The sequence below is a fragment of the Podarcis muralis genome, chromosome 14 (assembly GCF_964188315.1).
Source record: "Podarcis muralis chromosome 14, rPodMur119.hap1.1, whole genome shotgun sequence".
NCBI lineage: Eukaryota > Metazoa > Chordata > Lepidosauria > Squamata > Lacertidae > Podarcis > Podarcis muralis.
In genome coordinates this window covers 26,124,957-26,235,414 of record NC_135668.1, presented here as the reverse complement: position 1 = coordinate 26,235,414, position 110,458 = coordinate 26,124,957, and the positions used below count along the sequence as shown (strand labels likewise).

The 110,458-nt window shown below is 44.7% G+C and overlaps 1 protein-coding gene and 1 long non-coding RNA gene across 11 annotated transcripts; both read left to right on the top strand.

Moving 5' to 3' along the window:
- The first annotated feature begins 21,735 nt into the window (after window positions 1-21,735).
- LOC144325520 (uncharacterized) lies at window positions 21,736-29,671 on the top strand. Its single transcript, XR_013390692.1, has 4 exons — window positions 21,736-22,198; window positions 24,987-25,059; window positions 25,710-25,778; window positions 25,859-29,671. It is a non-coding gene; the product is annotated as an uncharacterized LOC144325520 (long non-coding RNA).
- A 10,793-nt stretch (window positions 29,672-40,464) lies between these two features.
- On the top strand, window positions 40,465-107,233 carry CHD2 (chromodomain helicase DNA binding protein 2). Of its 10 annotated transcripts, none has more exons than XM_077919021.1 (40): window positions 40,465-41,204; window positions 41,550-41,688; window positions 57,516-57,735; window positions 58,895-58,981; window positions 59,641-59,706; window positions 67,678-67,739; window positions 70,199-70,324; window positions 70,950-71,099; window positions 72,807-72,940; window positions 73,652-73,877; window positions 75,338-75,438; window positions 75,703-75,747; window positions 75,884-76,059; window positions 76,660-76,784; window positions 78,180-78,396; window positions 79,365-79,454; window positions 80,664-80,854; window positions 81,713-81,901; window positions 83,032-83,194; window positions 84,365-84,517; window positions 85,656-85,727; window positions 86,494-86,643; window positions 87,564-87,712; window positions 87,859-87,955; window positions 90,089-90,181; window positions 90,699-90,872; window positions 92,327-92,502; window positions 92,898-92,939; window positions 93,993-94,132; window positions 94,269-94,407; window positions 95,250-95,400; window positions 96,287-96,409; window positions 96,893-97,021; window positions 97,886-98,026; window positions 98,245-98,379; window positions 99,666-99,844; window positions 101,195-101,294; window positions 102,753-102,963; window positions 104,000-104,249; window positions 105,501-107,233. In XM_077919021.1, exons 2-40 carry the CDS (start codon window positions 41,627-41,629, stop codon window positions 105,832-105,834), a joined length of 5,568 nt encoding a protein of 1,855 aa, XP_077775147.1. In that variant the 5' UTR covers window positions 40,465-41,204; window positions 41,550-41,626; the 3' UTR covers window positions 105,835-107,233. The 10 variants fall into 10 exon arrangements, with proteins under 10 accessions (XP_077775147.1, XP_077775148.1, XP_077775146.1 ...); XM_077919020.1 differs by having other exon boundaries at window positions 40,467-41,204; window positions 102,750-102,963; XM_077919022.1 differs by lacking the exon at window positions 75,703-75,747 and having other exon boundaries at window positions 40,466-41,204; window positions 102,750-102,963.
- Window positions 107,234-110,458: the final 3,225 nt, after the last annotated feature.

The following is a 110,458-nucleotide window of genomic DNA, read 5'->3' as shown; positions in this document are numbered from 1 at the left end:
TAGTTCTCCTGTCTTCCCAAGTGATATGGGTTTTATAGCATGTATACAGATGTAATGCAATACACAACTCATTCTCTCTGTTAATGGAGAAATCTGAGGGCTCCCTTGGACAAAAAACAAGGACACCAGCCAGGAATACCAGAGCAAAACAGCAGCCAGTAGGCTTGGTCTTTATTGAAGACTGTCGCGACAGGACTCCCACCTGCCACAGGTGGAACAAGATGGAAGTCCTGAACAAAAGAGCCCCCAAACTTTTATTAGCTGCTAATCCCCATGTTACACACACACACCCCAACTACATCACTCATACATCATGGTTACATCATGAAAGCGGAGGTCTGGTGGCAGTAATCTGAGCATCCTGGACCCTGCCCCATGGTTCTCCTTGCCCTCCACCAAACACCCATCAAGGGTAACAAAAGAGATATTTACATTTCCCTGTTTCCCAGCCAAGTTAATCACACCCTTTTGTCTTCATCTGGGTTTGTTATTTCTGGAATGGCTACCTGTCTGGCACTCAGGTATCAGGATGCTAGGAATTATCACTCAGGCAGAGGGGCTGCTGAGTAGCTGAGCTCACATGTCTATGAATTTCTGAAGTTTTCCCTGTGAGCCAGTACATAGATACATTTATCAGTGAATTGTTACATTTGGTATCATGCAGCAAAGGCCCTTTTAATAGGAAGAAACTGTGGTGAAGTGTTTTCTGGGGACAAATCACAAAAGTCACAAAAGTGATTGTGCTGATTTTGGTAGTGGGCTGCATGTGCATGATATCTGCTGGAGGGGCAACCCCCCCCCAACCTATACATAAATTTCTGCAACATCTCCTTGAAATCCACCTCAGCAAACCTCTCTCACGATTTTAGAGCAGCCCCTACAAATCTAACTGCTCTGTTATATATTTATAGGCATTAGGCAGTAAGAAATGCCAGCTTTGTTCTACTGATTTTTATTTTTTTTAATCTAGAGCCGTATTATTTATGTACAAATTATTATTATGTACAAACACAGCCAAACACCCTCAAGGCAGTTACAGCTGGTGATTTAAAACCGCCATCAACTGTTGAGGAATGTCCGGGCAAAAATGTAAATAAGTTATTTATAAGCAGAAGGTGGCTTGTTTTATCGTATATCAATTATAAATGCATGAAGTATAATTTATAATCGTCTTCTTCCTTAGCAGGCCTCCAGACTGCCACCAATTCAGGTGTCATTCAACCTGTTATTCAGTTGCACGATTAAAATTGATTCGGCACCAACGCTCCCCCCCCCCCCAGTGAAAAGGAGCTGCATGCATTCCAGAGAGGTTTTCGAAAATGGCTGCTCTCTGAGACACCAAGCAAAATGTGGCCCAGCTGCTGCTGGGAGGGTGGAGGAGATTTCTCTGCCCTTGCTTTCCACTAGGTGGAAGCACCTCCTTCTCCTGAAGGGCGTTCCCTGCTGCAGCATGCCTGCCCAGGCCGCAGTGCCATGGTTGCTATAGCAACATGCCTGGGGGGGTTACGTCATCTCCAAGGCAGGAAAGGCAAGGAGCGCAGGGCCGCATTCTCCAACAAAAGGGGTGCTGGAGCAGAATGGAGCAGTCATTTATCTGGATTGGACTTCATAAACGCATTATTCTGCCTACTGAATACATGTGCTCCTAGGTTGTCCCTACTGATGAGAGACGGTTCTTAATTTTCGGTACCCGATCTCCTGGTTACGTCCTTCTCTTTAGCTCCAGACTGTCGGAATTTTGCAGTGGGGGATGGGGAACTCAAGTGCTCACCAGACATTTAAAGGTAAAGGTAAAGGTACCCCTGCCCGTACGGGCCAGTCTTGCCAGACTCTAGGGTTGTGCGCTCATCTCACTCTATAGGCTGGGAGCCAGCACTGTCCGCAGACACTTCCGGGTCACGTGGCCAGCGTGACAAGCTGCATCTGGCGAGCCAGCGCAGCACACGGAACGCCGTTTACCTTCCCGCTGGTAAGCGGTCCCTATTTATCTACTTGCACCTGGAGGTGCTTTCGAACTGCTAGGTTGGCAGGCGCTGGGACCGAGTAGCGGGAGCGCACCCCGCCACGGGGATTCGAACTACCAACCTTTTGATCGGCAAGCCCTAGGCGCTGAGGTTTTACCCACAGCGCCACCCGTGTCCCCTACCAGACATTTAGGTTTGTGCAATTAAAGCAGATGAAAGAGATCCGTCGAGCTGACCCACCCAACAAATCCACTTTAAAAAAGCAAACACATACCGTGGACTTTTTGCGGTTAATAAAATGGAGGGGGGAGTGGAGAGATGCACTGAAGGATGAAGGAATGCTTAGCAGGAAGATGTGAAGCTCCCACATCAAACTAACCTCTGCATAAAACTTTGTGCAAGCAAATCAGGATGAACACTCAGATCAAATGGGTCCCTCGAAGGAGCCTCCTCTTTATTTTTCCTGTAACACGAGGCTGCATTGTTAAAATAATGTTGCAGGCTGTTGGGGTGCAGGGAGGGCTGTAGCCAGTGTGGTGTAGTGGTTAACAGCTGTAGACTCGTAATCTGGGGAACCGGGTTCGCGTCTCCGCTCCTCCACATGCAGCTGCTGGGTGACCTTGGGCTAGTCACACTTCTCTGAAGTCTCTCAGCCCCACTCACCTCACAGAGTGTTTGTTGTGGGGGAAGAAGGGAAAGGAGAATGTTAGCCGCTTTGAGACTCCTTCGGGTAGTGATAAAGCGGGATATCAAATCCAAACTCTTCTTCTTCTTGTAGCTTCAGTGGTGGGACATCTGCTTTGCATGCAACATGTCCCCGTTTCAATCTCCAGCGTCTCTAGGTAGAGCTGGGAGATATCCCTCTGAAGTAGATCTGTGAAGCTCAAAGTCTGCCTCCTCCTGCCTTAATAGATGGATTTTTTAATCAACTTCCCAGGCATCATCATCTTGGGGCAGATGGGGCTCCTGGGAGCATAGCCCATCTAGGAGAAGGAAAACTCTGATCTTAAACCACCGCTGCCTTGTGGGATACCTTCGGTAGAAGAAAAGGCTAAGGAGTAAACCCTACACAAATACAACCTTAAGATGTTTGGGTGGCACCTTGTACACCTTTATGCCATTCCTGCAGCCAAGCTGGTGCCAAAAGCATTGCTCTGCTTTTCTCTGGACCACATCCGTGAGGCCGAGAAGAGGGTCTTGTTGTCTGAGCAGCCCTGGACCTCCATAAACACTGCCCAGGCTTGCTTTGCACACTTTGGTGCTGCCAAACAGCTGTTTGACTTCACCATTGTCTCTTGAGATAGATGGATGCCAACAATAACCCAAACCCCATCAATTAATTGGGCATCATATTATTATTTTTTAAATAATTAATTTTTTTTAACTCTTAAAGAAGCCAGTGATAGACATCCTCTAAGGAAGGAAACATCCCAGATTCTATTCTCATACTCTCAAAGCAAAGTTTGCTGAGACTGATCCAAAAACCAGCTAAAAACAGGTTTTTGCTTTCTTCCTTTCAAAATGTTTGTGTCTTGGGGAACTTCCAGACTGTCACTATCAGGGGATGGGATTCCTCGCATAGCAGAATATTCAAGTTGCCCAGTTTTAGTTGACTGGGAGGTCTTGCTCAACAAACCAACAGCAAACTGGGAAATCAGGATGAACGCTCAATAAACAGGTCATTTGGAAGCAACCAAGGTTTGCGGAGACATTAGATGCTATCATCTATTTGTTGACTGGGCATCCTGATTCCTTTTGCAGGAAGATTAGACAACATTGTTTCAAGCACTTCCCCAACAATTTCCTAATCTCAAACAGTTTGATCTTTTATTTTGGAAGGGTGTGTGTGGATTTGTTCCGCAAGAGCACCAGGTCTGCTTCAGTTGTGCAATCTGAGTTTGTCAATATGCAGTTGAATGCCAACAGTTTGGAGGAGCCCAAAGGCACAGTAGCTCTGTCAGAAGAAAAAGGCAACAAATGCCAATGCTTTATAGTCTGGAATGGCAAGAGCCAGGCTGGATGTTTCATTACTCATGCTTTTTTAAAATCCAGAATCCAGTTAATCATGCTTAAGATGGTCCCTTTAATTTGAAGGGAAAGCAGTCCCCGCACATGAACCCTCAATCTGGTTCAAGTGCATGTTCTGGTTCAGGGACTGCCAGCTGCTTTTCCTTCAGAATGAAAAACGCCCTGCCTGCCTGAGCATCCTTTGAAAGGGAGGAAGGGAGAATAACCACAGAGCATAACTTGGCCCCAATTGTGTAACACCAAGAAAGCAGAAAAGGCACAAGACGTAACTGACTGGTTTTGAGCAAGTTTTTGTGATTGCTGTGCAACCAGCAGCAATCATTTCTGCAATGGGGAAAAAAGAGGGCTAATTGACTTAAAACTGTAAACAGGTGAATATTTCAGCTATGACGCTTAGGCATGCCACTGCATTGATGCTTTATTAATATTGTGTTATTCTTCCCTATAAGCTCAAATGCTCAGAAGTTTAGAAGTACAGTGCTGTTGTCTGGGGAGGATGCTAGAAACTTGGAGAAGTTTGACTGATTGCTATCAATCCAGGCTACTCCAGTACAGTGGTACCTCGGGTTAAGTACTTAACCCGAAACTGTTCTTAACCTGAAGCACCACTTTAGCTAATGGGGCCTCCTGCTGCTGCCGTGCCGCCGGAGCACAATTTCTGTTCTCATCCTGAAGCAATAGGTACTATTTCTGGGTTAGCGGAGTCTGTAACCTGAAGCATATGTAACCTGAAGAGTATGTAACCCAAGGTACCACTGTATATGGAGCTGGAGCTGGGTGTGCATGCCCAATTGCTTAAGAATGTTTGGAATGTCTTGCCAGATCTGATCACGCTCTGTCTTATCTGGCACTCTGTGCAAGCAATCCCAGGAAGCAACGTGTGCAAAAGTCCCAGGTTTATTTTTTTTAAAAAAAGGTTTGTTTTCTAAGCACAGGAGCAGGGAAGCTGTGGACCTCCATATGCTGCTGGACTCGAACTCCTGACTCATTCCTGACCATGTTGGCTGGAGGAGCTGATGGGAGTTGGAGTCCCCATGCCAGAGGCTTGGAGACAGGGTTCTGTCTGAGACCCTGGAAACCCACTGCCAGTTGCTTCAAGATCAGGGCCTGAAACCTTGGACATAGAGGCCTCTCTGTCCATAGGCCAGCCCCCCCCCCAGCCTTGTTCTGCATCCTCCTCAAATGCTTTTTTCTGGGTGGGAGGTGTCTTGGAAGTGTGGTGATGCTTCTTGCATTCCCAGATGGAAGATGGAGAGATTGCCTGCGGGCAGGAAGAGACGAGGGGGTAGAAACCTATGACAACTGTCCAATGAGGAAAGGTTGCAGTATTGGGGAGGGGGTTAATTTAGGGGAAATGTGCGTAAGAGGAGACATGACAGAAGTTTGTAAAATTATGCATGGCATGGAGAGAGTGGGGAGAGAGATGTTTTTCTTTTCTTTTTTTTTAAATGATATTTATTAAAGTTTAACAATTACAGAAAAAAGAAAAGCAGACAATAAAAAGTTACAATACTTCAAAAATAAAAGAAAATACAATAAAAAACAACAATACAACAAAACAATAAAAAAGAAAAAAGAAAAACATTTAGAAACAAAAGCATTTTTTAAAAATCCATCCAGTATTTTCATATCTTTATCTTTCATTTACTTATTTCCTTGACTTCCTCACACCTCCCTTTTTTGTATTCTAATTCAATTAGTTGTTTCAGCAAGTCTTTTCCCTCTTTCTCAAATTTTGTTCCGTAATTTATCTAACGCAATTTTACACTTTGACCCATTAACAATCTATTTTTACTTAATTCTTTATGACATTTCTGCTAAAGCCATATAACTTCTTTCCAGCATCCTTCTAACATTCAGGGAGAGAGATGTTTTTCTCCCTCTCTCATAATGCTAGAATTTGGGGACATCCAGTGAAACTGATTGTTGGAAGATTCAGGACAGAGAAAAGAACATTCTTCCTGCAGAGTATCGTTAGACTGTGGAACTCACTCCCACATGAGGTGCTGATGACCACCAACTTGAATGGCTTTAAAAGAGGATATTGATGAAATGGATGTCCTGCTTGACCACTTCAGTACGGTAGCCTCATTAGCTTCTTTAGAGAAATAAAAGTTGTTTAGGGCAGATGCCGAAAAGGCAAGGAGCTGATGTGCCGCCCAGAAACTCCACTGCCACCCAGAATCCCAACTTCCGATGCTCAGCAGCCACCGTGATGCACGAAAGACTCCTGTGCCGCCCTACAGACCCCATGGCGCACAAATGAACTTGCTTCATGCAGTACATAATCTCTGGAACTTGCTCCCACAGGAGCTTCTGAATACAGCGGTACCTTGGGTTACAGACGCTTCAGGTTACAGACTCCGCTAACCCAGAAATAGTACCTCGGGTTAAGAACTTTGCTTCAGGATGAGAACAGAAATCGTGCTCCAGCGGCGCAGCAGCAGCAGGAGGCCCCATTAGCTAAAGTGGTGCCTCAGGTTAAGAACAGTTTCAGGTTAAGAACGGACCTCCGGAACGAATTAAGTACTTAACCCGAGGTACCACTGTACCAGTTGCTGGAATGGGAGAATGCTCTTGTGCTCAGGTCCCGCTTGCAAGTTTCCAGCAGGCATCTGGTTGGCCACTGTGAGAACAGGATGCAGGACTAAACGGGTCATTGGCCTGATGCAGCAAGCTCTTATGTTCTTAATAAAGGTCCATCTGGATGGGTTCTAAATGTTTGGGGGTGGGTGGATTGTTGCATTAGCAGCAGTAACATGGTAGCAAGGCAGAACAAAGGAAAGTAGAATAAATTCACCACTATTGCACTATTATTGCATCAAGAACATGCAGCAGAATACATCTGCAATAATGCACTATTCTGGAGGGCCTCCTGTTTATTAAGCCCTTTGCTGATCTTGCAGTTGTGTTTCACATTTTTATTGTAGCAAAAGAAACAGCCCAAATGTATTGTGGGGATCATCAAGGGAGCCTCTGTTCAGCTACGCAAAGTTTGCCATGCACCCAAAGGAAAAGATGCATGGGTTTTCTTGCAGAACAGTGTATGCAAAATGTTTTTCCGTGTTAGGAAACTTGAATAAGGGTGATGCTGGCCCTTTAAGGAAAAAGTCTGTAGTAAATTTCCACTCTCTTGCCTACGTGGCAGGAATCATTTGCAAGGCATGCTGCAGTGCATGATGGGAGGGGCCCAGGCCCAGGTCCCCTTTCGCCAGTTGCCTAGCAACGCCTTTTGGTATGCAGGCTGCGTGCCAGGTTCCTCCTGGGAGGTGCTCCTGGCGTCTGGTGTGGGCAAGGAAAACAGCAAAAAAGAAATCCATGATAGAGAGCTCTTTCCAGATAACATTCTTAAGCTTGGAAAAAGGGAAGGCTGCCATGAAACCTGTGTGAACTCCTTAGCTGCAGCAACGGAGTGTCTTCATTAGGCACTAAATAAATGTCACTAAATAAATGCCCCTAAAATGTCACAAAGTCGAGGAAATCTATGCTTGGGAAAGACAGAAAGAAAAAGAAAGAAAGAAAGAAAGAAAGAAAGAAAGAAAGAAAGAAAGAAAGAAAGGGAGAAAGATTATGACTGTGTGCACACCATACATTTAAAGCACATGACTCCCCCCCAAGGATTCTGGGAACTAATTAACCATCCACAATGCTACAATTCCCATCATCCTTGGTAAACTACAGTTCCCTAACACCTTATTGCAAACTCTAGGCTTTGGGGACTGAGGCACTGCATTTATTAATTAAATACCTGCACCCCTTCTTGTAAAGAAGCCCACAGAAGTACAGTGGTACCTCGGGTTGCATAAGCTTCAGGTTACAGACTCCACTAACTCAGAAATAGTGCTTCAGGTTAAGAACTTTGCTTCAGGATAAGAACAGAAATTGTGCTCCGGCGGCACAGCAGCAGCAGGAGGCCCCATTAGCTAAAGTGGTGCTTCAGGTTAAGAACAGTTTCAGGTTAAGTACGGACCTCCGGAACAAATTAAGTACTTAACCTGAGGTACCACTGTATAACACTTCCCCCCTTCCACTATCTCTCCAAAACAACCCTGCAAGGTATATTAAAATGTCCACTGTTTATTGACAATTCTTTCTTTATAGAGAGGTTGTAGGACATGGCAACCAGGAAATTATCCCACTCTTCCTAGATACTTTCCTTCCAGCAAACCACCTAGGAGTTTTGTAATCAGATTTGTTGTGCAAGATTGCCCAATTCGCTGTGGTTTTGCAACCTGAATTAAGACAACCTAGCCACTGAACCACAATGGAGTTCACACTATTCTGCCCCAAGCCCACCCCAATTCCAACATTCAACATGGGGGAGACTTTGGGAGAACTCAAAAAGCTTGTTCTCTACTTGGTTTTTTAATTGGTCCTAATGCTTAGAGACGCAGGTGGCGCCGTGGTCTAAACCACTGAGCCTAGGGCTTGCCGATCAGAAGGTCGACGGTTCGAATCCCCACGATGGGGTGAGCTCCCGTTGCTCAGTCCCAGCTCCTGCCAACCTAGCAGTTCAAAAGCACGTCAAAGTGTAAGTAGATATCGCTCTAGTGGGAAGGTAAACGGCGTTTCCGTGCGCTGCTCTGGTTCATCAGAAGCGGCTTAGTCATGCTGGCCACATGACCCGGAAAAATTGTCTGCGGACAAACGTCAGCTCCCTCAGCCAGTAAAGTGAGATGAGCGCCGCAACCCCAGAGTCGTTCGCGACTGGACTTGTCAAGGGTCCTTTACCTTACTTTTTTAATGCTTACTAAATATTTATAAATCACACTTTCATTAAAAAAAAAACCCCACCAAAAATCCACCACAGAAAGGAACTATTGTGCATCACACACAATTACAGTAGAATCATGAATAAATGGTAGCTGGCACAAATGTTTGTCTGAGCAACACAATTTTTAGGAGACTTCTAAAGGAAGGCGGAGACGGTTCATGCTGAGTCTCTTCTGGCAAGGAGTTGCACAAGGCAGGGCCTGCCACACTCTCCTAGCAGACGCCGACTGAACCTCAGGGGTGTGGAGAAAAGCACAAGAAGTGCCCCAGCAAAGGACCTTGGTGATCAAGTTGGTACACAAGAAATCAGATGGTCCTTAGGCAGGCTTTCTTCAAAAACTCTGATCTGCAAATTTCCCAGAGGTCCTGATCTGCCTGCCCCTGAGTGTGTAATGTGCTTTAGAAAGAACAAGTTTGACAGGTCCCTCCGTCCAAGGCACTAGAAATCTAAAAATTAGACGTAAGGGGGGAAATGAGGAAGGGCAAGGAGCCCACATGTAAGTTTGCTTAGTTACAAAGTTTCTGAAATGTTTGAAAAGGCCCTGGGGCCTGCTAAGACCAATGCAGCCCAACAGTTGTGAGAATTGTGTGGCCTGCCGTTTCCTTGGCATTTTTCCATCTCACTTGGATCATTCATTCATGTAAAGTGTTTCTATTCCACTGTTCTGCTGGAGAGGCACACAGAGTAGCTCACAGATCAATCAAACCCTTCCAGCATAGTTCTTGCTCTTGGGTTCACAAACTAATAGACATGGCATAAAAGGCAACAGGGAGAGGGAGGGGAGAGGAAAACAAGCAAATCCGAGCACCAAATGGTACCTCAGGTTAAGTACTTAATTCGTTCCGGAGGTCTGTACTTAACCTGAAACTGTTCTTAACCTGAAGCACCATTTTAGCTAATGGGGCCTCCTGCTGCTGCCGCGCCGCCGGAGCACGATTTCTGTTCTCATCCTGAAGCAAAGTTCTTAACCTGAAGCACTATTTCTGGGTTAGCGGAGTCTGAAACCTGAAGCGTAAGTAACCTGAAGCATATGTAACCCGAGGTACCACTGTAATCTTATCATTATGCAGTAATAATAAATAAGGATATCTTGCAAAATGCAGATCTCCATGTGTTTCCTTTTAGCCAAGCTATTGTTTTCTGTGCACGCACCTGGGAAATGATTTGGAGTGCTCCGGCATCCTTTTTCAGATTGATTTAAATGAAGTTCCTTTGCACATAGCAGAACTTGCACACTGTTCTCTTGAAACTGAAGCCCCTTGTGTTTTCAGTTCTCCTAGATGCTTTACTTCAGGGCATAATGTGGCTAAAAAGCTGCCTTTTCAGGCGGCTGTAGGACACTGGAGACAGGGACACTGCTGCAGAAATAGTTATGGGTCTTTGGCACCCTGCAACTCCGGACTACTACACACCAATCCTTTCCACCGTGTTTTAGAATTCATTGTAGGAGGAAGGAAAAGGCAGCCCTCCTGAGGCTAGCTACCCCAGTGAGAGAACGGATTAACTGGAGGAAGGGAGCGATTTATGGGATGATAGAGGGATTAATGGGGGAGCAAGGCTGCTTAAGTAAACAGATCTCAGAAGGGCAGAGGCTCACCAGGTAGTTTCTGAAGGCAAGAGAGCCCCTGTGTCTCTGAAACCTGTGGGCTCTATAATGGAGAGGGTGGAAGCTCTCACAGCCTGCGTGGGAGCATCTCTGGAACCCACCATACCTTTCACTACCAGGGAGACATGCAAATGTATTTTTCCTCAATAAAGATCCCCCCCCAAGCTAATATTTGTCCTGTTTGCAAAATGCATGAAAACAAGATGTTGTTGTTGTTTAGTCATTTAGTCATGTCCGACTCTTCGTGACCCCATGGACCAGAGCACGCCAGGCACTCCTGTTTTCCACCGCCTCCCGCAGTTTGGTCAAACTCATGCTGGTAGCTTCAAGAACACTGTCCAACCATCTCGTCCTCTGCTATCCCCTTCTCCTTGTGCCCTCCATCTTTCCCAACATCAGGGTCTTTTCCAGGGAGTCTTCTCTTCTCATGAGGTGGCCAAAGTATTGGAGCCTCAGCTTCAGGATCTGTCCTTCCAGTGAGCACTCAGGGCTGATTTCCTTAAGAATGGATAGGTTTGATCTTCAGTCCATGGGACTCTCAAGAGTCTCCTCCAGCACCATAATTCAAAAGCATCAATTCTTAGGCAATCAGCCTTCTTGATGGTCCAGCTCTCATTTCCATACATCACTACTGGGAAAAACCATAGCTTTAACTATACGGACCTTTGTTGGCAAGGTGATGTATCTGCTTTTTAAGATGCTGTCTAGGTTTGTCAACAGTATATATAATCTCTTCTCGACAGAGTAGATTTGTGTGATTCGGATTAGGGAGTACGTTCTGAGACCAATTTTGTGGAGTTTGGCTCTTAGCTGGATTACTTCAGATATGATTTAGTGCATGGATAATTCCCTGCACATAGAAAATTAGTTATCAGGGCAGCCTTTCCCCTGAAACACTCAATTTCTAATTGGAAGGTTTTTATTTTATTTTGGTGTGAAGCATTAGCATTAACTTCTCCTGCAGCCCAGAAACAAGTTCATCAGTCTTTATTGCTGGGAAGCTGTATTTTCTTAGAGCTCAGCTGGCAGTATTTTTTCAACAAGAAGAAAAGCAGCTCTTTTCCTGCGCAGCTAGGCCAGCCATTGATTGCTGCACATTTGTCCTCTGCAGATCATGCAAGTTTCATGATAGCACTTCCATGCTCCCAGTTAAGGAAGCTTGAATAGGGCTGTGTAGAACATATGAGCACACTTTATTTAGTTCAACAGTAACAGCTGCAGTCAAATGCCGGACATAGTAGTCTTGAAGATCATTTTGCTATGCAGCAGCCAAACCCGTTCATTGAGTGAAGCAGACAGGAGGACAAGATCGAAGTAGAGCTTTTGTTCTGGCTTCCGGGAGGAACAGAAGATCAACAGCTTTCCTTCCAAAAGGGTCACAGGAAAACCAACCTGAATTAAGTTCTTCTTCTTTATTACTCTTTTATGGTGTCTTAGGATTGCTACAGCCCTTCCCTATTACATCAAAATCAGGTGCCCATGTGACATACCCTCCAAGTGTCCCTATTTTCCAAAGACAGTCCCAGATTTACAGAAGCCATCCCATCTGATTTAATCCCGGAATGCCCCACTTTTCCTTAGGACATGGGTAGGCAAACTAAGTCCCAGGGGCCGGATCCAGCCCAATCACCTTCTAAATCTGGCCCACAGATGGTCCGGGAATCAGAGTGTTTTTACATGAGTAGAATGTGTGCTTTTATTTAAAATGCATCTGGGTTATTTGTGGGGTATAGTAACTCGTTCATTCCCCCCCAAAAAATATATAGTCCAGCCCCCCACAAGGACTGAGGGACAGTGGACCGGCCCCCTGCTGAAAAAGTTTGCTGACCCCTGTTATAGGAAAGCCTATTTTCATCAGATAAATCAGGCTTCCTCAACCTCAGCCCTCCAGATGTTTTGAGACTACAATTCCCATCATCCCTGACCACTGGTCCTGCTAGCTAGGGATCATGGGAGTTGTAGGCCAAAAACATATGGAGGGCTAAGGTTGAGGAAGCCTGAGATAAATGATGGAGGGTATGGAGTTATGCCAACCCCCCCCCCCAGCCAAGAAGAGTAACTATACAACCTCCACCCCTGTTATTTAAAAATGCCTTGTCATTTAGCTCTACAGCTGGTAGCTAGTGGTGAGACCCAGACTGTTCCAACTTCTCAAATCACTGAAATCACATCCCTTAGAATCAAGAGAACCTCTTCAGATTAAGATTCAGGTCAGATAAAAACAAGTACTTCTTTACACAGTGCGTACTATGTACTATGGAGCTCAGTGTCACAAGAAACAGCGATGGCAACCAACTTGGATGTCTTTGAAATATGATTCCAGGGGCAGATTCATGGGGAAGGCTGTCAATAGCTACTAACACTGATAGCTATTTTCTTCCTCCCCTCTTAGAGACAGTAATGCTTCTGAATACCAGTGGCTGGAAGCAACAGGAGGGAAGAGGGCTCTTGTGCTCATGTCCTGCTTGTGGGCTTTCCACTGGCATCTGCTTGGCCACTGTGAGAACAGGATGCTGGACTAAATGGGTCATTGGCCTGATCCAGCAGGCTCGTCTTGTGTTCTTAAAGCCTTACGTGGCTCAGAACCCCAAGACTTGATGGAATGCTTCTTCTAACACAAAGCTACCTAGACTTTGAGGTCTTCATCCAAGGTCCTCCTGCAAGAGATGTTTGGATGGTGGCAAAAGGAGCATTTTTGGGGGGTCGTTCCCAATAAGTCCTGCTTGTCACCACCAACCTATGCTATCTATTTAGCTCCAGCTTTTAAGTGTTTCCTTTATGCTAAGGCATTCCTTTGTATCTGATGAGCTGTGAACTATTGATCACCTTCTATTAATTGACAGCTGTGCTGGTAATAATTTAGGCCAGTGGTTCTCAATTAGCTAATTATTGAGGACCCCCTATTTGTCAAAAGCCAAGCCACGTACCCCCTAGTTTTGACAATTTTGATAACTCTACGTTGGTTACCTCTGCAAAGCAATTTTTTGAACAAAATGTGGGGTAGCCCCTAATAAGCAAAGGATTTTAGGTATACTAAAAAACCAGACACGGGCTGAGCGATAACTGGTTTTCAATATCATGCTGTATTAGGAGCTAAACACTGCAATATTCCGATATATCACAATGTCTGAAATTGGAGATCAGGTGTGGGGATGAGGGAAGGAACAGTCATGGAGATCTCACGGGTGGGGTGAAGCAGCAGTATTGGCTGAGATCATCGTGCGATATAGGGGGTGCCTTGAAATCATCCGCTCTGTTCTCCCTCGCGTGAGGAGCAATATATTGCTGCTTATTTTCAGGTCAAAATCATTACCGCGGTGTGATTTCAAAACTGATTTTGGCCAATATATTTTACAGAGTGCTAAAAAAAGACCATAAAATTTGAGGTATTAACATGCAAAAATGACAAAAAATTAGTTGGGGGTGAGGCTGTGAACCCCCATGGGAACCACGGACCCATAATTGGGAACCACTGATTTATGCTGTAATCCTAACCCCATTTACCTAGCTCCGTTGAATTCTATAAGGCTTCCTTCTGAGTAGCCATGGTTAGGCTTGTGCTGTTTGGTATTTTAATGGGATGGTGTGCTTTTTTTGTATGCTTAAAATTGTTGTTTCCTTTTGTTACGTTTTTAGATTCTCTGTTTTTTATCACTTGTACAATGCCTTGAAACCACTTTGTAGTCTCAGCCAAGACTACGCCTGGCAATCCCAAGATTGTTGGGTGGAAGGATGTTTTTAACTGTAGCTGCTTTTAAATGTTTTGAATTGTAATTGTTTCTAGAATGCTGTGACCTGGTTTATACTGCTTTTGCTTTTTAAATTGTGTATCTGTTTGCCACCCTGGGTTCCTCAGGGAGGAAGGGCAGTATAAAATTTCAATAATTATACATCATAATTATTTGTAGAAGCTGTTCAACAAATTGTATTGCGCTACTTGTACCAGTCTTCGAGACACTAGTAATTGAGCATAGATAAATTCTCAAAATAAAATAAAAAGGCAATAAATAACAATTAATAACCACGTCCCAATTTGTGCTGCTGCTGAATGTGTGGCAGAAGGGAGCATTCCCCCCTTGTGCTGTGCATGGAATCTATGCAGAATACATTTTCACTTGGTTCTGATGGATCCATGTTTCTTAAGAGGAGGCTGTTCGCTTTTCGCCTCTGTAACTAGGGCACGGTAGCAGTTCTCTCCTTAGAGAGTGGGTGGAGGGAGGACGCTGTTTGCAAAGACTTTATTGGCTAGGGAAAAGGGCAGAGAGAAACTCGTGGCTCTTTTACACAGGCTATATTTAGTGAAGGCAGCAGCAGCGGAAACAAGAAGGTGCTTGTTATTTGGTCTGTAGAGCTTTCTATTGCTCCGAAAGGGAGTGGTTCAGTTTCTTCCTGTAATACTGGGTTGTCTGCCCTAGCGCACCCTCCCCCATTTTTTGGGTGCGTGGAGGTGGGTGAACTTAAAGTTGCAGCTTGATACTAGTGGAACTTCTTATGGATCTCAGAAATTTATTGTTAGGAGGTCCTCACGTCCTTAAGCGAGGCATTCCAGGGACAGTACTCTCTTGAAGATTTGTGGTGGTCTTGTTTTTTTTTTATCTTTAAGAAAGATACAAGCACTGCTTTTTTTCTTAAAAAATGTTTAGGGGTGCTCAGGGCTGGATTTAGATTTGATGAGGCCCTAAACTACTGAAGGTAATGGGGCCCTTTATATGTCCAGCTGTCCTTGTCAACAACAAATTGTCGCTGTTTTGTGTGTGTTAAATATATGCTATATGGTAATTTATGGACCTAATAGGTATCTAAAGCACATGCAGAATGTAGGCACCCTATATATAGAAATGAGCAAACCAGTGATATTTTAGGGAGCAGACTAGCAGGTGGGGCCCATTACTTACATCATAGAAGTAATGCCTACACAACACAAAACACTGTTGCTGTACGTAGGTTTTTATTTTATTTGTTTTTTATCTCATATTTTGGAAATGTACATCCACGGGGGGGGGGGGGGGTTTCTTTAATTTTTTGTGGGGCCCTAAGCTATAGCTTGTTTAGCTTAATGTAAATCCGGCACTGGGGTATTCTCATTTTGACTTCAGAAAATCACCATTTTATAGTTCAATTCTGGAAAAATAAATACAGTAAATGGACAAAAGTACAAAGATGCACAAAATGTTTATGTGTACCCCTGCATCCCCCCAGGAAAAAAGCACTGGATACAAGTAAAATGGACATGGTGGCAAACAGTGTTGCATTCCTTGAAGGTGGTAGATTCACTGTCCTACATTAGATTTATAGAGGTATTGGCAACCCAGGATGCCTCTTTCTCATAGCTCAGACTTCTTTCTCTTTCTTGGAGCAGGTCCCTAGCAAAGTAGCAGAGCATCTGCTTTGCATGCAGAAGGTCCCAGATTCAATCCCCAGCCCTGCAGAACTGCCATCAGTCAATGCAGATAATACTGAACTAAACATTCTGACTTGGTTTAAGGCAGCTCTCTATGATTTCTGCATCAAGAAACCATTTTCCTAAAGTTCCCATAGAGAGACATCACTTGCCCATTAAGGAATATTAACCAGTCACTCTATCCCATTAACTCTCTTTATACTAGGAATGGGGAACCTTCCAGATACTGTTCTATTCTCAACTCACAGCAGCCACAGCCTAGACAATGGAAGTTGGGGTCCAGCAACATCTGGAGAGGCAGAAAGTGAGAGAGCATGTGCACCCACAATCCCCCCCCCCTTTTTATTGATTTCACTGGGTAAAAGTCAGTTCCAGTAAAGTTAAAGAGAGCCTTGAAAAGCCCATCATGAAGAGATGGGAAAGAGTTCTACACTTCCAACTTCTTCCTCCATCTCTATAATTTTCAAGGAAGAAAACAGTAGCTACCATTTCATGGCCAATGGGGCAGTGAGGTGAAAGGGGCCTTCAGAAGCTTTGTGGGCACCAGGAGAAGAACCCAAGTGCACAAATACACCCACAGACACCGCATTGGTGACCCCTGTTGCAGGGAACTAAAAACTTGTACGGATACATGTTTGCTGTAAAGATGCTCCAGCAGTGATCCTAAATAGGCATGGATGGGGTGCACAGATGCAATAGGGCAAGGTGATTAATTGGGCCCAACCAAGGCATTTACTTGGGGACAGTGGTGGTGAGAGGCTACAGATGGGTGTGGTGTAGGAGGCCACAGAGGAGGCGGATGTGGCAGTAGCAAGGAAGCAGGTGCAAAGGAGGCAGGGTGGCATTTTCTGCATGAAGCAGCAAAACATCCTGGGCTCAAGAGGCAACCAAAGATGCTCTTAAAGATGATTGTTGCAGAAGGCTAGTCTAGCTGCTAACCTAAGCTTTGCCAAAGGAGCCAGCTATTACTTGGTTTTTCCCCATTCTGGGTGTGACGTCCCGGTTTGACTGGTTTATGGCAATTGGGTAAGAGTGTGGAGTAATGCAGAGAAACTGGCTTCTGTATTTGGTTTCATAATATCAGCATGGTTTGTTCACTCAGTTTTTACAGGGCATCTTCATGATGTGGGGTGCTTCCACACTAGGGGTGCTTTCTGACAGTTGTGTGATGGGTGCTACTCTTTGCCCACCCCCAAGTTTAATCCAGATTTATCCTTTACAAGGTTGAAATCCAATAAGTTAAAAAACAACAACACCCTGTTGTCAACAACCCATTTATGATACCTCAATGACCCATTTTACAATATTAAGCCCTTGTCTGGAAGCATTCTAGGGGATGCTTCCAGGCTGTTGCTGTCACATACTTGCTAATTAAGTTTTCACATTTAGTTGATTGGGACATATTGCACGATGAACCTGCTTCTCCATAAATATCAGACTTTTCGCAATAGGGAAAATGGGACTAGAAAGTGTAGATCAACGTGTGCTTTGATGCAACATAATATAACCTCTCTACAAGCAAATCAGAATGAATCCTCAATAATGAAGTTGGCTGGTAGCACCCTACTTGTTTATTGTGAGATAGCCATGCTTTGTTAATTCACTTTATATGAGGATATACATTACATCTTTATCAAGTTGTTCTCTTCCTTTGGTTTTCCAGTGCTTCATCCATCTTATTTCAGATCTCAGTAAGTGTTTTTATTGTGTCTTTATTTATTACTGTCTTCTTTGATTCCATGTTCAAAATCCAAGCTTTCCAGAAGCTGAATAGTTAAATCAAATACAAACTTGTCCCTGCAGAGCTCCAGTCTTCTGAGACAGATTATTGACACAAGAGCTACTTCCTTTCCCATCCCCCATCCTTGCAAATACATATCCTCTGTTGAGAAACTGAATACTTTGTGACGCAGTGCAGCTAGAACATTTAAGTAGCATCATGGCACAATATTTAGCGCACATGCAGGTCCTTTTATATCTCAGAACTAGAGGATAAGATTATTTTTTTTAACATCCCTATGCATTGCACAACAGCCCCATGCATGCCCTTGATTAAATTATGTGAAAAACTAGTGGGTGTGGAAGTCTGCAGTTGACAGCTGACACCCTGTACAGTATGAGTGATGTGGGAAAGGCCAGGCGGCTAATAATGTAGACAGCACTCAGCAGCACATAATTTTTTCAGTTCTCTATTCAGCACGCTGTAGTTCGGGGGCTTCCTGTTTCAATTTCAATATGAAAATAAGGACACTGAAGTCAGTGCAAATAAGAATACAGTGGTATTTTGGGTTACATACGCTTCAGGTTACAGACTCCGCTAACCCAGAAATAGTACCTCAGGTTAAGAACTTTGCTTCAGGATGATAACAGAAATCGTGCTCCGGTGGCGCGGTGGCAGCAGGAGGCCCTATTAGCTAAAGTGGTGCTTCAGGTTAAGAATAGTTTCAGTTTAAGAACGGACCTCCGGAACGAATTAAGTACTTAACCCGAGGTACCACTGTACTACTTTTGTTGTGCTTTTAAGACTGAAAGCTGCAGAAACACCACATTGACCATGCAAATGAACAATAATCTGGAGAGGTTTTGAAGAGTGGTATGGGTAATGCATGTGCAAATTTATATGTGAGATGTGAGGTATGAGGAATTGGTCCATCTAGCTCAGTATTTTCCACAACAGGGATGGGAAAGCTCAGGCCTGGGTGCTAAATGTGCCCCTTCAGGTCTGTTTGTCTAGGGCTTCGGACTATCCTCAGACCACACGCCTTTCCCAGACTGCATCCCTGCCCTGCTTTACACTCTCCTTTACTGTTTTTGCTGGGCTGGACTGCACCCTTGAATGCTGATAATACCTCTTGCTTGCCTGGATGGAGGATAAAGAGGACAGAGGATATTTCTCCACCTCATGTCTACAACTACTGGCAGTGGCTTTCCAGAGATTCAGGCAAGGAACTTTCCCAGGCCCATCTATAAATGCTGGGGATTTAAGCTGGGAGCTTCTGCATGCAAAGCAAATGCTCTACCACTGATCTATGGCCTTTCCTAATAGGTTTTCCATTACGTGCTTGGTTCAGTACATTCTATGGGTGTGAGACCTCATGGGCAGATGATCCTGGTTTGAGGTTATTATCAGAGTTGTTGTCAGAAGAGTATCAGAGCCAAGTCAGAATAACAAAGGAGAATCGGTGTAAATGGTGCATAATTACACTTTGGGTAATTGTAGCTTATAGAGAAAACAGAAGCAAAATAGTTACACCTGAAAGGATCAGGGGACTAGAATGACAAGGGAAGAACTCCAGAGAAACAATGTGAATGTAAAAACTCCATAGATTCGTCTACCAATACATTACAAAGAAAATGTTGAGGAGAAAGTATAATAGCCAACTACCAGTTTTCTACAGTACTATGGGTGCCTCCAGACCATCAGCATCTTGTGAGAGAGATTCAAGTGCATACCCAAACTTTGGGATTGCACTCTAATCCTAGCACAACAAATCCACTTTTTAAAATAACAGACTTTTTCAGTTTGGAAAGTAAATGCAAAATGCATTGAAAAGTGTGGGGTGAATGAATGATTACGTGGAAGACATGTAAACACTTCACAAGAAAATCAAATGAATGCTCATTGTCATATAACCTCACCATAAATAAATGCTCAATAAAGACCAGACATAGCCTATCTATGTTGTAAGCTTTATGTATGCAAATCAGGATGAATAAACAGGTCATCTGGAGGAGTCCTATGTGACCATCCTTCTTTATCTAAAGCAGGGGTAGTCAACCATTTTATACCTACTGCCCACTAATGCTTCTTTCTTGATGGTAAAATTTCCTTACCGCCCACCAGTGCTTGATGGAAGGAGGATTCAATAACTCTGATGTAGTTAGTGCCTTAGGTTCTTTGGTTGAGGAAGTTACCAGAAACCATGTCATTTTCTTGAAGCTTTTTCTATGTGTCTAAACTTGCAGATACTGTATTTATCAAAGTCCAAATTCAGAAAGCACCCAGTCTGTGGGCTTCTAAGTGATCTACTGTCAGCTATTGGTTCAATGGACAAACTAATCAAAATTTTACTGGCAAACTAATATTTAGAATCAGAGAAGCTGAACTTTCACATTTGGTTTCCTCATCATCCCCTGGTGTTTGTTCTTAACTTCCTCCTTGGGTCACAGGGCAGCTCCATTATTAGAGAGAATAAACTTTTTCAGCTGGCTGGGCGTGAAACGTCAACAAGATGATCGTGCTGCTGTCTACTGTTAGTTCACCATCTTTGTTGCAAAGGCTTAAGGCAAGATCATCAGGAGCTCATGAGGCTTTGCAGCAACTAAGTTAAAGCGCTGAAGAAACCTTGGTTAAGTAGCGACTTTCTGTGAAGAATAGTAATGATTTATAAAATCACAGTCTCTGGTTCTCCATTGCCCCCTCCCCAATTGTGCAATGCCCTCACTGGCAAGTTGGCATTGTCATTTGACATCTATATCCCCAAGGCATTTGGACACCACCATTTCAGAAACCATGATCATATATGTGAAATTAAGGTGGAGGGGGGAGGTTTGGGCGAAGATGCATCACTTTACACTTGTTTACACTGAATATCATTTGCCATTTTACTGCCCATTCACTCCGTTTGAGAGGTTATTTTTGGAGCTCTTCACGATCCCGTTTTGTTTTTAATTATTTTATTGAATTTATATACCGCCTTGTACCCGGAGGTCTCAGGGCAGTTCACGGAAAAGAATCAAAATATAAAACCACAAAATATAGAATTAACCCCCCCCCCAAAACCCCCACATAGGGTGTTGATAGAATCAACCGAAGTATCATAAGCAAAATTGGCCACCTAGTCACTGGCTCCCAACTAACTCTAGCTTATTTGTGAACAAGTTAAATAGCACAGGCGCCAATAGTTTCACTTTGCACCTCATCTTGCCCTGACGGGTCTGAAGGAAGGAGCTTGAGGGACTGTTACCATCCAGTGCCCATAGTGGGCCTCCCCTCAGCTGCCCCCATTGGGACGACCTTGCCCGGAGGGGGAGTGCTTTTCTAAACAACTTGTCTTTTCCATTCTGTTCTCACTTTTTAAAATTATAAATCTATGTTCATTGTAACAATCTCATGTAAACCGCTTTATGAGGTCCACCTGAAAAGCGGCATATAAATACTACAGATAAATAAAACTCTCCATTCGGAATACTTTCCATTGATTCCTACTTTCGGATATTAACTTTGATTGTACAGGGATTTTATCGTCCCACCAAACACACACAAAAATTCATGTGAAGCAATGCATAAATTGTTTATTTAGTCGAATTTACATTGTGATGCGGCATCTGTGGGAGCGACATACACCGCGCTTGACAGATGGAGGGAGCGTGGGGGAAGGGCGAGTGATGACCCTGCGCGCACGCGCAATAACCGCGCCAACCCCCTCCCCCCACCCCATCAGCAGCTTCGGCAGCTTTCCCTCCCTTCGCGTATTTTCTGTAGCTCTGCAAGAAGCGTGAGAGGGGCGGGGGGGGGGGGGACGGTGAGGTGTTTCGCCATCGAAGGGGCCGAGCGAAGGGTACAGAGAAAACCGTTGCAAAGTAGCAAGGAAAGAGCGAGGGGCAGGGGGGCGGCGCGGGAGCAACCCTATACCCGCCAATCAAGAAGAAGAGGCAGCTGAGGGACTCGCGTCTCAGCCAGTTATAGTTCGTGGAGGGTGGTGAGGAGGAGGCGGGAGCAGCAGCTGTCGGAGAGCAGATGACAACAAGGCGGTGGCGAAAAAACCAAGCAATAGGAATCCCACAGCCCCGTGACAGGCGAATGCCAAAGCAGAGCGACCAATGGGCGTGAGGAGGAATGAAGGCCAATAGAAAAGCGGCTTGCCCGCATGCGCAGCTGGATGGAGGGGAGGCGGGTGGAGAGCTGCGTCGTGCGCGGGCCCCGCCTCCCTCCCTTCTCCCCCCTCCCCCTGCCGCAGAGCCGTTGCTGAGGGAGCGGAGGGCGGCCATTTTGTGATGCTGGGTAGGGGCGCGGGTGGGGGAGGGGGAGGAGAGGAAGGCTTCGCTGAGAGGCAATGAAGACGGGCACAGACTTCACTTCCCTCGCTCCCTCACACACACGCACATACGGCACAAGATGGCCGGGGAGACAGGAGCCTCCGCTGGTCGCTGCTGCCGTTTCCCTCCCTGTCCCGGGCGCCTGTTCCTCCGGCCACCCCCCTGGCCCGAGGCGGCCGCTCGCTTGAGGAGTGGGGAGGCTCTCCGGCTGGGCCCAGGCTCCTGAAATGGGGGGTGGCCTGTCCGACCCCCAACCCCTCAGAAAAAACAACCGCAAAGAGAGGCGCCTATGCGGCAGGGCTGGCTCGGCTTGTCCTCGGGGCGGCGGCGGCTGCGCCCGGCGAGCCCCTTTCGGTTTGCCCGCCTCGTCTCTCCCGCTTTGGGAGGTAAGTATCGTCCGCCCTTTCAGCCCTCCATATCCTCTTTCTCCGCCATTGTCTCTTTGTCCTTGAGAAAGGAGAGCCGCCTGGGAGAGGCAGGTGGTGGTTTGTCGGGAAAGAACCGCCGGCCATCACTTTTAGCCGCCCCTCGACGCCTTTTTTTCACTCGGAGCAAAGGCGGATTTAGGGTCCTCTCTTTCCAGTTGGGGGTCCTGTCTCCCCACCTCCCAATTAAAATCGGTGGGGGGGAAGGTGCTGAGGGTTAAGGCTTCCTGGGACAGGACATGAGAACCGAGGCAAGAAAGACACAATTCACTCCTTCGCCTGGGATTTTTTATGATTATGGGAAGGAAAAGGGAAAGACCTAACCCCCCCTTCCTAATTTTCCCCATTTCGGGGCATCTTGGCAGCTGGAGTTGGGCGAGGGGGGTGTCACGTAAAAAGAGCGGCAGAGGAAGGAAAAAGACCCGGTTCCTCGCCCTTTACCTGTCAAGTCTTGGGTATGTATTAAAACTCACACTTTGATGTGTGGTTTCTTAATTGGAATTAGGGGTGCCCAGGAGGGGCTTCTGGGGGCAAGGGCAAAACCTGATAATCAAGGCTGGGGTGGAAAGAAGCCAACACCCTGACTTCTTTCTCGCTTTATTTACTGAGCATGTTCTTGTTTGTAATTTAAAGGGGTGTTAAAGTACCCCTTCTCCATTTTGAAGGAGTTCCTAAATTGAATTAGGGGTTCTGTCTCTATAGACTCCCGATCTAGGCGCAGAATCTGATCTTCAAGGATGTTGGTGTCAAACCAGAGCCGCCATTTGAGCCAGAGTTTTTCTTCTCTCTTCTCTGTTGCCTCCCCCCATCTTATGCACCATTTCTTTTTTTTGCGGGGGGGGGGGGCTAATTAATCCTCAACATTAAGGACTTGATGCACTTTCCCCTTAATATTGATTGAAAAAGGTCTGTGTGGGGGTTTTTTTGCAAACTATTTTCTTGCTATAATTAATCCTGAAGGGCAGATATTTTGTAATGCAGCTTGTTGTTGCCCCAATGCAGCATTTGTGTAGGGCATCATAGGGTGGGGGTCTGCCGCAAATGTAGACTGCACCCCTTTACAGTATTTGGAGGAGGGAAATCAAAGGTGCCTTATGTGTCTTCTGCAAACTCCTAAGTACTTTGAAAGGGAGCTGTTGTTCACCATTGCTTCTGAAAAGGGGAAACAATCCATTTCTATTTTGGTAAGAACAAAAGGCGCCATGTCTGTTCTTTCTCTCAAATATAAAACTTGTTTTTCTGTATGTAGGGTGTTGGCTTTTAACTCTTTCTAAACTACCAGTAGAAAAACCGGCTGTGGAAAAAACTTTACTTTGAAATGATATGTTGAAAATATATATACACAGACAATTTATTTGTGTGTGTGTTTTAACCTGAAAGTGCCAGTGATGCCTTTTTATGCTTTGGGCTTAAGATGAAATATTTAGTGAGCTTATTTAAATGCATAAGGATTTTTGGTATGTGCCAATTGTACAGTTGAGTGAACTTCTAAATTAGAACTGGAAAACATAAGTGGAAAGTACAGCTTGGTAAAATGGGATGCAGTAGGATAAAAATAAAAAATTAGGAGTTTAAAAGTCATAGAGGGGTTTTTTTATTTTAAGTATGTCAATATGTCTCAGAAGCATCACATTTTCTTGTTGTTCTTAATGGAGTAAATTTAATTTTAAAATCCATTTCCTTTTACCTGAATTAATAGTAAATGCTTAAAATGGAATATTGAGCAATTGCTTTTCCTTAGCTTCCTGGAGTCTTTTAATACTTGGATTCTATGCCTTAAAATTTGGGGTTTCTGTTTGTAGAAGAACTGCAATTATATTTTGTTCAGGTGTTGTGTTAACTACTTTGTCCTTGTTCTAGAATCTTCCTGTTCAGGCTTACCATTTAGGTGGCTTGGACACTGTGTGACATAAGAAATTTATCAGAGAATAAAGTTCTACCAATGAAATGAGTAGTTGGTATATCATTAGCATGTTAGCAAATTTATTTTATATTTTTGAGGCTTATTAGTTTAAACTGATGATAGAACCACTGTTTGCCATGCAGATAACTCATTTTATTTTTTAGGTATGTATATATATTAAATAATCAATATCAGTGGTTAATTTAATGTATCTTCTGAAATTGTGATCTTCTAAAAAAGAGGAAATTTATAGTGTGCTCTTATGAATAAAGTTAAGTGTGACCAAGTTACATAAAGACTTCTACATCAATGCAAGAAAACAGATGAATTCAAGTGCAAACATGAAGGTTGTAGAATTTAGATACTTCACGGGACTAATAAAGATGAAAACTTCACAGAGACCCAAAAACAACACTTAGAAGATTATCAGTTTAGGTTGTCTACTTTGGAGTTTCAAAGTGGTGGTAAAATATTAAGTGTGTTGCTGTTTGATGTAACTACTCAGAATTTTGAGATTAAATACTGTATAAAGGGTAAACATTTTTGAGAGTAAATGCAAAGGGTAAGCACTTTTGACTAATACTTTTACCTTCAGATATACTCACACTAGCTTGAACAGTCGTTTAGGGATAAACATCCATAACGATGCTGTTACTATTTTGTATATGAAAGTACAAATTGAACAAAAAGCCCGCTATGCCTTTATTAGTTATGTTATGCTAAGTTAGAAAATTGCTTAGCTTTAGAAATGCACCTAGCACAGACAACCCTTCCAATACATAATATGCCGTTACGACAAATATGAAACACTTTTAGATAAACCTAAACATGCTTTTCCTTGTTTAGGTATTCGTGAATGTTTACTACTTCTGTAACAACTGTGTTTCAGATGACCTGTACAGACTTACTGTTTGTTAAGGTAAGAATGGTTTTGAACTTCATTTTTTGTTCTGTACACTGTTTTCAGTATACTGATTAGTTGTATATAATTTCCCCTAATAAGAATGAAATAATGAATTCTGTTAAAATTGAATGCAGTGTGGTTGTTTCTATTTATCTTCTTCATTTTTAATTGAATAAAGAATAAATCTAAGATTTCTGACTAATAAAACGAATAGTGAGAATACCTAATTGGAAATATTTTCAATTGAAAAATCAACAGGACTTTTTCTAAGTAAGTGGCTTATCGAAGGTAGCAATAGGATATGCTTCAGGAAGCCAGTGATAAATAAGTGGCATTTACTTCTAAATTTAGACATATTTGGAATTAGATTGCAACTTTAGGAAGTGAATATGCAGTGGGCAAGAAAATGAATCTCAACATTGAGAAGAAAAGGATGGGCGACCTTGAATACCCAATCTAACTTTAGAGAAGACAACATATATTTACTTAAAGTATATTCCAATAAACACCTCAGTAGAATGTTATTGGAATGTAGGACCTATCTGTAACTGTTTAAAAAGTTTTTAAATTTTGTTATTCTTTGGAACAAAACACTCATGCTCAACAGCGCAGTTGGCTGTGTTGTGTGTTCCTATTTTAACACAAATTTGTATGTTTCCTTAAAGATCGCATCAGGATTCTGGTAACTGGGAAGATTCAGATGGCATCAGAAGAAAACATGTTATGCCCTTCAGGTATGTTAGTTTACCCAACTTCTAATAATAGCTATTTTGTATCTCCTGCGGTTTGCAGCTTGCAAGTTTTTTTTTTACAGAGTTCTTGCTTCTCTTTAAATTAAATACTTACAACTTCAAAGGCCCTGGGTAGTATTGCCCATGTCATCTTCTAAACAAGGCATCAACCATACATACCTCTTTTTAAACAACTGAGGTACTAGAAAATACGAATATTGTTTTAGCATTACAAATGAAAGTAGCTTGGAATAAATGCGTAGCTTTATATAGCACTTAAGTGCTCAAAATGACTGGCATATATTAGCTCAATCATTCAACAAGTCATAGGACAGATTATGGGGCCTAATGCCCCCCGTAACGTGTTAAGGTTGAGCAGAGATTTTAACCAGACACCCCAGCCTATACTTTAAGCCATGACATGATCCCATTTTCTGATGCTGATTTCCAGTAATCCCATTTCTTAATGCATTGCGTCATATACAGAACTGAAGACCACCACAGTAAAGTACATCCTGTTACTGCACTTTTGGATATCTGCACTTTGGTAATCTCAACTATGTTCTGTCTTGCTCAGTCACTGATTTTTGAATGCGTTGTTTTAAGGTAGTTAATATATTAAGTAAATGTACATATTTGTAAGCTACTGTGGAGCCTTTTCAACTGAAGAGCACAGTAAAACGCTATAAATCAAATGCAAGACAAATTTGGAATCCCAAGTCTGATGGTTGACACAATTTTCAAACTAAATTTATTTCTTTAAAGGCATTTAATGTTTTGACTGAACAATAGCAAAAAGCAGTGCTGCTTTGTTTAGAAATAATTATTTAATATTCAAAAATATTTCTTATTAAAATGCACCAACATCCTTAGTGCAATTTAAACCTGTAATGCAGTCTTCCCCAACGTGGTGCCTTACAGATGTTGCTGGAGTATAGTTCTCATCTCTTACTTAGCATTGCCTGTGTTGCCAGAGACTGATGGGAGTTAGGGTCAAAACATCTGAAGGGCACCAAATTGAATTAAATAAACATATAATGCTAATGTAAAACACACAATGGAATTGGATGCATGTTTGCACGTAAGTAATTTCTACTGAGTTCAGTCGTGACTTGGACTCTTGAATGTGCATAGGATTGCAATCGTAATTAAATAAAATGGACTTAAATTGGGAACCCTTAGCTGAAAACTGTCACATCTTTTGTAGAAGAGTTCTTCCCGGTACGTATGTGACTTACATTCAACTGAACAGTTTGATCATAAATATTATTTACTTTATAGAAGTCCCATATTTTTTCTTCTAATTTCCCCTGCAGAGCTCAATTTGGTGTCAGTATCCACCTCTCATCCTCATAGTTGCCCTGTAAAGTAAAATGGTAACTGGCCCAAGGTGACCTAGTAAGCTTTGTGACCCAGGTCTCCAAGGTTTTTAAGTCGGTACTGTACTATGTCCAGTACACCTGACTGGAATGATATACTGTAAACTAAATAGTAGTTTTAATAGTAATACAGGAATTCCACCTTTTAAAAACAACAATAATAATTTTATTATTTATACCCTGCCCATCAGACTGGGTTTCCTCAGCCACTCTGGGCGGCTTACAGAATACCTAAAAACATTCTTTGATGTAAAACTCACTCACAAATCTGCTTTTAATTAAAAGATAAATTTATATTTCCTGTGCCACTCTGGTGAATATCATAGAACACAGACCATGATATTTTAGTGTTGAAAGTTCAGAGGGAAATGCACAAAGTTTATTTGATTGAGTCCGTGCTCTGGATTCAACTGCAAAAACCTTACATAAATCCCTTTAGTATTCTAGATTAATTCCCATGGCATGTGACAGGACATTGAAAAACACCTGTGCTCTCTTGAGCTGTGGTGCAACTGGAAGATAAGTGCTTGTATATGTAATTCAGAGATTGAGTTGAGGAGCTATTTGGATATTTAAATACCTGGTCCAAAGCAGGGGCTCCCCCCATTTCTAAGTTTTATAGTTTTTCTTGTTGGAAATTACCTGGCTGTGGTAATTAAATAGTTCTGAATGAAGTAGCAAGTTATTAACATCAGAAAATATTAAAATTATGTTACCTTAAGTTATCTTGTCCTTTGAATGTATTTAGTGTCATGTGTTTTATACCACACTTTATTCCCGAATTTGTGAATGAAATAATCTTAGTAGCTTGTTTGGTCTGAATACAATAACTTCTCCAGAAATTAAAAATCCCCAGCACAGCCAAACCTCTAATGTATATTTTTGGAAATGTTCTACTTTTATATATTGAAATTAAGGTTTGCCAGGGGATCTCATTGTGGTCTGCTACATGGTGAGATCATACTATTAATTTTTTATGATGTCTTGAACTTCTTGCTCATTCTTCTTATTCCTGTTCCAATCTCTAAAACTAAAGCCTTTTCAACAATGGCAGATAAGAGAAAAACCTAAAGCGTCAAGTGACTTAATAATGTATATGCCAAAATTGTTTTTTAAGCACAGCTGTCTGAAAATGAGTTCTGTGAATTTGTGGGACTTGTGTTGAAAAAGTACTCTGGGACAGGACACTCGTACTTGAGGTTGATTTCTAACTGAACTCAACTCGCTAAGAAGCCTGGTGTTTTCTTTGGCGCACAGCAAAACAAATGGATTCTGCTGTATTATATTTTAGCTACAAATTGGCAACATACTTACAAAACCTGTGCTAATTCCCATACTGTTTTTAGATTTACATTTGGGTAAAGATGTTTTAACAGTATTGTATGTTGGAAACAGTTTATCTGGCCCAAATCTTGGTTAAATGTGTTTGTGTGTGTGAGAGAGAGTCTCTGTGTGTATAATATAGTCAGAATAGATTGTGGAATGAGATCCCATGAAGGAAGAACGTGAGTCAAGTGCTGAATATTTTAATTACCAACAACTTTGACTGTTTAGAAAACAGATGACAAACTATAGTATATTTCACCTTTGAAATGAGGTTTTAAGAGTGATAGGGAACCTCTTGGCCCTCCAAATATTGTTGGCTTCCAAATCCCCTCAGCTCGAGCTAGCATGGTCAGTGGTCAGGAGTGATAGAAGCTGGAGTCCCAGCAACTTCTGGAGGGCAAATTTGCAACTTGAAATTGCTTCACCTCTTCCTCCTAAAAAAAAAAAAAAGGGGGGGGGAGACTGGCTGTAAAGGCAATGCAATCACAAGGTCACTTTGTATCTTAAGCAGTTCTGCACACAGGGCAAATTCTGGTAATGTTGTACCCTGAGCGAGGGCAAAATTTGCTGTCCCACAAAATATTTCTTTTTACAACAATTCCCTTTGGTACAGCTGTTTTTAATGGAGGTGGTATTATTATTATTATTATTATTATTATTATTATTATGCCCTTTGGCTCAGTGTCCTGTGCAAGGGAACTGTCCGTATCACCCTAACTCTAGTGCTGCTGCACGTCATAATAGTACAGTGGTGGTTCCTCTGTTTTGCTTCCAGAAATTCTTCAGCTTCATTCTGTTGTATTATGCTTCAGGTTTGGCTATGGAACAATAGGACAGGGAAATAAGCTTGCAGGATAAATTTTATATTGTGGTGGTGTCAATTTGATGATAATTTTTGACAGATGAAGCTTATCATGATGTGAAAATTGTAGGCTGCTATTCAAAACCTGATACATACTGGGGTGTACAATTTTGGGGGACAGATGATAGGATTTAGCTTTGGGTTCAGTTTTGAACTTCATTTAAAGGGAAAGAACACTCACTAAACAAATAGCTTGACTTCTTTGTAGATGTTGACAGAATCATGTTGCTGACGTATTTAAAATCCATTCAATGAATCTAGTGTGTTAAAACATGTCTTTCCAGGTATGTTGAAGATCTGGATGTGTAAAATATCTGATGCTGATTGAAGCACTGGTAAGTCGCTTTCTTGTGATTTAAAAAGTTTTTTTAATCATATATGTTGGATATTTTTATGGAAATGTCTTAAATTATGGATCTCTGGATCTATAATTTTAATCTTGATTAAAATAGCCATTCAACAATGATAATTAGTAGAATCAACTGGTAAAACTTATAGAGCTACAGCAACCAACACGGTGCTCTTCAGATGTTCACAGAATCATAGAATTGTAGAGTTGGAAGGGACCCAGATGGTCATTTGTTCAACTCACTTCAATGCAGGAATCTCAACTAAAGCATCCATGACAGATGGCCATCCCACTTCTGCTTAAAAACCTCCAAGGAAGGAGAGTCAAACCACCTGAGGGAGTCAGTTCCACTGTTGGACAGTTCTTAATGTCAGAAAGTTCTTCCTGTTGTTTCGCCGGAATCTCCTTTTCTTCTTTTAATTTGAATCCATTGGTTCAGGTCCTATCCTCCAAAGCAGGAGAAAATGAGGTTGCTCCATCTTCCGTGTAACAGCCCTTTAGATATTTGAAGATGGCTGTCATTTCTTCTCAAGTCTTCTCTCTACCAGGCTAAACATCACACCCAACTTCCTCAACCGTTTCTCATAAAGCTTAGTTTCCAGACTCTTGATCATCTTGGTTGCCCTCCTCTGCACATGTTGCAGCCTGCCAACATTGTTTCTAAACAGTGGCATCCAGAACTGAAGACAGGATAGAGTGGTATTATTGCTTCCTTTGATCTGGACACTATACTTCTGTTAATGCAGCCTAGAAGAGCATTAGCTTTTTTTGCTGCTGCATCACATTTTAACTCATGATATCCTTGTGGTTTCATGCTCAATCCTTTTCATATGTGCTACTGGTAAGCCAGGTGTTGCCCATCTTATATTTGTGTAGCTGGTTATTACTGCTTAAGTGTAGAACCTTACATTTGTTCCTATTGAAATTTATTTTGCTAGTTTTGGCCCAGTTCTCCCAATTCTATATTCTGTGGCACTAGCTATCTTTCCTAATTTGATTTTATCTGCAAACTTGATGAGCATCCCTTCAATTCCTTCATCCAAGTCGTTTATAAAGATGTTGAACAGCAGGCCCAGGACAGAACTCTGTGGCACCCCACTCGTTACTTTTTTTCCAGGATGAAGAGGAATCATTAGTTAGCACTCTGGGTTTGTCAGTCAACCAGCTACGATTCTACCTAAGTTTCCTCATTCAACCCACATTTTACCAGCTTTCTCGCAAGAATATTGTGAAGGACTTTGTCAAAAGCCTTACTAAAATCAAGATTCACTACATCCACAGTATTCTCCTGATCCACCAAGCTTGTAACTCCTATCAAAGAAAGATTCATCTGGCATAACTAGTTTTTGAGATACCCGTGCTGGGTCTTGGTAATCACAGCATCTTTTTCCAAGAGCTCGCAGACCAAATGTTGAATTATCTGTTCTAGGATCTTTCCTGGTATCTACGTCAAGCTGACTGGTCAGTAGTTATCTGGGTCTTCTTTTTTCCTCTTTTTGAAGATGGGGACAACATTTGTCTGCCTCCAATCTGAAGGGACCTTACCTGTTCTCCAAGGATTCTCAAATAGTATAGACAGAGGCTCTGAGATTACATCTACAAGATCCTTTAGTACCCTTGGATGCAGTTTATCAGGCCCTGGAGATTTGAATTCATTAAAGTAGCTAGGTGTTCCCTTACTACCTATTCCTATCTTGGGCTGCAACTCCCTCTTGCATCTTTTATCACCAGATTGAGCACTGCTTTCCTTTTTGGTGAAAACTGAGGCAAAATAGCTGCTGAGTGGTTCCGCCTTTCTGTTACCTAATAGCATTTCCCCGTCTTTTCCACGCAAAGGACCTACCACCTGTTTTTCCTCTTCAAACATAGCCAAAGAAAACTTAGTTATTATTTTTAACCTCTCTTGCAAGCCTGAGCTTTAGTCCACCCGTCCTTCTCCTTGCAAGTGTTGGCTATTCATTTATACTCTTCCTTTGATATTTATCCTTCCATTTATTATACATGTCCTCCTTAAATCTCAGCTCATCTGTTAGCTCCTTATGCAACCACACTGGCTTCTTTTGTACCTCCCATTTTTGTTTCTTGTTGGAATTGTCTGCACTTGTGCCCTCAGTATTTCACCTTTAAGAAACTCAAGTCCATCTTGGACTTCCCATTGAGTAGTTGACTATATCAGTGTTTCCCAACCTTGGGCCTCCAGCTGTTTTTGAACTACAATTCTCATCATCCCTGACCACTGGTCCTGCTAGCTAGGGATGATGGGAGTTGTAGTCCAAAAACAGCTGGAGGCCCAAGGTTGGGAAACACTGGACTATATCTCATCAAGTAGTTCCTTAAGCTTTTTGAAATAAGCCTTCTTAGAAGCCCACAGTACATTTTGGACTACACTCAACTTTCCCTTGTCTCTTCATCATGAAACCCACAAGGACATGGTCACTTTCCCCCCAAGGTTTCCACAATTTCCACCTCATCGAGCAGTTATTGAGGATCAGGTCCAAGATAGATGAGCCCCTTGTTGCTTCTTCCACCATCTGGGAAGGGGATTTGTCAGTGAGACCTTAAATTCTTGGTAGAGTTCGAGTTCCAACAGATATTAGGGTAGTAGAAGTCTCCCATGACTACTATATAGCTCTCCTTTTTGAATGTTTGGTAATCTGCTTTAGAAAGACATCCAAGTCTTCAGGCTACCTTGGAGGTGGCAGACACCCACAGTAAGGTCACTATTGTTTCCCTCTCCTACAGTCTTTGCCCATTTACTTTCAATCTTGTCTTCCATGCTCCAGGTTGTGGATTTCTTCACTGGTGTACACATTATTTATATATAATGCTATTCACCCTTCCTGTTTAATCTGTTCCTTTTAAACTAGTTACACCCCTCAATTTCTACATTCCAGTCATGAGTCTCATCCACTGGGCTTCAGTAATGCCTATTGAGTCATATTTGCCATTCTGTATAGAGCTCAAAATCATCTTCCTTGTTTCCCATCCTCTGTGCATTAGTATACAGACAACTGAAACCGTTCCCTCCAGCTGCTTCCTTCTTGTTGTTTCATTCCCTTTAGCAGGCTTCTGTAGTACCACCTCAGGTTCCTGTGCATCAATGACACTAATTATCCCCAGTACCAGGTGTTCCCCTGACATATGTAATATTGTTTCCCACTCTTTCAGGATTTAGTTTAAAGCTCTCCTGATCAGGTTTGCGAGATTCTTAGCAAACACAGTCTTGCCAACCACTGTGAGGTGCAATTTATCTCTTGCCAGAAGTCCTTCCTCAAGGAAGCAGAGGCCATGGTCCTAGAGCCAAACTTTTCCTGATGACACCACCTACGCAGCCATTGGTTTTCTCCCAGTATTTTCCTCTCTTCAACTGGAAGGAGTGATGAAAAAAACACCTTTGCTCACCTTTTAGTTACTGCTCAGAGTGTCATAGTCCCTTGTTATACATCAAAGGCTGTGTTTGGCAGTAATGTTTGTACCCACATGAATCAGAAGGAAGGAGTTGTGGTCAGTGGGCTTTATAAGACTCAGCAACTTTTCTGTCACATTGTGAATCTTTGTACCTAGAAGACAGCACACCTCCCATGTGTTGAACTGTTCTTGAACTAAAACTTCCATCTTCCCTTCCCATCAGCTATGCTGGCTGGGACTGACGGATTCTGTAGTCCAGCAACATCTGGAGGGTACTACATAGGCTATTCCTGTTCTGGGGTGAACCACTGTAGGCTGCAGGGAGAGAAATTACACATTTGTACACTTATATAGAAATTACTAAGGACAACCTAGCACTCTGGGCTAGTCTGTAATATGTGCTGGTGTTTTTTACATGGGAGATGTTCAAATGCAAGATTCCCCTACTTGCAGCCCAAATTAGTTTACTCCACGAAAAGCTTTACTCTTCTTAATTCTGTCAATGTTCAGTTTTGTGGGCTGGTTTATATGATTAACATGTGTGTTGATATGCAAGTTCAAATCCGTTGTGCATGTAGAGTACTAAAATTGTTGCCTGTTCCAGACTACTCTGGATTGTGTGGTTAAATCAGTTAGCCACTCTACCTTATGGGACTGAAAGTGAGTCTTAGTGAGAGATATAGTACACAAATTTCTTAATTTTAAAGTATGCTATGATATTTGCAATACTGTAAGCATTCTAGAATACTTTCTGTCTGCTAAATTGAACCTTTTGAATGTGCATACTGGCTTGTATACGTCTTAAGATTTTTTCAGTCATCTTTTTGTGCAGTAAGCAGAAAGAAGGGTATGCTAGACACTCCTTTAAGTTTAGGAAGACCAGGCTTTATTTCCCTTATTGTTCCTCTAGTCACAAAGATTGGTGATCCAAAATGTATACTACTGTCCCAGGGTACCAACTTGTTAAATTAATTTGAGAGTGGTGGGAAACCTTTGTCTTTGGAGAAGAAAATTTTTATTTTGCTTAAAAGAAAAGAAATGCTCTCATACTGAACACAAGTAGCACTTGTGCGGGAGAGCCACTTTAAATAGCATGCAGTGGACGTTGCCTTCATATGGATAGCCATTCTTCTAAAGTGACCCACTATATATAGAGAAGGCTAGTGTTAGATCAGTATATGGTAGCTCTGCTATGGAGTGGTTGCTTCACAGACGCCACTTATGTGGTTTGATTTAAAATAGCTGTTAAGGTATGAGGTGTTGTGTGGCTTTGCTCAGAGCAGAGATTGGGAACCTGTGACCCTCCAGATGTTGTTGGACTTCAACTCTTATCACTATACCACTGGTCAGGAACTATGGGAGCTGTATTCCAACAGCATTTGGAGGGCTGCAGATTAACCACCCCACCAGAACTTAAGTTTCATTTGCTCATGCCACTTAGGGACTTTTTAGGACATTCAAGTTTGTTTGGTACTTCCTTGTGTTGACTCTTGCATCTATTAGGTTCCTAATTCCTAAGCATAACTCTCAGCATATTGCCTTATTCTTAAGCATACTGCAGTATTCTTCAAATAGGTATATTTGAAATTCCACTTTAGCAGTAGATTTTAGATTCATAATTGGAAACTATAAGTCATTGGGTGAAAGTGCTTCCTGTACTAAAGTACTATTATTCAGCATTTTTTATGCTATCAAGCTATTCTTAACTCCAAAACTATAACATTTATCTGGAATTGGTTGCTTTGAATTGAGTGCCATATTTCAATAAACTTCTGTCAAGACCAGTGCCTTCAAACCTTCTGTCTTCAGGGGAGGCTTTCCACATCATGCCTGCTGAGCAACCAAGAAGTTGCATAGGATTCTGAGCATGTTCTAGGGTAGACAAACACCAAACATGGACAATGATGAAGCCTGAATGACACAGAGATCTATGTATTAGAACCTGCCCAACATTCCTCTATGCCTGTTGCATTGGAGGGAGTTTGGTATTGGCATCCAGAGTGAGGCAGTCCAAGACATTTTGGTGTCTTAGAAAATCCAGAGGTGACACCCCCCCGTAAAAATATTGGTATATGATATCCATAATTTGCTATCTTTCTTCACCTAGCAGTCCTCCTTTCAATTAGCTTGCCCACCATTTTGGATCTTGTTATGCTTCTGAGGAAACACAGGATTCCTTGGAACATTGCTCTAAGTCAGCCTTTAATTTGTGATCTCCTGCTGACTGTTCTTTACATTATTCACCCCACGAGTTTCTGTTGCTAACAAGTTCAAAAGTGTTTCTTAGAGATTTCTGTTCACCATCGGTCTCTTTACTCTTCTCCTTTTCCATGTTCTGTATCTACCATGGATTGCCAGTAGCAATTAGTAATAACCCAAATGTGTGTTTATCTTGGCACTTCGCAAAGTATCAACATGCGAGTCAAACCTGAAGCTTAACATTATATTTAGACCAAAATGTAAATGTTTGTTAAACACTGCTAATTAGTTCTCTTGACCTCTACATGCTACTTTCAACTGTCAGTCTTCTTATAGGAAGCAAAGTATTGAATATTCTGCATAGCTTCCTAAAATATCTGTGCACACACTTAAAAAGCTGCTGAGCTTATTTTGCATCCTTTACTTCAGTTTACAATGTTGCTGATTTTAAGAGCACCTTTGTAGAGGTATATCCTTCTGAAAGTACTAAATAATAAAATGTGGAAGAAGGTCAATACTTCAATATTAGAGTACCTTGATCCAAAACACTTTTTTTAGTTTTCTCTTAAGACAGGGAACCTATGGCCTTGCTCTTGTTGGGACTTGCAGCTTGCATCATCCCTGACCTATGGCCATGCTGTTTAGGGCTGATAGGAGTTGGTAGTCCACAACATCTGGAAGGCCATAGGTTCTTCATCTCTGCTCTCCTAGTGTAGGTCATTAATTACTAAATACTTGGTTATGACTTGACTTGGCTGAATTTATATTTGACCAGTTTTTTGTTGCAATGACCCAATGAAAAATGGATACAAAGGATTGGTAAGCTGCTCTGTATGCCATAATTGTAGAGTATATTGGAGGATAGGATCACTAAATGAAGAAAGCAGATAGTAGTGTCTAGAAATGGAGATAGCTTTCCTATAACCTATTTTGAGACAAGTGCTGCCCTGAGTTTTTGTGGATGTACCATAAGTCTGGCTATGGTCTTCTACTATGCTGATGCATCTACAGAACATTGTGGTAATGGTAGATCAAAATAATTTTTCTGGGGCTGAAAAACACTTGAAATGTTTTTATATCTGGGCAAACCAGTCAAGTGTTCCGTGAGTCCTAGCTTCACTACTCACTTTTATTATTAGATTTTTTCCTCGTTAAATTTTGAATAGTTCCATGTTTCAGGTTTGGCTGCAGCAGGGTTTCTATGCTATAACCTGAAGTAAGGAAATCTCTGGTCTTGATAATTTTACCGTTTGTACATTAATAATATTTGGACAATGATTTTGTGAGAAGTGCCAACATGATTTCATGAATTAGCTTAAATTTGAAGTTTTCTTCAAAACTGAATTTGTAATTTCAAGAAAATGTGTTGCCCGAGAGCCAAAATATTATTACAACATTCTGTTGTATTGACAAATCTGCTGCAAGTTTAAAATCATCCTTTTTTATTTTATTTCATAAAATTTATACACTGCTTGATGGTAAAAACCCCACATACTTCAAAGCGGTTTAAACCCTGAAGATCTCTCCACCATAATTGGTGCTGTCTCATTCATTAAATGCTATTACTTGAGACTACAGTCACACCCAGTGTAACAGATGGGTACAGTTAAGAACTGCACAGGAAGGAGGTGGCAAATGTGAAAGGGCTACAAAACCAGACCATCCAGAACACCCGGTTGCCCTTGGGTGTCAATATAGAATTGAACCTAGTGAATAATCATTCTTAAATCAGGAGAATTAATTTGAAGGGAATACTTACTCCTCTTGGAATTTGTAGCAGGATTATAAATTTTTGCTGTTCTGTTTATTCTATGTTCATAGGGATCAAGATGAAACAAATCCATTTTTCATTTGGATCTTGGGGCCAGTCATATAACCAAAGACTAAGCTGAGATAAATTAGTATTTAGCCAGTCCTACCTTCTAGCCATGTTCTCTGCCCCCACCTTCCCATGACTTCTTCAGTCCTTATTAAATCTGTAAGGACAGCAGAACTTGTTTAGTCCCCTAGTAGTACTGTATTGCTTACGTTTTAAGCTATTTGAAATCTTCATTTTGTTGCATCTATTACAGCCTATATAACACCCAGGTGTAGTGCCCATTGGTGTGGGAGTTCACTAGACTGAACTACATATAACCAGGCCTTTGGCTGATTAACATTTTATGGCCTTTTAAATGTGTTCATGGGAGGATATTATGTATTTTGTGTTCTAAATTTGTATTTTTATGTTGTGAACTGCTCTGTGATCTTCAGATGAAGGGCAGCACACAAATTCAACAAATTAAATAATATTTAGGGCTGTGTCCCATGCTAGTTCTACTCAGAGCAGGCACATTGAAATGGATAAAAATAAGATAGCCATGGGTCTACTCAGTTTTCCCCCTGACTGGCATGTAGCATAACCCATAGTCTTAAAAGTTTGGGAAGTGATGTATTCACCAGCTGTGCACCTTATGAATTAAATGTGTAACCACACAGAATTGTACGAAATTGAACAAAACTTTATGAATTCAGAACAAAATGTTTCTTCTTTCATAGATTTTTTTAAAAAAATAATATATTCCCTATAGTATGTTTGTTGTGAATCTCATGATCATAAAGACTGTGTCTTGAACCAGTACATTTCCTTTCTTGTTTTAGTGGTTTAAAGTAAAAAATTCTGCCTACGTCCTTCTCTATAGCAATCTTGAAAAATGGCCGGTATTTTCTCAATACCTTTTAAATGCTCCTCTGACATCACTAATTTTCAAATTTTTTGTTGTTTGAAAATACATTAAAATGTGTTCAGATATGATAATTCAATGTTGGTTGTTTAGTTTAAGGATAAAATTACCTGTATTCCAACAGAATTTTTCTTTTAATTTTTTTTATAAAGAGTCCAGACAAAGGAAGAATCTCAAAGGGAGACAACGAGTTCCAAATCAAGATGGCAGTTCCACAGATTGAGAGGTTGAGGAATGAACTATTGCATGATTGCTGATTATGTCGAACCAAGAGGGGCACTTTAGGATGAACTTCAGTGTAATCTAAACCAGAGAAGATTTGGGCTAATGATCATCTGATAAATGGATTTTTAAAAAAATCAAATGATTTCTGACCCTTCCAATATAACTTATTTGGCATTGGGGATGGAATGGGCTGACTGAATTTTCAAACCAGGAATGTATGCATACTTTTCTCCCCTGTTGGCAGAAGTGCTGTGCTACTTTAAATGGCTTAAATAAAAGTGGTTTTTTTACATTTTTATCTTGTTTGTCGTCTTTCAGGCTTAAAGGTTCTTAATGTATTGATCTTTCCTGTCACTGGTTGTGTTGACAAGAACTGTTTGATTACAGAAAGAATTTATTATTTTGTGAAATGATATTTCAAATACTTGCTAACTTTTCAGATTGCTGTCTGTTTTTAGTAGGATCTTATTCTTGGTTGGGGCTTTATATTCTGTGTTTTCTGGCTAGGTGGAAAAGGTTCTATCCTCCTATGGGTTTTATGTCTGCCTGATCTAGGATAAATGATGGTAGATGTCAGCAAGACATTTTCAGAACAGTGCAACTATCTTAGAATGGCACAAATATGTGTAGTCACCTCACCATCACACTATGACCTAGAGTTTCCTATGACAGCTCTAGAGTTGGATAATATACACATATTGAAAAACCAACACTTTTTCTAAACATTTAATTATAGTTTTATTTCCTTATGGTGTGGTATGTGGGTCTGATTTTCTTGATCATACTTAACAGTATTTTAAATGGATTGCTGTTTGTACAAATCTGTAATGTTTTGATTCTACCATGTTGGTTAATCAACCCTAGCTAGATAAAGAAGTTAGGTTGAATAATTGCCTATGCACACCATTAAAGTTAACCGTATGCATTTTATTGTATTACTGAATACCTATTGCCACTTCATGTCTACCAAGTAACTCAGATCTGGTAGCTTAGTAACTTGATACATAATTTTGGGGTTAGAAGGTCCATTTTCTTTCTGACATACTGCTGTGAATAATTATTAAGGGGAAACTGGATCTAAACTGCCAGATTGCTGTTGAAGAGTCTTATTGATGGGTATGATGTTCATGTTTCTGATATTAATGTTGTAAAGATGGGAGTTGCGCAATTACCCATTCTTAATGTGTATTCTGTATGGCTTGCCTAGTGGTGGTTTGGGTTTAGGCAAGACACCTGAGATTCTGACTAGTGTGATTCCTTGGATATTTAATTCTGCTTGAGGTATTAGTCAGAATCTCAGGTGGCCACTAACTTTGACCCAAAGGTGTTCATCAATCTGAAGACTTGGAACCTACCTTCAAGAATAGCCTTCTTCCATTGTAGAGAATTCTCAACTAAATTCTTCAAATTGCTCGCTTGAAATTGTGTATTGTATACTAGCTTTGTTGGGCTGAAATAATGTGGGGAAGTGGCAACAGATTGGTTCTAGTGATGGAACTTGTCATTTGCTTGGACCTTCTGCTCTGTCACTGGAGGATAGACATTTGTCCATCCATGGTATTTTTCAATGGTATAACATGCTTTCCATATGTTTGGGGTTATGAGAAATACCCAATATCCCAATCAGGAAGGGAATGGTCACTGGACAAGCAACTCTTGTGCCACCTTTTCCATAGGAGTTCCAAATAGATTTGTTAATTGTTGATGTTTGAGACGTAAGCTTTTGTCATTGGAGTGTGGCTGAAATGAAGAGCTCAGGAAATGGGTCATAGAACCATGGCTATGTTAGAATTATTTTACACCCTCTTGGTAACCAGCAAATTGGAATTCCAGCACAATAATTTTGTCCTTTTCAAATAGAACCACTAGGGTGGCGCTATTGAGTCAAAAGGGCTAATAGATAATTATTTTTGTGCCCATTGGAATTACTTTTATACGATTAATGGCTTTGGGCTATTTGTGTCTGATAGGCACTATCAGAAATAAGCTACTTGATGAATTGCTTTAAAAATTACCCTTTGGGGGTATTAGCCTTCCCATGTTAACCACTGGTGCCAACCCACTGGATACCAGTCTTGCTTCCATTCCTTCAAAATGGCTTGCTACACCACAACTTCCTGTCCAAGGAGGAAGTAATTTTAGCCCAAGGACAGTGATCTAAGGCAATCCTCTCCAACAAAAGCAACCAATAATATCTCTTTTGGCTTGGAAAGGGTGTCTGAACCAGATGGGGTTAAGTTGCCTCCTCCACAGATTGGAGTTGGGTATGAAGATGCCAGTGATGGGGGGTATGCACCCTTGAGGTGGAGGCTCCCCCTCTCTTTTTGGGTGGAAATGAAGGGGTGGGTCTATGGTACATCACCTGAGTTGTGGGGTAAATGTAGAGAGTGTCAATCAAAGGCAGAGCTCAGAGCTGGGAAGAAAGCTCTAGATGGCGGCTGTGCCTTGGAGAGCGCATTGAGCCTCCCTGCTTTTTTTCCCCCTCCTCCGCCACTTTTGCGCAACTTTGCCCAACTTTTTGGCTACCTCAGGGGGCTCCTGAGGCCCCTAGCCTCTCGCGGGGACTGTCGTAGGGGGCATCGAGCGTTTTTCGGGCAGAAAAGCAGCTTTTTGGGGCGCTCTCCCTTCGCCTTGTTGGAAAGAAGCAGCCGTGGAGGCAGCCCAGGTCGTTGTTTTTCCTAGCTTGGAAGCCATGGCGTACCTCCATTTTTGTGCGCTCTCTTAATGAGCTTTTTTCTCCGGATCTTTTTTACCCCATCTTTTGGCTCTAATTATCGCCTCTGGCAATTGAACGAATGCAGATCGTTTGGGATTAAACGCCTTATTTTATTGTTTTTCAAAAGAAATCGGGCTTTTTTCTTTCGTTCTCCGTGTTGCCGTTGAGATATTTTGGAGCTAATGTTTTCCCACGACCCGAAACTAATATCGGGTTGGACCTGGCGCCGGTGCCTGAATCAGGTAGGTGGGCGATTATTAATTACCATTTTGAAGGTTTTTTGTCCTTTTTGAATACTTTTGATTTTTTTCTCCTCGACCGGTTTGAACGACCCTGGAATGACGCAATAAAATACCGAGAATACTTGCTTCCAGGGTTACTTTAGGAAAGTTTGTAGGATGCTCCCCAGGGCTGTGTACCCTCGTGGTATTTTTTTTTTTTAAATGTATAATATTCTCCGTTTTCCCCGTGTTGATCAGCGTTCTGCATTATTGTAACAAATACCATTGCAGCGTCAGGACTTTGTTCTTGGTATTGAAAGCCATAGGCACAAACTGGGACCTTACCTTTCTTTCAACTTTTGACAGTAAATACCTGGGCACAGGACTTCAAAGCAAACACAGCCACCTCTCTACCTTTCCCTTAAATATTTAAGAATAAAAAGATGATGAGAGATACGGATAAAAGCCAAGGAGAGGAGGGTTCAGTCCACAGCAATGCTTCGAGGTATGATCTCTCAACTTTATTATTTTTTTATTAACCTGATTTCATTGTTTACCTTTTGACACCCTTGGGTTACCAGCAGGAGAGAAACAAAATATATATTTCAATGCTTTTGATTTTTTTTCCTAAGGAGTGACCTTGAGCTTGCTAATATGCCACACCCTGATTTTCTTTTTTTTTTTGGTTGCAATTTCTGGAAGTTGTGTGATTGAAAGGCCCCATGCCATAGTTAAAAGGTAAAGCACCTTTCTACAGATGGAACCTTTTCCTGTATATTATGCAAGTTTTAGCTTCTGAATTTTGTGTTTTTGAGGGGTTTTGTGCTGTGAAAAATGACCTTGCCTATATAGCCACTGCTGCATTGCACCATTTTACATATAAGGGATTTTGTTTCCTTTGAAGAATTTGTGAAGTCTAAACTTTAGTTGAAGGCCAGACAGAAGCCTGATAGTATTGTAAATTAGAAACTACACAAAGTTTTATGAATGAAAAAAAAATCATTTTATAATAAAAACCAGAACGCGTGTGTGTGGTTGACACCCTTTGCTTCATATTCAATTTGGCTTTACAGAACTTTGATACTGTTTTAGGTATTTTAATATATTTTGATACACTTTAACCAGATTTCCCCATTGATAGTTCATTTCTCTTTTAAATGGAAGAATCTACTAAGTGGGACACCTTGGAATCTTGTCTATTTTCTTTTTAACTTGGAGTAAATTTTAATGTTTGGGATTTTTTGTGTATTTTTTTTGCAGGTGTTGGGATGGCAAGTCTAATAAAAATATTTTTAATTTGAATCTGTCACTTTTTTGCTTAGCCCTGTAGCAAGGGAATTCTAGCTGTGTGTCCCTGATAATTCTGATAATAATTTTCTGCAACATATTTACTGACCCTAGCTTGTTTTGTTACTTAAAATCCCATTTTCAGCTTTTTTGTGTTTATAATCCTGAAAATAATTTGTGTACCAACCTGTTCCTTGTTTTAAGTGTATGAATGATCTATTGTGATGTTTAGATTTTAATTCAATAGATTATTAGAATTTGAATTAATACCATGTGGTAGAAAAACCCTAGGGGTTGTGGGTGTTTTCCTACAGTATGTTATGCACTAAGAGATTCAAAGTTTAAGCAATGTAAAATATTTCAGTGGATGTGGATATATTTAATTGAAGATTAAAACTGAAGGCAGCTGCAATTTTTGATGGGGGTGAAAAAGCCATTTGATTCCCACACCTAGGTACAAGAAAGCATGGATCTCTTTTTAGGAATTCATAATTTTCAACTCTATGAAACTCACAATTCAGACATGTACTTGTGAAAGTCAAATTGCTGACTTGGTAACAACATTGTTTTTGAAATTAGCTGGTTAATCGGTTAATCCACGTTGATAGAAACCCACTGCATTTTAGGAATAAATAAATGTGATAAACTGAACAAAGGGGTTTAGTATCGTGAGGGGCAGCAAACTAAACCTTTAAAAAGCTGTGAAATGTGAATTGAATTAGAAAATTAGATTAACCACCCCTTTGACATCCCCCCCTTTTTTTCTTCCCCATGGGTATATTATTTGCATAGCCTCCACACATGAACTTTTGCTTTCCTGGTAAGCATTATGTTAACACCTTTTGTATTGAAATAAAGATCCCTATTCTCCCTCCTCCCCTTGCAGTTCTTCAAAGGAAGATATTTACTACTAGCAATACTTTCTCACGGGGACTAATGGAAAAAACAATATTTACTGTAAACAATTCCTCCTTGGAGTTTATTTTCTGAGCTGTTGGTTGTCTCAATGTTGTAGAAGGTGTATCTGTGGGGAAAGTACTTTTATGAAGGCCACCTCAAAATTGTACACACACATCCTACTTGCAACTTCCTTTCTGTATCTGATTGGGGTGGAGAAACGTGTCATAGATGGTTTACATCAAGGCCTCTCTTGATTGGGAGATAAGTGATAAGATTGGGGTGCTGGTTGAAGGGTGGGTAAATGTGTATATGAGACAGAGAGATGGGACTAGTCCCATGCTCCTTATATTGTTTTTAGGAGAAAGAAGTAACTTACCTTCCTTTGCTTCCCCCACCCTGCAAAAATTGGCTCAAGATTTCTTTTCCCTAAGTGTTTCCTATGCTTTGGTCTACAAGAATACATTGTGCAGAGAACACAATTCCTACTGGGAAATGTTTTGAGAACACATTTTATTCTTGCAGGAAGTTTTGCTTTTTAATACTTGCTCCACAGTTTTGGAATAGGGATTCTATGTGGCTCATGATCTTTAGGGTCACTTGTAGGTGACCCTAGGTCTCTTCTTCTTCCATATGCCGTTATATTGGATGGGATAAAACTCCCAAATAATATACAACTCAAGTCCATGTTCTGATGCAGCTTGTAATTGCACAATGGTTGCCTACTATAGTTTCTCTGGTTTTATAACCTTTAATCCTATTCATAATTATAATGTTTCACACTTCTTAGCTAACAAGTGGATGCTGTGAGTGAACAATGAATATTCTCATGTGGTTATGGGCAAGTATGTTGAATGAAAAAGCTGTGGTGGCATATTCTGCAACAAAACCTGTTATGGTTTAAGTTGGGTGGAGAACCTGTGGCTTTCCACATGCTGTTGACCTACAGTTGCCATTATCCCTGACAATGGGCCACATTGACTGGGCCAAAGGGATTTTTTAGTCCAACATCTGGAGGACCACACGTTGCCCACCTTTGATTTAGATTATAAATAGCTTGGAACACTTCCAGTCATTTGGAAAAAGATTTCGTTCAAAGCCCAAGCTATTAAGAACTTCACACAAGGTTTGTCATGGAACCATGTTATTCCCAATATGCTCATGAACCAATAATTTTAAATTCCCATACCACTTCATGTCAAAATGTTCTGCAATGCTTACAATAAACACAGAAAATCAAAACACAATGCAATATTTTAAAAAGAATAGAGAAACACACTCCCTCTTAAAACCTGGCTTAAGTCACAGTCTGATGCATGTTATGCGGAACTAAGTCCTGTTGAACACAGTTGGGCGTCTTGTGTTAATGAAAAGCACTTTTCAGCGATGAAAATGTTTCCTGTTGCTGCCTGAAAGCTAGGGAAGGAAGATACCAGGTTAATCTTCCTAGCAAGGGAATTTGCTAACTGGGGTGCCACCCCCAAGTAGGCTGTTGATTGGGATGGGCCACCAGTGCCTCTCCAGCTGTTGCTGTTCTGTACTTTCCATCATCTTTGATCCTTGGTCATGCTAGCGGGGCTGCTGTGAGTTGGGAGTCCCAACAATTTCTGGATGGTCACAGGTTAGTTGCACCTCCTGTAAGATCCTTAGCTACGCCATATTCAAGATGGGAGCACCTGCAACAAATCCTACATATATTCGGGAGCCCCCTATACATAAGAAGTTCCATGAGGCTGCACAACCTGACCCTAAGCATAAGTTAAACAAGACTTGCTTCCAAGTAAACATAGTTGGGATTGGGCTGTTACTTGGAAGTAAGCTCCGCTGTACCCAATGGAGTCCTGGTAAACAGTACACAAGATTGGGGTATTCAATAACACATGAGAGGAGTCTGCATAACGTTACGATTTCTTACAAATAGCTGTTTGAGACTTGTCTTTTGTGCTGTTCGAAATGCATGCTCACATCGCAAATCCTTCAGTATGTCAACATTTATATTTGCCTCCGTGCACCACAATCTATAAACTAGTTAAGACTACACAGAGTTAATATAGCATTTTTGTTGCGCCCGCTAACGCTCTCCCTGCAAGCTGGGGGCTTTATTTCCAGAGCAATTTCTCATTAAAGCTGTAAGCAGTAACTGTAAGCTGCATCATGCAGATTTCTGTTAACAAGCACATTCAGCTAGTGGCGGCCATTTTATGAAGCACCACTCGTATTTAAAATGAGGATTTTTAGCTGGGGACAATGAGCAATGAGGGTGGAGGGGAGAGAGGGAGAGAATTACTGGTGGGGGAGGGGGGGCTTTGATATCTCTTGTGGTGTGAGGCACGAAGCATTTATTTTGTGGGAGAATAAGTGGGCTAGGTGGATCGGAGCAAAATAGGAAAACGCTAAGCATTTTACTGCAGGTCTGTCACAAAATGGCTGTTCCTTTGTGCCGCATAGCTGACAGACATACTGCATTGCACTGTGTACTCTTTTTTTTTTTTTAAGCACAGCAGGAAGTTGCTGGTGGATAGTTCAAAGGCCATCTTGGGCTGGACAAGAGCTCTGGTTGGCTGCCGGCTCACTTGGAAACAGGAGGGTCAACAACGGCAGAGCTCTGTGTCAGCCGGAGCCCTGCCTTCCTGGTGACATCACAGTCCTCTCATTTCTCACAGCCAGACAGCTTTCTGCCTGCTCCAGCCAACCAGGGCGGATTAGAAAGAAGGCTTTTGCATGCAGCGTGCTCACTTCTTCCGCGGTGCTGGAAAGCAAGAGGCTGAGAGCAATGCAGCGCTTAAAAAGCATGAAGCTTTTTTAGAAAACGAAACAAAAACTGTGTGATGGCAAAATAAAAAAAGGATGTGTGTCTTCATAGCCAGTGGCAACATGACCAATAAACCAGAATATGCCGCTAAAAAACACTGGGTTTTCCCTTGAGTAATCTACTTCCCCTTATGCTCAAACCATTTTTGGAAGAATAGCAAGAGAACAGCTTTTCAGGCAACATATTTTTTGAGGAACGAGCTTTTTTTCAGGCTAGAGCACACTTCGTCGGCAGTCTCGTCAGATATTGGGGAGAACCCAACTATTTCTCCCTACACTATTTTGCTTTAATGGGTACAGAACGTGTGTGTGTGTGTTTAACTATGTCTAATCGGGCTGCAATTTAACAAAGGAGAACACAGTCCTTTATACTGGAAGAAGACTGCTCTTTGGGGCAGCCTCACACATTAGATCAAATTTAAACAGGGATTTCACAACAGGAAGGTTATGTTAATACCCTATAATCCCCGGCACCTGGCCAGGTGTGGAATAATTCAGGTGAAGCACTTTTACAAACATGTGCTGAAATGTTTCAAATTGAGATTTAATAATGACAAAAGTGTCTGCATTCACAGCTGCTGAAAAGCCACATTGCCTATTCAGGAAAGCTCATAATTTTGGAGGTGTTCCCTCAGGTGTTTAGGGAAACGCATTCTATATATTTTACACACATTTCCTCAAAATAGGTGATGTTCCCTTAACAATTCAAGCAGTGCTTTGGCAACCTTTGAACTGAAAAGTTTGTGCTTCCTGTACTGTGAACTCTTGCTACTTAATCCCAAACTCTTTTGTTTTGGATCCTGTCTGGTGCTCCATTGCAAAACTCACCCTGATCTCTACACCAGAGGTTTACCTTGTGAAGAGTATAGGTCAGAAGAGTGCCTGTAAAGAACATATTTAATGCAGTTAAAGATGTAAGAGATCTGGAATGTCACAAGACTAGTGTTTGTCTTCTGCCTTCCTCTGACTTCCCCATTGTTTGAGATGTGAGTCACAGATGGCCTCATTCTTGCTGTTTGCAAGCTAGCAATTGCTGCTAATTAATGTAGAAGCAGCCCAAGTAACTGGATCTGGTTTAATGAAGAGAAGAGGAATGGCCTCATTCTGCATAACTTTAAAGTGCCATTGTCTCTTATGCCAATGAACACAAGTACAGGGAAACAAAAAAGCCCTTGCTCTGTGTACACAAATAACCTGATTGCAGGCTGGCAGATTTTCAACTTGGGTGCCCTGTAACCCTGCCTCAATTTGTAATTGTTTGGTCATCAAAACTATTACCAACCCAAAATGGCAAAATATGGATCCGAGTTTTTAATTGCTCTGTGAATTTTCATCCGTCTTGTGGGCACTTCGCACATGAAATGGTAAATGCCAGTGGCTGATATTCAGTAGGTTTGTCTACTCTTATCAGAACTATTTTGATGTATTGGTACATGTGCACCTTAAATCCGGTAGGCTGCTCGTCTACAAATGATACATTGCTTTCCAGGCACATTTGCCTAGGCACCTGGGTAGTTTCCATCTTTTTGAGGTTTAATTATCTTCAGCAGACCATGTCCACAGCGGCTCACAATAAATATTTTTTTAAGAATCAACAATTAATCACCAGGCATGCTGACAGTTTCAAATAGGACAGAGTCAAAAAGTCAACTTCAACACTACAGTGAATAGAGAGAAAATGCAAATTTCAAAGGGAATTTGCATCTGATGGACTCTAGTTGTGAAAGCTTGTGCCACAATAAATATGTTAAGCCTTTAAGATGCCACTTTTAAACTTTTAATGAAGTGCAAAAGCAAGATCAAAAACAGCAGTGAAAACAAAAAGATTACCTAACCAAACTCCCAATTCCAGTGCTGGTATTGCTGAACTCCAGGGGAGCACAGAAGAGTTCAGTCTGAATTCAGGTAAGATATTGTCAATTTGGAGGGAAGATAGGCTATATGCCCGAGTCCCTTCTAATCCCCGGATCCAGCAAGGGTTAAAATCTAAGCAAGGATTAATTTGTTGGAATAGCCAGGCCAGCTTCCCTGTAATGGCTCCCTAAGTATGGATCATTAAGGTAACAAAGGAAGTGGCTCTGTGCCTGAGGAAAAATGGGTGCCCCCCCCTCAACTGGCTGGTAGTTAGAAATACAAAGTCCAGAGTAGAAGCTAGAAGCAGGCCGAAGCCTAAGAGACATGCTTGATTTCTGCTTGAATCCAATACTGTGGCTATGGGAGAAGCAAGACCACATTGGGGTGTTAATGCTGTGAGCACTTCTAACAAAGGTTTAGGGTCTGGTCTTTGATCGTAATAGATTATTATTATTATCATAGGCTTAGGTGGTATATGTGTGTAAATAAGCCATATATCCTAAATCAGGCATAGGCAAACTCAGCCCTCCAGGTGTTTTGGAACTACAACTCCCACCATCCCTAGCTAACAGGACCAGTGGTCAGGGATGATGGGGATTGTAGTCTCAAAACATCTGGAGGGCCGAGTTGGCCTATGCCTGTCCTAAATACACCACAGTCTCCTCTGATCCTCATTCTGGGGAAACTGAACCCTGGGTAGGCACCTGAAATCACCCACTACCCAGAGATTGGGTTGGCATGCAACAGTACATTGGGTATGGGTAGTGAGCTAGCTTGTTTTCACTTCAGGGAGACCCTTGTGGCATCTGCACAGCGGGCAGCCTGGGAACATAGGGAGCTGCTCTATATTGACTTTGGTTCCTCTAGTTTAGTATTGTTCACTCTGATCATAGGGCGTAGAATGATTGGTAGCAGCTCTCTGGCATTCCAGGCTGCGGTCTCTCCCAGCCCTATCTGGGAGATGCTGGGAATTGAACCTGGGACCTTCTGCATTCAGAGCAGGTGTTCTACCGCTGAGCTACAACCCTTTCCCAGGTTTATGGGCAATGGTTTAGGGTTAGGCTTAATTCTACAGCGAACCTGGTGATGTGGGTTTAATGGAAAATTATGAATTGGAAAATTGTCCTATGCAGATTAGTCTAATTTGATTAGGCTACGTTGCGTCGGGAATTTTCCAGCTTATATTGGAAACATTTTTGATGCTTCAGAAAGTGATCCAATTTAGCAGCTTTATTTGTGTTTGGCAAAACTTGCAAGTTTGTTTAGTGTTGTATTTGCAATCACTGTGCATTTATTGTTCCTAAAAACATACTTGCACCACATGCATGAAAACAGGAAGCAACCAATGAAAATGGCAAAAAAGGCAGATCTGTCTCAAGGATGCTGAATAGCAATGCTTTTTATTAGTGGACATTCATAAAAAGTATTACTCTTCAGCTTCTTTGAGATGGATTTGCCTTTTTTTGTCACTAATTAACTTGTGAAATGATTCTCTCCCCCCCCCCCCGCCCATTCCATACTACCTGACCCTGCTTCCAGTAGAAGTGCTTGATTGTGGGCTGTGACCCACACCAGTGTTGCTTCCTAAAGGTGGTGAGAGGTGTGTTTGTGGGTGTGTGTGTGTGGGTGTGTGTGTGTGTGTGTGTAGAGATGGCTCACATTTCAGAGATTATGCTTAACCCTACTCAATTTGGTTTCCCTTCCTGTTCAAGAAGGCAAGAGTTTGCAAGATTCTTGTGAAGCGTTGTGGTTTGCGGGTAGGTCAGAGTCTTAACAGGGCCAGTGATGCCACAGACCAAAAACTTGAAGATGTGATACGACTTCTTTAATTAGGATTATAGTTGCTCAAGATTTTGGCCGTGAGTTTCTGCAGTCATTGAAAGCAAGATTATTATTATTATTAATTTATTTTAAAAGCTGAATTTCCTTGGTTCGGGTTCGAAGAACACAAAGTTCTACCAAGTTAACATTTTCCATGAATTTGAGCGTGTGCAACTTTGAGCCTGGGTTTTATCCACCTTCAACGTGCATTCAAAGCAAATTTTCACCCTCAAAGAATTCTGGGCAATGTAGTTCACCCCTCACAGAGTTACGATTCCTGTTGTTGTTTAGTCGTTTAGTCGTGTCCGACTCTTCGTGACCCCATGGACCAGAGCATGCCAGGCACCTCTGTCCTCCACTACCTCCCGCAGTTTGGTCAAACTCATGCTGGTAACCTCGAAAACACTATCCAACCATCTCGTCCTCTGTCGCCCCCTTCTCCTTGTGCCCTCCATATTTCCCAGCATCAGTGTCTTCTCCAGGGAGTCTTCTCTTCTCATGAGGTGGCCAAAGTACTGGAGCCTCAGCTTCAGGATCTGTCCTTCCAGTGAGCACCCAGGGCTGATTTCCTTAAGAATGGAGAGGTTTGATCTTGCAGTCCATGGGACTCTCAAGAGTCTTCTTCAGCACCATAATTCAAAAGCATCAATTCTTCGGCAATCAGCCTTCTTTATGGTCCAGCTCTCACTTCCATACATCACTACTGGGAAAACCATGGCTTTTACGATTCCTAGCAGCCCTTAAACAAACCACGGTGCCCAGAATTCTTTGAGGAAAAAGAGTGTGTTTTAAAAGTGTCGTGTGTACCCAATTTATGTCACACCCAGAAATCGGTTGCATTCAGTTACGTTATACTCAAAAGTAGGCCCGCTGAAATAAATGGGCCTAAGTTAACAATGGCCGTTAATTTCAATTGGATGCAACCCTGTATCTCCCCCTCCCCATGCTTATGCCTGAAAAAAGTATTGTGTAACTTGAAAGTAAGCTCTCATCTGTTGGGATGCTCCCCACCCCCCATCACATTGCTGGGAGAATTACTTCATCTTTTGAGTCTAAAGGAGCCTTTGGTTTATCCTCTCTCTTCCTTGAGTGTGAACTGGGAAGAAGCTTCCTATTGAAGTTGTCAGAGATGCTCTTTAATCATGGGTGGTGGTGATGGGCCATTATGCTTGATCTCTTTCTTTGCTGCACTTTTTGTTCACTCAGTAAAACATCCGTATCCCTGGCAACCTATTATTCCCTGATGGAGGCCACATTCACAGGGTTAAATCCAAGCAACTCCCCCTCTGGATGTTGAAACACCAGATGTCACAGAACAACGGAAATCTTGTGGCCTTGCAGCAAAAGCGGCCTGTGGGGGCGTATGCTCGGGAGTCAGGCCCCTCCAGTTTGCATTCAGTGGCTGTCTGGGAACAGGCCTGTGTGATGTATTAGGAAACTGAAAAAGAGGGTGAATATGAGATCCTAGAGGGTTTTTTGGGGGTGGGCGGGCACAAAGAGGAAAACAGTTATGAGAAAGTTTCCTAAAAGCAATGCAAACCATGAGAAAGAGTGCTGTGACAGTGTGTCGCATGGGGAAGAAAAGGAACTTCCTGAAAGGTTATGCTATAGTAAGTTTTTTAGTCTTCAGGGTTCTGCAAGAAATCTCTTGTTTTTGCTGCATGACGCTAAGGCCACATTCATACATTTAAAGCACCGTGATACCGCTTTGAGCAGCCAGTTGCTTTTCCTGGGGTACTCTGGGAATCATAGCTCTCTGATCTACACCCTTCATGATACACAGTTTCCAGAATTCTTTGGGGGAACCCATGGCTGTTTAAAGTCGCATCACGGTGCTTTAAATGTATGGAGTGAATGTGCCCTTCTGCCGGTAGGACTGGACTAGATGGGGGCAATATGGCAAAGGAAAGGTCTTTTGAAGAAGCCAGGCTCCAACTCTTTGGAAGCCCATCTCACTGGAAGGGATAATCTGTGGAATAAGATGGCCCATTTTGAGAGAGCCTTCAGGTGTCCTCGGAGGAGAGAAGGGCCATCATCACTGTCCTCTGTAGATATCAGCTTAGCAGGAGGTCGATTCACACAATATAGGAACCAGGCCTTGAGCTTTGTGGCACCTGACCCTTGGAAATTCCCTCAGGTTAATTATCAGACGGAAGCTGTATCTGTTACCTTTTCTGTACCTTCTGAAGACAAACCTTTTAAGTCAGGGGTCAGCAACCTTTTTCAGCCATGGGCCGGTCCACCGTCCCTCAGACCACACTATATTTTGAAAAAAAATATGAACAAATTCCTATGCCCCACAAATAACCCAGAGATGTATTTTAAATAAAAGCGCACATTCTACTCATGTGAAAACACCAGGCAGACCCCACAAATAACCCAGAGATGCATTTTAAATAAAAGCACACATTCTACTCATATAAAAACACGGTGATTCCCAGACCGTCCACGGGTTGGATTGAGAAGGTGATTGGGCCGCATCCTGCCCACAGGCCTTAGGATGCCTACCCCTGTTTTAAGTGGAGATGTTTATCCCAGTCTACATCTGCTTTGGAATTGTCATTAGTACGTTTTATGTTTTTGTTTCATCAGTTATGGATCTGCAGCCCTGGCCTCCTTAATAAGAAAAATAATGATGATGATAATCATAATCATAATAATCCTCATCGTTCAAGCTGGCTGAGGCTGATGAGTGTCAAACAAAATCTGGAGGGCATCACTTTGCACTTTGGCTACTCCAACCAACCAAAGTTTGAGTTTGGTACTTTACCACATTTTCAGATGAGTATACATAAACAGAGCAACTTTATTGTGGATGAAATTGCTCGAGAGACGTGTTTATGAAATGCACTCAAAGATCAGGCATGTGCCCCACCACTTTTAAGTTTGTTAATAGCAGCTTCCTGCAGTTGAAGGGGAAATCCCCTTTTCTACCAAAAGATGCATCACAGAACTTGTTGTGTGGTTAATTTTGCAGGTCCTTTGACTACCCGGTATGTGGTTTGTGTTAGGAAGCTGAAAACCCTTTAGATTTCTCTGGGGAGGAAAAGTAGCTTCATTGTCCCATTTAAATCTTGCCTGTGGCTCTTGTGTTTGGCAGAGGCTGAGCCTTTTCAAATGCTGTCTATTTTCCTGTATTTACTTTAAAAATGTGTTGGTCCTTAAGAAAAATTCTAAAACATTTATTAGTGCAATATCTTTATTAGATCAACCAAATGATCACAAAATACTCAAAATATTTGCACACTATTTTTGTGACATTTTTGGTTGGTCTAATAAAGGTATTGCCCTAATAACTATTTTGGCTTATTTAGGGTTGCCCTATTTCAAAAATTAAAAACCAGGGCATTCTGAAAGTTGTTGGAAACCCCCCAAAATTTTGTAGCACCACCTTTCGGAAATTCCCCCCAGACGTCAATTTCGCCTTTGAAATCCTGTTAATGTGCGGAAAAATCCAGACCTATCCAGCCCTAGATTATTTATTTTAGATAGCCCATTGAGATACTTATCTACCACAAAATAGTCCATGTATATTCTAATTACGTTTACCCCACTTCTCCCTAACACGGGTTGCCACTGACCCAGAAAGCACACACTCTGGTCTGCTCTTATGCCTTTAGTATCAGATTGATTTGTAGAAATTGGGAAATGAGGATATTAATGTCTGTGCCATGAAAAAGTCCTGGTAATTCTTACAGATCAGTTCACAGCTAAAGGCATAGGAGGGGGCCAGCTGAAACTTTGGTTACTCTACTTTTTGCTTTGCAGCACCAACTGATCTCTGAGCTAGCATTCCCAGACCCTCTTCAGCAGAGGCATAGCTAGGGGAGGCAGGGGGCACTGGGTGCCACACCGCGGAGGGGTGGGGCTTACCGCGGGGCCTGCAGCGCACCCGAGCCGGACGTTTTTCCTGGGAGTGATGCGGTGGCTCGGGTGGCATGGGGCTTACGTCTGCCCGTCGCCTCCCTGCAGGCTTTGAGCTGCTTGAAAAAGTGACGTAGGCCTGCAGGGCGCTGGTGCGAAATGTGGTTCGGGCACTGGGATTCTGGCGCGCCCTCCCGTCCCAATTGTTAACGTCGCAGATGTGCTGAAGAAAAATAATCACCAGAAAAGTGCCTCTAGGCACATGCAAAGTGCATTTCCCTCGCACTTGAGCAACCACAGCTTCCTGCATTGCAGCTAGGATTAGGAAGAAAGTCCTGAGGATGAAATTCAAGCTCCAGGGTGCTCTATGTGGCCCTCAGAACTTTCACCAGGCGGCACCCAGCACCGGCCCATTTTTTCACGCTCTTGGTGACTGCTTCTGTCTGGTTGGAAAATGTGTTTGAACACTGATAATGCCTCTTGCTTGTCTGGATGGAAGACAAAGAGGGATGTCTTTGTGTAGAAACCAGCCTCTGCCCAACCCACCACTGGCGTGTGGCCCCTGAAAGGTTGCCCAGAAGGTAATATGGCCCTTGGGCTGAAAACAGTTGTCCCACTCCTGTTGTAAGTAAACAAACAATGATTGGGCACATTATACTTTTCAAAATTTAGGCTTAGCCTGTTCTCCCTTGTGAAACTGAACAGTTGTGTTTTGATAGGCTTTTAAGGTGTGGCATAGCTAATGTGGTGACTTTTAGATGCTGCAGGACTTCAGTGTCCATCATCCCTGGCAATTGGCCATGCTGCCCAGGGTTGGTGGAAGATGGAGTCCTATAGTATCTGGACATGGAAGTCCAATAGCAGTCCGGGATCATTCAGTGTGCACCTTAAAGGGTGACTTCTGTTAATTTGTCAACTAGCCAAGGGGTGGCAGCAGAGGTGTTGCTTAGCAACCAGGTAGAGTTGCATGAGCTTCACTGTGGTAGCATGTGCCCTGATTGGTTGTATAGCTTTGAGGGAGTTTTACCTCTGTACATTTGGTTGAGTACTTTCCTTCTATGTAAAATACCTGAACTAAGAAAGAAAATCTCTTATTCCTTTCTCCTCGGATTGTACTGTTTTGTTCATTTTCCTCAGTTATCAGGTTTTCTTCTCTATTTAAGTGCTAACATTCTGGCGCTCACTGTATGGGCTGCCCCTGACCTAGTTTTATTTGCTGCCAGTTTTGATATGTAACATCCTTTAGCCTCGCTGCCTGCGTCCATGACTCCTGCTCCTGTTTCATCCTCACAGTAACCCTGTGAAGTAGGTTAGATGTAAGTGTTACCCATGGGTCTTTTTGGAGAATTTGAACATGGCTCGCTTTGCTCCTTGTTCTACATTGCTCAACCACATTGTTTCTTTTACTCTTTCCTTCCGAAGACCTAGAGTCTTCATGTCAAACTCAGCAGCCTTACATATGGAGAGTTTGGGGGACCTGGGGTAGCTCAGTGGAAAGAGCATGAGAGCCCCATTGGGCAAAAGATTCCTGCATTACAGAGGGTTGGACTAGATGACCCCCATGGTCCCTCTACAATTCTGTGATTCTCTGTCTCAACTGAATCAGTCAAGACGCTGAGGATTAAGCAACTAAACATGGGAGCGACTCCCCTGGTTAGTTCAGAACACTTGATGATCACAATAAAGCCAGGAAATGGGATTTTATTCCTTTTACTCTTTGGGAGGAGGGCTCGTGAACATATATTTGTTGCAGTTTAAATATCCCCTTCTCTAGGTCCCCCAAAGAGGTAGCAGAGGGAAGGACCATAGTTCATTGGTAGAGCAGCTGCTCTGCATGCCGAAGCCCAGGCTTGCACACCCTCTTGTCTGAAACCCTGGAGAGCTGCTGCCAGTCTGTGTGGGCAATATTGAGTTGATGGACCAATGATCTGACTCGATATAAGGCAGCTTCCTCTGTCTAGGAAAGGGCTGCAGTTCACTGGTGGGGCATCTGCTCTGAGTGCAGAAAGTTGCAGGTCCAATTCTCAGCATCTCCAGGTAGACTAGGAAAAACTCCCACCCACCCACCCTCTGTTTAAACAGCTGGAGTCAGGACTCCTGGCACTCTGAAGAGCCTCTGTTGGTCAGTGTAGACAACCCTGAGCTAGATGGACAAAGTATGAGGCAGCTTCCTTGTTCCATGCTCCGAAACAGGCAGTGAATACGTAGCTGCTGTCCAGTTCAGCAACTATTGTTATGCAGGCAGTTGCCTGAATCCTCTGCACATTTTTCTGGAGTCCAATCTCTTCTTAAATTTGCCTTCTGTCCTCTCAAGTGTTTTTCAAAGGCCCTTCTGCTTGTGCTTTTGACAACACACCTCTTCCCTTTGGGTTATCGGTGAAGAAAACAACGCAGGGAGATCTGTAAGATGGTGGAGAGAGGAACAGGGAATCTTTTAAAATGGCTTCTGGCTCTCTGCCTCTGGAGCTGTTTGTGTCTGTTCTCCCCACCACCTCTCTGCCTGAGTACCTCTATATTGCCCTCTGCCAGCTTCCCAAAGAAATGCATTTTGTGTTTTTGACCTTTTCCCTCTCATATTAAAAGAATTCAACTTTTATTTTTTAAATATTGTATTAAACCTTGCTGGAATAACATTCCAACCTCTGTGCCAGATATCAGTTTAAAGCCATTTCGTATTTTAGCCACAAATCTTTGGATTTGAAGTATTTCTTAGTTTATAACCTCCCCATCCCCCTTTCTTAAAACAAAAAACAAAAAAAAAACGCAGTTGGCACAAAGCAGTAGTTCTTGAACGTTCTTTCTCTTTGAGCCACACTTTCAGGAGAAAAAAATTTGCCACAACAAATTTTTATTGATGAGAAATATATTGGAAAGAAACAACTCATAGCAGTGTTGGATTTTGAAAAGATATCTATCCGTATTCTGCAAATAAAAACTATATTTTGATGCTATACTATCACGTACCCACTTTAGCGAAACAAAAATAAAGCCAACTAGAGAAGTTCAGGTTTACAATCTAAAACTGCCTTTCCCATGGAAAACGAGCGAGGTCCCAACCAAGGAAGAATGGCAACTTAAACTGATGTTAATATGCGCAGCTTGCGGACCTAACTCATAGAATAAGAGAACAAGAAGAACATGTTTAAAGAAGATTGGAAAATGTTTATTGACTATATGGGGGGAAATTGTGTACATTCGAAAACGTTGGCAACATTAAGATAAATTCAACAGTGTAAATAAGTTTTGATGGATGTAATAATGGAATACTGAATGGTTTAGTTTATATAAAATATGCAGGGATTTATGTTACGCAAAATGAACCATGGAAAGAGAAGAAGGGAAGTCATTGATATTTTATGGCAGTCCAACAGCATCTGAAGCGCACTAGGTGACTCACACCTGCTTAAGAATAATACAGTGGTACCTCGGGTTAAGTACTTAATTCATTCCGGCGGGCCGTTCTTAACCTGAAACTGTTTTTAACCTGAAGCACCACTTTAGCTAATGGGGCCTCCTGCTGCTGCCGCGCCGCCGGAGCACAATTTCTGTTCTCATCCTGAAGCAAAGTTCTTAACCTGAGGTACTATTTCTGGGTTAGCGGAGTCTGTAACCTGAAGCGTATGTAACCTGAAGCGTCTGTAACCCAAGGTACCACTGTAACAACAGTAACTTTATTATTTATACCCTGCCCATATGACCGGTTTGCCCCAACCACTCTGGGCAGCTTCAACAGATCATAAGTGTGTGAACTTGCAAGATGGTTGACACTGATGAAACCCTCTCTTCTTCCTCCACAAGTCACTCAGCATCAGAAGAGGCCTCGGGGTCTGACTCGGCCAGCCAGTCCGACAGCGAGCAAGGAAGCGAGCATGGGAGCGAATCCAACAGCAGCTCGGAGACTTCCGAAAGCCAGTCTGAATCCGAAAGCGGCTCGACGGGCTCAAAATCTCAGCAGACGCCTCTGGAAGCCAAGGAGAAACCAACATCCAAGAAAGAAAGGCTCGCCGATGTCAAAAAAGTATGTTGTTCCCTTGCTGGTGGGTATGCCTAACTCAGCTGAGTGGCCTTTGGCGGAGGTAGCAAAGCACAGCCTGGTCTCTTGCCATCTACTACAAGGTCTTCTGTTTCCGGGGTTTCAGGTTTTGGTATGATATCCTGATATTCATCTGCCTTTGCCAACCTGCTGGCTGTGGCTGATGGGAGTTGTAGTCCAAAAGGTCTGGAGGGCAATGACTTGGCAAAGCCTGAATTGTGTACCCTTCTGGATTCTTTTGTGTGTCGTTGGAATTTGGCTGAGTTGCCTCTTCGGTACTTTGAACCACTGAAGGAAATTCTGAAAAGAAGGGACAGTTTGATTGGAAGGTTTGCAAAGAGCTAGTCATGATGTGTTAAAATAAAATTTAAAAAGTGTCAGGGAAAAGACATAGAATGAGGAATGTATTAAAGGTCTGCAGAATTAGAAAGGGTTTGTAGGAAATTCTGTCTTGAAGGAGAGGTGGGCTTGCAAAATCCACACACTCCATGCTATTCCTACGTTTGTTAGATAAGAATTTAAGGGTTTCTTTGCTGGATCAGGCGAAAGGCCTATCTAATCCAGCATCCTCTTCTGACAGCAGCCAAGCATTTGCCACTTTTGGAAGCCACACGCCATCCTTGAGTGCCGGCGTTGCACCAATATAGGGGCAGAGGCAAGGAGCTTGTAATCAGCCTGTGGAACTCACTGCCACAAGATAATTTTGTTTACTCATTATTTATTTAGCATATGAGTGATGGCAGGTGACAACAACATGGCTTTAAAAGCAGATTGGGCAAAATCACAAAGCCTTGGTATGTTAGCTGTTACTGGCCGTGATAGTGGAGTTGAACCTCCATGTTGTTGTTTTTATTTTGATTATGTACTTTGTGATTTTATATTCTGATTTCATCCTGTGAACTGCCCTGAGACCTGTGGGTAGAGGGCGGTATATAAATTCAGTAAATAATAATAATAATAATAAAGTTCTTTTGAGTACTGATCCCTGGTTGTAAGTGACAAGAAGAAACCATTGGTGTCTTGCCATTCTCGCTTCTAGCCTTGCAGAGTTCTTGGGAGCATAAGAAAGAGGGAACATCTGTCGACTGCCCTGAATCCATGGATGAAGGATGCAGTACAAATGTGATTATGATTTATTTTGCAGATGTGGGAAGAATATCCAGATGTTTATGGGGTGAGGAGGTCGAACCGAAGCAGGCAGGAGCCCTCGCGCTTTAATATAAATGAAGAGGTAAGGGGAGGGAGGATAAAGAGGAGGGGAAAGACATTATTGGGAATGGCCAAGCCATTCTGTTCAGTGTTGCCTTTGAAACACAGAGGTGGCGCCATGGCAGCTGCATTTTTCCATTGGACGTGCCGTGCGCCATTCCTGCAGTCTGACCTGAGCAAGCAGCGCCCGTGGAACGCCCCTGAACTTTCAATGTTATGGTTAAAAAGTTCCAGTTGCACAATCCGAATTGGGAGTCTGATGTGGTTGTGATGTAAACGCTGTGAAAATGATTGCAGGAACGGCTGTGCTTGGAACCTCAGAGGGGGCGCCATTGAGATGAATTCATTTTGTGTGTATGTAGGGGTGTGTGTTTGCATGATGTTTCACTTCACTAAACCATTTCCCTCCCTTTCGTACCTGTAGATAATTAGTCATCTCTTGAATTCAGTGCATGAAATGAACTCAGTTTGGGGTTTTAATCATCTGTTGGCTGAGACATTTCTCTCCTTCCCTGCCTTCCATCAAATTCTGCTAAGAACAATGTGGTTCTGGAACTTGCGACCTTTTATTTGCTGTCCATTTTGTGAGTTGCTTTTTCCTCCCCCCCCCCTCAATATTCCCCCACAGCCTACCAATTTGTAAGGAGGGTAAGCAGTGGTTTCGCCTTCTGTTTTTTACAGATGGAGAAAATGAGGCTCAGGAAAGTTCAGAGCCACACTGAAAATGTCCAAGTTGGAAACCCAAAGGTAGGCACCTAAATTTATATTCAAGCACCTGAAAATATAAGCGGCACCCGCATCTCCCATTCGGGAGTCCTCTAAAAATGGGTCCATTTATGCTTGGGTGCCTATATATGGATTTAGGTGCCTAGCATCAGGCACCCACGGTTGAGCATTTTGTCTCAAAATGCATATTAATTGTTCTTGGCCACTTACGGCCAACTTGGAGTTGAGTTTTGATTAGATTTGGTTTTCCTCAGTGTGCAACTTGATAGCACACTGACTTGTGTTGCATCTCCAGGGTCAAAGCTGGTAGAATCATAGAATCATAGAATCATAGAGTTGGAAGAGACCACAAGGGCCATCGAGTCCAACCCCCTGCCAAGCAGGAAACACCATCAGAGCACTCCTGACATATGGTTGTCAAGCCTCTGCTTAAAGACCTTCAAAGAAGGAGACTCCACCACACTCCTTGGCAGCAAATTCCACTGTCAAACAGCTCTTACTGTCAGGAAGTTCTTCCTAATGTTTAGGTGGAATCTTCTTTCTTGTAGTTTGGACCCATTGCTCCGTGTCCGCTTCTCTAGAGCAGCAGAAAACAACCTTTCTCCCTCCTCTATATGACATCCTTTTATATATTTGAACATGGCTATCATATCACCCCTTAACCTCCTCTTCTCCAGGCTAAACATGCCCAGCTCCCTTAGCCGTTCCTCATAAGGCATCGTTTCCAGGCCTTTGACCATTTTGGTTGCCCTCCTCTGGACACGTTCCAGTTTGTCAGTGTCCTTCTTGAACTGTGGTGCCCAGAACTGGACACAGTACTCCAGGTGAGGTCTGACCAGAGCAGAATACAGTGGCACTATTACTTCCCTTGATCTAGATGCTATACTCCTATTGATGCAGCCCAGAATTGCATTGGCTTTTTTAGCTGCCGCGTCACACTGTTGGCTCATGTCAAATTTGTGGTCAACCAAGACTCCTAGATCCTTTTCACATGTACTGCTCTCAAGTATGCATCTAAGGACCAGTTGCTGTGGTGCACAAGCGAGGGAAAGTGCTGTGGCATTTATATCCTGCTTGCAGGCTTCTCAGATGCATCTGAAAGCATGTTGCAGGACTAGATAGCCTGTTGGTCTGATCCAGCTGCCAGGCTGTTCTTACATTCATCAAAAAGGTGGTGCCAGAGATTGTCTTGTTTCCTACCTTTTTATCCAGTCTACCTGCCAAAACCCTCGAGGTAGTTTACATTTTTATAATAAGCACTTCTGGATTTAAGATCTGTCCATCAAGACAAACTCACATACTAACACATAAGTTGGTCAAACACACACTTGTCTATTCAGATGAGGGATAGGGAGCCTGTGGCTCTCCATATACTCCTGGACTACCAACTCCCAGCAACCCTGACTATTGGCCATGCAAATTGGGGCTGATGGGTGTTGGAGTACAGGCAATTCCCTGTTTGCGTGGGAGTTGCGTTCCAGGTCATGGTTCGTGTTGGCGGTTTTGCGTCAATCGGACGCACACAAAATAGCCTCTACCTGTATATCAGCATCTCAAGGGCCACATGTTCTCTATCCCTAAAGTATATATCTACATTTTGCAATGTTTCTCCCGCTTGACTGCCCAACCCTTTCCACAAATACCAGTTGTGTTTTACTCTGTAAAAGCAGTATGCATGGGGTGTGTTTGTGTGTGGACGCAAGGAAGGTGCTTAAGCAAATGCTCCCCTCTATTGTCCACCCAACTTCCCCTCTTTCTGCTGCTCTGGGGAGACCTCCCCCCCCAAGTCCCAGATGTGGGTGGTCCAACATCCCTTCCTCTTACTGCCTCACAACAGTAATTAAGCAACCAAGTGTCCTTTACAGTGGTGCTGCCTGCCGAGTGCCAAAGCCTTAGAGCTGCCTCCGTGTTTTGTTTTATAACTTTCACAATAATGGTAAGCCCGTATTCTCATTTCCCATATTACAGATGAGGGAAAAACAGACTTGCTCACTGAGTGAGTTAATGGTGGAGGCAGAATTTGAATCTCTGTCTCCTAACCATCACACTGAGCCAGCTCTCAAGATGCTGGCAAAGAGATGCACCCCGTTTCCATACTACTCAACCATGGCACCCATTTTTCTGCAGTACTCTGTGGCCAAATTGTTGCTCCCTTCCTGTCCTATGATACTTAGTGATCCCACTATCATAGATGGTGTCCCCCCACCCCACTTCAACTCCTCCACCTCCCAAACTTCCTAGTTTCCATGGGAAATGAGAAAGCCAGGAGATACTTTGCAGACCATTGTAGTTGTTTGCTTTAGGGGTGATCAGGTTGCCTGTGGCCCTTCAGAGGCTGCCAGACTTCCAGCCATCCACACAGGACAAAAATGAACAATGAGATTTGCTAGCACAGGAGATAGTGAGGGCCACCAACTTGGATGGCTTCAAAAGAGGATTCATTGAGGAAATGGCTATCATTGGTTACTGGCCAGGATGCCACACTATGCCTCTGAATACCAGTTACTGAGAATTTCAAGTGTGGAGAGGGCTGTTCCATCCAGGTCCTGCTTGTGTGCTTCTGAAAGGCAGAAAAGGGTTGGGAAAGGGTTGTGGAAAGGGTTGTGGAAAGGGTTTGTGGAAAGGGTTGGGCAGTCAAGCAGGAGAAACATTGCAAAATGCAGATATATACTTCAGGGATAGAGAACCTGTGGCCCTCGAGAAGCTGATATACAGGTAGAGGCTATTTTGTGTGCGTCCGATTGACGCGAAACCGCCAACACGAACCATGACCTGGAACGCAACTCCCACGCAAACAGGGAATTGCCTGTACTCCAACACCCATAAGCCCCAATCTGATAGGTCACTGTCAGAACAGCATGCTGGTCTAGATGGGCCTTTGGCCTATCCACCAGGGTTCTTCTTATCTTCTTAACTCTTTATCAACCCTGACCATCATCCACATCGCTGGGGGCTACTGGGAGGCAGATTCCAAGAAAGTCTGGAGGGTGCCAGGTTCCCCATTATTGACAGAAATCCACAGATCCTCCCTCCCCGTCCCCCAAGAAAGGTCAGATCCAGTGGGCTGTTAGCATGCCATTTATGCCAGCTTTTGTTTTCCTTTTTCCCAAGTTCTGCCAATACTAGGCTCTCTCTGTAACGATGGCCCAGCATGCACTGTGCTGGTGATGTCACACCCACCTCAGATCTCCGCTGCAGACGAAAGCAGCTCCCTCTAGGGGCTCAGGTAAGTCCTGTCCTTTTTTTGTTTTACAATATTATGTGGTCTCATAACTATTGGGCCCATTTCCTCCATTGCCATTGGCTATGCTGTAAGATAAAGAGTTGAAAACAAAAACAAAAAAGTACACACATATGTGTCATTCAGTAGGAAACTTTTGCTTATACCACACAATATTGTAAAACCCAAAAAAGAACGCTCCTCTTCCCTTCTGAAATGGAGGTGGAAACGCAGAGTAGGCCCATAGCTCACCACATGGAACAGAGGCTTCCTTCCATGGAACAAGGAATGGGGAAGTTGTGCTGGCGTACAGTTAGAAAGCTGTGGGAGATTCACTGCTCCCCCGCTCCTGCCACCAAGTGATGGTTTGGCTTGGTGTTGTGTCCCAACCTGGGTTCATGATTGGTCTCACTTCAAAGGAATCGCAAGCAGTAAGCTGAGAACAAATCTCGGTTGCAGCTTTTTGGAGCGACACAAAGCCCAGTGCTGGGTTGGGACGTAGTGCTAAGCCCGACCTGTGCAAGTAGCGAAGTGGCTGCAGTTTTGTCACTGTGCGCCAGCATGCTTGCTCGCTTGCCTTAAGCCATAGTTTGCCCCAGCACTGTGTGGGAACCAGGCCAGTATGTTACACCAGCCTTCCTCAGCCATGGATGGAGTTCAAATCAGTTAAACTGAGCTGATGCAAAATTTCTGCATGTGGACACTGTGGTTGCTAAACAAGAGGCATTTCTTCTTGGGCTGTTCTGGGAATTCTGTCTCACTTCTATGTTTTTTAAACCAACACCATTCAGCGAAGGAACACCTTCACCTTCGTCAATTTTCACATAATCCCAGAAGACATGAAACTTGTTTCTAACTGAGACATACATTCAGTGTTCTCTTAGCTGTCTCCCACCCCCAAGTTTGGTATCAGGATAGTCTCCTTATCTGATTGGAATAGGACAAAAAGGGGCACTTAAACCTCCCCCCCCCCCGCTTGGGCAACTTTCTAATTGAAATTGTCCATTTCCCGCTGCTGTTTTGCCCATGTAATCCTAGAAGATCCTTTGCTGTCTTACCTTGTTTGTCTTTCATTTGAAAAAGGTGCTCTTTTCTTCATTATAACGTACACAAAATAAAAATGAAGGAGGCAACACCTACAAGCATGTGAGGAGTCGTACAGGTGGAAACGAGGCCTGAAAAAGTCTGAAATAGGCAAATGTTGGTAAAGGTGGGGCAGGGCCCCTCTCCGAAATAAGCCACAGAATGAAACTAAGCTCTTCCATGTCCACTAGCAGTGGTTTAATTTTGCTGGTATGTTTTGGATTAGACCTCAGGACCTCTAAGGTTTTCAGGTCCACACCGGCCACATGGCTGCCACTTTCTTCTCATCTCCTCTCCTGCCCCACCCTCCACTTTTGTGTGGGTATAGGCGGTTGGGAGGATTCTGCAAGTGCCATCTTAGGACAGACCGGGCACGAGATGCCCTACTAGGCTTCTTGCCTGATGCCAAAGCTCTGAGTTCAGCCTCTGGCCTCCAGATACTGTATTTTGGATGACAGCTCCCTGATAGGAGTTGCCTTAGACAGCCAGGACCTGAAGCTAACCTTGGCCTGAGACCGGCTTTTGTTGGCAAGGCTCTTATCTGCAGCAGAGAGTGCCAACGAAGGGTGAGACATGCCCAGCAGGACAACACAGAAGCTTTGTGGTGATCGGTAGCTGGCAGGTGGGACTGCCTTGTGTTTTGGGGCAGGGAGCATTGAAGTTGACAAACCTGGGCCTGTATGTTGGTGCATGTTGGTGATTGCAAAAGGGGGCTTGCTTAGGGTTGGCTGACATGTCAAGCATTAGGTGTTCTTGGGAGGTGAAGGTTGCTTAAAGTAAGCAAATGGTTCACATCACAGAGCCATAGAACTGTAAGGTTGGAAAGGACTCCAAGGGTCCAGTAGCTCAACGCCCAAATCGAGGATGTAAGTTATGGCGAATAAGCTTACTTATCAAACCTTTATTAGGCATTATGCAAATAAAACCATGAAAGAGAAAATAACATATAAAAGCCTTAAAATATATATAAAAAGGCAGCAGTTGGCTACATACATATATATATATATATGCATATAGAATCAGTGGTTTTCCTTGTTAACCTGCTCCTTGGAGGACTGCTACCAAAAACTCGGCTACCCCCGCCGTTACCCTTTGGTCAACGTCGGATAGGCAGAATCCCACACATTCACCTTGCTGGGGTTCCAGACCACCCAAAAGAGGGGACAGCACGCGTTGACGGAGCGTACTGTACAATGGGCAATGAAAGAGAATATGCTCTACAGTGTCCGGGACATTCATAGAACATCTGCAGAATCTCTTGTTTCTAGGAATGTTTTGATATCTTCCCCTGACAAATGCTGAGGGAAAAACATTCAAACGGGCCAGCATAAAAGCCCTACGTTGGGCTGGGATTATTAATTTAGTGACGTAATTGGCTCTGCTATCTAAGATATTTAAATCATAGAATATGGGGGAGCAAATTTTGTTTACAGCTGCCATAATATTTTGTCTCTCGACATCCTTTAGTCTAGTTAGGATATTATGGAAAATGTATTGCTCATTAGAATTGTACAGGGGCTCCAGCTCGATGCCTAAAGATTCAATCTTTTTTTCGAGGTACTGATACCATCTTGATTTATAGGAGTCTTTGAGCAGATCAGCGAGCAGACTTGATGGAGGGCAGCGAAAATGGCAGCGTAACCAGTACTTTATTGAGGTGGACCAGGCCCAATATTCCATTGTGTGTATGCCTATTTCTGCACACATTGTTTCATATTTGATCACAGCTGGGAGTCCAAGAATACGTCTCAGAAAGCTGGAGTGAATCTTTTTTAAATCACTGTTATATGCTTGGACCCATAGCGGGATTCCATAGAATATCTGGGATTGCACTTTTGTTTGAAATATCTGATTGGCCGCAGGAATAAATTGATTACCTTTCTGATAATAAAAACGGGCAACTGCTGATGAGGTGCACTTTGCCTGTTTTATGGCATTTGTGCGATGATTTGCCCACCCTAAATTGCTCTGGAATAAGATTCCCAGATACCTATAGATTTTCACTTGTTGGATTTCTTGCCCTCTTATTTTCCATTTCTCTAATTTCCAACCATTCGAGAAGACCAAAATTTTTGTCTTCTCATAATTTATAGAGAGTTTGTTACATTCGCAGTAAAGGATCAGAGAAGATATAAGACGTTTCAGACCCAAGCTCGTTAATGATAGTAGAACAGCATCGTCTGCGTATAATAACAGAGGAACTGGTTTCTGGTTTAGTTTAGGGGCATGTGATTCTATTTTTTGAAGGTGTTATGGCGAATAAGCATGTTCCCTCGCCTTTGAACTCTGCAAAGCCCTTTTTCATTCTGTTTTGGGGTTTTTTGCCCCCGATGTGCCTGCCTCAAACCCCAGAGAGCTGCTGCCTACCTGTGGAGACAACACTGAGCTCTCACACCCCCTTCTCGACCATCTCCCTATCCCCTGTCATGACTCTTGCTTCTGCCCCTCTTCAACCCCCCCCCCCATGGTTGTTGATTGCTTTCTCAAGGATCTTGCCAGTACTGGGGCAGCTAGGGGTGTTTTCTTGCCATGGTGCTGTGTGTTTGTCCATTGTTGAGAAGCTACTTCTCTTTGCCTTTTAATTGCAAATCACACTTGTATGTAACAAATGCCCCCTTCTTTGGGGTCCTGCAGAACAATGGTTGGAGCTTTCTGGAGAGGGGTGGCTGGCCCTCTTCGTCCCAAGGGACAAAATTCAGCCTTGGAAAAGCCTTTGGGGGCTACATGCTAGTGATGGATGTCACCTCACACACAAGAAACCCAGCTACCCTCCTCATCTTTGTGGATCAGCTGAGGAGGGTTTTTCCTTTTCGCTCTTGCTCATCAAATGATTCATCTCATGACCAGGGAGGGGGCATAATCAGGGTGCTCCACTGAATGGAGATATTTCTGCCTACCCTAGCACTCTTTTTGCATTTATTTTTATTTTTGCTGCCACTGACAGAATGGTGTGTTCTTACTGGAGAAGAGAGGAGATGCAATGGAAACAAATTCTTGGGAGGCTGAATCGGGCCAGCTCTGATCTAGAGCCTAGCCTGCCACAAACTTTTTTAGACATGGAAACCCATGCCCCTTAGAGAGGTTGTCAGAGTCACACGTGGGGAATGGCCGTAGCTCAGTGGTAGATCATCTGCTTCGTATGCAGAAGGTCCAAGGTTCAATCCCCAGTATCTCCAGATAGGGCTGGAAATGCTTCCTGCCTCAAACCCGTGGAGAGCTGCTGCCAGTCAGTGCAGACAATACTGAATGAGATGGACCAAGGGTCCATGAGATGGACTCGGTACAAGACAGCTTTGTATGTCCCCACTCCATCCCTTTCTGACTGCCATAGCAGTGGCAGGCATTTCATGAAGGTTATTGATAGATTGCCTTGTGCACTTAGTTCTGGTTTGTTACTCATTTTAGTCTCCTTGCCTTTTGGGGTTTTTATTCCTTGCTGTGTACTCCCTTCTTCACCCATTTGTGCACCTGTAGCAGAATAGACCTTCTTTTTGGGTCAGGGCTGCAGGCGTTGAGGTGCTTGCCCAAATGGCAGATTTTTTATTTTTTTGCTTCGGCAAGGAGAGCCATCTTACTAGTGTTTTGTCCCGAGAAGTTTGGTGTTGCTGCTTTTGCAGTTAGCAGCAAGGTTGGCCTCCTGCGACCGGCCTTGTTCATGGTTCCCCTTCCTCTCTCCTTTTTCGTTTAAGGGAAATAGCGAGTCTGAGAGCGAAAGCCCCAAAAGAAGAGGCCAAAAGCAAATGAAGAGAACGTAAGTTTTGAGGGCCCTTATTTCTATGATTGACTGATTGATTAATCACATTCTAAACCAGTGTTTCCCAACCTTGGGCCTCCAGCTGTTTTTGAACTACAATTCCCATCATCCCTGACCACTGGTCTTGCTAGCTAGGGATGATGGGAGTTGTAGTCCAAAAACAGCTGGAGGCCCAAGGTTGGGAAACACTAAACCACCATCTCAAGGTGACTTCCACATAAGAATATTAAAAACAGCTAAGAACACAAAAAAACAACAAATGCATTTATAACAAGACTAAAACCCTAACAAATTGATACTCATTGCAAAGGCCCATTTGTCCAGCTGAAAAAACCTGTTGGAACAAAAATGTCACCCATTGATTCCAGAAATTACTGCTAGGCTGGGAGTGGGCTGTCATATCTCAACAGGAATGCTGTTCCACAAAACATGGGCAGTCACACTAAACACCGTGCTCGCTGAGTTCCTTTTTCAGGAGGGTTCTTGCCAACCTTTTATGCTTGAAATGTTAATCCCTCTTGAACATAGTAGAATCATAGAATTGTAGAGCTGGGAGGGACCACAAGGGTCATCTAATCCTACGCCCTGCAATTCAGGAATCTTTTGCCCAACATCGGGCTCAAACCCACAACCCTGAGATTAATACAGCCGCCTTCAAACTGGTACCCACCAGATATTGCTGGACTCCAACTCCCATGAGCCCCAACCAACATGGCCAGTGGTCAGGGATGATGGACATTGTAGTCCAGCAACATCCAGAGGGCATTGCAGTGCACATGGCTGTATTCTTTGTGTCCTCTGTGCAGCCCACATATGAATTGTGTGTCTACTCAGAGCACCATTTGGGGCATTCTGGAGCAGAGGTAGCCAATGCCACGTCCTCCAGATGTTGCAGACTACAGCTACCATCATCCCTGACTAATGCCAATGCAGGCTGAGGCTGGCGGGAGTTGTACCCCATCAACTGGGGGGACACCACTTTGGCTATGCCTGCTCTAGAGCAAAGGTGGCTAGCCTGTGTTCTTCCAGATCAGGGTTTCCCAAACTTAGGTCTCCTCTCCAGCAGTTGTTGGACTACAACTCCCATCATCCCAAGCTAGCAGGACCAGTGGTCAGGGATGATGGAAATCATAGTCCAAAAACAGCTGGAAACCCCAATTTGGGAAGCCCTGTTCCAGATGTTAGACTCCAGCTCCCTTCATCCCTGACCATTGAATGTGCTGACTGTGGCTGATGTGAATTAGGGTTCAGAAACATCTGGAGAACCACAGGTTACATCACCCCTGTTCTGCAGGGAAGCCAGTCAAGCATTTTTAGGTGTGATAGCCTATAACATGGGGTATAATGTTTTTAATGTTTCGACCTTATATGCCTGTCTCTCCTTCTCTAGGACAGGGGGAACATATAGCCCTCCAGATGTTTTCAGGCTACAGCTCCCACTATCCTTTGATCCATTGGCCATGCTGAAGTCTAACAATATCTGGAAGGCTACAGGTCTCCATTCATGCACTAGATGCAAAAGGGGACATCTTCTGTGTAACAGTTGCACAGAAGAGAGAATTTTGGATGATGCAACTTTTTCCTCACTCTAAAAGCAAAGAGCCCTCCTTCTTGTTGTTGCTTTGTTTTTAAAAAGGAAAAAAGGCAGGGGGAAAGTTCTAGCCAAAGGAGTGGTGGTAATGTTTTTCAGTGCAGCCTTCCACCCAGGCCAAGCTGTGACCCGCTTTGGAGTGCTGAGCCCCTGGCTGAAGAGCAGTAACTCTATATCAGTGGTATTTCTTAGTGTAATGATCAAGAGGCACATAGAGCACATTGTCCTAATGTGTATAATAGGGTAAAAAGAGTAAAATTAAGTACAGTCGTACCTCCGGTTACGTATCCTTCCAGTTACGTAAACTTCAGGGTACGTAAGCAGCAAACCCGAATGTATATTTCTGGGTTTTTGCCGTGCACGCACGTGCAGAAGTGGTCCCTCTGGTTGTGGAAACCTCAGGATCTGACCGGAGCTCTGGAACGGATCCCATCCGCAACTGGAGGTACCACTGTACATAAAAACACCATAGAATGAAATAAAATGAGTGTCAACATTTTGCTCTGTACACATCACAAACTCCAAAGAGGAAAAATGGCAAAATGTCTGGGGTCAGTTCCTGGTGGGTTTTCCCTTTCTGCAGCTTAGTATTTGGCCACACCGAGAGCGATAGATGCCTTTTGATCTGAGAGGAGCGAAAGGACGTAAAACGCATCTGATCATCCTGGCAGATTTGACGAGAGGGGCTCTGCAAATGTTTGGTTGCACATCTCAGTAAAAAGGAGCAAAGCAAGGAGGACCTTGGGTCACCGACTCAACTTCTCCAGAGCTGCAGGGATGCTTGTGCTCCTGGCATGTTGTGTGTTCCCTCCAGAACCGGACATTATAACGATAACCCTTGTTGGCGTTTTGCTTATAAATCTAGGGAACGATGGAAAAGGGGGGGCTCTGAGGACGATGGTGAGGAGGAAGACGGACAGGAACAAGGCACCAGCGCAGAAAGCGAACCAGAGCAGAAGAAAATAAAAGCTCGGAGACCTGTCCTGAGGAGGTAAGAAGGGGTGGGGGGGGGTGCTGCCTTCCTTGGGTTTGCCATGCTTCCCTCACCCACCCATAGACTCTGCTTCTGGGCCCTTTTAACAAGCAGCCTGACCTACATATCTTCAGGAAATGAAACATTTCCTGCCCTTCCCTGGCTGGGCTTGAGGCTCCCAATGAAGACTGGGCTTACCTCCCCCAATCTTCAACTACTGCAGTTGGGCCCCCTTGCTCTCCCCAGCTCCTCTCCTCCCTGACACACCTCCCCTCAATAGGAACCACCACCGACAACAACAACCCCACACAAATTTAAAATGGTTGAAACAATTGTTGGACTCCCATTAGCTCCAGACAGCACAGTTAATAGCCAGGGATGATGGGTGTTGTAGTCCCAACAACATCTAGAACAGGCATAGGCAAACTATGGCCCTCCATATGTTTGGGACTACAATTCCCATCATCCGTGACCACTGGTCCTGTAAGCTAGAGATGATGGGAGTTGTAGTCCCAAACATCTGGAGGGCTGGAGTTTGCCTGTGCACCAAGGTTGGGAAAGGCTGTCCTTGATCAGCTGCTCCCTTTGTATCCCACGGTCTGTATAATACACACCGTGGTGTGTTTTCATGCTCGTTTTTTAGAGCAGCGAGCAAAGCCATTGCGAAAAAGGTCCACAGGCCCCAGCGTGGGAAGAGGCGGAGGAAAACAGAGTCGTCTGAGGACGAAGATGATGATGATGATGACGAGGCACCCAAAAGGCAGACCCGGCGCAGAGCAGCCAAAAACGTCAGGTAATGGCGGGCAGGAGCCCTGGTGCACGGAGAGCGACCGTTTCTAGATTTGTATATGGGCAGAAGCAGACCAGTGTCTGCATGTGAACCCCTGTGTTGTCTTCAGTCCTCTCCTAAGAGTGCCCTCTTGAGAAAAGTCCCCCAAAATGTTATATTGATGGTATTTGACGCCTTGGAAATTATCAAAAATTTACAAAAGTGTACCAAATAATTGTTGGAGATGTGGGGAGCCAAGTGTCAATATGTTCCATATGTGGTGGGTGTGTAAAAAGATTAAAATATTTTGGAGTGGTATTTATTCGAACTAAAAAAGAAAGTTAAAGGTATCCCTCTTTAAAAAACCAGAATCATTTCTACTCGGTATAACAGGCCCTGACATTCCTCAGAAACGTAAGAAAGGTTTCCCTATATGCTACAGTAGCTGTAGGAATACTTATTGCTACACACTGGAAAAAGCGGTAAAGTCCCCTCCAAATCAGAGTGGCTATTGAAAGTTGTAGAATATGCTGAGCTAGATAATCTTTCAGGAAGGATCAAAGATAAACCAAAGCAGGACTTCATCTCAAACTGGGAAGTTCTCAAGAAATATCTTGAGAACAGCTGCTGTGACTTAAATTCTGTAATAGCCTTTGACTAACCTCTGTAAATAATTTGTACAAAAAGAGAATGATACAATTATTTGTACTTTATTACTAAACAAATGGACAAATCTATGCAATAGGTTTCAAGAGAACAAAATATGGAAAAGACGGGAAGTCTGACGCTTTGGAAGAAAATTTATTGTTAAAATGTTAGTTCCCCCCCCTTTTTTGTATCAGTTTATTGGTAACAATGAACTCAAGTTTATGTTGTACAGTTGTAAATAAGTCTAATAAAGCATAATGAAATTTTTAAAAAAGAAAAGAAAAAAAGTGGCCGCTTGAGGAAATGTTTTGTGTATCAAGTCGGAAGGTGCTTTACACCGAGTCAGATCACTGGTCCATGTAGCTCAGTACTGTCTACATCAGTGGTTCCCAGTTAGCTAAGTACTACAGACCCCTGTTTTTCAAAAGCCAAGCCATGGGCCCCCTGCTTTTGAAGATGTTTATATAGTGGTACCTCTGGATGTGAACGGGATCTATTCCGGAGCCCCGTTCACATCCTGAGTAGAACGGAACACACGACTGCATGGGTCGTGTTTCGCCACTTCCGCGCATGCACGTGATGTCATTTTGAGCACCTGCGAATGTGCGAGGCGGCGAAACCTGGAAGTAACGCAGCCCGTTACTTCTGCGTCGTCGTGGCGTGCAACCCGAAAATGCTTAACCTGAAGCTACTTCAACCCGAGGTATGACTGTAATTTTTGGGCAGTTTTTGTTATGTGAATAGTGCCACCATAACCTCCAACACGTCTCAGCGCAAACCTGGGCCGCACTCCCATGCGAGAACGTGACACCCCCAAAATGAGTGTTTTTGGCTGCCGCAGTCTCACTTGAGACGTGTGTCCGGCCACGATCTTGCACGTTTTTGGGGTGCCATGCTCTCACGCTAAGTAGGATGGGGGACCCAACATGTCAGCAGCCAAGGGGGTTGAACCCAGCACCGCCTTGTGACCTCGCCCCTCCAGGAGAGATTGCAGCTCCACAGCACAGAAGAATATAAACACATTTATTTGTATATAAAGAAAGAAAGAGACTTATGCTGTTGCCTTTTTGGTCCTGCCCGAAGTTACAAGGAAGACGATGACTTTGAGACGGACTCGGACGACCTGATTGAAATGACAGGAGAAGGGACTGAAGAACAGCAGGATAACAGCGAGACTATTGAGAAAGTGATAGACAGCAGGGTGGGCAAGAAAGGAGGTGAGTGTCTATAAGCAGGGGTCACCTGCCTTGTGCCAGTGGTCTCACTTGGTATATTTAGCTAAGCTTGGTCAACTCCCGACAGGGTGATGCAGGGGTACAGGTAGGAAAAAAAGCCCCCCATGCAATAGTGTTCAGCAGTAAAACAATATAAACACAAAAAACAGCAGTGCCATTTAACCAACTGAATTATAAAACAAAAAAACTTAGAACCAGCTGTTCAATGTGCTGGGATGTCTGGCTGAAAAAACACAGGCTTCAGTTGGCTGTGAAAAAGACAGATACCAAACTGGGATAAAGATTTTAGAAGGGGCCGAACAGACAACAGAGAAGGCGCCCGTCTGGTATTTAATGGGAGGGAGTTCCCAAGCATTTTGGCAGGTTTTAAGTTTTCTCACTGCAAAACTCGCTTCCACAGGAGGCCGTGATGGCCACCAACTTGGACGGCTTTGAAAGTGGATTGGGCAAATACGCAGAGGACAAGGCTTTCTGTGGTTACTAGCCAACGGCTACGCTCTGGTTGGAGCCAGATGCTGCAAACCAAAGGGGTTGGTGGGGGAAGAGTGCTCTTGTGCTGCATCCTGCTTGCTGGTTTCCCACAGGGATCTGAGTTGACTCCTGAGAAAACAGGATGCAGGACAAAGATGGGCTGTTGCCCTGAGCTGGCGGGCTCTTCCTAACGTTGATTAACTTCTGCTGTCTCTTTGACAGCCACTGGCGCTTCCACCACTGTCTACGCGACAGAAGCAAACGGGGACCCTTGTGCCGACTTTGATCCTGAGAAGGAGGAAGGGGAGCTCCAGTACCTGATTAAGTGGAAAGGCTGGTCGTACATCCACAGCACGTGGGAGAGTGAAGATTCCCTGCAGCAGCAGAAGGTCAAAGGGCTGAAGAAGCTGGAGAACTTCAAGAAGAAAGAGGATGAGATCAAGCAGTGGTACGTCTCCTCTGTATAAAGGGGTCATCTTCCCTAGGAAGGACACTTGCACGAAGCAGGATGCAGGCCTAGCCACATTGAGCTAGCTCCCACACCACTTCCATGTTGGTGTAGTGGTTAGAATGTTTGACTAGGACCTGGGAGACCAGGGTTCAAATCCCCACTTGGCTGTGAAGCTCTCTGAGTGACCTTGGTCCAGTCACGATCCCTTAGTTTAGTTTAGCTTCACAGGGGTGTTAAAGGTAAAGTAAAGGGACCCCTGACCATTAGGTCCAGTCATGACCGACTCTGGGGTTGCGGTGCTCATCTCGCTTTATTGGCCGAGGGAGCCGGCATACAGCTTCCGGGTCATGTGGCCAGCATGACTAAGTTGCTTCTGGCGGCGAACCAGAGCAGCCCACGGAAACGCCGTTTACCTTCCTGCCGGAGCAGTACCTATTTATCTACTTGCACTTGGATGTGCTTTTGAACTGCTAGGTTGGCAGGAGCAGGGACCGAGCAACGGGAGCTCACCCCATCACGGGGATTCGAACCACCAACCTGATCGGCAAGTCCTAGGCTCTGTGGTTTAACCCACAGCGCCACCTGCATCCCTTCTCACAGGGGTGTTACTTGAGGATAAAATTTGAGGGCAGGGAGCCTGCATGTCACTGTGAGCTCCCTTGGAGGAATTGTGGGATCAGCTCTCATTATCATGCCTGAAGTGGGTGTAATATTCCTCTCGCTTCCAGATATGAAATTCAGGCCCTGAAGGTGCTCTTGATTGAAACCTGCTTCAGCTCTTCAAGTGGCTTTAAAATCTTCAGGGAATAGTTTGGGCAGGATAGCGCTCGGATGTTCTGGCTGTCAAGGGTCGCCAATCTTTTTGGGCCAACATCCACATTTGGAGTTTTAAGGAAGTGCCATGGGCGCCAGTCACAAGATGGCAGCCACGGGGTGTGTGGCATAACTCAAGACGGCTGTCATTGTGGGCATGGCACAATGCAAGATGGCTTCCTTAGGGGTGTGGCATAACGCAACATGTCTCCTTTGGAGCCGTGGCATAACACAAGATGGCTGCCACATCTGAAAGAGCAGAAAAAGAGGATACAAAATGGTGTAAGACTACCAAATCAAACACACTCATCGGTGAGGAGGAAAGGCACCTATTGTCAGCCACTGCTCTTACTGAAAGAAACTCCTCTTCTCTGTTTAGAATAGAAGAGAGGGTGGACATTCAGTTTTGGCACCCAGTAGAAACACAGTCACATTTAAGAGTGTGTGTTCAATGTAAGAGAGACTTGAGCCAGTGCAAACAGGAACTAAGCAGGAAGAGCAAACAGTCTCTTTCACATTGTGGATTTTTGAGGAGTTTTGTTTGGAGACCTTTTGTGGGCACCTCGGGGCAGCACATTGGCAGCCCCCTGCTTTTACCTGCACTCACTCTGCAAAGGGCCTTTATCTGTCTCTTTCCTGCACAGGCTGGCAAAGGTGACTCCCGAAGATGTGGAATACTATAACTGCCAGCAAGAGCTGGCTTCCGAGTTGAACAATCAGTACCAGATAGTGGAGAGAGTGATTGGTGAGTCCAGAGCTCTGTGTTCGCCCCAAGTGTGCCACTGAATGCCAGTTACCAGAGTCGCAGGTGGGGAGAGAGTGCTCTTGCACTAGAGTCCTGCTTCTGAGCATCCAGTGGATGCCTTTAGCCACTGTGAGGACAGGGTGCTGGACCAGATGGGCCTCCTTTGGCCTGATCCATCTTCAGGGCCCTTCTTACATTCTTTTGATGGTCTTCACAGTTCTACATCGCTGTATTTATTGGTGCTGTTCTGTTCTTGATACACAGCTGTGAAGACGAGCAAATCGGCAATCCCTGGGTCTGAATTTCCAGGTAACTTTTAACGCTTTTAATGGCTTCACTGAAACAACGGTGCCAGTTTTTTCAGAAGGGGCCTCGTGTAGGGTAGCACCTGTCAAAGATGACACCAGGCCTTTCCTGTTTTGTTGTTTTGTTTCAACACCTGTAGCTCACAACCGCAAATCCTCCTCCACTGATCCCGAATACCTTTGCAAGTGGATGGGGCTTTCGTACGCAGATTGCAGCTGGGAGGATGAGGCCTTGATAAGCAAAAAATTCCAGCACTGCATTGACAGCTTCAACAGCAGGAACAACTCCAAAACAATGCCCACCCGGGATTGCAAGGTTCGTCTGCTTTTCCTTTACCTGCCTGGTCTTTGATTTCTCTCCAGTGGACAGTTGCCAGCTGGAAAAACCACATGCTTTCCTTCGCAAATTTTGGTGAACCTTTAAACTATGTGATGCACTCTTTGCAGCAACAACAACAATAATAATTTATTATTTATACTCCACCCATCTGGCTGGGTTTCACCAGCCACTCTGGGCGGCTTCCAACAAAATATTAAAATACAATAATTCATTGAATATTAAAAGCTTCCCTAAACAGGGCTGCCTTCAGATGTCTTCTAAAAGTCATATAGTTGTTAATTTCTTTGACAACTGATGGGAGGGCGTTCCACAGGGGGGCACCACTACCAAGAAGGCCCTCTGCCTGGTTCCCTGTAACTTCACTTTTCACAGTGAGGGAACTGCCAGAAGGCCCTCGGCGCTGGATCTCAGTGTCCGGGCAGAACAATGGGGGTGGAGACGTTCCTTCAGGTATACTGGACCGAGGCCATTTAGGGCTTTAAAGGTCAGCACCAAGACTTGGAGAACCTGCATAGAGAACCTGATTGCCTTCAGTTTTGTTCAGTTGACCAAGAGTCGATGATTTTGCCTTCCCAGGTGCTGAAGCAGAGGCCTCGATTTGTTGCCTTGAAGAAACAGCCATCTTACATTGGTGGTGAGAACCTGGAGCTCCGAGACTACCAGCTGGAAGGCCTCAATTGGCTGGCTCACTCATGGTGCAAGTAGGTGAAAGGAAGTTGGCTGGAGGGATGATCGGGTTTGAACTTGAGAGTGAAGTCAAGCTTTTTGGGAACTCTTTTCCTTGGCTTTCCCCAGTGTTGTTCAACCTGGGCTGGTGGTGGTGGTTCACCTGCAAATCACAGGCATCCTCTGTTGTCATCAGAACAGAGGGGGGCTGCTTTATCCTAAGTCAGACCTTTGGTCCATTTAGCTCAGCATTGTCTACACTGACTGGCAGCATCTCTCTGGGTTTCAGAACAGTGTGTGTATGTCTTTCCCAGCCGTTATCTGAAAATGCCATGGATTGAACTTGGGACCTTCTGCATGCAGAACAAATGCTTTGTCACGGAGCTACAGCCCAAAGCCCAGATTTGGGATGTGTTCCTATCCATGCCACTTAAGTTCACCTTTTGTTGTGCCCCTGGCATGTGGCCCCTGGGAGGTTAGCTATGAAGGAATGTGGCCCTCCAGATAAAAAAGATCCCCCACCCCTGGTGTAGACAAATGCTGAGCTAGATAGTCAGCTTCCTTTGCGATTACTCTTCTGAAGCATGTACATTTCTGAAAAAGCTACTGCTTCTGTATTTGGGGCCCATTTTTATTTTTTTTAAATAGTTGCCCACTGAGCAGAGTTGATGTTTTTTTGGATATAATCGTTGTGGATGGGAAGTGTCTGCCATTTCCTGAGCTCTTTGCAGGATAGTTTGGATAAAAAAAGCAATTAATAAACGAACTAGAAGGAGATTTTGACCTGTGCTGACAACATTATATAGTTGTTAAAAGGTTTTTTTAAAAAAAAAGTTAGCATGAGACATGCTCTTAAAGGGAGATGCCCTCTTCCCCCAAATCTGTAATACTAATGTACTGTTTCTACTATTTTGATCTAATGAGAAACTCAGACTATTCCCAAAAGAATGTTCTTAAGGTGTTTTGCATTTTTGCAATGCAATCTTTAATATAACTTTGTGGAGGTCTTGAAGCCTCACCAGGACCCTGCTCAAATCTCTTCCCTCCCACTTCCCCTTTCCTGGAAAGCAAGAAATGGCCCCTTTGGCTATTGGCTTGGTCAATAGGAATCAGTTGGTGGATTCATTGCAGATTCTTTTACGCTGCTACTCACATGTGCAAGATTCTTGCGGTATCTACACAATGTTGTCCTCATCAAAATGTTTCTGCAGAGTTGGGTTAAAACAAAACAAAAACCCTTTCTGTATTTTCCACAAAAACGGTAAATCTGAATTAAAAGAGGAAAATAAGTAGGACAATGTTTTGATTAGGATGACATGCATGAAGAAGCAGCATAAACCTTCTGGCATATACCAGAAATGTGTTGGAAATGTGAGCTGACCAGTGAGTCATGGGCATTGATCATTTCCTCCTCTCCTGTGTCCTTTCAGGAGCAACAGCGTCATCCTGGCAGATGAGATGGGCTTAGGGAAGACCATCCAGACCATCTCTTTCCTCTCCTACCTCTTCCATCAGCACCAGCTGTACGGCCCCTTTGTGATCGTGGTGCCCTTGTCGACGCTGACCTCGTGGCAGAGGGAGTTTGAGATCTGGGCCCCGGAGATCAATGTGGTCGTCTATATCGGAGATCAGATGAGCAGGAACGCTGTAAGCTACAGCCCAAGAAGCTGGGTTAACAGAGAACGTGCAAATGGGATCGTATCTCGGGGTGGGTTTTGCAAACACAGGGTCAAAAAAACTCAGCATTCCTGAAGGACTGGGCTGCCAGTGCATTGAACAGTTACAATTACTTTTGTAAAAACTGTTTCATGTCAATGTGTTTGGCTTTTCTAAAGAAGTAGTAATGCAAAGTGAATGTTGAATCTTCCTTCCCAAGGCAAGCCTATATTGACTGTGCAATCATTATTTCTCTTTTCTCCTTATTTGTAAGAAAGTGCTGAAACCCCACTAGAAATCTTGGCATGCATTCAAATGTGGGGAATATTGCATTAGTTTTCCTCACTACCGTATTGGCCTGAATATAAGCCACACCCGCAAATAAGCTGCACCTTATTTCATGGGGGGGAAAGGAAAAAAAAAGACAACAACCTGAATATAAGCCGCTCCCTTAAAATTGGGTTACAGGCTGAAAATTGCTGTGGTTGGTAGAATTGTAACTCCGAGCCAAATTTAAGCCTTTGATCTTGCAAGCCCGCAAAAGTTATCGTACAATCTCTAAAATCGCAAATCGCTATTCAATTGCTACAATTCCGCAGGCACTCACACCCGTAAATGGCAAATGTAGAAGAAAACCCTACGGGTTAATTGCACAACAGTTTTACCGTATGTCTGTTTCAGCAGTGATATCGTAAAAGCCCATTTTTGTAAGGTCATGAATTTAAGCTGCACTTTAACTTCACGGTTGGAATTTGGAAGAAAAAAAGTGTGTCTTATATTCGGGCCAATTTGGTATCAGGCTAGCACTGCTTTCCTTTCACACGGATGGAGCAGCTGCTTTGCATGTAGAAGGTCCCAGGTCCAATTCTTGGCCTCTCTGGGTAGAGCTAGGAAAGACCCCCGTCTAAGAATGTGCCTTGCAGATGAAGCTCATGCCTGAACTTTTGCCTCCTCCTCAGATCCGTGAGTATGAGTGGATCCACGCACAGACCAAGCGGTTGAAGTTCAACGTGCTCATCACAACATATGAGATTCTCCTGAAGGACAAGGTGATTGCGTAGGCGAGGGCAGGACTGTTGTCTTTCTCCTTGGAAATGGGCACTCCTTCATACCACTGGTGACAAGAACCTCCTCCTTGTTTTCATTGGCTCTCCTCTTGCAAAACGTCTGTGTTCAATGGTACATCTTCAGCTTAAAAACAGGGCATGTTAAATGAATCGCGGAGCAAGGATTTTAACCTGGGTCTTGCAGGCCACAAGGGACTCTGATTTGTTAGCACAGCTTCCTTCTCTCCATGCAGCTCCTTCCTGGGTTGCAATACTTGGGGGGCCAAGTACCCTCTGTAAAAAGCAGCTTGCTTGCTTTGTGTCCCTCAAGGCACCATGAGGTAGCCATAGATCTCCTCCTTGCTCCCAGAGACACAGCACTTAAGTTTTGCCCTGCTCTGAAGTTGCCATTCAGACATGGAGGATAAGGCAGCTAGCCACGATGGCTCTGCTCTGCTCCTGCCGTCAGAGGCAGTACAGTTCTGAATATGCTGGAAGGGGAGAGAGTGCTCATGTGCTTAAGGGTATCCAGCTTTCCTGAAATGGGAAGGGGGCCAGGTCTCAGCCGCAGAGAAGATGAGTTACATGCAGAAAATCCCCAGCTCAATTCCTGGTATTTCCAGTTAAAAATACAAGCTGGTTGCAGGAGATGGGAAAGTTCTCCTTCTGCCCAAGACTACAAGGAGCTGCTACCAGTCAGAGTAGACAATTCAGAGCAGGATAGAACTGCTGTTGATATGTGGGCAGAGTGTGTAGCCTAGAACTTCCCCCAGAATCCTCTGCAACACACTCTGGCCCCACCTGCATTATAAAGCAGTATCCTATCCCTTTAAACAGTCAGGACTCCCCCCCCCCCTAAAACACCCTGGGAACTGTAGTCTGTTAAGGGTGCTGAGAGCTGTTAGGAGACCCCTGGTCCCCCCACAGAGCTACAGTTCTCAAGAGTTTCCTGGGAAGAGTGACTGATGGCTAAACCGTTCTGGGAATTGTAGCTCTGTGAGGATAGTACGGGTTGCCTCACAATTCTCAGCACGAACTACAGCTCCCATGATTCTTTGGGGGAAGCTGTGGCTGTTTAAAGTGGTATCATAGTGCTTTAAATGGAGACGGGGCCTGCAATTTTCTGTGCAGGGTTCCTTTGGCAGATGTAGAAAAGAGCTTGCCGGAAGAGCTAGTAGGTTTGAAAAAGACCTTGTTGATGTGTTGCTCTAGACCGTTCTGGGGAGCATTAACTGGGCCTTCTTGGGTGTGGATGAAGCGCATCGCTTGAAGAACGACGACTCCTTGCTGTACAAGACGTTGATCGACTTCAAGTCGAACCATCGGCTGCTCATCACTGGGACGCCCCTTCAGAATTCTCTCAAAGAGCTCTGGTCCCTGCTGCATTTTATCATGCCGGAGAAGTAAGCCTCCTTACTATGCATCAAAAGTTACACCTGCCTCCAGGGCAAATGGAGCACAAAGGGCGCAGAGCGGTGGGAGCATGAGAGTTTGGAAGAAACTGTGGGGGTATGTGTGTGTTATGAGATACTGCAGAGGGAGCCACCAAAAGTGCAGGGATGGGTTTTCTGAGCAGTCTCTTAAGCCTTCCTTCCTTTGTTCCTTTTTTGGAAAGGGCTCCTAGACCCTAAGGTCAAAAGTGAACTTGCATGCTTCTAATCCTTAATGCAGCAAAAGTTGGCTTGAAAGGACATTGCCAGTGGCAGCTTTTAACGTGGCTGGGCAGAGAGCTCTGTACCGGGCAGGGGGCTCTGTACAGAGTTCCTTGCCCCCTGCCCCCCATGTTTAGCAGCAGAAGAAAAATAGAGAATAAGATAAAAAAAGAGAGAGATGCAAATGTACTCAACAGAGCTCCAGTTCATCCAAGCACAGAAAATGACAAAGGGGTTTGTGGCTGAGTGTGAGTGCATGCATGGACATGGGTGTGTGTGTGAGAGCATGTGCCGAAGTGAGTGTGAATCCAAGTGTGTGTGCCTGTGAGTATGAGCGTGCATATATGTGAGTGTGCAGACTCTGGGAGAATGCCCAGCACCTGCCCCTTTCATCTCCACCCTGCAGCCTCTTTCCTTCCTTGCCAACACAAAGTGAGAATCTGCTGCAGATGGTTTTGAAAGCAATTCTGTTCTGAACCTGCAAACTAGTGCAGAATTTGGGTAGCCTTTGATATTTTTTGAGGGTGGGTGGGTCAGAAAGAGGAGGAAGAGGGAGTCCTGCCAGCTCATCTCCACCGCCCCTTTTTTGTGCCCTGTTCTCACTGTCAGGTTTGAGTTGTGGGAAGATTTTGAAGACGACCATGGGAAAGGGCGCGAGAATGGCTACCAGGGCCTCCACAAAGTATTGGAGCCATTCCTCCTGCGCAGAGTGAAGAAGGACGTGGAGAAGTCCCTCCCTGCCAAAGTGGAACAGATCCTGCGGGTGGAGATGTCTGCCTTGCAGAAACAGTATTACAAGTAGGTGTCTGGTGTCATGGCCAGGACTTCCCAGAGGCTGTGCTGCAAGAAAGATTCTCAGTACACCTCAATGCACCATGGGGAATAAGATTATTAGATAAAGGCCCCTGTGAGCCCCAATATCACCCCACAACCCGAAGAGGTTGCCTGATGTATCTCTGTGTGATTTATCCTTTCCCCATCTCTGCATGTGATTTAGAGTATTTGTTTCCCTCCTGATGAAAAGATAGAGTAGCATTAGCTACCCACAGGAGGTTCTCTCTTGCATCTCTGCATGAGTCACTGCCAGAGTCCTATCCAGGCCAGTGACTTGTATAAGAGCCCAGAAGCCAGGTTCCTCCAATAGTAGTAGTAGTTTTTGCTCCTGGCATCCTCTTTGCCAGCCTGGTCACCCTCCAGATGTTTGGGCCACAAGTTGCACCAGCTTCAGCCACCTGTGGTTCAGACTGTCTGAAGGGCAGCAGGTTGACAGAAGCACAAACACTCTTTCAGCTTTACAAGTGGCCTCCGAGTTTTAATTCAGAACCAATGAGTCCCTCCGCTTTCTAGAAGACACGGGGTTTGTGTAACGTCAGGCTGTTTAAATTGCAAGTGGCAAAAGCTGCATTGTGGGTGTCCTTAAATTCCAGGACCATTAGGAAGCAGGGAACACCTTTCATAGTTATAAGTGAAATCTGCAGCAAAATGTTGCAGTATGGAGTTTGCCCGGTCAGCCACACCCTCTTCCAGGATACTCCATTCCATTATCCCCTGCCCCTTTTTTATCCTCCCAACAGCTCATCAAATTTCTGTGCTCGTGGCACTTTCTCTCTTTTCATAGTTCTCATTTGGGGGGTCCTCCCCCCACCTCAAATACCTTGAGGGTTTTCCTCCTAAATATTATCTTTTGTACTTTTGCAAACTTCCTGGTGATACCTTTGCTTTGAGCATGATTGCTACAATTGTGGCTGGATTCAGGACCCATGCTCACATATGGATTCCTTACTTCCCTTGTGCTCGGTCTCTGTGAACTCGCAGCACACCCCACTTGGTTAGGATCGTCTCCCCAAGTCCCCTTGCTAGCCAGCCTTGGAACTAACACAACTGGGAGTTCATGTTTCCTGACGCCCCGTTCCCGGCTTGCTCTACAGGTGGATTTTAACACGCAACTACAAAGCGCTCTCTAAAGGCACTCGCGGGAGCACGTCCGGCTTCCTGAACATCGTGATGGAGCTGAAGAAGTGCTGCAACCACTGCTATCTGATCAAGGCTCCCGAGGAGAACGAGAGGGAGAACAGGCAGGAGCTTCTGCTGGTGGGTAACGTGGAGGGAGGGAGGGGGACAGCAAGGAGGGAACACATTGGCCCATGTGCTGGTTACATAAGCCTGTGGTGCGGCTGCATTCAGAATGCTGCGCAGCTGCTTCACTGCAGCAAGGTCTTTCAGAGTTGGAGAAGGGTCAGAAAAGGGCAAACCAAACGGTCAAGAGCATGGAGCAGCTTTCCACCATGAGGAAAGATTGCCACATTTGGGACTTTTTTCTCTCCAGCTTAAAGACAAGTAAGAGGCAACATGATAGATGTTTATACAATATGCAGCATATAGTTAATAATAATAATAATAAATTTTATTTATATCCCGCCCTCCCCAGCCGAAGCCGGGCTCAGGGCGGCTAACAACAGTTAAACTCTGGAACTCCCTCCCATAGGATGGTCACCAACTTGGATGGTTTTAAAAGAGGACTGGGCAAATCCATGGAGGAGTAGACTTATCAGTGGTACTAGCCATAGCGGCTATGCTCAGCATTCATGCTTCTTACCACAGGGGGGGAGAGTGCTCTTGCACTTGAATCCTGGTTGACTGTTTCCCACAGGCTATCTGTGAGAACAGGATGCTGGACTAAATGGCCCATTGGCTCTTCTTATGTTTCCTGTTGCACACTGCTTCTGGACACCTGCTGTGTTAAATGTGTACAGATGCATAACATTTGTATAGCAGTTTTAAGTGTTTGAAATCCTTCACATGCATTGTCTAGCTGTAATCCAGGGGAGAGCTCCGTAAGGCTCCGTTAGGCTACATTCCAGTAGCCCCACACGACCCAGAGGTTTCCTCACACCTAATTTCTTCATCCAAGCAAGCAGAATCACAGTGCAAGAATGCTTTCCAGTCATGCAGAAGTATTTGAGCAGGATATGTGAGGTCTGTGGCCTGGGGCGAGGCCTAAGGGCCAGATAGATTTTCTTAGAGGGTCATACTTGGCTCCTGGCTCTTAAGTTCTCCACCCCTGCTGTAAGTTTAAGCCAGCAGCATTGTCACCCATATTACAGATGGAGACACTGAGGCTAAGACAGATCGGCTTGCCTGAATCCCCCCATGTCAGTTCACGGCTGACTAGGCGAGATTCAAACGAGGGATCTTCCTGATTTGTAGGGCTCAGTCCAGGTTAGAAGCGCCATTTGCAAATGACCACCATGTCCCTTTCAGTCTTTAATCAGGAGCAGCGGGAAGCTCATCCTCCTGGACAAACTGCTGAGCAGGCTGCGCGAGAGGGGCAACCGAGTCCTCATCTTCTCCCAGATGGTGAGAATGCTGGACATCTTGGCAGAGTATTTGGCCATCAAGCACTACCCTTTCCAGGTGAGGCTCCCATGGGTGAAACAGGCACAAGCTGCTGGCTTGGTTGGTTCAAAGGGGATGGTCTCAGATAAGCTTCAGATGTGGAAACCAAAGGTGCCTGGGAAGAAAAGGAGGGGATGATGCATTTTGTATTTTTATTATTGAATTTACACCCCACCCTTCCTCTCCAAAGAACCCATGTACTCCTTATGCATCACACATAGGTCTGCAGAGGACTTCCCTCTGATGTTAAGATACTGTGGGCATACAGAGACAGTGCACGGTTTTCTGAGAATCCTGGCTTTTATTTCGAAGCAGGTTTCTAGTCCTTATGGTGTTCAGGGGGCACATCTCAGCCCGGCAAAAGTACTTTTTAACTAGAGACATTTGCTGGTTTGGCCTGGGACTTCATCCAGTGAAGCTGAATGTTGGAATATTCAGGGTGGATAGAAGAAAGTCATTCTTCATGCAGCGCATCATTAAACTATGGAACTCACCCCCACTGGAGGCAGTGATCAGATGGCTTTAAAAGAGGATTGGACAAATGCATGAGGGGAAGGCTATCAATGACTACTAATCGCAAGGGCTGTGCTCTGCTTCCATGGTCAGGGGCAGTAATGCTTCTGAATACCAGAAGCCACAGGGCGGAGAGTTCTCTTGGCCTTGGGTCCTGCTTCCCACAGCCATCTGGTTGGCCACTGTGAGAACAGGATGCTGGACTAGATGGGCCTCTGGTCTGATCCAGCAGGCTCTTCTTACATCCTTATGGGACCCTCTGCATGGAAATCTGCCTCTGAGCTTTGCTCTTTCCACATGGCCTCTTGTGTCTTATGCCTTCTCATGTATTTTTTTTTTAAATAAGCGCTTCCACAAGCAGTTCCTGGCTCAGGGCTTGTAATGGGAGCTGTGGAGTCACCTGGTGCCTGTTGAGGCTTCCCGGGCACCGTCCCCTGTGGCAACAAGGTTATTTTTAATCACTGTTATTTTTAAAGTGTTGCCTTGCTCCAAGCTGGTAGAAGCTGGACAGGGACTTGAGTTTCTGAACCATCCACTGCAGCAGTACCCAGGGTATTGTTTGTTTTTGTGTGAGTGTGTGTAAGTGTGTAAAATAAGTGATTCCACCAGTGTCCTTTGATTCAATCACTGTCGTTCTTTGCAGCGCCTGGACGGCTCAATCAAAGGCGAGATCCGAAAGCAGGCGCTGGATCACTTCAATGCTGACGGCTCAGAGGTAATGATCATTGTGACCTGCCCATTCAGAGGGAGGGCAGCAGCTGGCGGGGTCTTCTGAGGGGAGGCAGCGAGTACCACAAGAAAGGGGATATCATATTTAGCATCTTTATCAGCCATTCATCGCTGATAAAGATGGTGGATTACACCAAAATGGCGAAAATGACTGGGAATATCAGAAACCAGGAAGACAGAAACTTTAACAAGGAATGGGGACAATTTATAAGTTATCAAAGAAAACACTGTAAATGACTAAAAACTTTGGCAGGATTATAGTAACACTTGTAATGTAAGAAAAACTAAGGTAAAAATGGATTTTTAAGATAAATGGAGAAACTATAAGATGCAATAAAGAAAAGTTTGACAATGGAAACCATGGAGGCATGGAGGGAAGCTTAAGGTTTCAGGGAATCCTATATGATTACGATTAATGTTTAAATTCAAATGTATATTGTAAAACTGAATAAAAAAAATTAAAAGGAAGAAAAAAAGAAAGGGGATATTGTTGCAAACATTTTGCAAAGAGTTTTTTTTGGGGATTGAAACTTTTCCTTTCTATCCAAGCTTTGTCCCTGGCTAGCTGGCCAGATCTCTTTTTCAGAAGCATCTCTGTGCAGAAATCTGCCCTCTAGTTCCCCAAAGGTTTTCCCTCCAAAGGAATATGTGTGTCTATGTGTGTGGTTATTGTATTACAAATCACTTCTTTGGAATGCTTCAGGGAAGCAATTCATGTGCTTAGCACTGAGGCCCTTTTTCCTCCTCCTCAGGACTTCTGTTTCCTCCTGTCCACGCGAGCTGGTGGCCTGGGGATTAACTTGGCCTCTGCCGACACGGTGGTCATTTTCGACTCGGACTGGAACCCTCAGAATGACTTGCAGGCTCAGGCCCGGGCTCACCGGATAGGGCAGAAGAAGCAGGTCAGAGAAAGAGCCGAAGCTCTCATGTTGCAGCCATGGATGGGTGGCAGCAGCCCCTAAGATTCTGGAACGCCCACAAAAGTTCCTGCAGGCCGTTTTCCTGGGTTGTTTTTCTTCGGACATGACAGTTACCTCTTAGTTCTGTGCCAGTTGCTTTCTTCATTCCGTAGGTGGAGAGGGAGACGGAAAGATAGGATTTGAGGTAACACCAGGAGAAAGGGATATTTTCTGCCCTGTTTCAGTCATGGCATCCTATTTGCTATTTTTCTTAGAGGCCTAATAAGATGCTGTTAATCGTTGTTATTATTTAATTTCTATCCTGTCCTTTCTCCCAACGGTGCCCAGGGCGGCAAACATCTAAAAGATTAAAAGAGGATCAGACAGATTCATGGAGAAGTTTTTTATTGGTGTTTTAAAAACAGTATGAAGACCAATACAAAAAAAATCATCTAATAACAGTCGTGGCTCTCCCCAAAAAATTAGTTTGTTGGGAGACTTCCCAGGATTCTTTGAGGGAAACCATAACCATTTAAAGTGGTATCATAGTGGTTTAAATGTATGGTGCAGACGGGAGCCTTTGTAGAGAGGTAATTCCACAGTTGGTTCAGACCTCTACTTTAGAAGCAGCCACAGTTGTATAGAGCTCTAGGCATTAAGGGGAAACAAAACTTCTAAGCTGTTTGCCTGTGGCACCTCCTTCGAGCTCCTCTGGCTTGCAGGGCAGGAGTCGGGGGCAAAGTAGTAGCTCATCAAGCAGAAGGACCCCTCAGGTTCAGTCTTTGTCATCTTCAGTTAAAAAGTTGTTGCGTTTACAGGAGAAAGAAAAGCTTTTGGCTTTCATGCTCTGGGGTAAGAGAGGAACCGTGATCTGACTCTCTGGAAAATGGAGCTTTTATCTGTACCCTTTCCTCCCCCTGCAGGTGAATATTTATCGATTGGTTACGAAGGGGACGGTGGAAGAAGAGATTATCGAAAGAGCCAAGAAGAAGATGGTATTAGACCATCTGGTGATACAGCGCATGGACACCACTGGTCGAACTGTTCTGGACAACAACTCTGGCAGATCCAAGTAAGGGGGATGAGAGAGGATGGGGACAGGTTCTCTGGAGGACTACAGATCCAAACTAACTAGTCTCTCTTGGGTGTATATCAGCCTTCCTTGAGATGCTGCCCTCCAGTAGGTCCAACGTCCACTTCCTTCTTGTTCCCTTGCAGCACAAACCCTTTCAACAAAGAGGAGCTGACGGCCATCTTGAAGTTCGGTGCGGAAGACCTATTCAAAGAGCTGGAAGGGGAAGAGTCTGAGCCACAGGTGAGCCCAGCCGGAAGGGTTTTTGGTTGGCACACTTTGTTAGAGATGGTTCCCCCTCTGAAGGTTGCATTCAAAGCTACAGTGGTACCTTGGTTTTCGAACGTCCTCATTGACAAACATTTCGGTTTTCGAACACCGTAAACCCAGAAGTAAATGCTTCAATTTTCAGACGCGCCTCAGAAGTTGAACCGGAAATGCCGCTTCTGTATTGAGTTTTCCGTTTTGAGGCTTCCATACTGAGTTTCGGTTTTGGAATTCAAATGGTCTTCTGGAATGGATTACGTTCGAAAACTGAGGGTCCACTGTAGTCCTACCCAGACCAGGCCCATAAATCTAATCAAATCAAATCTTTATTGTTACAGTCAGTGACCAGTATTCAACAGACCCATGAAAGTTATTAGAGCTAAGATAGTTGTGTTCATTAATTTCAGTGGGTTTACTCTGAGCAGGATCAATTTTTGATACAAGCTTGTATGTTTCTATGATATCAACAGAGGTGAACAACCCCATGCTTCCCCATACCAGTTCCCAGGCTGGTGTCCCACAAGGAATAAATTGATTTCATTCTTTCATTTATAGGATTCATTGCCTTACCCCTTTCACCACAAGGTCCCAGGACAGGTTACGACGATATTATAATACAGTTATAAAATCAAATAAGTTTATGATTGTAAAACTAGCAAAACCTAAATGGACCTAAACTACCGTATTTTTTTTGCTCTATAGAACACACCGGCCCATAGGACGCACCCAGAGGAGGGGGAGAATAGGGAAATTTTTTTTTCTTGTTCTCCCCCTCTAAAACAAGGTGCGTTCAAGGTGCATTCACCCAAAGCCTCCAGAACACAGCGGGAGTTCCCGCTGCGCTCTGGAGGCCTCAGGCGGCTACCATCTCCAAGCTAGAACAGCAAGACCGTCTCGCTGTTCTGGCTTCGGGGACAGCCTTTCTAGCCTCTGCAGGGCAGCGGAAAGGCTTTGCGCGCAGCCATCCCCAAACTAGAAGAGCGAGACGGAACGCTCCGTCTCGCTGTTCTGGCTTGGGAAGAGCCTTTCTAGCCTCTGCAGGACAGCAGGATGAAGGCACCCTGCTGCCCTGCAGAGGCTTTGCGCACAGCCATCTCCAAGCTAGAACAGCGAGACGGAGCGCTCCGTCTCCCTGTTCTGGCTTTGGGCTTAGCCGCACAGCCTGCATTCGCTCTATTTCCCCTTAATTTCCCTTTAATCCCCTCACGCACATTTCCCCTTAATATTTGGAGGGGAAAAAGTACATCCTATAGAGCGAAAAATACGGTAGCAATCTAAATGAAATGGGGGACTTTAAATTTAACAAAAGGAAGTGGATCCCCCAAAACAAAATACATTAATTTCCAAGAGGCAGGGCAAAAGAGGTGTGTCTTCAGCACTGGGTGGAAGCTGTGGAACGATGATGTCAGGCATTGTGGGGAGGGAGTTCTAGAACTGAGGGGCCATCACAGAGAAATCCCTCTCCTGGGCTCTAACTGCCAACACTTCTGAAGGTGACGGAGCGACACTTAGGTACTCCTCTGCTGGTAGCCTGGGAGGGCCTGTAGGCAGGGATGGAGACAACTTTTCAGATATTTGGGGCCTTAGTAGTAGTTGCTCTGTAAGCAATGCAGAAAATTATTTGTTGTGAATCTTAATGCGGTGTTGAAAGGGGCACATTCCTCTAAAGTCGTACCTTGGTTGCCGAACGCCTTGGAACTTGTACGTTTCGGCTCCCGAATGATCGAAAAGCAGAAGTGAGTGTTCTGGTTTTCGAACAATTTTTAGAAACTGAACATCTGGTGTGGCTTCTGATTGGCTGCAGGACGCTCCTGCAGCCAATCGGAAGCCGTGCCTTGGTTTTCAAACAGTTCCGAGAGTCGAACGGACTCCTGGAACACATTCTGTTCGAGAACCAAGGTACGAATGTACTTTTGAAAGAAGCGAAAAAACTGGGTGTCTTTGCTTTTAGAAAGTTTGGGAAATGCTGGACAGCCCTATCTTGTCTCCTTCCATCTCTCTAAAGCACTGAGCACACTTCTCCCCCATCCCACCCCACTGAGTTCATTCTTACCCAATATTCAGTTATTGCAGATTCTGATTCCCTCCTGTCTTCCCCACCCCTTCCAGGAAATGGACATCGAGGAAATTTTGCGCTTGGCCGAAACCCGAGAGAACGAAGCATCCACGAGCGCCACAGATGAACTTCTGTCTCAGTTCAAGGTACGGACCTGTGTGGCTGGAGCATAAAGCAACGTTAGCATGTTTTCGGTTATTATTTGTTGAATTTATATCGCAGCCTTCCTCCCCAAGGAACCCAGGGGCCGAGGATAAGACAATTTAAAAATGAAATGAGAGCATTCTCAAATAGGAGCCCAGGGGTGGAATATGACCAACCCTGTGAAGATGTGATGGTTTCAGATCTTACAAGAAGTACCAGCACAGATGGCAGATAATTTTGCCAGTGGCTGTAGAGCCGTTGTGTCCAAACTTTGTCCCCACCTCACTCCGGAAAAATTCCTGCAAACACTCATGATTGTGATCCGGGTTCAAATTCCTTCACGGTCCCGGTGGCCTTGGAAAAGGCCTTGCAGCCTCAGTTTCCCTTCATCTTAGCGGGTTCCTTCTCACACGGTGTCATTGTGAGGACACACACAGAGAGAGTCCATGGGATCGGTTCGAAATATTTTTTAACCTGGTGATGAGGAATGAAACCTGGCGGGTGTTTTATCCTTTGTAGGTGGCCAACTTTGCAACGATGGAGGAGGAGGAAGCCGAGCTCGATGAGAAGTCTCAGAAGGACTGGGACGATATCATCCCGGAGGAGCAGAGGAAGAAGGTGGAGGAGGAGGAGCGGCAGAAGGAACTAGAGGAGATCTACATGCTTCCCAGAATCCGCAGCTCGGCTAAAAAGGTATGGCCATGGCAGGGTGTGTCCTGCTCGATTTGAACCCAGACCAACCACTGCCATGTCCCAACAGCTCTTGTCGGCTAAGAATGTAAGAAGAGCCCAACTCATTCAGGCCAAAAGTCCATCTAGTCCCCCTGTGGCCACTCAGGTGCCTTTGGGAAGCCCCTATGCAGGAGTGTTCTTCTTTTCTCCATCTAAGGCATTCACACAGAGCCTGCTGCTTCAGTGAGGGACATACGGCATTTATTATTTCCTTCGTGCCCTCTTCACAATGTGGGGTGCTTGATAGGGGGATGTAAGCAAAGGCGGGTGCTTGCCCCCAAAGGGTTTACATTATACAGTATTTTTCGCTCTATAGGACGCACCCGACCATAGGACGCACCTTGTTTTAGAGGGGGAGAACAAGAAAAAAATAAATCTCCCCCTCTCTGCTCAGCGCCCCTTCAGCGAAGCGGCAGGAGAAAGAGAGCCCCTTCCATTTCTCCTCCCGCTTTGCTGAAGGGGCGCTGCGCAGCTCTCCTTCTCTGCTGAATCCGGGAGAATCTTGCTCTCCCGGCTTCAGCAAAAAGGAACCTGAAGCCTCCGGAACGCAGCAGGAACTCGCGCTGCACTCCGAAGGCTTCAAGCGGCTATCTCTAAAGCCTTCGGAGTGCAGCGCGAGTTCCCGCTGCGCTCCGGAGGCTTCAGGTTCCTTTCACTGAAACTAGGAGAGTCGGAGGCTGGGCTTAAGAGGTGTGAGAGAGGGCAGTGCAGGATTGGAGACTGCAGAGTGGGTTAAACGAGTCCCTTGCAGATTTCAGTTTCCTCTCTTGCAACCTCTGCTTTTTGAAATGCAAAGCAGGGCCCCTCGTTGGGAAGGAACATAGGAGGCTGACTTACATTGAGCCAGACCATTGAGCTCAGTATCACCTACTCTGGCTGGTAGCTGCTCTCCAGGGGTTCAGACTGATCTCTCCGAGCCTTGCCTAGAGATGCTGGGGATTGCACGTGGGGTCTTCTGCCTGCAAAGCAGATGCGTTACCACTGAGCTGTGGTCCCGTGCCTTTAAGGATTAAGTTTCCACTCCTCATGGTTTGGAATAAAGGGCTGATTTGAATAGCAGCAAAGGAAGCTGCCTTAAACCGAGTCAGACTACTAGCTCAGTATTTTCTACACTGGTCCAAGCTCTCAGGGTTTCAGGCAGGCGGCAGTCCCAGCCCTAGCTGGTCTCAAACCTGGGACCTTCGGCATGCAAGCAGATGCTTACCACTGAACAATGGCCCTTCCTGAACAAGTGGGTCTGCTTTTATAGGCGATAGCCGGCACATCAAAGCTCCAGCAGTACACTGGAAGCCTTTCACCCTCCTCCTCTGCCAAAATATCTGGGGCATCCTGAAGTGATGAGAGCTCAGGGGCTAAGATACCTCCTGCTGCAAGCAAGCAGCCTGGCTGATCTGTTGTCCTTTCTGCCCCCATAGGCTCAGGCCAATGACAGCGATTCGGATGTTGAGATGAAGAAAAAGCTGCAGGGGTCGTCCGGCTCGGAGAGCGAGACGGAGGACTCAGACGATGATAAAAGACCCAAACGAAGAGGGCGGCCCCGCAGCGTCCGGAAGGACATGGTGGAAGGCTTCACGGACCCGGAAATCAGGAGGTCAGCACTGATGCCTGATGGGGTTTCATCTGCGTTTATTCCTCCCCCTGCCCAGGAGTCTTGAGCGGCTCCGATACTTCTTAAACTCATTTTCATTTAAGCGAAAAAGCCCTTTTTTCCAATTCAGAATTACTTTATTTACCTGGCAGCTATTCCCCACCCCACCCCCCGCAGCCAGCAAAGCTTTGTGATAACGCTTGGAATTCCAGGGAGATTGTGGTACTCTTGGGATGGTGGCACAATCATGATTTGGGAGCTGGAGCTAGCAGCATCCCTGACTGCCTTTTGCCATAGTTAGGTGACCAGCTCCACAGAACAAGTTTATTCAAGTAAGAATGCACTTGCTGAAACTCTTTTGACAGCTGTTGCTCCATTTTTTTGTTTGAATCCTACAGGTTTATCAAGGCCTACAAAAAGTTTGGAGTTCCCCTGGAACGGTAAGTGCTGGGGTTGCCAGGGATTACACTGAGGGTACTGTTACTATTTTTTATTTTACTGGATTTTTCATCATGGCTTTCCTCCCCGAGAAGCCCAGGGCAGCAAACAATACATTTTTAAAACAAAAACATTACAAAACAGATAAAAATATTCTAAAAAACAATTAAAAAACATGTTAAAACAATTAGAAACATTCATTTTTTCCCCTTATACGTCACCTTGATATATATATTTTTTACGATAATAGCATTATATAAATATATTTTATAAATGATAAACAACAGCAATTACAGTTTAAAAACATTCTACCATCCAATGATCCAATGATCTTGAGGCTGCCACAACATTTGTGGGCCACCAAATTTCTGGGTAGACTGGAATGTTTTCCAATTCTGCCTGAGAGTTGATAATGATGGAGGCAGACATACCACGCTAAGGAGGGTAATTCCCAAAGTTCCCTTTGAAGAAGGATTGATTCTTTAAACCACTCTGGGAATTGTCATACTGTGATGAGAATGGGGGTTTCCTCACAATCCTCCGCACCCTTAAACTACAGCTCCCAGGATTCTTTGGGGGAAGGCTGTAGGATGTGGCATTTCATTTCCTTATTTCATTTTTATTCATTTATCAATAGACATGTGGTACAGACTAACACATGATACAAACCATAACAGAACGATACACGGAGCATATTCAGTATATAAGTCAAATTAAAGAGATGCAATTAAATATAGCCAGTTTCTACATAGCCCAGGAGTGAGTCATAGGAAGAGTACATCTATGGCTCTCCCTAGTTTTACACACACACACACACACACACACACACACACACACCTATCTGCATCAAAACCGTCTGATTTGGCTCTGCCCCAGACTACACGTCTATGTCTGACCAGATGTTCAGATAAAATCACATCCCATACATTGATAAACGATGCCTCTGGCAGAGGAACTGTTGATGAGTTCCAGTGTGGCACTGGGTTATGAACTATCTGCTGCCACGAGGGAGCTGCGTTTCCATTCACTTCATTGTCCTCTTCTCCCCTCTCCAGGCTGGAGTGCATTGCCCGAGATGCGGAGCTGGTAGACAAATCGGTGGCTGACCTCAAACGCCTCGGGGAGCTTCTTCACAACAGCTGCGTTTCGGCCATGCAGGAGTACGAAGAACACCTGAAAGAGAACCCTGCAGAAAGTAAGTGGAGAAGAGTCTTGCACCCAGGAAAAAGGGATTGGTTAAAGCACTTGGATCCTCATTCTTTTCAGATAAGCAACTCACCCCTTCCCCCCTGTTGCTTGTAGCTGAAGCATCTGTGGCTCTTTTTTCCCAGACAAAGGACCAGGGAAGAGAAGAGGCCCCACCATTAAGATTTCTGGCGTCCAGGTGAACGTGAAAGCCATCATTCAGCACGAAGAGGAGTTTGCAATGCTGCACAAGACCATCCCAACGGACCCGGAGGAGAGGGCAAGGTGAGTCTGAAGCTTCCTGGGACGCAGGGAAGAAGAGCGCAAGGAGGTGAGAGTTGGCGTAGAGCAGTGGCAAGAGAGGCCTGACTTTCAGCTGCTTTCCAGATTGAAGCTTTGGTTTACCTGTAAATTAATGGGACTCACTGAGCTTCTGGCTCACCCCTTCATCTTCAGACTCCCAGCTGACTTTCCTTTCTTTAATAAGATAGGCAGAAGAGAATATTCACAGGGGAGCCCTCGGTGGGTCCAGAATGAAGTCCTGCCTCTCAGAATGGGTGTTCATCGCATGTTACATTCAAACCAGTGTACGCATCTGGACACATCTAGTTGGGGTGCACAAACAGTTGAGCTGTGGACTCATGGTTATTTGCATGTAACACTCAATGTATCTAGCTGTGTACACACCATAGTGGAGCTGTGCTCAACAGGTGTACACTCTTTTCACACACCAACACTTGTACATGTGTAGAGAAAGCTTGCACCTCAGTGTAATGGGTGAAGAAGCCTAAAACACTGGAAAGTTTAGGTGAGAAAGACACAAATTTGTGCCTTTACTCTCTCTCCCAGTCCCCCTTCCGCTGCAGACCTTTAGAGGCATAGAAAAGGAACTCTGATGTAAAAAGTGAAGAGAGGCAGTGTCGTTCAGTGGTTATAGTGTTGGACTTAGACCTGGCAGGCCTGTGTTCAAATCCTTACTCGGCCATGGGTGACCATAGGCCAGCCACCCTTAGCCTAGCTTACCTCACAGGGTTGTTGTGAAGATAAAATGGGGAAGGAGGAAAACCATATATACCATCTTGAGCCAAACAACAAAACCTCTTACCTGCTCTCCCATTAAATTGCAGGTTCTGCCTGACTTGCCGTGTGAAGGCTGCCCATTTTGATGTGGACTGGAGTTTGGAAGATGACTCTCACTTGCTAGTGGGAGTATATGAACATGGCTACGGGAACTGGGAGCTCATCAAATCAGACCCAGAGCTGAAATTAACCAACAAGGTACAAGAAACCTCACATGCAGAGGCCTGGTTTGCATGTATAACACTAAGCCATGGTTAGTTTGGCCAAAGAGTGGTTTGTTTGGCTGTGCAAACTCAGCCAACAGACTAACTGAGGTTTATTTTCTCCCAGTCAAACCACAACGTGAAGCCACAATTTGCTGTTGGCTTACAAACTGTGACATGTTATGGCTATGGTTTAGTGTTATGTTTGAAACCATAGCCTTGCTTAACCATGGTTTGTTAGGCCACTCCACCCTAGATCCTCACTAAGCTGTTGAGGCAAAGCTAGTTGGAAAATGAAAGCTTCGGAGAAACAAGATGCGCCTTGTTTGCAGGTCTGTGAACATGGTTTGTTGAACGAGCCATAGCTAGAACAAACCATGGCATACTATCGTGTGAATGCAGGCAGTGCGTGTGTGTCTGCAGCCAAGTGTTTGGCTTCCTCCAAAGATAATTTCAACCCTCCACTGAGCAACCAGCCTTAAATCAAAACAAGTAATGGCAATAATGGGGCAAAACAACATCTCTGGAAGTCTGTTGTGCTCAGGGAAACTGGGTATAAGTTCTGTGGTTCAACTGGCAATGTTTTTTGCTGTTGACTACACCCCGCAAGGCTCATGGAAAAGCTGGGCAGAAGAAAAAGAAACATTTATTTATACTCTTAAAGAATGCTGCCTCTTAGAGCAGAAAACACCGCTCTAGTGTTTGGATTACTGATGGATGTCCAATTCCCCCCACTTTGAATTCTTAATCCACTTCCCCATTTTCTTAGTTGTAGCTTTCTGTATCTTATATTTGGAAAGCAGTATATGTGTGGGGGCTCTTGCTGTCAGACCTTTGATGCCCATGTCCTTAAAAACATTCTCTCCCTTCCCCCACCCCAGATCCTTCCTGTTGAGACAGACAAGAAGCCTCAGGGGAAGCAGCTCCAGGCGCGAGTCGACTACTTGCTGAAACTACTCAAGAAAGACATGGAGAAAAAGGATGGAACGAAAGAGGTGGAAGAGGTCAGTTCCACCATGGATGCATCGCAGCAGAAAAGGCAGAGTCACTAGACCAGGCCTTGTGCATTTCACACATCTGACTTGGCACTGCAGTAGTGCACAGGTCAGCTTTCTAGTCCCTGTGGAGGCAAATGCATGCTTTGGAAGCATACGGATGGGGCTTTGCAAAATCTCTCAAACCAGAGTGAGGGCTGAATAGGACCCCCAGGTCTTTTAAAGCAGCATATGCCAAGCCTGGTGCCTTCCAGTTTGGACCACAGGTCATCAGCCCCATCCAGCACAAGTGTGCTTCTGTTAACATCAGCATCAGGGCTGATGTGAGTCGTAGCCAGTCCAGAACTCACGAAGAGGGGGCACCATGTTAGCAGAATGCGCCGTGCGCTATGAGGCTCTACATCTCGGTCTGTGTGTCATCTGGGAGGGAAGCTTTCCTTGGGAAGTTGCAGTTCTCCTGCTCTTGACTGACTTCTTCTCCTCTCGCCTTAGACCAAGGCGAAAAAGAGGAAGCCCCGCACAAAGAAGGAAAACAAGTCTCTCAAAGGGAGAGATGAGCATGGGAATGAGGTCTCCTCTCCTCGACACTCAGACAACCCCTCAGAAGAAGGAGAGGTCAAGGTAAGCCCAGTTTGGCAGGTCTCCTGTGATTCCACATGCCCACCTGTGCAATATCTGATGTGCAGATTCTATTGTGTTGAATAATATATACAGCTGGCAGATGAAGAATCGGAAGTTCTCTTTTTTCTGTCTGTCCTTCCTTCCTTCTTTCTTTCTTTCTTTCTTTCTTTCTTTCTTTCTTTCTTTCTCTCTCTCTCTCTCTCTCTCTCTCTCTCTCTCTCTCTCCCCTTTTCTGGTCTGTGTTTTTATTTAGATCAGCTTTTTAGCTTTGATAAAACAAGTATTTGATAGTTTTGTATTCCTTTTAAAATTTATCCTTCCCCCCACAAAAAAAAATTCCACCAGGAGCCGGTGGCTAAGATTTTGTTTCCCAGATGCCTCACCTCAGGCACAGCCAGCAGAGCCCCTTCCCCTGTTCAGCTTCTGTAGTCTTTCTCCACTCCCCACAATGATAGCTTTGAAAATCAGGTTGTTTTTTTTATTTTAAAAACCCCCAAACAAACCCATAATAGCTGTGCACATTAGCTTCATGTGGATGATCCATGCCATTGCTGTTCCATTCTAATTATGGCTTGTATAGACTATAAATTGGCCCTTCAGATGTTTCAGACTACAACTTCCATCATCCACAGGCAGAGGCGTTATCACACTTCAAGGATTCATTCCAGCTAGGTAGAAGCACTTAAGGGCTGGTGAGGAAGAGAAGGTGGGGTAGAGGAGGGGCCCGGATAGAGTCACTAGGGCCCGATACAGAGGTGCAGGGGACAAAATTCACCACCACCTAACCTGCAATCCCTCAGCCCTGAAATAAATGAAATAGGTTTGATTTTTTTTCTGCCTCCTGCTTCCCCCCTTTCCTTGCAGGAGGATGGCTTAGATGGCAGCCCTGTGAGAAAGAAGCAGAAGAAGAAAGAGGACAAAGAAAACAAGATAAAACAGACGGCAAGCAAGAAAGAAAAGGAAGAGGAGAAAGAGAGGAGGAAGACAAAGGGCAAAAGAGAAAAGGTAACGGAGATTGGCTTGCTCCACAAGGAAAAGTCACATAGGAACCAGTTTAGCAACCCTGGGTGAGATACTGAGTAATAATTTCTCACGCAGAACTGTATCAGGAACTCCCTTCTCTGGCTTCAGCCTGGCCTCATCTCTCATTTCTCTGTGTGAAATTACTGCAAATGCCGTGCTTTGTTTTTATGTTTGCCATGCCTCATTTTGTCTTTTTACAGGCCAAAGGCAGCGATGCCAAATCTGCAGGCAAAGGGAAGCGATCTCAGGGCCCCGTCCACATCACAGCTGGGAGTGAGCCCATCCCCATTGGAGAAGAGGAAGAGGATGACTTGGACCAGGAAACATTCAGCATAGTAAGTATTTCCTCCTGGGATCAGAGAGGAAGGGGTCCCATTCGTCATTCCAGCCCCATGTGGTTTAGACTAGTTGATCTCTTGCATCTTTGGGCTTCAGAATTTTTGCAAGCTACTTGATTCAAGTCAGCAGCATGTACCTTTTCATTCATTTATTTAGAAGCATTTTATATACGGCTTTGTATTTCAAGAAACCCTTAAGCAGGGCACAGTAGGCAGTGGTTTGAGCAGGTTGGGTTTATGGCGGGTGGTTTGGACTACAACTCCCAGCATGCATTGTCCAGGGCTGATGGGAGCTGTAGTTCAAAACACCTGGAGCGCACCAGCTGTGGAAAATGTTGAAAAGGCAGAATGAATGCTGGAGGTTTTGTCCCATATGTGGTGGCATGAGCACAAATAAAGCCACTTCCGGCCTGCCCAGGAGGTGGGGTTGCGGGCTTCACGCCCACCCCCACATGAGCGGGGGCTGGTTTCAGCCCCCGCGAGAGCAGGGGAATCCCGGCCGTGTCTGCCCCCCCCCAGCCAGCCAATCGGCTGGCTGGGGGGGTGCGTGACTTGCCCTATTTAGGGCCGACGCAGAGGGGGCTCGCCCTCTTTTTGCCGGCTAGCCCCACGTTTTCCCACCCTCCCTCCCTTTAGGCAGGTCTCTGACTTTGCTATGGACTTCAGTCTGTCGCCGCAAGGGGCATGGTAGGAATTTTTCCCAATTGACAATTTCAGCCATTTGGTTTTTCGCCTGCCTCGTAGCAACTCGTCACAACTTTTCGGCATTGGCGGTAGGCATTGGTAAGAAGGGGTTAAGAGGATGTGTGTGTGGGGGGAGGAACACCATCACCTCCCCCCAGTGAGCGAAGGGTGGTCCGTTAAAGGACTCCGGGGGGCGTGGCCCTGTCCGAAGCCTATGGAGGTGTGGGCCAAAGGCACGCCCCAGAGCGGTGACCCGGGGGAGCTCCTAGTCGACGTGCCTCAGCAGGAGACTCCCCCGATATAGTGTTAACCCTTCCCCGTGTCTCCAGCAAATGGGCTGGAGCCGGATAGTCGTTAGGACCAATGCCTAAGCCAATGCCTCTCATTCCTGAATTCAATAAAGTTGTGGCCTAATTCGCCCATTTAACCTTAAACTATGGTGTCTCGTGTCTTTATTTATCCTGGTGGGGGGTGGGAACTCGCCACGCAATCCCGAATTCACAATTTTCAAAAGATGGCTAGGGCTGCCCCCTGTAGGAAGGCGGTAAATAAATCCTCAATAACATGTAGCTTTGCTCTCTCTGCTGCTCCCCTCCCAGTGCAAAGAGCGGATGAGGCCTGTCAAAAAGGCTTTGAAGCAGCTGGACAAGCCAGACAAGGGACTGACGGTGCAGGAGCAGCTGGAGCACACGCGCAGCTGCCTGCTGAAGATCGGCGACCGCATCTCGGAGTGCCTGAAAGCCTACTCAGACCAGGAGCTCATCAAGCTCTGGAGAAGGTAACCAGCTCCACCTACCTGTCTGCCTGCCTTCCTGCCTGTCAGGCCTTCCACTGCGCTCTCACGCTGGTTAGCTACTGAGGTCAGGTTTAAGGAAGTTGGCTTACAACCTTGGCCCACCTAGCTGTGTATTGTCTACCTTGACTGGCAGCGGGTCTTCAAGGAACACCTGCTCCTGATGCAGAAGGTCCCAGGTTTTATCCCTTGGAGATCTGCTGATTGGTATGGACCATAGATCTGACTTGGTATGATGTAGTTTCTTTGGTCCCTATACCTTTGGGGGAAAGAGCATCCACTTTGTGTGCAGAAATCTCCAGGTTCAATCCCCAGCTATTCCTGGTGGGGCTTGGAAAGGCTGCCTCTCTAAAGCCCTGGAGAGCTGCTGCCGGTCAGTGTGGACAATATTCATTTAGAAGGATCAGTGGTCTGCTTCTTTTATAAAGAAGCTTCCTGTTCATTTCATTTATTAGACTTACTAGTTGCTCGTCAGCTGAAGATCTCCAAGCAACTTAACAGCAAGGACAAGATATACAACGCACCCTGTGCTGTAAGCTACCCTGGCAGAAATGTAATATAGGGAGTGCAAAACGTAGGAGGTCGCCTTATACAGAGTAAGACCATTGGTCCATCTAGCTCAGCATCATCTTCTCTGATTGGCAGCATCTCTTTAAGGTTTTCAGGCAGGGGGCATCGTGTCCCTACGTAGAGATGCTGGGCATTGAATCTGGGACCGTCTGCATGCAAAACAGATGCTCTCCCACTGAGCTTTTACATTTCAAAATATTTTGCAAAATATCAGTTGCTTTGGCTTAGAATTTAGATTTAGGGGTTTTTTTTAATGAAGGAATTAACGATACCGGAGTTTAGATAGTAAAAAAGCTAATAAAATGGAGTAAAAACACAAACATCAGGGAAGGGCAGGGTAGGAAGTCAAGAAGAAACAGGTTGAAAAATGTATAATGTTCTGGAATATTTTTGGAGGTTTAATAAAAATGATTGGGGGGGGGCGGGAAGAATTTAGATTTGTTAGAATAAAAACTATAACATTACTGCCACACACAGCACAGCAGGCTGGATTTCTTGGGTTATATTTGATTTGAGGTTCTGCATGGCTCAGGCCTTGAATGTACAAAGTAATCCCAAAGAGAAGAGATGCCTCCTGAGCATATGCAGAGTGTGCCTCTCCAGTCTCAGCTGGGTGATCTCCAGATAGACTGCATTCAGGTGGAATCAGGGGATGGGGCCTCATCCGGGCTAGACTGATAGAGGAAAGGGGTAAGCAAATTGCTGTTCTGTCAGTTCACTAAAGGGGGGGGAATGAAAAAATGAAATCCATTCGCCTCCTTCCAGGAACCTGTGGATATTTGTGTCCAAGTTCACAGAATTTGATGCGAGAAAGTTGCACAAGTTGTACAAGATGGCTCACAAGAAGCGGTCGCAGGATGAGGAGGTGAGTCTGAAAAACTGAGAGAGGGATGGGGGGGTGGGGAGAGAGAGCGCTTGGCTCTTGTCACTGAAAGGCAGGATACAAATCTAATTTAAAAACAAATAAGCAAAGGAGATTTGTCCTGTAGAACAGGCTTCGCCAAGCTGGTGTTTTCAAGACGTTTTGGAGTGCAACTCTGGACAGCTAGCTCTGTGATGCTGGGGCTGATGGGAGTTGTGGTCTAAAACATCTGGAGGGGGCACCAGGTTGGTGAAGGCTGCTGTAGAAAATAGGCGGTGCCCTTGGGATCCCTTCCACCTCTGTCATTCTGTGATGCACCCTTAGAAACCAGAAGAAGCCTGAGCAAAGCTTTCTTGGTTTGGTCTGCAGATGTACAGTATTCTCTTTTGCTCCCAGACACACTCTGCATCTTTTGCATGGGCTAGTTGGGAGTCAGAAGGCTCAGTAAGGAGACTATAGAGCCAGAAGAGGGTTGGAGCAACGGTCCTGCAAGGAAAAGTTGCGGTTTTGGGGAGGTCGTTTGTTTGCTTTGAAAAATAAGGGGAGATATGCTGGATAAGAGGTACATAAAGCTATGTGTGGTTTAGGGCAGTGGGTCCACAAGTGAGTCACCAGGCCGTGCAGGATTCATCAGCGAACACAGATGGCGTGCTTACCTGCCCATGAATAAAAACTCTGAATAACTTTGTTAAGCACTATAACAATTTCAGTGAAGTCCAGATTGATAGGGACATTAAGTAAACTTTTTGCTTGGAGGCCTCAAGTAATGGCAAAAAAATAGGCAAACCAGCAGCTAAAATGCACCAGATTGATGGATGCCGAAGATGCAAAGTTCAAAATTCACATGACAATCGAATCAATGGGTCGCCATTATGAGTAAATTTGGACCAGCAGCTCACCGTACTAAAAAAAAGGTTGGGATCCTCTGGTGTGGAGAGATAGTGAGCAGAGGAAGGTTTTTCATTTTTTCTCGTAATACTAGAGCTCCACTGAAGCTGAATGTTGGGAGTTTCAGGACAGACAGGAGAAAGGACTTCCTCATTCAGCAGCATAGTTAAACTGTGGAACTCACTCACACAGGAGGCAGATTGGCCACCATCTTGGATGGATTGGGCAAATGTGTGGGTTATCAATGGCTACCAGCAACAATGGCTATGCTCTGCCTCCACAGTCAGGCCTTATGCCTCAATTCTAGTCTCTGGTGCTCACAAGAGGGGAGATCTACTATTGCACTGAAGTCCAGCTTTGGGGGTTCCCGTGGAGGCCTCTGGTTGGCTGCTGTGAGAACTGGATGCTGTTCTAGAAGGGCCCCTGGCCTGATCCAGTTCAGGCTCTTCCTATGTTCTCACGACAAGATTTGTGTGGGAAGGGCCTATTCGCACTGTCCTCAGGTGACTCAGTCAATGCCAGGAGCCTTTCATTGTGAATTAACTGTCCCCCTCCCCTCGTTATCCTCAGCAGGAACAGAGGAAAAGGGAGGAGGCCCTGGGAGGCAAGAAACCATTTCGGTCGGAGGCATCTGGGTCCAGCCGAGATTCCGTGATGTCTCAGATACCTCATGGACCTCATGCTCAGAAGCTCCACCAGCCTCCGACGTCACATCCTTCCCAAATGCACGGGCACCAGCGGGAGAACTACAACAACCCAAACAAGAGGCATTTCAGCAGTGCAGGTCAGAGACCAAGCAGGAGCCCACAAAGAGCCTTCTCTCCTTATTCCTCTGGGTAGAACTTCTCCCTCCCTCCAGATTGAGTGGATGGCCATTGCTCCCCAACCTGGCTTCTTCCAGATGTTGCTCAAGTCCTGTCAGCCCCAGCCAGTATGGCCAGTTAACAGGGAGGACCCATCAGCCTTCAGGGTGGACTACTATAATTCACTCTATGTGGGTCAGCCCTTGAAGACAGCCTGGAAATTGCAACTAGTGCAAAATACCATGGCAAGAATGCTGGTAGGGGCAGGAGGCTCTGAGCTTATTATTGTCCTTTAAAATTTTTTTGCCTCAAGATGCCTTCAGGAATCTTTTATTGTAAAAAAATGCCATTTCAGAAATTGTGTTTATTTAGCTGTATACCGCTTAAGGGAGCGGGTGGCGCTGTGGTCTTAACCACTGAGCCTCTTGGGCTTGCTGATCAAAAGGTCGGCAGTTCGAATCTGTGCAATGGGGTGAGCTCCTCTTGCTCTGTCCTAGCTCCTGCCAACCTAGCAGTTCAAAAGCACACCAGTGCAAGTAGATAAATAGGTACCACTGTGGCGAGAAAGTAAACAGCATTTCCGTGCGCTCTGGTTTCTGTCATGGTGTTCCGTTGCACCAGATGCGGTTTAGCCATGCTGGCCACGTGACCTGGAAAGGTGTCTGTGGACAAATGCCAGCTCCCTCGGCCTGAAAGTGAGATGAGCGCCGCAACCCCATAGTCGCCTTTGACTGGACTTAATTGTCCAGGGGTCCTTTACCTGTAACCTTATACTGCTGATTGCAAAACAAGGCTTATAAGAGCTTCACAAAGTATAAAAGCCTATTATACATTTTGGCTTAAGGGTTTGTACGGAGGGACAGGCAGGCTTTGTACAGTCCATTGTGACTGATCTGAACGTGGAGAACCCCCACTGCGCGCATCAGCCTCCAGGGACCCCTAGGGATCCTGTCCTTGCCCATTCAAGGGCGTTTCGTGAAACCGAGTCGAGCCTTCCCCTCCCTTCTGTTTGTGCAGAGCGAGGTGACTGGCAGAGAGACCGCAAATTCAGCTACGGCGGCAACAGCAACCAAGTGTGGGGCGGAGAACGGCATCATCAGTATGAACCGCATTGGTACAAAGAGCACCACTATGGAGACCGCCGGCCGCGTGGCGAGCCTCGTGGTGAACCTCGCAACTACCGGCTGAACAACCCAAGCCGCAAGCGGCCATATGAGCAGTACAACAGTGACCGAGATCACCGGGGCCACAGGGACTATTACGACAGGTGAGCCACCAGCAGCAGAACTTGGGTAGCCGATTCCCTGCACTCAGCAACCAGGCCTCTCCAGCTCTGCCCTGAGCTGTTTCATGTCCTCCTCGCCCCCAGCACTGGCCACTAGGTGGAGGCCTGGCTTTGTTGAATGAGGTGACAACTTAATTTCTAGCCAGGCCCCAGCATTGAGCAGTGACAGAGTATTCCAACAAAAATGGGAGAAACGGAAGTGGAGATGCCCAATGTTCACTTATTCATCCCACGTTCAGGACTGAAATCAATCCAGTAAATACAATCTGTATTCACTGTTGTTTTTGTTTTCAGTTCACAAACCATACGCAGTTGATTAGCAGTAGTAGGAACAGTTTTGTTTAGCTGTAAGCCAAAACAGAGAAAAAAGACAGACTTGAGCCACAAGTTTGGCTCTTAATTTCCTGTCAGCCAGTGCAGTAGAGAAACATACAAGGTAACATCGTTTTCCTTGTCTGTCTGCAAAAAGCACATGCGCTCACTTGGTGGAACAACGCCCCCCCCCCCGGTCGCTAAAGACAAACATTAGATTACTCCCCTCCCCCTTATGCACTGAATTTCCTTTGCATTGAAACAAGCAGGGGGTGGAATAACGTCATGACGATGGAATGCATTTGCATAATTAATTATGTAAGTCGCATAATTTCACCACAGTCAGATAAATAACATGGTTCTGGGCAGAAGACGACTTGCAGTGGACTGGAAGCAGCGCCGCGTGTAGACCAGCAATAGGATGATCTCCTGCTCTCAGCTTCCTCCTGTCAATTACTGTGTCTTGAGGAACTTGGGGAGGGGGGGCGCAGTCAGAACACCGTTACAGAGTGAGGCCAACTGAGATCAGGGGAAGGCAACTTCCCCTTACCACTGGCTGGAACGCGAAATGTTTTCTTGATTATTTGAATGGGTTGGACATGGTCTTGTTTCGGTAGACATGGAGCCCTCATTTGGACTGTGTCCCTTTTTCTCCCTGCACTTCCCAAAAGAGGCGAGGGGGGAGCTAGTTGGGGACTGCTTTCTCCCATACAAACTGCCCCAGGTCACTATGGTCTGCAGGTGGGTCATTGCATGCGGACATGGGCCTGTGATTTACTTCTCTCCAAACAAACCAGGTTGAGAAACCAACCTGGTGCCCTGATGACCTATGGCTCCCGCCAGCCCCGGCCATCTGGGAATGGGATGTTTCCTCAGTCCCCACTTCTTAGCTGACTTCTCTCTGTGCTTGCTTCTGCCTAGGCATCACCATGATTCGAAGCGACGGAGATCAGACGAGTTCCGGTCTCAGAATTACCACCAGCAGGACTTCAGGAGGATGCCTGACCATAGGCCTTCCATGGGCTACCATGGCCAGGGCCCCTCAGACCATTACCGGCCTTTCCACCTGGACAAATCGCCGGATTACAAACAGCTTCTCCCCCCTCCTCACTCCCAAGTCTCGGACCCTCGCTCCCCACCCTCACAGAAATCCCCACACGACACCAAGTCCCCTCTAGATCACCGGTCACCCCTAGACAGGTCATTAGAACAAAAGAACAATCCAGATTATAACTGGAGCAGCCGGAAAACTTAGATTTCATGGTTGGGAGATCAGGCTAGAACCTCATTTGAGGTAATTTGGCCTGAGGTAAAATGGCAGCTGCTGTGGTTCGTAACCAGAGACTCTGAACCTGCTGCTGTTGGGTCCTACATTTGAAGAAGGATCATAAGAGCTGGACCAATCGTGGGGGGGTTGCCTGGATTTCTGCCCCAATCTCTCCTCACATAATCCTGCTGGCCAAATGTTTGGGGAGTTGACTTCCCTTCACTCGAGTGACCTGTTGCGGGGAAAAGGCCAGGCCCACCCTGGGTTTTTGTTTTGTTTTCTGTATCTTGAGGCCTAAGTGGTCTCCCATGGACATTTCATGGAACTTGAATCGATGGCTGCCTGAGGCACAGACGGAGGAAAGAGACCTGTATGGCCTCGCTATGGAGATCCAAGTCATTGGCTGGGATGGAGAATGGGAACGGAGGTGCTGGCCTGTGTGGGTTTGCCCCTCTTGAACGGTGGAGGTTTGGCATAGGGATGAGGGATGGGTGGTGGGGAACAAGTCCTGAGGTGGCTGGCGCAGCCTTTCAGTAACAGAACCTGAACATCTCCAACTGTAGGTGCCCGAGACTTGCACATATATATATATGCAAGTCTTGCACATATATATATATGCAAGTCTCGGGCGCCTACAGTTGGAGATGTTCAGGTCCTGTTACTGAAAGGCTGCACCATTCATCTCAGGACTTGCTCCTCCCCACTCCTCCCTCACCCCTATGCCAAACCTCCACCGTTCAACAGAGGCAAACCCACAGGTGCCAAGCCTTGCAAGACTTGAACATCGCCACCTGTAGGTGCCCGAGACTTGCATATAGTCTCAGGCACCTACAGTTGGAGATGTTCAGGTCCTGTTACTGAAACACCAGGGCTTGGGGGGAAATGCACTCCCCCACTGTAGGTTGATTCTCATTTCTCATTTTCCCAGGAAAGAACATTAACTGCATATGTTAGAATCTGTATTGTCTGTTGTGTGCCAGGATTGAGGAAGTAGCGCTGGGTTTGGATCCCAGTTTGGATGAATTCTTGATGGATTTGGGAATGGGGGAGGAATATTATTTCTGGGGTCCATTCCCGTCATCTGCATGGCAGTATTGTCCCCCACCCATTTTCTCCAATATCTACAGACCGGAAGGAGTATGCTGTGGATTTCTGAGGGGGAGGGAGAAACAGAACATTACCCCACCGGCTAAAAGAAAAACAACAACAGCCGCAACCAGTTATTGACAATTAATTTATATTTGTGACAAAAAGAATTGCCACTGTCCTAGTGATTTCTGATGTAAATATGTTTGTTTATAGAGTATGTATTAAAAATTTTTTCCTACATTGTAGGCTGTACTTTGGATTCTTGTATATTAAAATGTGACATGGACATTTTCAGAAATTGGACTGACTGCTTGTTTTCTGTTTGCTACCGCCGCACGATGAGTTCCTTGTGTCAGTTTGTTGGACGGTTTTGAGGTTTGGCTTACCTGGACTGATTCCAGGCTACAGCAGACATGTCCAAACACACTCTCACATGCAGGACTGCATGTGCGGGCACACGTTCTCACACACATACTTTCTCTCACCCATGAAGCACTCGGCGAGGGGGAGAATGCTCTGTTTCCTCGAGTTTCTTGGATGAAAGGCAGGATATAAATCTTGGTCTTCCCTGCTTCTTCCTGTGCAGAAAATGCAGGACATTTTTCTGGACGAACCCACCGTGTAGGCACACATTTTCCAAAATGAGGCTCACCACTTCATTGAAAACCTCATTTTATGTGCACGTGTAACAGCGGGATGATGAGCGAGGGGTATCCTGCCTGCCAGAATCTTAGAAAATGCTCCTTAAATCGTTTGTCAGATGCTCAAGCTCCCAAGTTTCAGAATATTCTTGAATCTGACCTTTTCATCATGATCCTGCACCAACTCACCATCTGTGTTGCAAGCACTACGTCTGTATAAAGCTTGCCTGACAAATGACCTTGCATGGGTGTTGTCTCCTGGCTAGTATCTGAGCAAACTGGCCCAATTCCCAGATGCTGAAGAGGCCTGTACATAAATACACTGCAATTCAATAGATCAGATTGGAGAACCTCGTCTGAATGGGCAACTTTAGGCCTCAAGTGTGGCCTCCAAGTCTATCTCTATATGGCCCTCAGGACTCTCTGAAGCACACTCACACACAAATTCACCCTGCTTTGCACTTCCCTGGGTTTTTTTTTTTTTTTGCCTGGCTGGCCTGTGTGCTTGAATTCTAGCACTGCTTTTTGCCTGCCTGGATTGAGGCTAGAGAATTGTGGCCCTCAGACTGAAAAACAGCTCGGATGACTTCATGGGGTCAGCCAAAAATGTGATAAATGAATCCGTTGACATAGAAGACGACAGTTATAACATGATGGCATGTTGTATGTCTACTTATGGCAATATTTTAGAATCCTGAGTTTTAGTTTCCATATTTGTGGGCATTGGCTACCAGGCTTCCATTAAACTGGGAGGTAGTGGACTCTTTCACTGAAGGTTTTCAAGCAGAGGTTGGGTAGCCTTCTGTCAGGGATCCTTGAGTTAAGATTCCTGCATTGCAAGGGGTTGGTTGGACTCGATGACCTTTGAGGTCATTTCCAACTCTACAATTCTGTGATTCTATGCTTTCATGCATCAATCATTTCTTCAGATAACATGAAACGTCACCCTGCATTGACAAGTATATGTAGGTTTAGAAAGGGGCAGACATTGGCAGCTTGGAGGGGAAGGGAATGCCTTAGGAGTTGGCTCTTTCTGGCTAGAGCTGTCTTTCCACATCACTTTTTGTAACACACTTTAGTGACAGGATATTGGACAAGATGGGTCTTTGGCCTGATCCAACAGGACTCATTCTTAAGTGAGTGGAGCAGCGAGCGCTTAACAGCAGAATAGGATGCCTTGAGTACATCCTGGCAGCCCTGGTCTTTAATCTTCTGCCTTACTTAGCCTTTCCAGGCCAGTGCATTTTACGGAACACACACCTCCGACTTCTGTCCCTTGGGCAGTTGTACATAGCGCAGCAGATGGGGGAAGTCCACCCCCAACTAACTGGCTTCCTGCCTTCAGAAACAGTTTTGTTTGGTTGTTGGTTGGACTTGTTTTCTTGGAAACCTGGCTTTGTTGAGACCAAAAGGGATTTACTGGCCTTGCCCTGTTGCTCAACTCACACAGGTGCTTAACTTGCCTGGCTGCTTCCCGTCTTCCGTGAAGCTTCCTCCGCTGGGGCTCTGCCTTACACACCCTGGGATTCCTCAGAGTTGAGTAAGAGCAGAAAGAAAAGCATTTTCATGCAGCAGGTCATTCATGGCGAGAGGACAGGAGGAGAGAGCCTAACAAAGGATTTTCCACACCTGTAAGCACTGGAACCAGGAGTGAAATTTCACAGCTGAGACGTGTTCCCCATAGAGACAGATTTTATAATGGAAACACTGACTCAGCCATTTATTCCAAGAGTCTTGGCAAGGGCGAGCAGTCTGGTTTCGCAAGGAGGCCCAGAACTGTAAGAGAAGGGGGGTATTCAAAGAGGGAGAGTTCATCTGAAACCTGTTGGGTCTGTGGGAGATATTAAACCCCTGCGTGTACTCCTGTCATCCCAGTAGTTATTATTAGTCTGGATTGCACCCTTTTAGTTCCATAAATGCTCTATCTAGAAGTTTGGTCGTCTTATTCTTGGGATAAATCTCCAAAGGTATACAATGGACACATTTCTCTAGAAACCCAGCATATACATAAGGCCCGTTTTCTGGAATTCTGAAGTTTGTGGATGTTTATCGGAGGTGGCAGGGACGCTGGTGGTGCTGTGGGTTAAACCACAGAGCCTAGGGCTTGCCGATCAGAAGGTCGGCGGTTCGAATCCCCGCGACGGGGTGAGCTCCCGTTGCTCGATCCCAGCTCCTGCCAACCTATCAGTTCGAAAGCACATAAAAAAGTGCAAGTAGATAAATAGGTACCGCTCCGGCGGGAAGGTGAACAGTGTTTCCGTGCGCTGCTCTGGTTCGCCAGAAGCAGCTTAGTCCTGCTGGCCACATGACCCGGAAGCTGTACGCCGACTCCCTCGGCCAATAAAGCGAGATGAGCGCCGCAACCCCAGAGTCGGTCACGACTGGACCTAATGGTCAGGGGTCCCTTTACCTATTGGAGGTGGCAGGCCTCTGCACACCAGTTGCCGAGAACTGTAAGTGGGCAGAGTGCTGTTGTGTTCATGTCTTCCTTCAGGGATTCCCAGAGGCATCTGGGGCTGGTCACTGCGAGAAGACAATGGACTGAAGGGGCTGCTGGCTTGAGCCAACCGGGTGCTTGTATTTTTACAGTTCCTAGATCACACTTCAGCTGAAACATACTTGGCAAAAGTTCTAGAAATTCGACGGCCGCAACTCTAAAAAATCACTTACTCAAAAGGAACAGCTATGGGGTGGTTTTGTTTTGTACAAAGGGGTGGGGGGGAGGAATCAACATTAGTTCCTTAATAATTTAGCCGGAAGTTTCAGTAAGCTGATTCACACACAACACAGAACACAGGTACAAGCTGCCTCTACACATACACGCTTGTGGGAAAGAGTGTATGTTTGTTGATCTGCACAGACGAGCTAGTAAGTACACAGGT

Coding starts and splice junctions, on each gene's coding strand:
- CHD2 (XM_077919020.1), top strand. CDS start 41,627: ATGATGAGAGATACGGATAAAAGCCAAGGAGAGGAGGGTTCAGTCCAC. Junction 70,325..70,949: donor CGGAGACCTGTCCTGAGGAG/GTAAGAAGGGGT, acceptor CTCGTTTTTTAG/AGCAGCGAGCAAAGCCATTG. Junction 71,100..72,806: donor AGAGCAGCCAAAAACGTCAG/GTAATGGCGGGC, acceptor TCCTGCCCGAAG/TTACAAGGAAGACGATGACT.